We start from the raw sequence: 144,179 nt of genomic DNA, 5'->3' as shown, positions 1-144,179 counted from the left end.
AGAGAGTTTTGGAATCATTCTACAGTACTCCAGACAAAATCAATCTTCACAATTCAGTGGAGTGCCGAATATTAAATAGGGCAAATATTTATCCCTGAACTAAGGTCATCAAAATCGATATCTGTTTGTTTGTGGAACTTTGTACACGGCTATTTGACTGCCGTATCTCCCACTTTACTGCAGTGAAAAGCAAATAATATTTTTTGAATGTCCCAAGAAAAAGGATGCCATTTAAGCGCAGATGGCGCAGAAGAGTCCTGACCCGAAATGTTGTCTTACCATTTTCTTTCACCGATGCTGCCCGACCCATTTAGTTATTTCAGCACTTTGTTTTGCTCAATATCCCAGCATCTGTAGCCTCTTGAGTTTCCAAGTTTACCACTTTGCCAAATCTAGTATATATTATTTGCTAATCTCAATGAGGGTCATTTTGTAATTAGGGCACGACACAGTGGTGCAGCTATAGCGTTGCTGCCTTACAACACCGGGGACCTGAGTTTGATCCTGACTACGAGTGCTGTCTGGAGGGAGTTTGTACGTTCTCCCTGTGCATTTTCTCCAGTGTTCCAGTTTCCTCCCACATTCCAAAGATATACCGGTTTGTAGCTTAATTGGCTTCAAGAAAATTGTTAAATTGTCTCTAGTGTGTAGGATAGTGTTAGTGTATGGGGTGATCGCTGGTCGGTGCTGACTTAGTGGGACAAAGGGCCTGTTTCCGTGCTGTGCCTCTGATGTCTAAAGTAAAGGTGATGAAAAGTAGATTAGGTGACATTTTGCTGAACACTTTCATATGGTAAATAAGTACGAGCACAAGCTTCAATGGACCTGTCAAATTAATTTTCCATCCTGAAGAAGCAAAGAACTGCAGATGCATGTTTATACCAAGGATAGACACAAAGTACTGGAGTAGCTCAATGGTCAGGCAGCATCACTAGAGGAAAAGGAAAGGTGATGTTTTGGGTTGGGACCATGTGTTAGTCTAAAGAAGGATCCCAACCCGAAACACCACCTATCCTATTCCTACAGAGATGCTGTTTGACCCACCCCACTAAGTTATTCCAGCACCTTGTGTCTAATTTTCCATCCTATATTTTTGACCGCTCTGGTATCCTACACTGTTGAAATTAAACACCACAGAAACTCAATGAATAATATTCATTTTCTGACTGAACACATTACATTCTTCCACATTCAATATAATGTTCAACATTTTTGGATTATCTCAATTTTTAACGTTTTCAGTTCAGCTTTACAGGATATTTGCAGGTTTTGGTAATGACCAAATAATTACTCGGTTCCTCCAGGATACATTTTATTCTTTATTCTTCCTTCTCCTTCTCCTTCTCCTTCTCCTTCTCCTTCTCCTTCTCCTTCTCCTTCTCCTTCTCCTTCTCCTTCTCCTTCTCCTTCTCCTTCTCCTTCTCCTTCTCCTTCTCCTTCTCCTTCTCCTTCTCCTTCTCCTTCTCCTTCTCCTTCTCCTTCTCCTTCTCCTTCTCCTTCTCCTTCTCCTTCTCCTTCTCCTTCTCCTTCTCCTTCTCCTTCTCCTTCTCCTTCTCCTTCTTCTTCTTCTTCTTCTTCTTCTTCTTCTTCTTCTTCTTCTTCTTCTTCTATCACTTTTTTTTCTCTATTCTCCCCTCATATTTATTTTGTCTTTATTCTGATGAGAATTTAAGCTTTATTTCTTTCTCTGCCTAAACTGCAGGATATTTCCAGCATTTTACTTTTCTTGTTTCAGATTTGTAGCATTTGCAGTATTTCGCTTTTGTGATGTTTCTCAAAAGTCTCTGCAGATTCAGCTGGCCACTTACATTTTCCCGATATTCCACCCAAGGTCAACCTCATTCAAACTTCTGAAAGCCTGCGTGACATTAAAGACGTTTGGACACTTCCGCATGCAAAGGGCTAGATGTGGGCTTGAGAGCTTGCAATCCATTGATGTGCTCCGACTACACAAGCATACTAGATTTCAAATTATCACATATAAATGTCACATGGTTGTGCAGCGGTAGAGCTACTGCCTTGCAGTGCCAGAGACCCAGGTTGCGGCTGCCTGTCTGTACAGAGTGTGTACGTTCTCCCTGTGACCAGCGTGGGTTTTCTCCGAGATTTTCAGTTTCCTCCCACACTCCAAAGATGTACAAGTTTGTAGGTTAATTGGCTTTGTTTAATTGTAAATTGTCCCTATTGTGTGTAGGATAGTGTTAGTGTGCAAGGATCGCTGGTCGGTGCAGACTCGGTGGGCCGAAGGGCCTGTGTCCACGCTGTATCTCTAAACTAAACTAAATTGCATTTAGAATTTAGATGCTTCTCAGCTGCATTAGTACATATTCTCTTTTTTAACCTACCATTTTCATCTGAGTTCAATGTTTCCCTTTGTGTTAGTTTAACAAATTCTATTGAATCTGTTCAGATTAAATGTTGTAAAAAATAAAATAAATCCTAACCCTAACCTGATTTCTATAACAATTGTTAATCTGACATTAGTAGCTACTTATAGATCCAGATCTTGTGTAGTCAGATCCATTATAGTTTCCCTCATTCACAACTATTCTCGTCCTCTCTTTTGATGAGAGCAAACAGTGTTCAGCGGGAAATTAATGTTTTTTGTCAGTTCCTTTTACATTTGATCTTGCTCAGGTATATATTTCCACCTAGAAGCTATAATTGCTTCTGGATGTGTCATTTATTGATAATTTAATTGTGGCAATCAAGCAGAAACTCATTCACCTTTTTATAATATGATACAATATATATATAAACACATATATATATAAACACAAGCATTTACAGAATTACATCTCACTCAATTTGATAAAATGATACTGATTGCACATTTTAGCCGTGGACAAAGTATTTTATTACAGATGGACAATAAGATCAAAACATTGCAATGGTTTTATGTCCGATATCTTTAATTATTAACATATGTTGAACTCACAAAGCATATTATAGATTTTGTTAATTTCTAACAAAATGATAGCATAGTATCTCAGTGGGGATATATTATTTTGCTATCTTTTACCTGGATAGTTACACTCATAGAATGAAGGGCAGAAACAGGCCATTCAACCCATCAAGTTCATGGTGGCCATCAAGCACCTATTTACACTAAACCCACACTAGTCCCATGTAATTCTCCCCACACTCCTTCCACGTTCTTCCATTCACCTATTCATTAAAGGGAATTTACAGCAGCCAATTAGCCTATCAACCTCCACATCTTTGAGACATGGAAGGAAACCAGAGCACCTGGAGGAAGTACACATGGTTACAGGCAGTACTGAAGACCAGGATTGATCTCGGATCACTGGTGGTGTGAGGCAGTGGCTTTACAAGTGGCCACCCACTTCCTTTACATTATTGTTAAAAGACTGAATAACAAATTAATAACAATGCCTTTCTCCATCATATACATTTATTTTCTTTCTCTCTGCGTAATGACTTCAAACAACTGCCGGCCCATTTTGTTTTCTTCTGTTAAACACATTGACGACTATTACAAAACATGTCTTTGCTTGTGGAGTACAGTAAAAGATTCTTAGAATGTGAAATATGGTTAATAAATGCAAGGTCTTTCCTTCAATCTTTCTCTTATAGGCAGGAAGAAATGGAGTATTGCTGGGATGATCATCTCATTGCAAAATTGGGAGAAGGAAGATGAAGATATAAACAGAGAAGTTGCTAAATTCAGGCAGCAACTGAGGAAAGAGAAATGTGTAGGAAGGAACTGCAAATGCTGGTTTACACCAAAGATAGATACAAAATGCTGGAGTAACTCAGCGGGTCAGGCAGCATCTCAGGAGAGAAAGAATAGTTGACTTTGGGTCGAGAATTTTGAAGAAGGATCTGAGTTACTCCAGTTTTGTGTCTATTAACAGTGTTTAAAGTTTAGTTTAATAATCCTTCACGAGACAATCTGATGAAAGATCATCAATATGAAGCATTAGTTCTATTTCTCTCTCCACAGAAGGTGACAAACCTATTGAACATTTCCTGCATTTTTCTTTTCGATATCAGATTTGCACCATCTATAGTTTTTGCTTTTCAGATATTAAAATGCATCGGTCTTTTCGAGTAAAGATGCAAGAGGGAGATAAATTAAATATAAAGACTGTTAGGTTGGAAGCTGCAGTCGTGGAGAACTGCATCCTGACTTTTCAGGTGAGGCAGAGGTTCACTTGCACCTCCTCCAACCATCTACTTTATCCGCTGTTCCAGGTGTCAACTTCTGTACATCGGCGAGACCAAGCGCAGGCTCGGCGATTGTTTCGCTGAACACCTCCGCTCAGTCCGCCTTAACCTACTTGATTTCCCGGTTGCACAGCACTTTAACTCCCCCTCCCATTCCCAATCTGACCTTTCTGTCCTGGGTGTCCCAGGATTGTCAGAGTGAGGCCCAGCGCAAATTGGAGGAACAGCAACTTATATATCGCTTGGGTAGCTTACAACCCAGAAGTATGAACATTGACCTCTAACTTCAAATAACCCTTGATTTCCCTCTCTCTCCATCCCCTCCCCTTTCCCAGTTCTCCCACCACGTACTGCCTCTGATTGCATTCTATCTCTGTCATGCGCACTCCCCTGACATAAGTCTGAAGAAGGGTCTCGACCCGAAACGTCACCCATTCCTTCTCTTCAGAGATGCTGCCTGTCCCACTGAGTTACTCCAGCATTTGGTGTGCATCTAGACTTTGTGAGGAACATAGAATGGAGTACTGTACATGAGAGCAGAGATACAAGAAATAGAGATTATGATTGACAGTCAGCCATGGCAAAGAAAATCCTGGATTGAAGAAAGATATTAGAAGGACATGAAAGGACAATGGCATCATCAAAAGAAATGCAACGGATGAATAGAAACTGGGAGACTCGTAGAGTAGAGCTAATAGGACTTGATGTTTCAATCCCTGTAGTAAGTCGGCACTCTTGATATTGGCAGTGGGATTGGAGTGGTGAAAGGTAGGGTAGGTACGTCATCAGGGTCATCAGGTGGGCACCCTCCTTCTTTGATGTTTCATTGATAAGCCCACAACGTTTTCAGAGGGCTCAATGGTAATACCTGTCGTCCCAGATACACCCCCCTCAATCCCATACCCATCTGTCTTCATCTTGCAGCCCAATTGTTGTCTTTTGTTTTGATCCAAAGCCAATTGCTTTTTTTTTTCTGCTGAATTTGATAATGATTTGATTGCTTGTTGGAGGGAGCGACCCCTCACCCCCATTTTATTCAATAGACTGGAAGAAAACTACATGTATAGAAAGTGGGATGCGATGAGGGTTGTCAATAAAGGTGTGGGTATAAAAGGATTTATAGAATATATTTATCCTTCACCAATGACCAGAAATAGAGATAGAGAAGTGAATAAAGAGAATTGGTAGGGAATCTTATTTTTGCATTCCTGATAAGAATTTTCTTTCTGCTAAGAAAGGACTTAATTCACCATCAATTTGATGTGGAATCGGATGCTAATACACTATAGTAAATATGAAAATGTTTTTATCCATTCAGGCTGAGAACTTTTAGCTTTGGAAGTGATGACAATTGTCTTTTATAGACTAAATTCTTCCTCCAAGATCATGATAGAGAATGCAGGATAATTTATAATTACATAAGAAAATGAAGACCGAGGAAGATCTTGTGTAGACCGCAGGTACTGTATCTGTTGAAAATTCATCGTGTAATTACTAAACAACCTCAATAAAGTAGTTTCTGAAGTTTGTGTTACATGAAGGGCTGAGGTGCATAGTGAACGCTTTCTTTGATTAAATTAGTGATATGTTCATTTTAATTCCAAGGATCATTCAATTTATGTCACCATTCAGCTGCCAAATGTTGAAATCATGCAAGTGTTATCTGTCAGGTACAGAGAGTATATGCCTGATATGATGTTAATAGAGTGTAAGTCCTTTCTATTCATTAAAGTGGTTGGTTTATTCAGGGGTGCTGTGTTGGCTACATGAGCATTCAATCACAATCTCATTATGGGCAATGACTATTATTGTAGGAAGGTGCAAAGCTCTTTGGTACGGAGTGCTGGCATCCATGGAATAAAGTATGTGTTTGGTATGCTTTACCTGTCTTCCACAGGCATGAATGACACTGTGGTGTAACATGACTCAGTTGCCTGATGGAACCAGCCTGAGGTTGTTCACACCATTGGGTTGTAAGTTACATGCGCAGAATATGATGAGATGTTCAGCGGGTGCAGCAGCATCTATGGAGCGAAGGAAAAAGGCAACGTTTCGGGCCGAAACCCTTCTTCAGACTGATCGGGGGTGGGGGGGGTGGGGAGAAGAAAGGAAAAAGGAGGAGGAGCCCGAAGGCTGGGGGATGGGAGGAGACAGCAGGAGGGCTGAGGAAGGGGGGGAGACAGCAAGGACTAACAAAATTGGGAGAATTCATTGTTCAATATCTGCAGTTCCTTCTTAAAGAATGAACATTGAATTCTCCCAATTTTGTTAGTCCTTGCTGTCTCCTCCCCTTCCTCAGCCCTCCTGCTGTCCCCTCCCATCCCCCAGCCTTCGGGCTCCTCCTCCTTTTTCCTTTCTTCTCCCCGCCCCCCCACCCCCGATCAGTCTGAAGAAGGGTTTCGGCCCGAAACGTTGCCTTTTTCCTTCGCTCCATAGATGCTGCTGCACCCGCTGAGTTTCTCCAGCTTTTTTGTCTACCTTCGATTTTCCAGCATCTGCAGTTCCTTCTTAAACATGAGATGTTCCTCCAGTTTGCGTGAGGCCTTACTCTGGTAATGGAGGAGGCCCAGGACAGAAAGGTCAGTATGGGAATGGGAAGGGGGATAAAATGGTTAACAGCTGGGAGGACCGAGGCAAATGTTTGGCGAAACAGTTGCCAAGACCTCGCTTGGTATTGGTGGTGTACAGGACACATCGGGAAGACCGGATACACTAGAAGAGGTTAGAGGCAGTGCACATGAACCTGTGAATCACCTGGAAGGACTGCTGGGGTCCCTGAATTGGGGCAAGGGAGGAGGTATATTGTCTAATCTCTGCTTGTACTTGATCCATATCTTTCCATATCCATGTGCTTGTTCAAAAGCCTCTTAGATGCCGCTATCATATCTGTCTCTACCATCACCTTAAAGATTTGCTTAAACAACATTGAAAATACATTTGGAAAGGTACTTGGATAAGGAAGGAGTAGAGGGATACGGACCGATTGCGGGCAAATAGGATGAAGGCAGATACGCACCACAGTTGCATGGCTTAGGTGGGCTGTAATGTCCCGTTTCTGTGCTCCACATTTCCACGAGTCATGATTTCACTGCCTTTCTACGAGCTCCAAACTATTCTACTCCTTTATTCTCCTGATCCCTTGCTGCGAATCTATGTCATTTGACGAGCACATTACATAACAATACTATTATTATGCAGCCACGAAAAAATTGGTTATTATAAAAAATGTAATGACAATTTCCTTTGTGAAGTGCTCTTAAGTATTGGCTTGCTTCAAAGATAGACACAAAATGCTGGAGTAATTCAGCGGCACAGGCAGCATCTCTGGAGAGAAGGAATGGGCTTCCCTAGCTATGAAGAATAGTTGAAATAATTAACCGTTTTAATTGTTTGAATTTGAGTCTCTAGCAATGCGAATTAACGTTTCTAAAGTAATTCATTTTGATACCGTTTGACTTTTCGTCATTCAGTTTTAGTAGTAGAAAATTAAATCAACTACTTTCAATTTTTTTTCCTGGGCTGCAGGGAGAAGTCAGAATTGAACTTACTTCCAGCATAGTTGCAGCTTTCTGTTCTGTAAATAGTTGTAAAATAAAGTAATCTGGAACAAGTGCTGTTGCAAAGGAATCTTGGCCTTTGCTCCCCAGACGATGTCTCTGATAGATGAGTATTAGCTGAGAGTTTATTTAAAGCAGCAAACAATAAACTTACAAATGAAGACCCCCACAGTACATCCAGTCCCATGCAATTTTACAACACTGAGAATGTTCCCTTTGAAAAGCTGACTTAATGCACCATTAGTCTTTTACAGCTGGATATGTTTACTACAGGTTGTATCAACTTCAAGAGTTAAGGAGAGTTTTGAGTAACAATTTTAAAGATGGTACAGCTGTGTTTAAAAAATATTTTAGTTCTGGTTATGGTTGTTTCATTGTTAATTTGTTAACATTAAACATGTCAGACTGTCGGTTTGCATTTACCAGTATATACTGTCTTGAAATGGCTCACAATGTTTTGCTTCATGTGAAATTTCCTTATTAACCAATTTTGCTGTAACACTTTTCTTTAGTCCTGTTATTTGAAAGCTAGACCATTCTAGGTCAGACTTTCAAATGGCATTCTATCAACAATCGCCCATCATACTTGTTAAAGCAAAATCAGGCAACGTTCGCTAAATACACTCTAATACGTTTCACTTACTATTACTTGTAGAAAAATACAACCTTAGGATCAATAAAGCCTTAAAACTATAGCACCTGCCTTTTGAAGGATGTTTAAATCGACTTCTTATTTCTGGTGTCGGTCTGGAAACTCTTGGCCAAAAACTGAAGATAGTAAATTTTTGTAAAAGAGATCAGCAAAGTATTTTGAACAACATTTTCTTTTTTTTTCTAGGTTTCTCCGATGATTCATTTCATGGTCTCCCCATTATTGAGGACAGTGTCCATCCAATTCAATCCATACTGTCTATGGGACTGAAACAATTGAATTCAACAAAGACAATGAGATCCGACAAGGTCTCACTAATTTGATTGAGTTTTTCGAGAAGTTAACAATGAAGGTGGAAGAGTACATTGTCCACATGGACTTCAGTAAAAGGCATTTGATCAGGTCTGAAGACTCTTCATCAGAACTGAGAAGGAGAGGAAGCAATATTGTTTTGTTTTCAATCTAGCCATTGGATTTATATAAAGATGCCGCCGATCACTTTTTTATCCATACGTTCCTCACCAATCCAATTCATACACTGCAGGTTTTAAATTTGCCCATGAAGTCACGCAACTGGTTACAGTTTGAAATGTAATCTGATTAAAGTATAACATTTCAAAATAATTTTCTTGGTATTTTAATCTTGGTGATTACCTTGGTGAAACCTAATAGGTTATAGTTGGTTATCGCAAAAAGATAGGTTTTGGAAGAAAAATGGTGAGAGGTACTTTTCTAGTCTGCAGAGAGGTGTCAGCTGGCTGCAGTGCATACAGTACTGACCTCTCAGCCACAACATGACAGTGCTACAGCAAGGAACACACAGACTGTTTCATGAGAGTGCAAATGATCACTCTATGTGCCCCTGGGCTCACCATTCAGTCTGGAAGTCATATGAGGCTACACTATCATAGGATACACTTCACATTAGTCTTGTCGGGGTTATGCTGACAAGGTCTGCAATGCAGCAATATTCATTTGAATAAAATTTCCAACGGCTCTTAAGAGCAAGTTTAGGCAATTTTGTTCTTCTGTTTCTTTCTTATATACAACTATGTGTTTAAGTAATTAACAACCAATGTCGTGTTTTTAAATAATTTTAGAATTTAATAAAATCAACTGTTATGAGATGTTTTCAAATGTTTGCAGATGCCTCTGAGTATTAGAGTTTAGTTTAGTTTAGTTTAGAGATACAGCGCGGAAACAGGCCTTTCAGCCCACCGAGTCTGCACCGACCAGTGATCCCCGCACATTAACACAACCCTACACACACTAGGGACAATTTTACATTTATACTATTATACCAAGCCAATTAACCTACAGACCTGCACGTCTTTGGAGTATGGGAGGAAACCGAAGATCTCTGAGAAAATCTACACGGTCACGGGGAGAACGTACAAACTCCGTACAGACAGCACCCGTAGTCAGGATCGAACCTGGGTCTCTGGCACTGTAAGCACTGTAAGGCAGCAACTCTAACGCTGCACCACCATGCTGCCCTTGACAGAGACATTCAGAAATTGTGAAAAGTCCTTTGACAGAAGAAGTTCATCGAAGGCCATCAGAGCCACCCAAGGACAAGGATGACACACCATGAAATGGTCACAGTGGCAATACTGGCAGTTGCATTGGAAGATAATTGGTCATCAAGATCATGTAGAACCACAGATAAAATGCAGGTGACAACAGTGAGACACAGACTTAAAAACATAGAAACAAAGAAAGTAGGTGCAGGAGTAGGCCATTCGGCCCTTCAAGCCAGCACCGCCATTCAATATGCTCATGGCTAATCATCCAAAATCAGTACCCTGTTCCTGCTTTCTCCCCATATCCCTTGATTCCGTTAGCCCTAAGTGCTGTATCTAACTCTCTCTTGAATACATCCAGTGAATTGTCCTCCACTGCCTTCTGTGGCAGAGAATTCCACAGATTCCCAATTCTCTGTGTGAAAAAGGTTTTGCTCATCTCAGCCCTAAATTGCCTACCCCTTATTCTTACAATGTGACCCGTGGTTCTGGACTCCCCCAACATCGGACATTTTTTTCCATTTTCTAGCCTGTCCAATCACTTAAGAATTTTATATGTTTCTATAAGATCCCCCTCATCCTTCTAAATTCCAATGAATATAAGGCCAGTCGGTCCATTCTTTAATATAAGCCCAGTTGATTCATTTTTGGTTGGGTTAGTATCATCTCACACTTTCTCTCCTTATTGTCATGCGACTCAGTAACATATTCTCTCTCACACATGCCCATTCATTTCCTTTGGATGAAATGTGTATGAAGGAACTGCAGATGCTGCTTTACACCTAGGCTGGACACAAAATAAAGGAAGCCTGAAAATTTCAATCTGAGTCAGGCCCATTGTTTTATGATGAAGGAAGTCAGGTAGACATGACATATGATGATAGAACAAAATGCTGGAGTAACTCAGTGGGACAGGCAGCATCTCTGGAGAGAAGGAATGGGTGACATTTTGGGTCAAGACCCTTCCTCAGACTGTGAGTCAGGGGAGAGGGAGACTAGAGATACGGGGGGGTGGGGTAAGGTGTGAAACTGACAGATCAAAGCAGATGGTAACTCAAATTGGAGGAGCAGCACCTCATATTTAACTTGGGCAAGTTACAACCCAGCGGTATAAATATTGATTTCTCTAACTTCAAGTAACCCTTGCTTTCCAGCTCTCTCCCTGCCCCCCCCCCCAGTTCTCCATCCTGATTAATTTTACTGATTATATGCCTCGTTGTCACCTTCTCCTCAGCTAACAATGAACCATTCTACAATTCCTTGATCATCATCTGCTTTGATCTGTCGTTTTCACACCTTACCCTTCCATATCTCTAGTCTCCCTCTTCCCTGACTCTGTCTGAAGAAGGGTCTCGACCCTCTTCCATTCCTTCTCCCCAGAGATGCTGCCTGTCCCGCTGAGTTACTCCAGCATGTTGTGTCTAATTTCCTTTTGATTATTTTAATAACCTACACCATGGGGCCATTTATAGTTGCCATTAACTTACTAGCACATATTGGGATGTGGAAGGAAACTGGAGCACTGGAGGAATACCACAAGATCATGGAGAGAATATGCGAATTCCAGGCAGACAACACTTGAGGTTGAGGTCGAACTCATATCCCTGGTGCTGAGAAGCAGCACCATTAATTGTTGTGCGGCCAAAATGTGTAGGAAGGAACTGCAGATGCTGGTTTATACCAAAGATAGACACAAAATGGTGGAGTAACTCAGTGGTTCAGGCAGCATCTCTGGTGCAGGCCTGGGTGAGCAAGTTGTTCATTGGCTCACTGGGTGGGTGAATTGCTGTGTAACTCTGTACTGTTGGTGTTGTAGTGCAGAAAAATTAATTACAAATTGATGACTGCAAAGTTCTGTAAACAATACAATAATCTGAAATTGGTGATCTTTGGCAGAACTTCCAGCTCTTTGATCTGGAATCTTTTAACTCTCCTGAGAGGGTAAGCAACATCTGACTTTGTCGACTCAGCCAAAAGAAAGCATTGTCGACAATGTGTTGACCCTTCACTTCTTCAGCGAAAGCCTGCCTAAGTAATTTACTCAAGCCTCGGATCAACTGTCAGGATATAAAATCAATCAGAATGTGTTTCATTTAGGCTAGGTTAGTTTAGAAATATGTCAAGGAAACAGGCCTTTTGAGTCCACCGAGTCTGTGCCGACCAGCAATCGCCAACAACCAGCACTATCCTACACACTAGGGACAAATGTTACCGAAGCCAATTAACCTACAAACCTGTATGTCCTTTGGAATGTGGGAGAAAACCGGGGAAAACCCATATGGTAACAGGTAGAACGTACAAACTCTATTCAGACAGTGCCCATAGTCAGGATCGAACCAGGGTCTCAAGCACTGTAAGGCAGCAACTCTACCGTGGCACCAACACGCCTCCGTGTTGCGGATCAGGACTATTAACGTAATCTATCCCCAAGGTTTCCAGAGAGCAACCTGGAGCTGCTAATGATCACTCCTGCCTGTCAGTCGCCTGTCCGCTTTGCTTGTTGCCAGATGTGAGACTGTGTCCCAACACGTAAACACGGACTTGCTATTAAGATCAGCAGCACTACCGTATCCCAGTCTTGCCAGGATCTTCCGTTGTTTTGACGCCTTCCCCTTAAATATCAGGTTCACGTATCAGAACAACTTTAGTGTACATTTAAAGTTCCAGTCCTTAACCTCACATGTAATGTGCATTTAGAGTCAAATGGAAAATTATTATTTTTCCCATAGAATCACTCATTTCTGACTAAACCTTTACACTACTATATTATTTAACATGCATTTTTAACAGTTCATTCCCAAAATATTCCATTATTTTGCCACTAGGTGGTATTTGTTTCTTATTAGTACATAGATAATGCAAAGATGCATTAATTTTGTAAAAGATTATAACACTTGCTGTTGCATTGTCCTGACTTTTATTCCGATTTGATCTGATGAGTTATTGAAATAGCAGATGGAATCTAACACGCTATAGATACATGGGTCGCTTTATCCTGGTTAATTAGAATTAATTCTAGAATTAATACTGATGATTATTTCTGTTTAAATAAAGATAAAATAATATTCATACAATTGCTAATTTAGATATATCTATTGATATACATGTATGCTATTTAGATTTGTAACAATGCTAAAAACTAACTCAGAAGTTGATGTTAGATTTGCATAGGGTAGTTGAAATGAGTTATTGGTTTCATTTTTGATTGTCTAATTCAATGGCCACGGATTTGGAATTAAACATAACAATGTCTGATATATGTAATAAGGGCATGTTTTAACGTGGGAGGCATTTTTGAAATACCAAGCAATTTGCTTATCAATCAAAACAAGAGTTTTAAAAAGTGAAGCATTCTCGTTAAACACTATTTTCATCTGGGGCTCATTAGTCCAAGGATTGTTTCGCTCTGCAGTTTCTAACTAATGCACTGCTGGGAGTCAGAACCAGGTGTTCTTTACACTATGTTCTACTGAAAGCAACTTTATCACTAATCTCCATCTACAGCCAGACCTATAAACTTTGACCTCCCACCATGCCATACATTGAGTTATGAAACTAGTAAAATAAATAGCAAAATAATATGACTTAATTCTGTTTTTACTTGTGTAAGTAGCTTGCATATATATTAAAAAGTTGAAATTCTTAAATGTAGTTTGACAGCCTTCATAGGCATTATCCAATAATATGCATGCACGAAAACATGCTGATTTATTATAAACCCTCTGAAAAGTATGATTAAATAGTTTGAATGGATTTATAGCAATACCACTTATGACATGTTTTTTTCTGTAAAATTAGTGTGAATGAGGTGGCGATATTTAACTACTTAATTATGTGTACAATTGGAGGTATTGAATGGATCAAAATTTATAGTATCTTACAGCATTTTGCTTCAGAATAACCTTTCAGGAAATTTGAAACAAATATTCAAAAATGCCTCCCACATTAAAACATACCATTAATTACTCATATATGAGACATTGTTCTGTTTAAAGCCAAATCCCTGGGTATTGAATTAGGCAATCAAAAATGAAATCACTAACACATTTCAACTATCTTATACAAATTTAACATCAACTAATACAGTTAGATTTAGTTATAAATTAAAATTGTCTCCAGACAATTGAGAAAATAATGAATAATTTCTTGAAAGAACAGTTGTCATTTGGAATTGATGTGGAGTGAAATGCTGCTTTGCTTTTGCCAAAATAAATCACTGCAGCTATCATTTTAATTTATTAATGCTACATATATTATATTATACATCAGCTGGAATGCATTAATATAGTGATCACTGTCATAAGTCTAGAATTTTACTGTCTCAGGATTTACATCCCTGGAACTTCACTCTATGTCAGTCAGCATTTAAATACAAAAAGATTGGTTAAAAGTTTGGAGAATTCTTCAATTTCTTTGCAGTTTGTTTTGAATAATTTCCCATGCAACATTTTAATCAAGCACATATGTATAGTCCCAAAGTGAGAGTATTTTCCGGCAGTCTGAATGCAACATACAGTTTGGCTGTTACAGCTCAGCTGGTAGCTGTGGCAAATCCAATTCTGAATTATTTGCCCATTACTACTGTTTACCCAAGGGTAAAATAAAGCGATGTTGTGGAGAACTGAGGGCTGTAACATCCTGATGCACATGTCATCTCCTGACAGATGGTGGTCTCTGAGAAAGTTATTGAATGCGTCATTTGTATAAGCAGCCAGTGTCGAAAACCAACCAGTTTGCAGGTGCCTGCTCTGTGGAATGTTTTCTACACATATTAATGAATGTAGGGAAATATTCCTGGGAAAAAATCCAACATGAGATCAGATTTTCATATTAGATGATGTTATGCTGCTTTTTTATTTTCTGGTGTCAAATTAGATTCCCACATTTCTTTAACAAGATGACATGTGTGCAAGCTCGCTTTCAGAAAGAATGTGACTTAATCTTTATAATGTGGAATTTGAACATACGTACAGTATGATAATGGAAAGATTTGCAAAGGTTAAAATTGCAATGTTTATTTTCTTTCTGCAACCATTTAACAAGGCCAATTTTCACTGAAAATGGAAACTATAAACCATGATGAAGAGCGCATTTGAGGTTGTATTTAATTTTTTAAAGGGGGGGGAGGGGGGGGGGGGGGGGTGGGAGGGTGATAGCCCATAATTGTATTCGGATTTATTATTTTGAATCCTGTTGAGAAAAATAAATAGCCAGGACAGAATTTCAAAGTTGTCATTGAAAGTCACAAACACAAAGACAGAGCAATTTATAAACATTACCTTCTCCCAGTGACTAAGTTACAGAGTTTAATTTATCAAATGGGGGAATATCCTAAAGTTACATTTTGCAAAACCCAGGATTTTTCTCTTGTAAGGGAATGCACATGTATCGGTCCTTGGCAAACTGAAGTTTAAAGAATTGTATGTTGCTCATTTATGATGTGTATATATTCTTTCACAGGATATGTGTGTTACTATGTAAGAAAATATTTTTAACCCAATCTTAGTTCCCCTTAGGAAAGATGTAATGAGATGCCATTTTGAACATTTCTAATACATGCAGTGAAGGTACTCCCCTGATGCTCGAAAGAAAGGGACTCTGGTGGTCAGACCTAACAATAGTGAATGAATACTGACAGATTTCCAAATCAGTTCTGTTCAGTGCATAACTTGGAGCTGAATGGACCTGCTGATATTCCTGTCAAAATCCTTTATGATGGTAGAGATCACAGACATGGGAGAGATTGTTTGTAGCAACACATGAGGATTCATTTATTTTATGTCAAAATACATTGAATAGATAAAATAACACTGACATTTTCTTCTTTAAATAGAGGCAGCCTGCCACACAATGGTGAGAGGTTCATTATACGAAAAGGAGATCTGTATTCCTTGTGTTCAGGAGAAAATTAATTGTGAAAGTTGACATGAGACTCTTCCATTCTAAGATCGTTGAGATTATTTAGCAATGCAAAAAACAAAGTTTAGGGAAAGTATTTTACTATTCATAGATTGATGAGATATATGCAAATTACAATCCATCCATTCCTTTGTAGCATAAAACACGAGGCGTTAACTCCAGGGCCACTTCTGAATTATTCCTGTTATCTTCTAGCCAAATTGGCCAAAAATGTAAATAAATCAGTGGGCTAGCCTAGGATTTTGATGAGCAGAAGGTCACTGGGTATTTCCCATTTTAGCAACAGAATCTCAGATAAGTGTCCAGTCTTCTGTTAGTTTGATTAACTTAATATCTGAATTAGATATTGCAGCGCATTTAATAGGGCATGCACTTCAAGCCCAAAGTGTCTACCTCTCATTTTGAGTAATTAGCAGAAGGGGTTAGCAAGAAATAAATAAACTTTACATCACTGAATTTAGAGGTTACAATTGGTTTCTGAAACTTCCCTTTTCATAATACTATATTTAAGAGGGAGTTAGATGTGGCCCTTGTGGCTAAAGGGATCAGGGGGTATGGAGAGAAGGCAGGTACAGGATACTGAGTTGGATGATCAGCCATGATCATATTGAATGGCGGTGCAGGCTCGAAGGGCTGAATGGTCTTCTCCTGCACCTATTTTCTATGTTTCTATGTTTCCATAATACTGAGAAACAAATCACTAGGACAAAGTGCTAAGTGAAATGCTTTTAATGGAGACTTACAAGAAAGGTGATAGTGGATTAAAGAAGAACTATATGCCCAAGTTGTATTCTGTATATATACAATATGCATGGCTTTAGAACATAGAAAAGTGCAGCACAGGAGCAGAATGGCCTAACTTCCAACGCAAGTAGTGTGGAAATAGTTGGCTAGTCGTAACTATAATCGCAGTATGTGGCGACTCTTTGTGTATTGCCTCAGTGTAATCTGCTATTCTTACACTATAATCGTTCCCCTCTTGTACTTGGGTGTGACTGTATAGTAAGATTTTTCTATATTGCATGCAAAAAAATAACAATTTCACAAGTACATATGACAATTAAGTATTCTAAAAGTACCATTGAATAGAACTGCATCATAGGCTCTCTCATGTAACTATGCTCTTTCAGAAGCAGAAAATATTAGAGGCTGAATGTCCTATGTTAATTGCACCTTCCTTTGTGGCTTTGTTCTCAGGGTCACATGGCAACACACCCAGTGTCAATCCATTTATTGAAAGTACTTTTTTATCTGATTTTTATTGAAAAAAATGTAAATTCACTCAATCACGTTGAGATTTCTTAACCTCAAAGCTACCCTTGTAATGTCATTGATTAGGAGGTAATGTGATTGTCTCAGAACAATTCTGCATCTGAGAATTGCTGCAGCAAACATGAGTGGGACATGGGAACGAAGATTTGCAAACTTGAAGGGTAGACAGTTTAATTTACCTTAAAAGGAAAGTCCAGGATTTCCTTCATATTTAAGATGTCCATAAACAAAGATTTTCTTTGTGAGGATGTGATGTGTAGTCTGATGGTAGTGGGTAACATTTCTGGTGGAGGAGATTAAACTTTATTGAACATGACATAAGTATGCCTACTCTGATACAAGGGAAGCTGTGTGAAGCTGGTTGTTGGCAGAAGATGCTCCCACCTCAGTAGCACGCATTGGGAAAACAAAGGGTGAAACAAAGCAAAGTCCTGCTGGAGATCTGAAATAAAAATAGAAGATACTGGATATGCTCATATGATCAGAGCATCTGCGGAGAGTAAAATGGACATAACATTTTAGATTGATGATACTGTATTTAGGTGAGAGCATGACAAGTTAGAACTCGGCAATATTTGATTGCTATTTGGCTGCCAACTTTGGAAGCGGGGAGAGGCTGGGGAGGTGTGGAACCACTCTTCCAGACTCCCAACCACAACTATTAGAGCTGCAATCCCATTCACTTTCTCTCTTGATCCCCATCACCTCACGATGGTTATCCCTTGGCCTTAACATGAACTAACATTGGTGAGGGCCTGACAAGTAAGTTGAATTGACAGTTGCCGATACATAGTTGGAATGTACTGATTAAAAATTCTAGATGCCAAATTTTATCAATTTGAGTTTTTTTGAAGAAGTAACCAAGAAGGTTGATGAGGCATGGCTGTTAATACGCGGAATTCAGCAAGGCCTTTGATAAGGTTCTGCAACCTTATAAGGTTCTGCAACCTTGATAAGGTTCAGCTGCTCTGGAAGGTTAGATCGCATGGCATCCAGGGAGAGCTAGCTGCCTGGGCAGAGGGTATTGGTGAAAGGTTGTTTTGCTGTCTGGAGGCCTATGACTAGTGGTCTGCCTCAGGGATTGGTGCTGTACCCATTGTTATTTGTGATTATATCAATGATTTAGATGAGCGGTGACACTAGAGTAGGTGGTATTGTGGACCCTGTAGATGGTTATTAACAATTGCAGCAGGATCATAATCAGCTGGGCAAGTGGGCCGAGGAATGGCTAATGGAGTTTAATGCAGATGTGTGAGGTGCTCACATTTTGGAAAGTCATACCAGAGCAGGACCTTCACAGAAAATGGTAGACCACTGGGGGGCATTGCAGAACAGAGGGATCTAGGAAGTTTAATTAAATTGAGAAGGGAAAGATTTAATAGGAATCTGTGGGGCAACTTTGGATGCCGGAGGAGGTGGACGAGGCAGGTATGATAACAACATTTAAGAGACACTTGGGCGGGTACCTGGATGGTAAAGGTTTAGAAGAATTTGGGGAAAATGCAGGTAAATGGGGCAACCTTGGGTGAGGCATCTTGGTCGGTATGTACAATTTGGACTAAAGAGCCTGTTTCTCTGTAGTGTGACTCTTTAGTTCATAAGGTCATTAGTTATAGGAACAGAATTAGGCCATTTGGCCCATCGAGTCTACTCCACCATTCAATCATGGCTGATCTATTTTTACCACTCAACCCTATTCCATGCCTTCTCGCCAAAACTCTGAACACCCTTAAGGGCCTGTCCCACTTTCACGACTTAATTCAAAATCCCTGCCGAGTTTAAAGAACCTAAAAAAAAAAATCAAGATCGTGGTAATCTACGAACTCTTACGACCTTCCACGACTATGTTCACAAACTCCTACGAACTCCTACGTGTATGTTTACGAATTCCCACTACTATTTTGATGCCCTCCTTACGAGTAAAAAGTTGGAATTTCTTTCATCCCGACCATTTTTTTACTCGTGGACATTATTTATCAGGCTTGAAAAAATGTGCCGACTTACCTGAAGCCACGAGTACCCAACGGCTAGCATAACGAGCCGCTACGATATATCTACGAACTCCTACGGACTCGTTACGAACATTCTACGAGTTTGAATCAAAGGGAAAACTCAGGAGAATTTGTGAATTACCTCGTGAAAGTGGGACAGGCCCTTTAATAATCAAAAATCTGTCAATCACCATCTTAAAAATACCCACATTGCCTCCACAGCCATCTGTTGCAATGAATTCCACAGATTCGCCACACTCTGACTAACCAAATACCTTCTCATCTCCTATCTAGATGTACATCCCTTTATTCTGAGGCTGTGTCCTCTGAAGCTAGACACTCCCACTAGTGGAAACATACTCTCCACAACCACTCTATCCAGGCCTTTCGTTATTCGTTAAGATTCAATGTGGTCCCCCTCATCTTTTTAAACTCTAGCAAGCACAGGCCCAGTGCCGTCAAACATTCATCATACGTTAATCTAATCATCCCTGGGATTATTCTTGTAAACCTCCTCTGGACCCTCTCTAAAGCCAGCACACCATTCCTCAGAAATGGGGCCCAAAACTGTTCACAATACTCCAAATGCTGTCAGACCAGTGCATTATAAAGCCTCAGTATTACATCCTTATTTTTATAATCTAGTCCTTTACAAATAAATACTAACATTAGATTTGCCTTCCTTACTAACGATTCAATTTGCAAATTGATCTTTTGGGAATCTTGCAACAGCACTCCCAAGTTCCTTTGCATCTCTGCTTTCTGAATCCTCTCCCCATTTAGCAAATAGTCTAATTCTTTATTTGTTCTACCAAAATGCATGACTGCACACTTTGCTATGCAGTGTTCTATCTGCCACTTCTTTGCCCGCTCTTCCAACCTGTCAATGTCCTTCTGCAGCATCCCAGCTTTCTCTACACTACCTACCCCTACACTTATCTTCGTATTGACTCCATAATAACTCTCTGTTTTACCAATACATAACAAACTAGAAGTAATTTTAAATATATAACCAAATAGAATAAATTTACCAATATATAACAAAAAAAACCCTTTGCATAGCTGATCTGAGCTAACAATACATGGAAGGATGAATCTGTTTTGCCATCTTGGTGAACCTTGGACCGAGCAGTCACCTTCATAATTAGAGGCAATGAGAGATAAGATGCTGGTAGATTGGGCAGAATGGTTTTATATCCAGTGGTCCCTGGAAAGATAGAAAGATAGAAACATAGAAAATAGGTGCAGGAGGAGGCCATTCGGCCCTTCGAGCCAGCACCGCTATTCATTGTGATCATGGCTGATCGTCCCCAATCAATAACCCGTGCCTGCTTTCTCCCCATATCCCTTGATTCCAGTAGCCCCTAGAGCTCTATCTAACTCTCTCTTAAATCCATCCAGTGATTTGGCCTTCACTGCCCTCCACTGCCACTTTCCTGTCCAGGAAATTCCACAAATTCACAACTCTGGGTGAAATTTTTTTTTCTCACCTCAGTCTTAAATGGCCTCCCCTTTATTCTAAGACTGTGGCCCCTGGTTCTGTCCAACATTGGGAACATTTTTCCTGCATCTAGCTTGTCCAGTCCTTTTATAATTTTATATGTTTCTATAAGAAATCCCCTCATCCTTCTAAACTCCAGTGAATACAATCTTTACTCATATGACAGTCCCGCCATCCCAGGGATCAATCTCGTGCACTGCCTCAATCACAAGGATGTCCTTCCTCAAATTAGGAGACCAAAACTGTACACAATACTCCAGATGTGGTCTTACTAGAGCCCCATACAACTGCAGAAGAACCTCTTTACTCCTATACTGAAATCCTCTTGTTATGATGGCCAACATTCCATTAGCTTTCTTCAATGCCTGCTGTACCTGCACGCCAACTTTCAATGACTGGTGTACAATGACAACCAGGTCTCCCCATTTCGATTGCAAGGAAACCATATAAGGATGAGGCACAGAATTGCAGATTTACATTATGAAAGTGCTCCATATTACACTGTTGTGTATGCCCATGCCATGTCATGCCCATTGTGATCTCCTGAGACCCCACGCCCTCAGTAGATCTGGCCAAAGTTTATTACCTTCCCTGGAGGCAGCTTGATTTCAATGGGAGCTGTAACCTTGCCAAGTAAAACTTACTGCTACCGTAAGGGGAGTTTCATGGAAAAAACACCAGAAATTCCTTACGAGCTACTCCTATCTTTCAACCAAAGTCAAGCTGGCTGACCCGGAGCATTTCCCAAGAAATCCACCAGATTTATTTAGTAACTTTAAGTAAGAAGTGACTTTTTTGCGTAGAATATTATCAGATTGCACAGTGGATGAAGAAAGCAAGCTCATTCTGCTGAGGAGATTCTGAGGAAGGTGAAGGGTAGTTATTTGCCTCTGCCCATTTTCTTATCAGCCATTAAATTGCCTATGATGTAGATGTTGACATGCCTCAGTGTAAGCTCCTCAGCTGTTGCTGAGGTTGATGACTGCTAGCTGGATCTAGATCTTTATCTGAAATTTTCCAGTCACGGGTTATTGCCTGCATCATATATCCAAGAACTTCACAGCTGTCTTCTGAAGATTGCCAGCAGCCTGATAACTATAAAACAAAAACCATCAAAAAACATTTACAGCCCATTCTCAGCTGTGAGAAAGAAATGGTATTGTGATTGAGTAATGGAATGATGATACCCAGGATTTGATGCATCTTAGTGAGAAAATTGACAGTGGCATGTTGGAAACTAGTACATCTACGGCAACTAAGGGAACTTATTTTGAAGTTTTTAAATCATTTTTATTGCCTTGTTGCAATGAGAGCAAAAGTCTGTTGAGATATTTTAATAAAGTCTACAGGAGTGAACTTACTTTAATTGATTTGTTTCATGTTATTATGTCAGGTGTGGCAGGATTGACCCACCATTTGAAATCCTTGAGATGCTAAAATATGCCACTCAAAATTGGGGTGGCATGGTGGTACAGAGGTAGAGTTGCCACCTTACAGCACCCGAGACCTGGGTTCGATCCTCACTACAGGTGAGGTCTGTACGGAGTTAGTATGTTCTCCCCGTGACCTGCATGAGATTTCTCCAGGAGTTGCGGTTGTCTCCCATACTCCAAAGACTTACAGGTTTGTAGGATAATTGATTTGGTAGAAATTGTAAATTGTCCCTAGTGTAGGATAGCATTAGTGTGCGGGGATCGCTGGTTGGCGTGGACTCAGTAGTTGGAAGGGCCTGTTTCCACGCTGCATCTCTGAACTAAACTAAAATCATTATCTTCGAAGTTGAAGACATAAATATCTGTGTTTCGCACATATTATAGGTATGGAGAACACAATATCAATAGGATGTGTAGGAAAGAACTGCAGATTATGGTTTACACCGAAGATGGACACAAAGTGCTGGAGTATCTCAGAGGGAAAGGCAACATCTCTGGAGAGAAGGAATGGGTGGCGTTATGGGACGAGACACTTCTTCAGACCAATAGAATGGGCAGTTGCCAAAATAATTAAGTGTTCAATACAAATAGATGCTGTTGGCAACAGCTGTGTTTAAAATACAAAATTAAAATAATGTACTTATTAAAAGTAGCAAATTTTGCTTTCTATGTATATTAGAAGAAATTCTCACAAATCATGGAATCACACAGCACAGAAACAGACTCTTCTGCCTACTGTTTCCATGCTGACTATAAAGTGCCCAAAATACTAATCAGATTCTTCCAGCACTTGGCCTATAGTCTACCCTTAATTATCCACTTTCCCTTCATATATTTATAAAATGTTTTTGGGTTTACTTTTATTTTGTCAAGGCCTGTGGTATTTTATACCCTGCTCTTCCCCCCTCTTCATGTTTAATTGCCCCCCCCCCCCTGTCTACAACTTTGCTATGACTGTAGAACTCCCCATATTTTATATCTACCATTTGCCAGCTTTAAAAAAATCTAATCTTCAATATCTTTGACATCCAGGATTCTTTGGATTTACTAATCTTACCCTTCATGGAAACATGTTGGCCCTGAACTCTCACTTTTTATGTTGCGGATCCCATGTGTTATAACCTTTTGGACCAGCCTACTGCGTAGGACCTTGTCAAAAGCTTTGCTAACATTCACGTAGACAATACCCACAGCCCTGTCCTCATCGATCCTCTTGGTCACCTCCTCAAAAAACCCAGTTCAATTTGAGAGACATGACCTCTCACAAACAAAGCCATTCTGACTATCTCTAATTAATCCTTGCCTTTCCAAATGCAAATACCATTTGTCTCTCAGAATTCTTTCCAGTAACTTTCTCACCATGATGTAAAACTCACCTTACTGTAAATCCCTGGCTTTTCATTGAAACCTTCCTTAAATTATGGCACGACCTTAGCCATCCTCGAGTCTTCTTCTGGTATCTCACCCCTGGCTATCAAAGATACAAAAAATACTACCAGGGCCCCAGAGTCTCCTCCTTCCCACAACATTCTCAGATACAACTGATCAAGCTCCAGGGATGTATCCACCTTTATGCACTTGATCACCTCAGGATATCACTGGTCTCTTCCCTGAATTCACAAGCTTCCATGTCTGGGCCCCCACCGTAGCGCATCCCATGGAGATGCAGGTTTGTAGATTAATTAACCTCTGTAAATTGCTCCTAGTGTGTAGGGAGTCAATGAGAAAGTGAGATAATATAGAACTAATGTGAATGGGTGATCAGTGGTCAGCAAGCACTTGATAGACCTGTTCCATGCTACATCTCTAAACTAGACAAAAAAATGTCCTCCTTCACAGTAAATACAGGCGGAAAGTTCTCATGCAAATTCCATGGCTCCACACCTCGATCCTGCTTTCAAAATCTTTAGCAGGCCATTGTGCAGATTCAATATACTCGGAGAATAAATTGTGAGGGCCGTCCCTGTTCACATACTTGTTGTTGGCGCGACTGCTTGCAGTTCAACAAGGATATGGAATGTATTACTAGATCATAGTGTTGTGCAGTGAAGTAATGTACTGAAACGCGCATCGGTGATTTTATAGGAATCTTTGGTGGCTTCACTTATGGCAGTTTTCTAGGAAAATATGATGTTATTGCCCTGGTATCAGAGTGCTTTGGATTAACCTAGGTCATTGATATTCTCTGTTGTAACTTTGAATGAGTTTGAAATCTGAAAAACCAGAGCTGTATCCAACTTTGTCACCTCTGGCAGCACCAGCGTTGACAAAATATGTCACTCGGTTATTGACTCTCAGCAGAAGCCAAGCCTGCAAGATATTTAATCTAAAGCAATCTCCAGTGCCTTCAGTTTGGATTTGTGTCACCACACATATTGGTTCGTTAAAGCCAAAAATATACCTTCTCAAAAATATATGAGGCTCCCTAATGAATTAAAGCAATCATAATAATGGTCTTGTTTTGTCTACCAATTGCTGAAAAAGCAAGTTAGTGAAAGACTCACATGAGTTTCTTTTGCTTCTGATCATGACTGTGACCTCCATGGGTTGGGAACGTTTGCATATTGTTTAATTAACTTCTTAAGAGCTGATATAGAAACTTTAAAAATCAACAGCATTGCAATGTTTTATGTTTCTGTTAGATCTTTGGATTGTTCTCATCCTTGTATCACTCTTTTTCTTTGCCTTTTCATTTGTCTTCCAATCTCTTTAATTAATTTGATTAATTCACCCCATTTCCCTTTTAATCTTTGCTTTGCTTCTTTCCCTATCATTTGCTTTAATTTATTACGGAGGTAAATCAATGAATGAAACAGTCTTGAAGTCCCAGTTGCAATATTGGCATCTCGGCACACTTCTGTATCTAAACTTCAGCATTTCTGAGTGCGGATGTAATGCCATGTTAATGGCCAGCATTATAATCCGTCAAGTTTATTGTCATGTGCATGGTGACGTACAGCAAAAATGAAGAATCGTGCTTGCAACATCATCACAAGCACATAGACTCAAACAAACAATCAGACCCAAATAATACTTAATTATACATAGATTACTCTTAACATTTCTTAAAAGAAAGAAAAAATACAAAAATCTAAACATTGGTGCAAAACCATTAGTGCATGGTAATATGTGGGCCATAATGTTTAATTGTCGAGGTAGGTTTAGTGTTGTGCAAGTTAGTTCATCAACCTGATAGTGGTGGGAAATTGTTTAAGAAGGAACTGCAGATGCTGGAAAATCGAAGGTACACAAAAATGCTGGAGAAACTCAGCGGGTGCAGCAGCATCTATGGAGCAAAGGAAATAGGCAACGTTTCGGGCCGAAACCCTTCAATTAACTGTTCCTGAAACTGATGGTGTGGGACCTCAGGAATTTCTCCTGCCCGATGGTTGCAGTGAGAAGAGGTATGGCCTTGATGTTGGTTTTCTTGATATCAATGCTGCTTTCGCTATGCAACACCTCAGGTAAGTGCTTTCGAGGGAAGGGAGGGCAGTGCCTGTGATGGACTGCTGTGTCCACCACTCTATGTAACCTCTTGCATTCATGTGCATTTGAATTGCTGTGCCTGGCCATGATGCAACCAGTCAGGATTCTTTCTACCGTACATCTGTAGAAGTTTATTAGAGTATTGGGCGACATGCCAAATCTTGTTAAACTTCTAAGAAAGTAGAGTTGCTTATTACAATCAATTGCTGTTAAGATGTACTTTCATGAACAAAATGTCGATAAATGAAAATGAATAAGGATAGAACAGCATCCAGATGACTTTGTTTGCTCAGCTGCAGAGCCAGCTGGCATGGCATCATCTTGGAAGCATGCACTTGAAAAATATATCTTGTATTTCAACAGATATTGGAATATAAACATTGTCTCGGCTCTAAGGATTATGAATGGGTGTGATTAATCTTGCACAGAGCAGAAGCACTCGCACAGGAAAATGTCCCAGACCAAGACTTGCATGGCTTATCACCTTAGCTGGTCCTTCTGCAAATGCCCCACAGAAAATATGTCTCTGCTGCTTCCTGCCACTCACAACATGAAGGATTTCATCAGGAATGCAGGTCTCTCCATGCCCTACTTTCTCTATTCATGCTCTAATTTGTACATTCAACAGCTGGATTGAAGCATTGACCATTTCAAAAAGGATGTACATGCTTAGCATATGTTTTCAAAGATACTTTTATCAAACTATTTTCACTTTAATGTTTGATTGTGTATCATTTATGGTGAGTGTCCAGAAGTATGTCATTTTGTGGAATAATTCCCAGAAAATTGCCTTTCCAGCTGTGCATTACCAACTGCATTGTAAAATGTGAAATCATTCCCAAATCTAGCACTGTATAGCTATTGAAGATGGGGAAAATGTGTCCCTATTCAATATAACACAGCACAATCATTCTAAGAAACGTTATTGTTCTTAATTTTAATGAAATTATGTTATCTGTTTCCACAAATTTCCTAGATTCCATACATAGCAATGGTGTTCACCAAAACACTCTCCCCAAAACCTTTTTCATATCCCTTCTGTTACAGAAATGTCCATGAGGGCCAGTGCTGTCAAAAAGGAGACATGTTTAACATGTATCCACAATAGATACATATAGACTCAACGAAGCACCTGAGCTACTTAGTTGGGAGTCCCACATGGATGAATGTACTCTATTATGACAAGGTATGCTTTAAGCTGAGCTTGACAATAGCATACTCCAGTAGAGGGCGCACTTCTCCAGCTCAGTGTTTGATCTGCATAAACAGAATGAATGCACGATGGACAAGTGTTCAAAATGAAAGGAAATATATGATCACATTTCCTTGGAAAATATAACTTGCTACGATTGATCAGTTTTAATACTTAGAAGTGAATGAATTAACATTCCGAAATTCTTTATATACAACCATATAAAATCATTTCAAAAATGTAGCAAGCCCCTTTGTTTAAGATTTGTATCTAAGGAATCTTTGGAGGACACATTTATATTGCAATATATATCCAATATCACTGTCAAAGGCATTGTAGCTTAATATAAATATCATTGTGAGTGTGTTTACACAACTGAAATACATTTTCAGATTCACATCGTTTATTAAATCTTTGAAGGCAGAGGGATCTTTAATAGTTAGGATTTATGACTACCCAGGATTAGCTGAGAAAAGTTAATGCCTTTTTGAAATACGTATTTCTGTGATTCGACAGAAATGTAAGTTATGATGAAAATATAGCTCAGTGGATCTTGAGGTCAGATGAAGGTAAAGTTATTAGGATGGAAATAATTCCCGGATTAAAGAATTAACTTATAGTACAGAATTAATTACCAGGATTACCAAAAATAAATGCTATGAGTTCAACAAACATTTGTGGATCTAGGATGTAATGAGAACCATCCAAACTAGCCAAGTGGCTTTGTTAGTGCTCTAAGATTTAATCCTTGTCAAAGAGGCTATAAGTTCAGATGACTTAAACAAAACAGATAGTGTGTTAGTGGCACAGCATCTGGTAATGTCCCTCAGCACAGCTGTGTTAATAAAACATTTTCAAATGCAAGATAAGCAGTTTATTTTTTTAATATTTTGATGTCCTTTCTTGGGAAAATTAAATTAAACATAAGAAATGGGGTATTCAGACAGATGTGTTTTCTCTGCAGCCTTTACTGTAGCTTTGTGGCTTCTAAGGTACCGTGTTTGAAAAAATCCTAATGTCTTACAGTATGGTTGCACCAGTCTTAGTGTTTTGCTAAAATATTTGGAAACAGTCAAATTGTTTGCATGGAAACATTTTTAAAAATAAGTTAAAATGTGGCCTGTGATTTCTACACAATGATGCTACGGGTTTTGCAGGAGCAATTCTGAACATCAAGCGTACCTCAAAGAATTTTGCAGATGCTCAGTGGATGGAGCTTGTCCATATGATGGTGTTAGGTCAGCCAAGGCTCTGCTTCTGTAAGCACCTTCACAACAATGGATCACCAAGAGACATTCAATAATATTGAAAAATCTTTAAAAGGAATGAAACTAAAATTATCTTTAAAATTATTGAAATTATTAAAAAGTTTGTAAGGCTTTTGTGGAATTAAAAATATCGAAGCAAACTCAAATAATGCAAGTAGCTTGCTACAAGCAGTAAGTTCTGAATTAGAAGATAGTACCACGGTTGCAAATTGGCCACTGTTAACAAACTGCTTGCTAACTTTCTGAAACAAAATAAAACAGTAAATTGAATCTTATGGTTTATTGCAGAAGAGTTTCCAGAACAAGTTATGTGGCCCCCAAAGAAACCAGAGGCAGATGTGGAAATGAAGGTCATGGTAGGGAGTAGGTAGCTAAGGCACACTATTAGGCACTACAGTTCCTCCTGAACCATGTCCTGATCCTGGCCATGTCTTATGACAAAGCAGTCTCAGGGGGAGATGTAAAAAGGCATTAGCCACCTTATTTGTCTGTGCAAAGGAAGTTCGATTGTTTCAAAACATAGATATTGCGTACTAATATTTTAACATCAATATTGTTTGGCAGCACACTGTTGCTTGAAATGCTCATTAACAGACTACACACCCCACTGAAGAATATTATTCCAATATAGGAGGTTAACAGGTACAAGTAAGCCGAGGATGATTAGTCATGTCTTGATGATTTGTTTTGGTAAATTAGATATTTCGGCTCTGAATTTGTATTGTTTCTTGACTTTATAATGAGGTGAGGACAAGCTCCATGGGCTAGAGTAATGATTAACAGATGTAAGAATACTAGAACTAGGTGACATGAGGACAAAAGAGACTGCAGCTGCTGGAAACTGGAACAAAAACAGAACACCAGAAGAACTTTGGGGCTCAACCCAAAACATTGACTTGCACATTTTGCACTCTGATTTCTGTTCCTCCGGAATGTGACATAACTCAGCGACAACTTTGTGATAGAACTAAAATATTCTGTGCATTGTTTCTCAGTGAAGTTGAGGCAGAGGAGGGAGGGAAGGGGGTACCTTCATGGCCCTCAATGAATAAGATCTCCTGTTCAATCTTCTTTTTCTTTTTCATTTGATAGATTATTTCACTCAATAGAGGCTTCATTGCTGCTTGCTTGGTTCCTTGCTGCTTGCTTCCTTGCTGCTTGCTTCCTTGCTGCTTCTTCTTATCCCTTACCTTCTAATCCATAATCCTGCTGACATAACAGAATTGCTCTAAGGGAAGGCTGCACTAGCAGAAGAACTATCTTTCCATTTAGACATTATAATAGCACATTTTTGGACAAAAAAGATAACACAACAGTTATTTGAATCAATAGCGGGGGATTTTGTCTTGCTGTTCCAACCAATACATATCCTTCAGTAAACACCTTTAAAAATCAGATTGTCTGATCATTATCATGTGTAGTTTAGTATAGTTTATTGTCAGGTGTATCAAGGTACAGTGAAATGCGTTTGTTGCGTTCTAACCAGTCAGCAGAAAAACAATACATGATTACAATTGAGCCATTTACAACGTAAAAATAGAGGTTTAGGAATGTGGAGCGATTGTCATATGTAATTGTAGATCTACTTCTGTGGTTAGCATGCAAATAGTCATCTGGGTTAGGCGCCATTTTAGAAGCATTTCTCTAACACGTTGCTGTTAGAGGTTCACAACTCTAAACTAATTGCCTGCCATTATGGGAGCATTGCATTGCACATGAAGTGCTTTGCTTTATCTTGAGGTAGCGAATGTTATTTTTTTTCTTTCCTTCTTTCTTTCTTTGCGTTCTATTGCTCTTTATTCCTTGTCTAAAATGTTATTTTTCTCTTTTACCAAGCAATCTTTCCATTGCCTTCAAGTGTCAAAGAAGCTTTAGGAACTCTTCAATATCAGAGCATATCCTGCTCCTTCGTCCATTTTACTTTTCTCTTACCCACATCCCATTATCCAACATCACTCTTTGTTACATTTCTGTTGTGGAGTGGATGGAAATAGGTGGCTTGAATATTGTTAGTACTCAGGGGTTGGAGAGTCCATAGACTTAAACATACAAAGTTATGTGATAGTGAGATGATCCCGATCAATGACTTGAGAAAGGGAATTGTATCAGCTGAGATTCCGTCACAAAGTCACACATGTTATTTGTATTATCCCATGCAGAATCAGAGAGGATATGCACATTGGATGAGTGGATATCCTTGGGATTCATGAGTGTTCCCTTATGGTGGGTAACAGCATTTACCAACAGTTTGTATTTTATAGCTCCTTTACATTATAGCTCCCTTACATTATATAAATATATGTCTTCATGAAAAGCAATAAAATATCCCAGAAGTGTTTTCAAACACAGTTTAATACAAAGCCATGTATGGAGAAATCAGTGCAGAGTGAGTTTCACACCGTTTCGGAGCTTGGTAACTGCACATTCACTGGTGAACTGATTGACATCAAGGATGTGGAAGATAGACACAAAATGTTGGAGTAACTCAGCGGGACAGGCAGTATCTCTGGAGAGAAGGAATGGGTGACGTTTCAGGTCGAGACCCTTCTTCAGGATGAGGAAGGTTAGAATTGGAAAATATGGCCAGAAGGAATGACAGAGATATGAAGAAGCAAGAATTTGAAAAATAAGTAGCAGAATTTTACAACTGTATAAGATGGGTGAATAGACTCAGTAAGAAGATGTGGAAAAAAATGTCAAATGATCTATTTTTCAAGTAAATGCCACACAGCAGTGTGTTGGAATAGTAGTCCAGTGTCAACAAAGGAATGGATAGCTAGTTCATGAAACATTGAGAGATACAGCATGCAAACAGGCCCTTTGACTCACCGAGTCTACACCCATCATTGATCACTCATTCATATTAATTCTGTTACCCCACTGTTTCATTCATTACCTACACACCAAGGGCAATTTACAGAGGCCAATTAACCTACAAAACCTGCGAGTCTTTGGGGGGAATCCAGAGCACCCAGAAGAAACCCATGCAGTCACAAGGAGAAAGTGCAAACTCCACACAGATAGCACCTGAAGTCAGGATCAAACTGAGGTCTCTGGTGCAATGATGCAACCAGCTGCACCTTTGGTGCCGACCTAAATTATGCACCATTGTGCTATCTTTATTATGAATAAAATATTCTGCAGTGCTCAGTAAACAATCCCACTGTTATTCACTTGATGCAAAGGTTATGTTTTCAGCCAAGAGCAAAGATGGGGTAAAGGACAAGGACAGGACAATAAAGATGATAACACCTATATACACCCCCCAACTATGCTGGGGAGCCAGGAGCACAAACAAATTAACTTTCATTTTCTGTCAGGTCACGTCCACTCCAGGCAAACCCGAACACAGCAGATCCAGTGCTTGTAGATACTAGGCTGATTGTCAACATTGGGCACACCCCAATTTTTATATGAAACTTAGAACAAGCACTGCATTGGAATAGGCCCTTCGGCCCATGATATCTGTGCAGACTGCAATGCCCATTTAAATTGCACATCAGTCTCCACGTTGTTGATATCTCTTTATTCCGTCTGTTCATGTTTTAAGTGCCTTTAAAGCTACAATCTGATATGAGGCTACAACATGACACCAGGATTTAGCAGTCACCTCTTATCTAATTTGCTACAAGTTAACTGGATTGGATGAATAATGTAATCATACAACAGAGTTTTAGTAACATTGTACCTCATGGCTATCGTCTGTCTATATTCACTTCGTGTCATTGAATTGCATATTTCAAAATAATTTTTGCACAATCTCATGTTTGCCAGTAAAGAGTAATAATAAATATTTAAAAACAAGATTATAGCATTCCATGAAACTTAATTAACACGTCACTGTGTGAAATTTCTAAAAGCAAAGTACATTTCTGTGAATGCAAGGAAAATATGTTCTATTTTGAATTACCAAATTATCACATTCAGGGACATATATTGCTTCTCATAAACTAAACACATGCTCGATAAATTGCCTTTATTCCTAATTTTCTCCTGTGTTGTGTGCATGTTCAGCAATTCTGCAAGAATTAATGTGACATTTATATGAGTAACTTGCCTTTGGAGAAAATGGGCTCTGTGTGAGGTCAGGACTGGGATGAACATCGCTGACAAGATTATGAACGTGAGCCCAACTGTAAGTATCCCGGTGACCTGGTGAAGTTCCCGAAATAGGATAGTTGAGAGACGAAAGGGAAAAGGCGGGTAAAATTGTGTAAAGTAAGTTTTACGACGTGCCCGATAGTTTTCCGTCCATAGTCTTAGTTTAAAGCATAAGTTTAGCCACGTATTATGTAGTGTTGGTGAGATTCGATTTCTCATTATTTAATAAAGCCTGTAAATTTTAGACTTGCTTTGAGTCTATCTTGGTTTCTGTTTTCTCTCATCAGCACACTCTGGTCAATTCATATCCCACCATAATTCCCAGGTCTAGAACCTGGGGGAATCCCTTTTGTTGTATTCTCTCTCTTGGAAACCGCTCGAGTGGAGTGGTGGTCGTTTAACCCTCCGACAAGGGAGAGAATAACGGGCAGTTGGGCCCGAAGTGGAGTAAAGGGATACGAAACCCCTACAGGAGTTAGATGTGGCCCTTGTGGCAAAAGAGATCAGGGGGTATGGAGAGAAGGCAGGTGCAGGATACTGAGTTGGATGATCAGCCATGATCATATTGAATGGCGGGTCAGGCTCGAAGGGCCGAATGGCCTACTCCTGCACCTATTTTCTATGTTTCCATGTTTCCACCTATTTCTGTAGTTGAACTATATCCCACTGTATACTTTGATAGCTTTTCTCAGTTTGTGATCCCAGCAATCTTGGTGTCATCTGCAAACTTACTATCTAACCCATCTATGTTTATGTCCAAGTCATTTCTATATATTACAAACAGCAGAATTCCCAGCATGGACCTCTGCATAATTCCACTGGTCACCGACGTCCAGCCTGAATATTGTTCTTTCGTCACAACCCTCTGTCTTCTAACAATCAGCCAGTTCTGAATCCAAATGACCAAATCACTGTTAATCCCCTGTTAATCTTCTGGACCTGCCTCCCATGGGGGACTTTGTAAGGTTTTGGGGAGAATTGAATAACAGAGGTATCTCGGTGTGCAGTCCAAAGATCCCTGAAGGTGGCAGTGCTAGTTCACAGCATGGTTAAGAAATTATAGGACATGCTGGCTTGCATTAGTCAAGGCATTGAATACAAGAGCTAGGTTTGTATAAAACATTGGTCAAAAATCAGCTGCAGTATGAAGGAGGGGCCCCAACCAGAAATGCTACCTTGACATTCCCTCCACGGATGGTGCCTGACTCACTGACTTCATTTAGCACGTTATATTTTGTTCAAGATTCCAGCATCTGCCGTTTCTTGTGTCTCTGTGAGTACTATGTGCAATTGTGGTCACCAATCTATGGGAAATATGTGATAGCACTGTCAAAGATGTAGAGTAGATTTACCAGGATATTACATAGGATGGAGTATTTTATTGAATAGGAGAGACTGGAAAGGCTAGGTATATTTTCCCTGGAGTGATAGAGATTAGGAGAAAATGTTTAAATTATACATAGTTCTGAGGGGTATAAATTGTGTAAACTCAAATAATCTTTTCCAGTTAACAGAGGAGGATAAAACTAAAGGGCATAGAGGGCAACTGAAGGGCAACTAAACGAGAGTAAGTCTGAGGTCATCCTTCTCGGCCCCTTGGATTCAATCAAAATGATAGCAGGCAGCCTTGGAAGCCTTACCCCATTACTCAAACCTCACGTCAAACTCCTTACCGTGATATTTGACTCAGCGTTGAAATTTGACAAACAAGTCAATGCCGTGGGAAAAGCTAGCTTCTTCCAGCTTCGGACGATAGCTAAAATAAAACAATTCCTCCAGTTTGACGACCTCGAAAAGATCATCCACACATTTATCTCCTCCCGCCTCGATTACTGCAACTCTCTTTACACTGGCACCAGCCAATCTTCACTGTCCCACCTGCAACTGGTCCAAAACGCCGCAGCGAGACTCCTGACGAGCACCCGAAAAAGGGACCACATCACCCCGATTCTGGCCTCTCTCCACTGGCTCCCAGTGCGGTACCGAATAAATTTCAAGATCCTTCTTTATGTTTACAAAGCCCTTAACGGGCTTGCCCCCACCTACATCAAAGGTCTGCTTACCCACCACACCACCTCCAGGTCCCTCAGATCGGCCGACTTGGGGTTACTGAACATCCCGCGGTCTAGGCATAAGCTCAGGGGCGACCGCACCTTTGCGGTTGCAGCTCCTAGACTGTGGAACAGCATCCCTCTTCCCATCAGAATTGCCCCCTCCATCGACTCCTTTAAGTCGAGACTTGAAACTCATCTTTACGCTCAAGCCTTTCTTGACGTCCTCTTAGTGAGGGAGGGCTATATGTATGTATTTATGTATGTACTTAATCTACGAACCAATGTTGTATAACGTTAGTACCTCCACCAATGTAAAGCACTTTGGTCAACGAGAGTTGTTTTTTAAATGTGCTATAGAAATAAAAGTGACTTGACTTGACTTGACTAGATTTAGAGTAAGTGGTAAGAGTTGCAGATGGCACCTGAAGGGACCTTTCCCACCAGAGTGTTGTGAGTATCTGGTACGCACATCCAGAGAGAAAAGTCGTTGCAATGCCACTGGCAGTATTTAAAAAGGTTACTAGCTGAGAACTTAAATTTCCTGGTGGTAGAAAGATATGGATCAAAGTGATGAAGATGGGATTAATACAGATGGGTGCCAGTGTGAACCAAATGACCTGATTCCATGCTGTGTGACTCTAATAATATGGGCACTCATTGAGTCGGTACAGGCCCTTCAGCCCAACTCAACCATGCCAACCAAGATGCCTCATCTAAGCTAGTCCCATTTGCTTGTATTTGGCTCATTTTCCTCCAAACCTTTCCTATCCATGTACCTGTCTAAGTGTATTTTAAATGTTGTTATTGGACCTGCCACAACTACCTCCTCTGTAAACTAATTCTATACACCCACCACCTCTGAATGAAGAGGCCACTCCTCAGGGTCCTATTAAATCCATCTCACCTTGAACTTTTGTGTTGTGGTTCCTGATACTGCTAATGTGGGTAAAAGACTGCGCATTCACCCAACAATTCTCCTCGTGATTTTAAACACATCTGTAAGATCACCCCTTAGCCTCTTGCGCTCCAAGGAATAAAGTCCTAGCTTGCCCAACCTCTTCTTATAGCCCTCAAGTTCTGGCAACATCCTCGTGGATCTTCTTTGTACTCTTTCCAGCTTAATGAATCTTTCCTCAGCAGAGTGACCGAAACAAAACATTCTCATCCTAATCGTTGATACACACCACAAACAGCAATGGGCCCTGCACCAATCTCGGAGGCACCACTAGTCACAGGCTTCAAATCTGAAAATCAACCTTTTACCACCACTCTTTGCTGCATTCCATGAAGCCTATTCTGTATCCAGGCAGTGGTTCTCCCTGGATGCCAAGCGATTTAACCTTCCAGAGAAACCTACCATGTGGAACCCACGTACAAAACCATCTTTACTATCCCTAAACAGCCTCTGTCTATCCAAATGCATATACATGTTATCCTCCCCAGTTTCTTACCTATCACAGATGTTAGGCTCACTGGCTTTTCCTGCAGCCCTTCTTAAGTAGAGGCACAATATTAGCTACCCTCCAGGCACCATACCGGTGTCTAAAAATGATTCATATATCTCAGTTAGGCTCCTGCATTTTCTTCTCTAGCTTCCAGTGTCCTTGGATGCACCTTATCAGTCCCAGGAGATTTATCTACCTTCATAAGCCTTAAGACATCCAGCACTTACTCAACCATAGTAAAGATTGTCCTCATGACATCTCCATTTCCTATCCCAAGTGTCAGAGTAACTCAGCAGGTCAGGTAGATTCTCTGGAGAACATGGGTCGGTGATGTTTTGGTCTTGACCCAAGCTATCCATGCTCTCCAGAGATGCTGCCTGGTCTGCTGAGTTACTCCAGCATTTTGTGTCCTTATTGGCTGTTAAAAAAATGGCTGTTAAAAAAATGTAAGAAAAACACATTTCCATTGGTGAGAAAATCTAGAAAAAAAAGAGACAATCTTAAAGTTAGAATTGGTGCAAAACATTGAATAACTTTTCTGCACATGTTAAGCAGGTACAGGAATTTGGATTAATTGAAATCTGCAGGACCAAAGTCAACACATTTTTGTTGTATTAAAGCACCAAGTGACACCGACTCAAAACAGACAAATAGAGTTTCAGTTAAAGATCAAACTGTGATTTAATAGGTCAACAGTACATTCAATAGCTAACTCAATGAGTAACTCAACGGGTCAGGCGCCATCTCTGGAGAAAAATAATGGGTGGAGTTTCGGTTTGGGACCCATCTTCAGACTGAACATAGTCAATACATTTCAGTACCTGTTCCACATTGGACAACTCCAAAGTTCATTCAAGAACTTGCTGCACCAAATAAGCCAAATGTATTCAGATATATTATTGTGTTAACTTAACATAATGAAACAATTTCCTCATTTAAAGATAATTGTATCTTGTGATGGTCAACTCCCCCTGAGTTGACCTCATCAGATCAATGAACTGCTAGCTACTTTGAACATTTTATCACAACATTAATTTTGTCTAATTAGTTAATAATCTGTTGCAGTGAAAGTCCCATAATTCTTTTCCACAATGATTCTGATACTCAAGGAATCAATTTCAGTCAAAGCTGTTTTGTCAAGGTTATGCAGCTTGTGCTGTGAAGCTATAGCCAACGACCTTGATGGAAAATTATCCCACTGGTCCAGATTTCTTCTCTTTAAATGTCTTCTAGATATCAGTAGCCACAGTATAGAGAGGCCAAATTAGAGTTCATACCAGGCACATATAATATCCATATTCAGAATAGATTAATACTGATAATCTTTAGCATATTGGAATGAATGAATGGAATGACACTTTATTGTCGTGACATGTCACATTGATATTCTTTGTTCTGCATACCTAAGATATGCAAAGAGTCGCCACGTTGACTAAGTTACGAAGTATTCCATTTTACACAAGCCATTTTTAACACATTCCATTTGTGGTCCCCCTTAGTTCTCGGAGGTTCCACCATGCCAGGTCCTCCTTTTGGCAATTCTGTTCCTTTTAATTGTTATTTTTAGATGACCTCTTTTACTTGGATGGTTATAATCCCTGAAACTAAATGCATAAAACTGCATGCAGATGCATTAAATATTGTTTACACATTTAAATTGAATATAATAAATAAAATGTATAATTTAGTATCCAATATCTACCATCAATGCTATTGTATTTTAAGCTTCCTACTTTGATTTTTACTCAAGATGTAAAACACTAAGCAGTTAAATGTAAATTGAAAGACAGAAGAGTTGCTGTTCTCTTTCAACTAAAATGTTATTGCACCGTCATCCTACAAAGTGCTGTTGTTGTCAGGTTCATTAGAGTGAGTGAATGAACAAGGTGATATTTGCTTCTGTCTACATTGCATGCTCTTCAATGCAAGATCCCACTTGCTTCTAGCTTTCTTGAATTGCTGCCTTTTGGCTTTGACATAGCTAGAATGTTCATCTTGGTCATGGTCCTCTCCCTCAGAAGGGATTCCCAGTTTCCGAATGATGAGCATCAGCAGCTCATGCTGTTTCTGCATTCCTGCAGAAATGTCCTTCAACCTGCAGGTTTAACAAATGGAAAGGAATAAGCATGACAGAAAATTGTGTAAAGAGACAGAATCTGAATTATTAAAAAATAATTACAGACCTATACTTCTGTTTCTCCATTTGTAATTCAAGCTTCTTCAGATCAGTTGCCTGATTGTTCATTTCACAGTGCGTTTCAGAGTTTTGCGTTTCTGTAAAACTGTGGAGCATAGCCTGCAATAACAATAATGAGTTTGATCAATGGATTTTCTTTGCCCTTCCTGCTTCAGTAACTGCATTGACAGCAAAGTTGCATTACCACTTGATCTGAGAGTCATTAAACATTTCAGCTAAGGAAGACAGAAAATGTTGGAGTAACTCATCGGTACAAGCAGCATCTCTGGATAGAGCGAATAGGTGACGTTTCGGGTCGAGACCCTTTTTCGGACTGAGAGTGGGAGACATAGAGTTATGGAAGGGTAAGATGTGAAAATGAGAGATCAAAGGGACAAAGGTCAAGGACAAAGATCAAGCCTTTCAGGTCGATGAATGGAACAATATCAAGAGTGTTTATTATGGTACTTTATCTAAGCAGAACGATATATCACTTTGGACTATTAGGCTCTGAAAATGTATTAAATTGGATTGCAAATGGGCAAAAATGTTGAAGACTAGCATTTTCACATGAAGATCAGGCAATAATACATAACTGTTAGTGTAGAGAGACTTTTCCATAAACATATTTCTTTCACACTATGTGGCAGCTTTTGCTTCGAGGAAGTTGGAATCCCTGCTATGACTCCACAGAGTAATAGAAGAGAAATATATACGCTGACAACCCAAAATGATCTTGCTGACGATTTAGTTCTAATGCAATCTTTGCTCTCAAGAACAAAGATATGATACCATAACAACTCTCAAGTACAAAGTGCATTTAACATCACAAAAGGTGCTTGAGGGAGCCTCATCAAAGCCTTGACAAACTGTTTGTGAAAAGTTCCCCTTAGAGACCACTGACAAACTCTCAGGGGCATCATCAAGGAGAACATCAACATCCCAGTCTCACAACCATGTTGTCAGCAGGAGTTTCAGCAAGATGATGATGACACATGAACTGTTGTGCAAATGAGAATTGGCTTGGTTTGCAACCTTTTGAATGTTTCATTAAGCTCTGCACAAAACAACACTATCAATTTCTTTAATGCAGTTATTTTTTTCTTGATAATTTTGAAATATGTAGTGTCCAAAAATAGTGAGGAATATATTTTGCCTTATTCTCTTCTTCTAATTTGCAATGCCATTTGCCACTATCCAACATTCAGCATAGTGTGACCAAAATCAAAGTCCTCTTTTGCCTCCCTCAAAATGTGGTACATGTTCCATTTTCAGTCTATATCAACCTGCAGAGACTTTTTCAATAGTGGGTGTGAATTGCCACAACAAATAATTGCCGGTGATTCACACACTTAAAATCAATGTGCAGGATGTTAATGGTACCCAGATCAGAACAGTTTTACTTTTTTCCATCTTTGAAAGAACAGAGAGAGCAACATGTGCATGTTCATCTGTATGCATCCATCTTAATTTTTCTCCCCCCCATCACCCCCCCCCCCCCCCCCCCCCCCCATTGACACCCTGTGGTTATTAACTGTTGTTAAGTCAACACTATTGAAAGCCACCACAATGAATAAATAACTTGGTATACCACAGTATTAGTTCACTATGGTGTAGTCATCAAGATTAATTTTTTCAGGCAGTCTCGTAGGATTGAGGACATATTGATAAGAGAAAAAAAAAACATTTGATGGTTTTGGTTCTGTGTAACTAACAGTGTGATAATCCGATATTCAGATCATTTACCGCTTAGTGGAATATAAAATACAGTAAATTAAAAAAACCCTGATTTTCTTTCCTAGTTAGTTCACACAGAGGGAATTCAATGGTCAGAAACTTGAATTACTTTCTAAATGATTGAGAAATGTATTCCTCGAGATGAACATCAATGAAGATGCAACAATGATGATTAAAATTCTTGCATTTTCAAAATCAGAAGTAAATCCATTTAGGCATCATTACACTACACCCTTACTTATTTGTCCTGCCAAGTGCAATTATCACCAACTTTGTAGCCATTATTTGCTTACTTACATTTATCATACCAGATTTTCGCTTGTTCGGATATACTGTTGTTTTTGTTTCATCAACTTTATTAAGGAACCAATAGGGGAGCTTCTCCTCTAGACTGGTATGAAGATAAATCTGTGGAACAGAATTGATACATTGGAAATGTGTTTAAGATCATTCTGAATTTCTTCCCTTTTCAGAAAGGTTGAACATCCTCACTGAACCATGAAGACTAACCTGCATTGCCATTCTCTTTAAGGATGCAGTTCTCTGGACCTCGGCGATATCTCCCACTGCCAAACCAATCTAAATCAGAAAGAGGTCTTGTCAGAAAGTATTTACACCAATAAAGTCATATGAGCAGACACTATCAAAGTCTGCCTTCCAAACACATGCTTTTAATCAACTTTTCAATTTCTGGTTATATTGGATATGAAATTACAGCTTTGCTTTCTCCTTGACTGGACAATTTCTCTATTCTTATGCTCCAGGAATTAAAAACAGAAAGAAACGCACTAAATGTTAGAGAAACTCAGCGAGTCAGACAGCATCTCTGGAGAACATAGATGGGTAATGTTTCTTCAAGTCTGAAGAAGGGTTCTGAACTGAATCATCACTTATCTATGTTCTTCAGAGATGCTGCCTGACCCACAGAGTTACTCCAGCACTTTGTCTTTTTTGTAAAGTAGCATCTGCAAATTTAGGTGCTAATTTTGCAGATTGTATCAATATCAAAAACTTATGCCTGGAGTTTGCAGAGTAATTGCTATCACAAACCTCCAAACATGTACAGGTCTGGAAGTTAATTGGCCTGGTATAAATGTAATTTGTCCCTAGTGTGTGTAGGATGGTGTTAGTGTGCGGGATTGCTGGACGGTGCGGACTCTGTGGGACAAAGGGCCTGTTTCCACGCTACATCTCCAAACTAAACTGAAATAAACTAAACAAAACCTAATCCATATTGGTAAGGATTAATGTACAAGTCCATATCACCTATCCATGGTTGCTACCTGACCCATTGAGTTACTCCAGCAGTTTGTGTCTTTTTTGTAAACTAGCATCTGCAGTTCCTTGTGTCTAGAAGAACATCCACATTCTGTTAGACAATGTCCTGCGTGAGACAAAGCCTTGCACAGTGTTATTACCCACACACAAATGAGTGAGAAGACCTTGACAAACTGGCAAAAAATATAGCCCGGGGCTCACAATCCAACAGAAGTACCGGGCTTTTAGAATTTCTCAATGCCAACTATCGTAGAGTTCCATCACCTAATAAACATTGGGTGGGGGGAGGGGGAGGAAATCTAGTTTTCATTTTGCCCTTTGAGTCAAATTCCTGAGTCTGTATCCCGAGTTACCAATTTACCAGTGTATGGGCTCTGCATTAATATTATCCCCTGAGCAGGCAAAAAGTGCAGCAAGCAACAGCTTCATGAAGAGGAGCTTGTCTACAGTCCCACTCTTTTCGCCATGTTTCTGATCAAAAAGGCCCTTGCATGGTTTAAAAAACTATTGCCTGCAAGCTGTGGATCAGCCTGTTGGGATAGAAAGGCAAGGGCAGAAACAGTCATGGTGGGGTTAAGAAAGCAGGAGAAGGGATGTGCAAGAATGGGACCCACTGGAGCATTTCAGTTTATTCTCGTCCAACAGGAACTTTTAAAGACAACTCTAACTTTGGATTCTGGTCCTAATTCCTGATGTGGCCTGGTGTGGAACATACAATTTCTCCCTTGTACATAATACATTTGAGCAGAGCAAACAGGACAAAATTATATTATTAGCCCAATATGCATATTTACAAAGAGTCCTGCCAGTTCTCATGATGCTCTGATGCAGGTTTGTCAATCTAAAACATTTATTCCCCTCTCCTTGCAGATACCGGCTGACTTCCTGAGTATGTCAAACATCTTATATTTTTTGGCAAAAACAAAGTGCTGGAGAAACTCGGTGGATCACTCAGGAGAAAGGCCACAACTTGAAATACAGTCTGCCCATTCCCTCCGCAGAGGCTACCTGATGCGCAAAGCACTTTGACACTAAAAATACCACTTTATTTTTTGCTCAAGACTCCAGCGTCTGCAGCTCCTTACATCTCTATCTTATATTTTTATTTTGGCATTCTACATGTTTGCTCATGAACCAGGCGGGCATTCATCATCTATCTATTTCTATAGTTCTGTGCTATTACTTTCCTGTAAGTTGAGGTGCTCTTCTTTAGTGCAATTTCAACATTCCAGTTCCTAAAAACAATGAATTCATCTGGCATTAAAAGCAATGGTGAAAATGTTTAAAACTGAACTACTACTCCAACTACTGCTGAGGGTATGAACATTTCCAGGAAACAAAAATGAAAAACGAAGAGAAAATGGATTAAATAAAGAGGATAGATGGAAAATAAAAGTAAAAAAATATATATGGATGCATAGGTTGAAATGAGCCCATAGACTCACTTCATTTGTTCTCACTTCCTTTGTACAAAAACAGCTTAACGTAAATTTTAACGAAAGTCAGAAAAATATGCAGATGCCAGAAATCTAAAATTAAAATTTAGAAATACTGGAAACAATCAGCATTTGTGGAAAGAGAAACAGAGTTAACATTTCAAATCGAATAACAAATCTTGAATTTGAAACATTATGTTTGTTTCTTTGGCCACAGATGCTGCCTGAACTACTAATGTGTCCACCATTTTCTGTTTTTTAAATGAAATAAATTTCAATTACATTAATTAAAACTTTGTCCTATCTCTGAGCAGAATCACAAATGAAAATGACTTTTTAAGATTTGATGAAATAATTACACTAATTCTGGCAAATATACTTACCAGTAAATTCATGAGGAGGATTGGTATGAACAGCATGAAAGAGGTCAGCATGGTAAATGTCAGAAGCGGGAATGGCATCTTATTTTCATAAAACGGGACGAGAAAGTTATCATTGTAGTTAATATCTCCCAGCATCATTGCAAGTATCCTCATCAAAGAAAGAAATGGATTTCTGAATGCTTTCTGAAAAGATAAAATACATCATCAGTATTTTTTCGACTTACTGTACATCTCCTTACATCTCTGAAATTAATAGGGATGGGTTGGATATTAGGGGAATTATATATTCAGTCTGAAGAAGGGTCCCAACCCGAAACGTCACCTATCCATGTTCTCCTGAGATGTTGCCTTATCCGTTGAGTTATTCCAGCACTATGTGTCTTCTTACATAAATGGCCAAGTTGTTTTAATCTAATAAATATTATGTAATCTATATTTGCCTGATTTCCAGGGAGACACACACATTCTATAACAATCTGCAGTTAAAAACAATTGTTTGACAAACGGTACAAATGTACATTGTTTCTGAACGTGAGGCTGCATATTTTTTAATACTTATGGATGTATTCATTAATGATTAGTTATGAAAACTAATGTACTAAGGAAGTTGATGCAAGGCGTCAGACGTATAAATTAGGGTTATTTTTGAAAATAATATATGTACTATGTACAGCATATATATACTTGACTGCCAGAAAATGTAATATAAATATTTAATTTTATTTAGAATTAGAGCTTTAGGACACAGATAATCAGGAGTTGCTCGTCGCTTGAACTTCATATTGCTTCATGATGTCTAGCCATTGAAAAAATCATTTAAATTTAATTTCTACTAAAAAGGCATTATTTCCACATGCCAGCATCAGTACAGGTTACCCACGCATTACAGGATAGAGGATTTCTGGCAAATTTGTATCCCTTTTCCCCCATAACGTGAAGCAGTGGCATTTGTGCAGATGTACTTCAGCGGGTCAGAATCTCTGGAGAGGATAGGTGACATTGGAACCCTTCCTCAGACTGATTCAGTCAGCTTAGTTACTCCAGCCCATCTTCACCGGTTCACATGCTGTTTAGTTTAGTTTAGTTTTGAGATATAACGTGGAAACAGGCCCTTCAGCTCACTGAGTCCGCACCGACCAGCGATCCATGCACATTAAACCTATCCTACACACACTAGGGACAATTTGCAGTTATACCGAGCCAATTAACCTACAAGCCTGTACGTCTTTAGAGTGTGGAAGGAAACCAAAGATCTCAGAGAAAACCTATGCGGTCACAGGGAGAACGTACCAACTCCCTACAGACAGCACCCATAGTCAGGATTGAACCCGGGTCTCTGATGCTGCAAGTCAGCAACTCTACCACTGTGCCACCGTGCTGTCCTGTTGTCATGGCTCATGTTATTAGCCCTTGGTTGTCACCCCCTCCTCTTTACTCTCACCCAGTCCCCGTCCCCCCATTCTCTGCCCCACTACCACCGCATGCTCCTTCTCCCCCGCAGTCATCAAAATACTCGACCTTAGTTGGAAGCGACAGAGCACGTTCTCTTGGTGGGCGCACACGGAAGAATGCACTGTACACAGGGGCTACAATGTGAGCAGCAACAACAGCCATGTGAACCGCTGCAAACCTGTGGCATTTTAAATGACACAAAGTGCTGGAGTAACTCAGCACATTGAATCAGTCTGAGGAAGGGTCCTGATGTCACCTATCTGTGTTCTCCAGAGATCCTGACCAGCTGAATTACTCCAGGACAGGTGAAGAAGGGCTTACTGGTGCACCTTATGAGTCGGGAGTGGGGTCGGAAGCCAATGCTCTAAACGGCCGGGTAGACGGTGTGAACCGGGGATGGGTTGGCAGGTCCGTCCACTATATCCGGGGGTCATTAAAACAAGAGTTCACTGTATTGTCTTTGCGAAACAGTTAGGAGAGAAGATTAGGAAATTAGTTGATTCTTTCATGATGGAGGGATCGGAAAGAGCGCTCGCCACTCGCAATGCCATCTATGGCCACTCAGGGAATTTCAACTGAGCTCTTGTAATTTGGTCCGAAATATAGAGGTGGGCGGACAATCAGTTGCCGGAAAATCGGTGTTCAACCTGTACTTCACTAAGAACCTGACCAGTCACTTACCTGCTCATATAAAAGAATGTAGAATGCCAATCCAAAAGCAAAGATGAGAAAGACAAATATGCTCATAATATGAAGCAAGGTTTTCAGAATCTCTGCAAACATCACCACATAGATCCCACAAATATCGAATCTGAAAGAAACAGGGACAATCACAGAACTTGCACCAAGTCAATTGCTATTGTGTATATTCATTGCAAATCATCATTGATAGACACAAAATGCTGGAGTAACTCAGTTCTTTGTAACTTTGGTGGCACCCTTTAAAGACCTGGTGACTCTTTGCGTACCTTGGATATGCAAAACAAAGAACATCACTGTGACTTGTCACATGTGACAATAAAGTATTAATTTATTCATTCATTCAGGCAGCATCTCCAGAGAAAATGGATATGTGACGTTTCAAGTCGGGATGCCAATATCATTGTTTGTTGTAGTTCAAAACAATGTTATACTGCCTGGAAATACTGAGTTCCAAGTTTCAAGGATTCAGTGCTGAGATGATATTGAGCTGACTGAAGACCAATGGCCCCATAGGAAAATGTTGGCTTTTAATTGTTTTCGGCTCAATTTACCTTGGACTTCCTCTGAAGTTAATTGTTAGTATAACTCAGAGAAGCCAAGCTAGGCAGAGGATACCCCACTTGTAAATTTATTGTCATCATATCCACCTTACACTAATGAAATGAACACCACAAAGTTAATTTCTACTCAATAGTCGTACAAATCGTACACTGCTACATACTCCTATGCACTCTGGCTTCACACCCAGAGCTTTCTACTACAGCAGTGGCCAGATCAACTCTGGAAGCTCTCATGCATTGCCCAAGTTTAGAGATACAGATACAGAGATACAGCGTGGAAACAGGCCCTTCGGCCCACCGGGTTCGCTCCGCCCAACCATCCCTGCACATTAACATTATCCTACACCAACTAGGGACAATTTTTACATTTAACAAGCCAATTAACATACAAACCTGTATGTCTTTGGAGTGTGGGAGGAAACCGAAACTCTAGGAGAAAACCCACGCAGGTCAAGGGGAGAGCGTACAAACTCCGTACAGACAGCAACCGTAGTCAGGATCGAACCGGGGTCTCCGGCGCTGCATTCGCTGTAAGGCAGCAACTACACCGCTGCGCCACCGTGACCGCCTGTAACCATGTTCTCAGGGATTTCTGAATATACAGGGAAGTACTGAAACATAGACTATAATTTCTTCTGTTATTTCCTAGTTGGAGAAAAGATTTACTAATAAGATCTGATATTTTTGCAAAAACGTAAAATAAGCGATACCTTTGAAGATAAAGTAGGAAGTTCACCCACGACGTATATGCAGAGATCATACCACACTGCCATTGCAGCGGGTGAGAGACATCGAAAACCCAGGGAATTACAAACAGAATGGATGCCACATACATCGTCCCATCTAGAAGATTAGATGAATCATGGAAGTATTGCCATCGCTGTTTATTAAGACAACAACAAAAAAATTGTTCAGCAGCAATTATTGAGGTCAAAGTAACTTATACTTTATTCTTAACTCAATGAATTACTGTGGGGATTGATCAGTTTGGAGTGTCCGCAATTCACCATCTTCTAGATGTGTAACTTTTCCATTTCAGACTAAATGTCAAATGTCTTAACTTTTCAGATACTTTTTCTTATTTTGCATAATATTGAGACATCTTGGATTATATCTTATTAGGAGTAAGTGAAAAAGACAATATTTTAATACTTTTTTTTCTATGTTAACAGCTACCCTCAATACTGTGGGCATTTTGAATCTAATCTTGATGTGGCGCCTATTAAAATGCTTTTTGGGAAAATACGCCATATTCGCTGGTTCTCATCGATCAACTTTGCTCATTGTATTCTCGAAGAACTCTAGCAAATTTGTCAAACATGGAATCCCTTTTATAAAACTGTCTCGACTTAGTTCGATTGCATTAAGGCATTATAATAGACAAGCCAATTCTTCCTGGATTATAGATTCCAGCATCTTCCCAATAATAGATGTTAAGTTAACGGCCTTATAATTTACTCCTTTTTGGGCAAAAAAGTCATATTCACAGTTTTCTATCCTACAATTACTCTCCCAGAACACAATTGGTTTAGAAAAACATCAACCAATGGGTCTACTATCTCTGCAGCAGCTTCCTTTAAAACCCTTGGATGCAGGTTATTGGATTCTGACAACTTGTCTGTGGTTGGTCCCGTTGACTTTTCTGATACTTCATCCCTTAAGACTAAGATTGTTACAAGTTATTTCCACTTATTTGACAATAATACATCGACTATCCTTGGGGCAATTGCAATGAAAACTGTTGCAAAGTATTGTTTTAAATTAACTCTTCATTTTCTTTCCCATTCACCCTCCCCGCAACCATTTTAAAACCACTGGTGCTACCACAGATAATCAAAATGGGGAGTTTCTCTCCTCCTAAAGTCCATCACTAAGTCTTATCGATGTTGAGCTGGAGATGATTCAGCCCACACCACTCAACAAAGTCATTGATTACACCTCTGTATTCAGCTTCCCTTTCCTCACTGATGCAGCCCACAATTGCAGAGTCATCTGAAATATTAGGGCAAGCATAGGCCAAGCATAGGCCAAGCATGCCATCCTGAAGAACTCTGGCCATGATATCCTTTGACTTCAATGATTTTTTAAAAAAACCCACAGCAGCCTTTCTTGGTATCAGGTTTCTGTTACAATTACTTAAAATTTTGTGCACAGTTTACCTGTTGTACAATTTGGAAAGCCTCTTTGCATATGCCTAGGATGCACATGGCAAATATAATTATTGTGCATATTGTGTGGAATGAAATGCCCTGTGGAAGGAAGAATAGATTAAAATAGACAACAATTCAGTCCTGTCAATATCCTATCTAACACAAGTAAAACATAATAATAATTTCACTTTGGGTACAAACTTTGCATAAAGTTGGAATTGAAAAGATTTAGCTACAACCTGTTTATGTTACTATTTTGAAGTATTCTAATTGCGTCTAGAGACACAGAACAAGAACAGAATGAGTTGCATACAAAGTTGAGCTGAGAACTCCAGAGGCCTACTTCTGTTAAAATACCGCTTCACAATAACCATTCCAGTAATGTGGCATATCATCTGTAGCGGTATTGCCCTTTTCTATATGTGGCTCTAGTAGAATAGAATCTCAGTGTCTCAGTTAATTGTTTGAACAAGGTTTTCAGAAATCTGGGGCTGTTATTAGATACATTCATTCATTTCCATGGACCCTCTGTATTTTTCAGAGTAAAGGGCCTGCCCCACTGTACGAGGTAATTCAAGAGTTCTCCCGAGTTTCCCCTGATTCGAATTCGGAGAATTACGGTAATAGCCGCTCGTAGGTACTCGGGGCTCTCGTGGACATTTTTCAACTTGTTGAAAAATCTTCACGAGCTTACCGTGTTTCTCAAGTACCTGCCGTTATTCGTGACGTATTCGTGGCACTGAGTAGGACTAATGCACGTAAAGCTGCTGGCCCTGACGGCATCCCCGGGCGCGTGCTCAGGGCCTGTGCTGCGCAGCTGACAGACGTCTGGACTGACATCTTCAACCTGTCACTTGCCCAAGCAGTTGTCCCCACGTGCCTTAAATCCACCTCCATCGTGCCAGTGCCAAAACACTCCACTGCGGCAAGCCTCAACGACTTCCGCCCAGTTGCACTTACCCCCATCATCACCAAGTGCTTCGAGAGGCTGGTCCTGGCACACCTCAAAAGCTGCCTACCCCCCACACTGGATCCCTATCAGTTTGCCTACCGCAAGAACAGGAGTACGGAGGATGCCATCTCAACGGCACTTCACTCCGCCCTCTCCCACCTCGACAACAGAGACACTTACGTAAGAATGCTGTTCATCGATTACAGCTCAGCATTCAACACCATTATACCATCAAAACTGATCACCAAACTCGGTAACCTGGGCATCGACCCCTCCCTCTGCAACTGGATACTGGACTTTCTAACCAACAGACCCCAGTCTGTTAGGTTAGACAAGCACACCTCTTCAACCCTCACCCTGAACACCGGCGTTCCACAGGGCTGTGTGCTGAGCCCCCTCCTCTACTCCCTCTTCACCTATGACTGCACACCTGTACATGGTACTAACACCATCATCAAGTATGCAGATGATACAACGGTGATTGGCCTCATCAGCAACAACGATGAGTCGGCCTACAGGGAGGAGGTCCAGCACTTAGCAGCATGGTGCGCTGACAACAACCTGGCCCTTAACTCCAAGAAGACCAAGGAGCTCATTGTAGACTTCAGGAAGTCCAGGGGTGGCACGCACACCCCCATCCACATTAACGGGACGGAGGTGGAACGTGTTTCTAGCTTCAGGTTCCTGGGAGTCAACATCTCCGATGACCTCTCTTGGACCCACAATACCTCAACTCTGATCAAGAAGGCTCACCAGCGTCTCTTCTTCCTGAGGAGACTGAAGAAGGTCCATCTGTCTCCTCAGATCCTGGTGAACTTCTACCGCTGCACCATCGAGAGCATCCTTACCAACTGCATCACAGTATGGTATGGCAACTGCTCTGTCTCCGACCGGAAGGCATTGCAGAGGGTGGTGAAAATTGCCCAACGCATCACCGGTTCCTCGCTCCCCTCCATTGAGTCTGTCCAAAGCAAGCGTTATCTGCGGAGGGCGCTCAGCATCGCCAAGGACTGCTCTCACCCCAACCATGGACTGTTTACCCTCCTACCATCCGGGAGGCGCTACAGGTCTCTCCGTTGCCGAACCAGCAGGTCCAGGAACAGCTTCTTCCTGGCGGCTGTCACTCTACTCAACAACGTACCTCGGTGACTGCCAATCGCCCCCCCACCCCCCGGACACTTATTATCACTTATTATTATTTATTTAAATCATTTGCTATGTCGCTCTTCCAGGGAGATGCTAAATGCATTTCGTTGTCTCTGTACTGTACACTGACAATGACAATTAAAATTGAATCTGAATCTGAATCTGAATCTGTTAGCGTTACAAGGCACTAAGAGACGTCCCGAGCTCTGACGTACCCGCTACGTACGTTCTACGTACTTACCACGAGTTTGATTTTTTTTTTAAACTAGGGAGAGCTCTTGAATTACCTCGTACAGTGGGACAGGCCCTATAGGCTCACTTTCAAACTAAACAGATTTAGAGAGGTAATGCAAAGTGGTTATATTTGATGATGATACCAAACCAGGAGGAGCTACTAAATCAAGGTGGCAATGAAGAAAGTAAAAAAGGAGATGGAAAAATATTCATAGTCCAATTGCGTGATATTATTGTGTCATAAAAATCTGGACAAAATGAGGTAAAGGGCTCATTCCTATCTTGAACCTGAGAACAGCCATACCTGATTTTTTTTCTCAAGCACCACCAGTCCCTCCGTAGCATTGAGGGCATTCTGTGTTTCATTGATGAAAGCAAAGGGTCGTGAAGTAATAACAATGTATGTTATTGGTAGCAGTAGTAATGAAAAGAGAGCCATGTTAAAAACATGTGCTCGTAGTCCGTAGGCTCGCCTAGAAAAGAGAAATACATTGAATTAAGATATAAACAGAATCATCTTACCATATAGATATTCTCTTCCTGTGATAATTAGATAACACATTTTTGTTAGTGAATGAAAAATTAAGTAGTTTGCAGATTGTTATGTAATTAGTGATCACATGTAATTTAAAAGAACATTCAAGTTTAATAGTAAGATTAAACGAGAACTTACCAGTTCGAAGTTTGATCGTTATTTTATGAGGAGTAACGTTGAGGGATTACGTGAAGAACCCGCCAGGACGCATGCGTGTCATTCTTCAAAGCAGCGGTGTGAAATCACAGATAACAGTAATGACCTGAACATACAGGTGCACAACCTTTTATCCGAAAGCCTTGGGACCAGACACTTCTCGGATTTCGGAATTTTTCGGATTTCCGAATGGAAGATTTTTAGCGTAGATTAGGTAGGTAGCGCGGGCGGCTTGAAAAGTCTGGAGCGGCTGCCTCCTCCCTGGAGACCGGGGAATCATTGTAAATCATTGCTTAAATGTTAGTCAGTTAGTTTGGAGGGATTTTATGTGGTGGGGGGGGGGTGAAGGGGGAAACTTTAAGTCCCCTACCTGGTCGGAGAGCGGGGAGCGGGCAATGCCTTACCGGGTCGCCGTGCAGTAAGCTCTGGAGCGCTGTGGCCGCCGACTCCCAACATCGCGGAGCTGGGGGCTGCGGGCGGCGCCGGTTGGAGCTCCGACCCCGGCAACTCTACCCCTGGCTGCGCGGCGCTCCAAATCCAGCGCCGCCTGTGGCCGGACACCCGCAGCCCCAGCTCCGCGATGTTGGGAGTCGGCGGCGTCTCAGCGCTGGGATACCAGCGGGGAGCGGGCAATGCCTTACCGGGTCGCCGTGCGGTAAGCTCCGGAGCGCTGTGGCCGCCGACACACAACATCGCGGAGCTGGGGCTGCGGGCGTCTGGCTGCGGGCCGCGCTGGATTTGGAGCGCCGCGCAGCCAGGGGTAGAGTTGCCGGGGTCGGAGCTACAACCAGCGCCGCCCGCGGCCGGACACCCGCAGCCCCAGCTCCGCGATGTTGGGAGTCGGCGGCCACAGCGCTCCGGAGCTTACTGCACGGCGACCCGGTAAGGCATTGCCCGCTCCCCGCCTCTCCGACCAGGTAGGGGACTAAGAATTAAAGTTTCCCCCTTCATATAAAAGCCTTCCAAACTAACTGACTAACATTTAAGCAATGATTTACAGATGTTTAAGTGTCTCCCCGGTCTCCGGGGAGGAGGCAGCCACTACAGTAGTACAGACCTGGGTTGACCGTGGGTCGTTTCGGGTCAAGTTTGGCGCCAAACGCGAGCTTTGGTGTGCAGACGACATCCTGGAAAAAATGTCCGGGTTTCGGAGCTTTTCGGTTTCCGGAACTCCGGATAAAAGGTTGTGCACCTGTAGTAAGATTAGAGAAAAAAGGATACCAGTTGAACTTTATGATCGAGGGTGGGAGCGGAGGGCACGTAATCCCTCAACGTTACTCCTCATAAAATAACAATCAAACTTCGAACTGGTAAGTTCTCGTTTAATCTTACTATTTTACTTCGGAGTCACGTGAGTGACTACGTGAAGATTTCAAAGCTCTGTGATTTCATGCCGTGGAAATGATTCCATGCCTCACCACTGCCTTAATTGACTAAGGGAGGAAATAGTGTTAACGTATTCAAACATTAATCCGACATTGAAATTCCATGATGAACTATTAACAACAATTATAGCCCCTGTCTTATGGGATAATCATGATACAGATCTAATTTTGATTCTGCAATGTCACATCTCATTGCCTCTGTGCTGTTTAGAGTTCTCTATGTATAAGAACAAATGTCTCATAATGCATAGGCAATCATCTATTGGGTATGCACTGAACTCGATATGAGGCCTGACGATCCCGGTCTGTTCTGTTAAACTCATTCGTGGATGTAAAAAGTTATTTTACTCGTAGAAGAGGTGTTACTATCCAGCCTCGATTTATGTAAAGACTGAATTCTGTGTGCTGAGACCAATGCCATAAGCATGACCATGTCATGTGCAAGTCTATGCAGGGACAGAGCTGTAGCTGGTGACCAATTCCTCAGTAATGTTGGACTATACTCATATACCATATAAGGGAAACTAGTCCTTGGGGATAATATTAAAAATTCCCCTCATGAGTTTAGTCACCAGGGGGTGAGACCTGACAGAATGACGCTCTGATCCTTGCCCCAGAATACTGAAAAGGCACTACTGGCGCAGTTTGTGGCACTAATCACCTCATCTTTTTAAAGAGGTTTTCCCCAGTATAGGGCAGTCGGTTCTTGCCATTATCAACAGCAGCTTGTGTTCTGGGGTTGTCCCCGTAGTTTTAAACATGCAGTAGTGCAACCACTACTTAAGAAACCTGGCCTGGATCAAACTGTTCTGGCCAATTTTAGACCGATCTCCAAGTTGCCTTTTATTTCTAAAATTCTGGAGAAAGTTGTTTATGCTCAGCTAAAACTCATCTTGGACGAGCATAATATTCGGGAGGTTTTCCAGTCTGGGTTTAAAACTATGCATAGCACAGAGTCAGCATTGCTAAGGGTTTTTAATGACATCCTCCTAGCTAATGATTCTCGTGATTATGTGGTTCTTGTCCTGCTGGACCTATCTGCCGCCTTTGATACAGTGGACCATGGTATCGTAGTATCTCGGTTACAGCACCTAGTGGGCAATTGTGGCAGTGCCCTGGAATGGTTCAGGTCTTATCTGGCAGACAGAACTATGTGTGTAAGCCTTGCTGGTTTTGAATCCTCCTCCGCTCCTCTGTCATATGGGGTTCCACAGGGCTCAATTTTAGGGCCCCTGCTTTTCTCACTGTACTTACTTCCTCTGGGTTCCATTCTTAGAAAGCATGGCATCTCTTTTCATTGTTATGCTGATGATAGCCAACTATATATGCCGCTGAGGAAGGAAGATGCTTTCTCTGTCAAATCACTTCTGTTATGTCTTGATGACATTAAATCCTGGATGGCCCTAAACTTTCTAGGTTTTAATAAAAAGAAGACAGAAGTGATAGTGTTTGGTCCCAATGGCTGCCGTGAACCTCCCCCTGTTGACTTGGGTCCCCTGGCACTGTATGTGAAGCCAACAGTTTTAAACTTAGGTTTTAAGATGGACAGTCATTTTAAATTAGATCATCAAATAGGCGCGGTAGTTAAGTCCAGCTTCTTTCATTTAAGGCAGCTGGCAAAGGTGAAGCCCATTCTTGAGCGGCAGCATTTTGAAACAGTAATCCATGCCTTCATCACGTCTAGGCTGGATTACTGTAACGCACTCTATTTTGGAGTTACTCGATCTTCCCTGGCTCGTCTCCAGTTGGTTCAGAATGCTGCTGCTCGCCTTTTAACTGGAACTCGAAAGAGGGAGCACATAACGCCAATTCTGGCCTCCCTCCACTGGTTGCCGGTGTACTTTCGAGTTCATTTTAAGATTCTTTTATTTGTTTTTAAATCTTTAAATTGCCTCGCCCCGCCTTACCTCTCTGAGCTGCTTCATCCCCACGCTCCTGCCCGGTGCCTCAGGTCAGCTGATCAGCTGCTCCTGGAGGTACCGAGGTCTAAGCGGAAGCTCAGAGGGGATAGAGCCTTCTCTGTTGCTGCTCCGACATTATGGAACACTCTGCCGTTGCACATCAGACAGGCCCCCTCACTGTCCATCTTCAAAACCAGTCATAAAACCCTTTTCTATTCCTTGGCTTTGGACCCTGCATGAGACTTTGCTCCTGTTTTAGTGTTTTTAATGTTTTTTCTTGTTTTTACTCTCTTTTTTAATGTTTTTATTGTCTTGTAATAAATGTTTTTTGTTCATGATTAGTCATGTACAGCACTTTGTGCAACAGTGGTTGTTTTTAAAGTGCTCTATAAATAAAGTTATTATTATAAAGTTATTATTAAACTGAGCCCCTCATCATAGTTGAGGCTAGAATTTCAGAACAGAGTTATGTTCGTCGTACAGTAGTGATGTTGTTCCTAGAACAATATTTCCCACTTCCTGATGTGGACCCGATATAGTTTCTTCGTGGACTGCCTGTGAGCCGCTGTATACTGTATGTTCATTGTTCGGTTCGTTAGTCCCAGGTCCGGAAATGGTTACTTAAGATTCTGCTGACGAACACTTTTGTCCTATTATGGTAGGGATGATTTTCCCGCCCGTTACGGGATGAACCAACAATCTGGTTATTTTGGAACGGAGAGCCATGTTTAGTTGTATTTTGCGTAATACCTGACTGATGAGGCAGAAAGGAGGGAATGCATAGAAAGAACAATCCCCCCCCCCCCCCCCCCCCCCCCCCCCCCCAAATGCAGCGAGAAGGCATCCATCGCTGATGCCCCAGTCTGATTCCCAAGAAACACAGATAGGCAACTGGTGATTAAGCCAAGATGCAATAGATCAATCTCTGGTGTTTCATATCATGCTACAATATCAGCAAACACTTTGCGGTCCAATATCCATTCGATGTTTGTCATGAATTTGCGTGACCTGGTGTCTGCCACTAAATTTGAGGTTACCTGGTAAGTAACTAGCTGATATTCAAATGTTTTTCTGAATACACCATTGCCAAATTGTGTTAGCCGGATTATCACATGATACCGATTTGATTCCACCCATGTAGTTAGTATATGTCACCATGGTGGTGTTATCAATCTGTAGTCTAACATGCAGGTGATGCATTTCTGAACAGTATGATTTTAGTCCATAGAACGCACCCAAAATTTCCAAGTAGTTTATGACATGTATCTGAAGCAATGATGCTTCTTGTGCATCCCATCTATATCCACAACTAGAGATGGGGTTAGTAACACGCCAACCATGAACACTGGCATCAGTTTGTAGCACCACTGAATGGTTGCTGACAATGATAGGGTTTGAACAATGCCCAATATTTCCCCTATCATTGTAATTCTGTGATTGCTTAGATTGGTCTCATTGGTCTCTACACATGACCAGTATTGATTTTAAGTGCTTATACCTTTGTCCTTGTAATTATTGGTAATACAAAGGTCAAACAGTGTGGCTGGAAAGGCCACAGTATTGCCAATTACCCTTGCTACCAGTCAAATAGGTGGTTTACTGATGTCAATGAGGTTGTTGGCCTCAGTTAAGTCTGTACCTTCCTTTGATAAGTTACCCACATGTAGACTAAGTCAAAGGTGAACCCCAAGTAGTCCTTAGTGGTGGAAGGTGTTAGCTTAGAATTAATAACGTCTATAATCCTTCCGCATAGGCACCGTATAGTAAGCATCTTTTAATGGATGCAATCCATAAAGTAGCCTATGGAATCAATTGTTTGGCAGTAACAAAAGTTTCCAATTTCGAACGAATTTACTGCACAATGTATTCAGGTTTGTCAGACTTGAATGATTGGTAACCACATCTTTTTGTTTTTCGTAAAGATATTGACACGAATTCCAAAGAGTCGTGTTGGGATTTCCCCATGATTCCCTAGCATCTAGCCTCTCCAGTTCAGCATGCGCTTCCAGTTTTTCTTATCGTGAAGGCACGAATGTTCAGTTCAGTACAGCTGGGCGGATGGCATTCTCCTGAGACTATTAATCTCCTACTCCATATTGCAGAATAATGCCACAGCGTCTTAGCTAAACATCCTGCCTTCTGACTCCTGTTCCAATGTGTTTTCAGATGTAACTGTTCACCGTGGGAAATTTTTGAGGGATACCCATTTTCCGGTGCCAAATATTTGGCAGTAGTGTCTATTACAGCCATGTTCCTGTAGTTGTTTTTAGATGTACAAACTTGGACTCCTTTTCCAGGAGGTTTCCTTGTTCTTGCACCCCCTGCACACTGATTTCTTCCTTCAGCAAAACCCCTCTTCAGAGCTAGCCCAGAATTGGCTCCCAGTACTCCCCTCTGTCGAGGGAGATGCACTGTGCAGCCCTGATAAGGTGCTGCCATGGGTGTATTATATACCCATTGTGACTAGACTCCATCTCCCAGAGTCTGTCACAGTGGAGCATGTGCTCCATAAGCCGCTCCATTTGGCCCCAGTAACGCTGGTCCTCGCGGCATTTCTTTGCAGTTCGACTTGTCAGCCAAGTCGGGCACAGCTGATCCCACTAACGGTGATCTGGTGCCGTCAGCCGCTGCTGGCTGTCCGCAACTCCGTAGTTCTTCCCAGCCAGTGCAGCCCTTGTGGACTCCTGTCCATAGTTTCCCCCTGTGAAAAACAGCACGGGAAACAAAGCATGACCGCAGTAATTCCCTTACCTGTCGGTCTTGGTTTTAAAAAACTTGCCACTGCAGGGGAATACTCCCCCCCGCCTGCCGTTTTGACTTGTCAGAGTCAACGGCTCTGTCTGTGTTGTCTTCCCGCCCGGCCGTGGTGTTGATCTGGCCGGTGCGGGTGCCAAGTCGGGGGCACAGCTGATCCCACTCAAGGTGATGCTGGTGCCTTTAGCTGCTGCTGGCTGCCCGCAACTCAGCCAGTTTTAGACGCAGCCCTTGTGGACTCTATTTTTGTCCAGTTTCCCCCTGTAAAAACAGCGCGGGAAACAAAAAATGACCGCAGAGTAATTCACTTACCTGTCGGTTGCGGTTTCAAATTTACTGCTGCAGGGGAACGTTTCGCAATGCGTGAAGCGATATGAAACGCATGCGTCCTGGCGGGTTCTTCACGTAGTCACTCACGTGACTCCGAAGTAAAATTGATGCTGATGTCATCAATAGATTCATATTTACCTTAGACTAAACGTGCTGGATCTTTGTGGGAGGGACAATGGTCTGTTAATATGTTATTAACAGATCTCCAGTTATATTAACAGATAACTGAAGGTGGCGCCTTCAGCGATGGCAGCCTCGCCAACGGTCTGTCTGTCTTTTAATCCTTTTTGTTATTTTTCGCGTGTTTTAAAAAGTCTGTGTTAATATTCTCTGCTTTGTTTTATGTAGGGTGAGCGGTGGGGGTCGGGGGAAACTTTTTTTCACTCTTACCTTGCTGGAGAAACGATTGTTTTCCGGATCATACCTCCGGTCACTCTGCAGCCTAACGTCATAGAACTGGCATCCTTGCTCGACACTGACTTTGAGCCCCAGCGCGGGGCCATGGACTTACCATCGGAGCCTGCGATCCCTTGCCTGGGATCGACGCTCTAACCGCGGCCTGCGAATTTCAACATCGTGGAGCTCGCAGTCTCGGGTATAGACTGATGTCGGGAAGCTGCAAAGTCGCAAGAGGTTTGACTAACCTCGACCCGGGGTCTGATCGCCCGGCGCGGGGGAGCTGAGATCCCCCCGATGTGGGAACTTGATCGTCCCGATGCAGAGGGCTCGACCGTCGGCTATGGGAGCCAAGATCATCCCGTCAACGGAAGGCTCGAGGCCCCCGACCACAGCAGGACAAAGAAGGGAAGAGATTGAACTTTTTTTTTGCCTTCCTTCATGTGGAATGTGGAGGAGTCACAGTGGTGGATGTTTATTTTAAAATATATTTTGTGTGTCTTGTTGCTTTTTATTGGTATGACTGTATGGCAAATCAAATTCCTCGTATGTTGCAAAACCTACTTGGCTAATAAAATATGACTATAATTATGATTATGATTATGATTCATAATCTCTAGAGGAGCCACAAATCTAACAGCTACAAATCTCAGAAACATACTGGCATTTGTATACCATTTTATAGTTTGCTTTACACAGACATCACCTTACTCTATCCTCACATTACTTCCAAAGGATATTCATTTACACTTTCCATTAAACCTGCCTACAGTAAATGACATGGTAATTAACAGTGTAAACCTTTTATTAAAGCAATGTGGCCATTAATACTGTAGCATTCAATATTTCTGGCTTAGAATTAGAATGTTTTAATCCGTGGAGTCACTATCCTTCCGACAAATTGGTGTCAGGGATTTCAAAAAGGATCAACTTAAATATTTTACATTTATATCACGCTTTTCCTTTCAGGTCAATTTTCTTTCTCTTTAAATCTTATCCTGTAACTAAATTAAGTCTAATGCATTGAATTCACGCTTTGCCATTCTTTCAATTATTTCACACGATCTCACTGGTTAATGAGATACACAGTCGGTCTTTCCAGTGCCTGAGGTTCCAGATGTCTTCATATACAGCATTATAAGCTTGATTCCCCCAGTGAACTACAGCTAAGAGCTTTATAAAACAAATTAGCTGACAGAGCCTTCTGGTGATGTCAGGGTCTAAGTAGGCATTTCTTAACAAGTCAATGCAAGTAAATTGGATAATGGCACTATGATTCTACTCAGCTCTTGATAAACAAAACTGCAAGGAATATGAGCAGGAATCTATCGCCTGACCCTTCAAGCCTATGCTGGCATTCAACAAGATCATGGCTGGCCTACCCAGCCAGAACTCCTCTTTGTGCCAGCTTCACATAGCACTCAAATACGTGATCCTTCAAAAGATTACCTCCCTCCTCTTTACATATCTTTAATTATTAAGCCTCCACAATACTCAGTATTCAAGATATTCGCCACCTACTACAAGAAAACATTTCTATGTACCTCAGTATGAAATGAAACACCTCATCAACAACCCCAGCACCCCACCCCATAGAGTAACTATGTCCCCTTATTCGAGACTTTCCCAATAGTGGGTGACACCGTACAATGGCAGCCTCGCCAACAGTCTGTCTTGTCCTTTTCTTTCTTTTGTTGTTTTTAATGTACATATTAGTGTACCTTTAGTGTTGTATTATGTGGGGGGTGGAGGGAAAACATTTTTTTTTATCTTTCCTCCTTGGAGATGCGACTCTTTCCATATCGTATCTCCGTCCGCACTGCGGCCTAACGTCATGGAGCTGGCGGTCCCTTTGCTGGGGATTGACTTTGGGAGCTCCAACCGCGGGAGCCTGTGGGACTTAACATCGTGGAGCTCGTGGTCCCTTGGTTAGGGAATTACTTTGGGAGCTCCAGGCCGCAGGAGCTTTGACTGCCCTGATCGGGGCCTTTGATCGCTCCGACGCGGGAGCTTCAATCACTGGCTGTAGCAGCTTCGATCGCCCCGACAGCGGATGGTTCGACTGCCCCGACTGCGGGAGTATAGGAGGGACGAAGATAACATGCTATTTCCTTCCATCACAGTCCGCTGTGGTGGATGTTTATGTTAATATTTATGTAGTTGTGTGTCTTGTTGCTTTTTTGGTATGATTGTATGGCAAATCAAATTCTTTGTATGTTCTTCCATACTTGGCTAATAAATCAATTACTATTACAATTACGATTGCAACATCTCAATATTGAACTGGTGATCTTCTTGTGCAGGAATGAACTGCTGATGATAGTTTATAACAAAGATGTTCCTTACTGACCTCCAGTGTTTCAAAAAAAATGATCTTTCATTTCTATAAAATCCAAAGAACATAGAACCAATTTGATGAAAATTTGTTAAATTGTTTCAAGGACTGTTATACATGTTGGAATTTTATCCAGCTGGATTTGGTGATATTTAACTTCAGAGTTTGTCACCCACCATTGCACTCCAGGACAAGAGATAAAATGTCATCCTATCTTGCCAGAGAAGAGGCAGTCTGAGTTTGTGGCTGCGTGAGGATTTTAGTTTTCTGCATGGGTATATATACACACACTGAACTTTTGTTTCTTTCTCGTTTATTACATTGTTTACAATGTAATAAACAAGAAAGCTTCAATATTGTGTTGTGCTGGTGCAAGTAAGAATTTCATTGTTCTATCTGGGATATATGTCAATAAAACATTCTTGAGTCTTGGGTTCAGGGTGCCACTGACGTTCACACCTGATACTTTTAGTTTAGTTTAGAGATACAACGCAGAAACAGGCCCTTCCCGCCCACCGGGTCTGCGCCGACCAGTGATCCCCATACATTAACACTATCCTAAACCCACTAGCGACAATTTTTACATTTACCAAGGCAATTAACCTACATACCTTTATGTCTTTTTAGATGGGAAAACAATGAACTGCAGGCGCTGGTTTACGAAAAAAGGCACAAAGTGCTGGACTAACTCAGTAGATCAGGCTACATCCCTGGAGAACATAGATGGGTGACGTTTCGGGTCAGGACCCTTCTTCAGATTTTGTAAATGGGGCCCGTCAACTGAAATGTATCCCATTTCCTCGCCAAAAAGCTGGCGTGTGACAAGATGCAATGTGAAATGGAAATCAGTGCCCGATAACCAGATAACATTTTACAGAATTACCATTGTTGCTGCTATTGTACCATCTGTATTTGAACTATAAGACTGGGGTGGCTTCAGGTAACAAGATAGTAAACTGATAATATGGTTCAGAATTATACTTTAAATGACATGTTGCCATGTCCAGACACAATAATCCAGTTCCTTGTACCTCTCTGGATGATCATTGCAGCCTCCAGTGTTGTGAGTGTTTAGATTTGCGGTGATCTGTTATATGGGATGCAATTTTGCCATAAGAATAGTACAAATCAGCCATTAGCTGTAACAAAGGCAAAGACACATAGGAGGTGCAGAGGCAGGAGGAGGAAGGGAGGAGGGAGCAGGCAATTTCGACAGCTTCTTTCTGCCCATGTCAACTTTAAGCAACTCATGCTGCTGATGATATTGGTTGATACACTTGCAATTAACTGTTACATACACTGCGACTTCCTTTTGCTGCTGACCATAATAATGAACATTCCTCCGAGATTCTCATTCACTGCTCCATTTCTGGAAGGTTTTCTGAGTCTTTTTAATTGAAAAATGTATAATTTCTCTTTCATTTCCTTATTCACAAGTACCATTTTTTGGAACAGACATTGACTTTAGTCATTCTTTTCTTCTCCACACATTTGCATTAGCTCTTATCAGCCAATGTTATCTTTCTTGCTAGACTATTTCACTATTCTACGTGTTTTTACTAATTAATGTCTAGATCTTTTTTTTGCTGAATTCTGAAAAGTTTCTAATCTTCCGTTTTGCTGCTTCTTTGGCAACTTTGTGAGTCTTTTCATTTGAAATAATCTAATCTTTAATTTTTATTAATAACTACAGTTAGATTGTTTTTCTTATTGTATTATTTCTTTAAAATATTTGCCATTGCTCAATTATTTTCATACCTCTTAAAATAGTTTTCCAATCTACCATAGCAAATTCATTCCTTATACCTCCATAATTTATTTTATTCAGATTTAGCACTCCGGTTGAACTAAATAGTTTTCAATTTTCATATAGAATTCTATCATATTATGATCTGATCATTAAAGACCTCTTAACTACTAGATCATTAATCAACACCTTCTCATTACATAACACTAAGACTAAAATAGCCTTTTCCCTCAGTGGTTCCTAACCTATTGATCATGACAATCACACACGCTCCATGAATTCATCCTGGGCAAATTAAATTTAGCAGTGCTATGTAGATTAACGTCTCATGATTAGCATTAACTTTCTTAACTTGCACTTTCCTCCACATTTCCACTACTACTTCAGATTTTATGGACACCGATGTTTTCTATCCTTTGTCATTTCATAACTCCATCCATACATCTGCTTTACGGCTTTTCTGAGGTGAATTGCTTTCTTTAAATTGCTTGCTTATTGTCTTTATCAAATCTTTATTTTCAGGGCTAAACTTTAGGGCGGCACAGTGATGCAGTGGTAGAGTTGCTGCCTTACAGTGCCAGAGAAGCAGGTTCGATCCCGACTACAGGTGCCTGTCGATACAGAGTTTATACGTTCTCCCCATGACCCACGTGGGTTTTCTCCCATACATCAAAGATGTACATATTTGTAGGTTAATTGACTTGGTAGTAATAGTAAATTGTCCTTAGTGTGTGTAGGATAATGTTAGTGTACGGGGATTGCTGGACAGCGCGATCTTGGTGGGCCAAAAGGTGTGTCGCAGCGTTGCATCTCTAAACTAAACTAAACTTTTGCACCTTTCATTTTGTCCCTCTTTTCCAAAATAAGTATCTTGAAATATTTAATTTGCACTCTTGGCCACTTTGTAGCTACATCTGGATATTGGCTGTTAGGTGGTGCCCATTAAGTTATATTTATGCTATTAATGCTATATCTGCTTTATGATCAATATTTTGTAGTGCATCAATGTGAAGGTTGTGTCTTAATTCTGTTCTCCAGACCCGGAGTATACTGTCCCTTTGGCCACTGAGGACATTCACCTCCATCTCTGTCAGTGGTCTCCCTTCCACTCCAAGCTAATGCCAAATGGCACTGGACAAATTATACTCAGTGGGCAACTCTTTTGAGACAGCAAACACTGTTCATCATTGCCTATTCAGGAACAAACTCGTCAGATACCCATCAGAATGTCACCTGCACTATAAGGTGTTTTAATTCTTCAGAACACAGCTTTATCCCTAATGCTCCACCCCTTGCACTCATTTCGATCAGTCTGATCATCTGTCAGTGCTGCTCTTGCTTCTTATAGACAGGGATTGAAGCGCGAGGTATCGACACACTGAGCAATATAGCAGGACCTCAGGACTGTCTTGTGACTGTGAACTGGAACCACTTCATCCAGCCTGAGTGAATACTCCTTACGTCACCGGTTTCATTAAGAAATGCTTTGAAGACTTGTTCCAACAAAGACAATCGGGGTCCATCCTATCTAGAAACCTTGGATAAACAGGGAGATTTACTCTCAACTGAGGTCAGATCCAAGACTTTCAAGAAGATGATCCTGCACTGTACAAGAAGGCCAAATATGAGTAGGAATGAGCTATAGATGCTAGTTTAAACCGAAGATAGAGACAAAAAGCTAGAGTAACTCAGCGGGTCAAGCAGCACCTCTGGAGAAAAGGAATAGGTGACATTTCTGGTCGAGACCCTTCTTCAGACTGGAGTCTGCTTGCACTTTCTCCCCTCCACACCTGAGCCATAGCCACATTACCCAAAAAATGTGTATTCCACTCTCCTGTGTAGTATCAAGTATTAACATTAGGCTGCATTCAGCACCAACTCATGGCACCAAACCAAATGAAATGTGCGAGTTTTAATTATGTATTGTGATCCCAGCACCTCATTTTCTGGACCATCTAAATAAAGTTTCTGCTGCCTCTTGGTTGCAAGGATAAACCCTTTCAAATCTCATGGCACTGTTGGACAACAAGAACCCCCCCCCCCCCTCCCCCTCCCCCCCACCTCTAAATATTCTGGCCCTACCACTATACCCCAACTAATACCATTAAACCAAATCACTTGATAATTTTTCTAATCTCTCTTCATGGGACCTTGTTTTGCGCAAACTTGATGATTAATTTCTAGCATCACAGGATAATGATATTTCTAAAGAACTTGTGACTGTAAATTTTATTGTAATGTGTTAAAATTCCTATATTTTAGTTCCCAATTTTATTATGAACATCTCAGCTTTTTTGTCTAGTATCCTAGATAGGAATGTATTCTAATTGTTTATTGCTTTTGTCAGTAAAGAGATACATTACTTTATTGGCTTAAGTTATTTTAGCATTTTTCATTCTCCGCCTAACTTTGACATTGAGTGCAAAAATTATATACAATAGTTGGGACATCATGTTGCATCTGTACAAATCGTTGGTGAAACCACACTTGGAGTACCGTATGCGGTTCTGGTTGCCTAGCTACAGGACGGGTGTCATTATGTTGGAAAGGGTGCAGATGAGAATCATCAGGATATTATCCAGGCTTGTGGACTTGAGTTGTAGGGAGAAATTGGATAGGCTAGGTCTTTATTTGTTGTACGGTAGGACCCTGAGAGGTGACTTTATGGGTTGTTCAAGATCATGGGGGACATAGAGAAAGTGAATGCTCACAGTCAATTTCGCTGGGCAGAGGATTTTAAAACTAAAAGGCATAGGCTTAAGCTGAAAGGGGAGAGATTTAAGAGAGACCTCACGAGCAACTTGTTAACTCAAGGAATAGTGCACATCTGGAATGAGCTGCCAGAGGAAGTTATAGAAGTGGATTCAAATATAACATTTATAACACATCTGGACAGATATATGTATTGGACCAGTTTAGAATATTAAGGGACAAATGCAGACATATTGGAATTGCGCAGTATGTAAACCATACAAGTTTCCATGTTGTATATGACTCCATGACTCTAAAACTAAATGTTGAAGCAATACTTTGGATTTATTTTGAATACAAATACATACTTAGACTTATGCGGACAAAATCTATCCATTATTGTTTCTGTCAAGAGTTTAGGACATGAAATTATTTTATATCTTCTCAGAGATTTAAATTTCAGATGATCTTTATTTCCACTCTTACCATGAACCTGGGGAAAGGTCACCAAAAACGATAAATTACTCCAGTTTAAGATTTCAGCAGGCAATATAAATAAATGCATGTATGGCAACATGGTAAAGATTACTTAAGTTCATCTAGAATAGGCATATAATTGTATATATCACAGTAGCATACCAGCATTAAATTTCAGTTATGAATTGAATATGCAGATTATTCATGACATTTTGATAACCAGTTTGCTTAATCTACTAACTGCATACCATTTCATTTTCAGAAACTCTTTGCAAACGGGATGATTCAAAAGTTCAACTTGATTGAAGTGTATCATGGCCTTAACAAAAAGGATAAAATAAAGTGAGGTAAAGAATGGTATGCAAAATTTGTATTTATGTACTGTTTCACAAAGAAATAACAAAATTATCCGTTTGCACATTCTCCATGTGACCTTGTGGGTTTCCTCCAGGTGCTCCAGTTTCCTCACACATCCCAAAGACATGTCGGCCTGTAGGTTAATTGGCCAATGTAAAATTGCCCCTAGTGTGTAGGGAGTGGGTGCGAAAGTGGGATAATAGAGAACTAGTGTGAATGGGTGATTGATGGTCGGCATGGACTTGGTGGGCTGAAGAACCTGTTTCATGCCATATAAGCTAAACTAAACTAAACTGCTGAAGTCTAATACTATACAAACTTTAATACACACTATTCCAGAGGTGCAGTGCACAGATGCTTTACAACTTCAGGAATTGGCAGCATCTCAATAGTTTATGAAATGATCTCAGATTGGAAACACATTCCAGTTATTTACAATGCATGCTGAGATGTTGGCTCAGAATTTTCATGATGGCAGTAGGACTGTTGCCACACCACTGTCGTGGTTGAAAGTTACGTTGTTCACCAGTGCAGCAACCTAAATATTTTGTTGCATCTTTGGTATCACCTGCTTGTGGACATTTTATGTCTTCCACACAACTCACTTTTTTATGTAGCGTAAAGTCATTCTCTGCTTATATTTGTTGGAGTTCCTGGGTCTTAGCACACAGCTGCTGCGACTCTTCCTCCATTACGATTGCAAAGAACTTTCTAAAGTCAATATAAATGTGGATGTGTGGGTGCAAGAAATTAAGAGTTCCCCAAAACACGATTAATAACTTCAGAAATATAGGTGGGAATTTGACAGGAAGATGTTTATTGCCATAATGGGAAAAATGTGAGTAGAATATATGAAAATGGGAAGGCTGCGGCCTAGCGTTTGGAAGTAGATAGGAAAAGCAGATTGACACATCGTCGGCACAAACAAGAGTTTTAGTTATATAGAGATGACGGGCGAATAAGCAAGTCATGCGTCGTGAATCAAAGAGATCTTTATTGTCAAAGTAAAGAGAACAACACATAAGCGAATGGGGGAAGGTTGATGTGGGGCTCATACTTATACTAGGGCACATCCCTATACCTCGTGACAACTCCTTCCCGCTATTGCCCAGTCACGTGACCCTACCCCCGACTGCCGAGAGGTTGCATAGTAAGTGTCCTAACCATTGGGTGGCACCATAGGACTCCCCCCCCCCCCCCCCAGAACCTGAGGCACGAAACCGAAAGGGTAGACGAATGAGGCGGCCGGACCTTGTGCACACATCCCCCCCCCCCCCCCCCACAGGGGACACTCCCGAGGAAGGCGAAGGCGGGAGTGGGCGGGACCATGGACGCATCAGACGACGAGGCTGGCTCATCAGTACAGGTTGACTCGGGTCGACATGAGTAGGCTTCAACCACTGACACAGTCTAACGCCGACTCCGCATGTCAAAAAAAAAAGTTGTAAGTCCCCGCTGCAGCACCCAGAAGGGCTCCTCGTATGGCCGCTGCACCGGCGTGCGATGCACGTCATGGCGCAGGAACACAAGAAACAGACCTGGAGAGCAGATGGAACGTGGGAAGGCACCACCCCATGGCGAGACATCGGAACAGGAGCAAGTGTGCCCACCTTCTCCCGTAAATGGACCAACACAGAGGAGGGCGGCTCCTGCGACCCACGCGCCGCCGGAACAAAATCCCCCGGAACCATAAGCGGAGGCACCATACACCAATAGGGATTGGGCCCGGAGGAAATCTGCACCCAGCAACGGCTGGGAAACGTCGGCCACCGTAAAGGTCCAGGTAAAATGGCTGGGGCCAAAGGAGAGCGGGATCAAGCGAACCCCATACGTCCGTATGGAGCTGCCACTGACTACATTCAGAGAAGGTCCCCGCTTTCCAAAACGAGTGTCGACTCCGGACGGGGGATAAAACGCTAACCTATATGCCCATATTAACCAGGAACCGTCGTCCTGAGTGTCGATCCCAAGCGTAGAGGCGATGTTTCAGACCGACCGCCGCAGCGACTACTGACGGCCGATCCCGACATTTCCCGGATATGAGCAGGGTGAGCGGCACTGACGGGCTGCGGGACCCCAGCGTTGGTGGTAGTAACAGCACTTCCCCTTACAGGGGTTGTTTGGGACAGGCAGTGCAGCTGAACTCCCGATGGACACAGGGCCTGGTCTCTGGGCCCTCCAAGGCACCTCCAAGGCACCAAGGCTGAGCCCAAAGGTCCACAAGAGCATGGCTTTCAGGCCGTCATATTTGTCCTGATCCGGTGGCATGCATAGGTGAGTGACCAGACGATCGGCTAGCTCCAGATCCAGCGCGCCAACCACATAGTAGTACCAGGTGTCATCAGCCGTGATGCGTCGAACTTGAAACTGGGCCTCGGCTTTTTGGAACCACACCTGGGGTTGCAATGTCCAGAACACAGGCAGCTTCAGGGAGACAGCATTCTGCTGGGCTGCATTTTCAGCGACCTTGGGCTGTTGAGGTTGATCGTTGGCTGCAAATATCGTTTAAATCCAAAATGACTGTTTTGGATCGTTGGGGTCACCAATATGGCAGGTGAATAAGCAAACCACGCATGGTGAATCAAAGAGATCTTTATTGTCAAAGCAAAGAGAACAGCACACACGCAAATGGGGGAAGGTTGACCTGGGGCTCATACTTATATTAGGGCACACCCCTATACCTCGTGAAAACTCCTGCTTTCACCTCATGTGACCCTACCCCCGACTGCTGAGGGTTTGCATAGTAAGTGGCCTAACCACCAGGTGGCGCCACAATACACACACACACACACAAAAATAAACAATACCAGGGCAATAATATCAATAATAGTCTATGTAGTTCAAAGATTATTTGAATTTGTAGTGTTTAATAGCTAAATGGCTGTAGGGAAGAAGCTGTTCCTGAACATGGACTTAAAGTTTTCAGGTTCCTGTACCTCTTTCCCTTGGACTCAGAGCTTTAAGGTGAGAAATTGAAAGTTTAAAGGAGATGTGTGGGGCAAGTATTTTTAATACAGAGACTGGCGGGCACCTTGAACATGCTACAAGGAGGTGGCGGGAGTAGGTATAGATTGTGCCATTTACGAGGCTTTTATTTGGCCAATGGATATGGAGGGATATTGATCATGTGCAAGCAAAGGAGATCACTTTAAATTGGCATCATATTTGGCACAGACATTGTGGGCTGACGTGCTAGTTCCTGTACTGTACTGTTCTAAGTACTAAGTTCTATATGCCTGGTTTTGCATACAAAATCTGAAAGGCTTTGCCCACCATGACACTGGCAACGTTTAACAGATCAGAGTATTCAAGAGATAGTTAGATTTAGCTTTGAGGGCTAACGGAATCAAGGGATATGGGGTGAAAGCAGGAACATGGTACTGATTTTGGATGATCAGCCATGATCATATTGAATGGTGGTGCTGGCTCAAAGGGGCGAATGGCCTACTCCTGCAACTATTTACCATGTTTCTATATTTCTATGTTTCTTAAGTACTATTCCTTGATTGTGGAGGCCAAGTCATTGGGTATTTTTAAGGCAGAAATTGACAGATACTTGTTTGGTAAGGGTGTCAAGGGTTATAGGAAAGCAGGAGAATGTGGTTGAGAGGGAAAGATTGATCAACCAGGATTAAATGGCAGAGTAGACTCAATGCGCTGAATGGCCTACTTCTTCTCCTATGAGTTATGAACTTATAAACCACAACAAATGATAACAATCAGATCCCAAGTAAATCCAGAATATTTTCTTTACTATGAGTATGGAATTAACTATTATTTCAACGCAGCTACGTTCCTATTAATTCCAGGTTTTTGAAGGGTTATGGTTGAGTAGTATAGAAAGACTTTCTATATATCGAAATCCGTAGAATATTATACTTAGCTACAAAATATCAAATCTAAAATGTACTTACATTTAAAGCTGCAAGTGGTGTATACACAATTTGCTTGTCCTCGTTTACAAGTTTCTTATACTTAAGTGGACATTGTAGATATTTGAAGTTATATTCAATCTGTATGGTAGAAATATATAGTTAGGGCTACAGTATGTCATCATTATAACAAAGCCGATCCCAGATGTAGATAAAATATTCACTTACCGAGAAGTCAGTACTTTTCTTGTCTTCTGAGGATTCTGTCATACATATGTCCAAAAGACCCTTAAAATAAACAGAAAATGCTCCTAACGAAAGCTGTACTTTTTTTCAGGGTAGCACCATACCATTATCACAAAAACGGTAACTTACAAAAAACGTTGTAAAATAATGTAAATAGGACTTCCGGTGGCGCCATGCTGGACTAGCAGTCGCAACTTTTAGACCTCTGAAGTGGATTCTGGAATGGCTACAAGATCCAAGACTGAGATGGCTACTAAGGAGAAAAATGAAATGGAGGAGATAAAGAATTCGGTAAGAGAATTGAGAAAGGATATTGAGGCTGGAAACTCAAAAATGATGGAAAATATTAATGTTAAATCAATGGAAAATATGTCAAACATTAATGCTGGTAATCAAAAAGTTATTGACTGCATTGGCATTATACAAAAACGAATTGAGGATGTGCATGAAGAGCTAATGGGGAGAATTAAGAAAGGCGAAGACGAAATTGAGAAGAAGTTTGAGGCTGTGCATGTAATTGTTTCTTCACACGTAACCAAAATAAAAGACATGGAAACAGTTGTTGAACAAATGGCTGAAGATATGCAGGGAATGAAGCTAGAACTAGACAGCCTCAAGAGTCAACTGGCGAAAGTTTCAGATAAATGCCTTGATCTCGAAGCTCGCTCACGACGCCAAAATCTACGAATATTGGGAGTAACAGAAGGGGCAGAGGGGAACAACGCTCGTGAGTTCACTGCCAACTTAATCAAACATGTACTCAATCTACCTGTGGAACCGGAAATTGAAGTGGCACATCAAATACCTAGATTTAAGCCAAGATCACAAGCAGATCCAGCCCACCCACGACAGATCATAGTCAAACTTCGGGACATTTCAGCACTTGAAGAGCTGATGAAAAAAATCAAATATGGAGTGAAGATGACCTTTGGAAAAGACACTATCAAATTCCTCCGGGATTATCCCTATGAGATCGTTCAAAAGAGAATAAATTTCGAACAGACAAGACAGATTCTCCATGGAGTTAAAGATGTTAGATGTGGCGTTTTTTATCCGACCAGAATGCGCATTACTTTCAAGGGAAAAGAGAAAACTTTCACTAACTCGGACGCATCTTATAAATATGCCCAAGAGATTGTGGCAGAAACAGAAGATTAATCACGGCAGCGGGATGATATGGACAGTTTCTTGCCTTTTATTACCTCACAGAGAACACCTGAAGACAAAGGAAGAAACGCCACTCTCTAAAAGTTTAAAATGGAAGAGAATTTCCACGTGCGATGGTCTAGACACCTTATCGCCTTTGGACGCTTTGGAATTCAACTCAAGGACATTCTTTGTTCAAAATGAAGGAAAGACTGATAAGCAACGCAGAGATGAACAGCAGAGCCGAATGAAGAAAACATCACAAGGACAAATGGCGGTTTAAGATCTTAAAACAGCTTTACAAAATATAGAGAATTAATTATAATTAACAATACTAATATAGAAATATAAATGGAAACTAACCTGAACTATATAATGGGCAAAATGTAATAATCTGCTAATAAGACTGACTAGCTCGTATATAGAGATGATAAATTTTAGAATTAAAGTAGATAGTACTGAAAGGTTAAGTGTTATGTAGTTCGTGTGAAGAAGGGAGGAGACTCAGGCACCTGGCATAATTCCAGGAGCCTGTTTCTGGTTAACCCTTACAGCTAACAGCTTACTATTATCAAAGATATAACTAATTATAAATAATTAGTAGATGAAAGTGTTAGATAAATAAATAAAGTGTTAGATAAATAAATTTCACAGTAGCTGAACACAGATCTGATAAGTCTGAATGAAATATATATATATATATATATATATATATATAGTGTAATATATATATATATAGTGTAATTGGGTGAAATATAACTGATTTTGAAATGGCACCGCCTTCTTAGGGTTAGAGTAATAAAAGGAGCGGAGCTAATTGTACAACATCAACTTCGGAAGTCGAATAGATGTTGGACCCCACAGACGCGTGGGACACGCACTACAGTGTCGAATACTTCAGACACTGTAATTTTACTTGTTCAATTTTTTTTTTAATCACAATATGTCACTATTATGTGGTTTTTTTTTCAAGGACAATCGCAAAAGGGATCTACCAAGGAAGTTAATAATATAAACGCCCCCCAAATATCCAGAGTCCTGAGGTATGGATGCACCGTAATAAATAAGGGTACTAAAGTCATAGAAAATGCAAGATGATAAACAAAAGAAAATGGGAGGAATCACACTGTGTAGCTGGAATATAAGGGGTATTAATGAACCAATTAAAAGGGGCAAAATACTAGCTCAGTTGAAATCATATAACACGGACATTTCTTTTCTACAAGAAACGCGCCTTAAACATCAAGATCAGATGAGATTGAGGGCGAATTGGATAGGCCAAACATTTCACTCCTCATATACTTCGAAATCCAGAGGCACCGCAATTATTATTCGCAAAGGAATACCATTCAAATCAAAGAATATTATATCAGATAAGGAAGGGAGATACCTTATAGTTACAGGAGAGATTCATCCTACGCCAATCACTTTGGTAAACATATATGCGCCCAATTTTGATAATCCTCAATTTTTTAATAAAATCCTGAATACAATCGCAGAATTTAACTACCAAAACATTATAATTGGAAGAGACTTCAACTGTGCTTTAGATCCGTACTTAGATAAATCGATGCAAAAACAAAGAGGTAATATGAAATCTAAAACTAGTGAACTCTTAAATACATATATAAAAAATACAAATATAGCAGACGTTTGGAGGATCGCGAATCCGACTGGAAGGGAATACTCGTTTTATTCAATGGTACATAAAACATACTCACGTATAGACTACTTCCTAGTGGATACAAAACTAATCCCTTATACTATGAACCCTAAATATCACACCAATACGATTTCAGATCACTCCCCGCTAACATTCGTTTTAAAATTGGAAGGAATCTCTACGAACAAATCGTTCTGGAGGTTTAACTCGCAAATTCTGAAAGACCCACAAGGGAGTATATATCTAAAAAAACAGATGGACCTATTTTTTGAGATAAATGATACACCAGATATATCGCCCACTTTATTATGGGAATCTTTCAAAGCATTTATTAGAGGAATCATTATCTCGTATCAAGCTTTTCAAAACAAAAAGAATAAGAATGAACAAAGACAATTAGAAGAACAAATCAGACATCTAGATATAGATAATGCTAAAGACCCAACTATGGATAAACATAATAAAATTTTAATACTGAAATTTAAGCTAAATAAATTATTATCAGAGAAGATTATAAGATTATTCCAAATTACAAAACAAGAACATTTTGAATTTGGGGATAAACCCCATAAACATTTGGCACGCCAACTGAAAAAACAGGAAAAAGATCATGTAATTTTAAAGATCAAATCAGATATAGAGGAATTATTAACACTACCTAATGATATCAATAAAAGATTTGCTCAATATTATAAGAATTTATACACATCGAAAACGCTAATAGACAATAATAAAGTTTCAGAATTATTGGACAATTGTAACCTTCCTAAACTAGAATTGAAGGAACAAGAGGAACTGGGAGCACAAATTACAGCTAAGGAAATAGAAGACACAATAAACACACTTAAGAATGGAAAAACACCAGGACCAGACGGATTCAGTAATGAATTTTATAAATGTTTTTACGACATAGTGACCCCACATCTACAGAAAATGTATACATATGCTTTTAAAGAACAAACCTTACCTGAAACACTAGCAGAATCAACGATCACATTAATACTTAAAAAAGATAAAGATATAGAAGAACCAGGCTCATATAAAGCTATTGCTTTGTTAAATACGGATCAAAAAATATTAGCGAAAACACTAGCTAGAAGACTGTCAATATGTCAGTAAATTAATAAATGAGGATCAAACGGGATTTATACCTAAGAGACACTCATTTAATAACCTGAGATGTCTGTTTAACATAATGCACTCTCACAAATCTCAAGAACAAGAGTTATCTATTATTTAATTGGATGCAGAAAAAGCGTTTGATCAAGTAGCATGGGATTATATGATTAAAGTATTGCAAAAATTTCAAATGGGAGAGAGCTTCATCGCATGGATAAAATTATTATATAACAAACCCACGGCTAGAATATTAACTAATAATATACTATCTATGAAATTCCAATTAACAAGGGGTAATAGACAAGGATGTTCATTATCACCGCTGTTATTCGCTCTGGTAATTGAACCTTTAGCTGAAAAAATTAGAACACACCCGGATATTTACGGTTATAATACAAAATATTCAAATAACAAAATATCCTTATAGGCAGACGATGTATTACTGTATATCACAAAACCCCAAATCAGTATACCAAACATATTAAATCTAATTGAGGACTTTGGATCTTTCTCAGGATACAGAATAAACTGGAACAAAAGTGAAATTATGTCGATAAAACCAAAAGACTCAACACATCTCTTGAAATTCCCCTTTAAAATAGCCACAGAAAAATTTAAACATTTGGGAATTGAAATCACTAGAAATTATCACGGTATGTTTAATGCCAATTATAGCCCCTTACTTAAGAAACTAAATAATCTAATTAAATTCTGGAAAACGCTTCCGATGTCTTTAATAGGTCGAATAAATGCTATAAAAATGATCTTTTTACCACAAATCCTATATTTATTTCAATCAATTCCAATATATCTTCCAAAAAAGTTTTTCAAAAAACTAGACTCAGACATTACAAATTTTATATGGGATTACAAATCCCACAGAATGCAAAGAGCACACCTTAGTAAACCAAAAGAGATGGGTGGTCTAGCGCTTCCTAATTTATGTACTATAATTGGGCAGTAAATATTAAAAATATGATTCACCTGCTGGACAACTCTGCCCAGCAGGTGGATTGGATTGTAATGGAGAGAGAGGACTGCGCTCCATGTAATACAGGAGCGACTCTCCTCTCACCAATGAATCTGAATAACAAAAATTATAATAAAAATCCAATGATACCTAGCACAATTAGAACTTGGAAACAAATAAAACAGAATCTAAAATTAAGAAATCTATCTCTTTTAATGCCAATAGTCAATAACCCGTCGTTTAAACCCTCAATTATAGATAAATAATTTACACAATGGGAAAGAATGGGAATCAAAATGCTCGGAGACTTGTATGAATTAGGAAAATTATTATCATTTCAACAATTACAACTGAAATATAATTTGAAAAATAATCAATATTTTAAATATCTCCAAATCCGTGACTATCTGAAAAAATACACAAAAGACTATCATAACATGCCCCCAGACTTATTGGATGAAGCCATGAAGACAAAGGCTGAATCAGCAAATCTAATATCATACTTATATAACATTATTTTAAATATAGAAATACCTACAACCGATGGTATTAGAAGAGACTGGGAACAAGAACTAGCTATAAAAATTTCAAAAGAGAGCTGGGATAAACACTTACTATATGTGCATAAATGCTCGATCAACGTACGACATACTCTAATCCAACATAAAACATTACATAGACTATATTATTCAAAAACTAAAATAAATAAACTTTTCCCCAATGTTTCACCCATTTGTGATAAATGTCAGTCACAAGAAGCTACATAGCGCACTCTTTTGTTTTCTGTATAAAAATTCAAAACTTCTGGACGAAATATTTGAAATCTTCACAAAATTATTTAAAATAAAACTTGTACCAAAAGCAGAATGGATCATTTTTGGAATATCGGAAGGTAACCCTGAATTAAATGTGTTTCAAAAGAACTTACTTAATTACGGGCTAATAATGGGAAAAAAGCTTATACTCAAATTTTGGAAAAATGCTCCAATACCAACAATAAAAATGTGGATTTCAAACATGTTCGAAACACTACACTTGGAAGAGATGAGACTCCTCCTAGCAGGCAAAGCAGACCATTTCCAAAAGACGTGGTCTGCATTACGGAACTATTACAAGCATAAGGTGCAATAGTAATTTAAAATATAAATGGTACCAGGATCTGGTAACGGAGGGTATAAAATAAATTTTTAATAAAAACACGGTTGGTACATCCTTTTTTGCGGAGTTTTGGGTTACAATAGAGCGATTGTTTTTCCTTTTTTCTTTTCTTTCTAGGGTCTTATTTCCTTTCTTTACTTCCTTCTCTAATTTCTTCCCTCCTTCTTCTTCTTATCGAGTCCACACACAAGATTAGAAGTTGTTCAGCCAGAGCTGAACACACTTCTCGGCATCTGCACAATGGTGTCTGTCTTGCGCTTCTTGTGCTTCTTGTGCGTGGTGGTGGAAAGATTGGTTGAAACAGGGCCAATTTCTTCCCTAAGGGGCTTTCTTCTCCCAACACTTTCCTGCACCTTCACGACTCTTGCTCACTTTCCTTACTTCTTTTATTTCTACCTTTTTTAAAGCTCAAAAAACGAAGTGGTATAACAAAATGTAATAAGATATATGTGATGTGTATTAATGTAATTTACTGTACTTCTAATTTAAAAAAAAAATAAATTAAAAAAAAAAATGTAAATAAAAACAATGAAATACAAAGGAATTTAGATAAGTGTGATGTGAGAGGGGGTAAATAGAACAATAAACTAGGAGTGTTAGGGAAACCTTATGTTAAGAAAGAAAGAAAGATTCTACATAGGCATCTTATGAAGCACTTGACCATTAATGTTAAATCTGTAACATTACAGACTGTGTTGTAACATAGGAACTGAGCGAAATAAGAGGGAAGGGAAAGTATGGGATCAATTACGGCAATGTCACAAAGTCCCAAGGTATGTTCATTATCAATTTGTATACAATTTTAAATGTGTTATCAATTTAAAATGCAGAAAAGTATTAAGAGGCTAAAGTTATCTTTAAAATTAGCTGTGCTGTATATCTTCCAAAGTCGCCTTGCAGTAAACATGCATAAAGTAAAAGCTTCTGGCAGATTAGACTTACTGTGGAGCACATTTTTCTATCCAGCAATCGTATATGAATAAAAAGACAGAGCACATTCTAAAGCAAGAAGATGGTGTTTTCATTCATCAAGGTCACCTCTCTGACCTTCTTTGGTCTAACTTTACCTCTCCATTTAATATTCACATCATTGCTCAAATTCCTCAACATCCTTGTTTCTCTCCATCTCTCGAAGGGTTCTGAGCATGGAGTGAATCACAAACTCTCTGAAACCTCAGTCTTCCTCTAACCGTGGCCATGTCCAGGCTCTAATTTCAGGACCTTGTTTTATAAACCTTTTTGACTTTATCTCAAACTCTTCCTTTAAAATATTTCTTCAATTCTACCTCATGATCAACTTTTCGACATCTGCTTTAAAGTAGCTCTATGGGATTTGGTGCAATTTAACAATACCATTAGAATTCAGGTGGTATACAAAATCAACTTGTTGTTGTTGCTCTCTGCAAGATTCTTGCCAAATGTATCGCTGCTGAGAGCCCAACCCATTTTCCTGTGTTAGGGCAAATTACATATACAGACTATGTAGTCAGTGGTATCACAGCCTGCTGCAACAGTCTCACTGTAACAGCTTACATTCTTCAGCAACTTCCTTACACAGTTAAGCATTGACGTTGTAGAGATAATAAAATTGAAACGTCTTTTGAAACCCTAACAAGGGAAGTAAGTGGAGCAGCAAAAAGCTGATGTTAATATTGCCCAATAATCAATAGTGAACAAACGTTTAATAATTTCTCTATCAAACCAGTGATTTTGTGTTGATAAAGTTTACCAAGGCCTACTCACTTGCTGTCAAATATATTTGGAGGAGACCGGCAGAATGTTATACAATGCTGGGTGATGAATAAGTGAAACATTGCAAAAATGAAAAGTCAGTGGTCACTGTATGTCGTCAGCCTTCATTTTATGTCCACTAACATCAGAAAATGAAGATGAAAACACATTAAAATCTTGACCTCATCGTTGCTTTTGTAGAGTTGATGACTATTCTCATTGGGTATTAAGCATCTTCATTGATTTTGCCCTGAACACAATAGATTGTTAAACTTTAATAACACAACTTTATGGATAGATTTTCAATTTGCCATCTGGAATAAAATTGACACTATAGATTTGAGCCTATTATATAAAAAATGGCTAGAAATAATTTATGGTGATCACTGAAATCACCTGCAATTATCCAGAAGAGTCATTATTTAACATCACCTTTATAACAATGAATTGACAAGGAACCTACTCCTTGAACAAACACACATTTACTAGCCTTGTGTATTTGCTAGAAATGGTATTCAGCATACACATACCTCAAAAAACTGTACTCTTTGCTTTTAATTCATTAACAAAGGATTCTGTGCACTAGGTAGAAGATGGTATTTTACCATAGGGAAACTAAAGGTAAACCTATAGCAAAAATATTTAAATGGTTTGATAAAATCAGTGAACAGTCTAACTAATAATACTGCATCACATGTTCATAAGTTTTAAGAGCAAAATTGGGCCATTCGGCTAATCAAGTCTACTGTGCCATTCAATCTCAAGATAAGTGCAGAAATTGACTTACAGCAAAGGATTCTGGCAGGTGTTCAATCATTTCCAATAATGGGCACTGCATTGCAGAGCCATGTATAAAGGCTTGTACAGATTCATCAAATCTAAACAGGAAATGTAAATTAAAAAAAAATCAAACTGTGAATCCCATGACAAATATATGGACTGTTACATGCATCTTTGAATGAGATATTCTGTACTTGGTCAGAATAATTCACTCTAAAGAAGGGTTCCGACTTGAAATGACATCTATCCATGTTCTCCGGAGATGTTGCTTGACCCACTGAGTTACTCTAGCATGCTGTGCCTTGTTTTATAAACCAGCATCTGCAGATCCATGTTTCCACATTCTGATCTTGGTATTCACCCATAGAGAGTTACCTATCAAAACCCTCCTCACCCATATCAACCTATCACCTGCCAGCCTTTGTCCTGACCCTCCTCTCCTCCAGCTTTCATCCCCCACCCCTACCCCTCCACCCCAAGAAGGGTCGCAACCTAAAACGTTATATAAATGTTCTCCCGAGATGCTCCAGCAATTTGTGTCTTTTTTGTAAACCAGTATCTGCAGTTCCTTGTTTCTACGTAAATGTTAATGCAAGTCTCATCTACTCATTCTTGCAGGATCTTAGTTTAGCCAAAATTTCCAAATCATCTCTCAATTAATTTTACTTCCTTTGCTTTCACTCAACATCACCTGCATTCAATTTACTACACACAGTAGATCTTACCACCCAGAACTTTCTTTAAGTTTCTATAAAGGTCATAATTTGGACCTGCTGTGGAGGACAATCTGGCTCAATATCTCGTTTTATCAATGATGACATTTTGGCATACTGCTGCAACATTTAAATTTGCTTTAAACTTTTAGGGATGATATTTAACTAAATAAGTGGTAAAACGTAGAAACAAGGTAAAGGATCCCGACCCAAAATGTCACTGATCCATGTTTTCCATAAATGCTGCCTGACCTGGAGAGTTAATCCAGCACTTTGTATCTTTTAATAATAATAATAATAATAATAATAATAATAAATTTTATTTATGGGCGCCTTTCAAGAGTCTCAAGGACACCTTACAAAAATTTAGCAAGTAGAGGAAAAACAAGTATGCGGAATGAAATAAATAGTAGAGACATGACTAGTACACAAATTAAAGACAGAATTCAATTCAAAACACAATATGAGGCAATTCAAGCACAGATGAAAAGGGAGGGGGATGTGGGGCTAAGGATAGGCAGAGGTGAAGAGATGGGTCTTGAGGCGGGACTGGAAGATGGTGAGGGACACGGATTGCGGATCAGTTGGGGGAGGGAGTTCCAGAGCCTGGGAGCTGCCCTGGAGAAGGCTCTGTCCCCAAAACTGCGGAGGTTGGATTTGTGGATGGAGAGGAGACTGGCTGATGTGGATCTGAGGGACCGTGAGGGTTGGTAGGGAGAGAGGAGGTCAGTGAGATATGGGGGGGCCAGATGGTGGAGGGCTTTGTAGGTGAGGACCAGGATTTTGTAAGTGATCCGGTGGGGGATGGGAAGCCAGTGAAGTTGCTTGAGGACTGGAGTGATGTGATGCCAGGATTTGGTGTGGGTGATGAGTCGGGCGGCTGCGTTCTGGACCAGTTGGAGTCGGTTGATGTAGGTGGAGCTGATGCCAAGGAGAAGTGAGTTGCAGTAGTCCAGTCGGGAGGAGATGAAGGCATGGATGAGTCTTTCAGCAGCGGGAGGTGTGAGAGAGGGTCTGATTTTGGCGATGTTGCGGAGGTGAAAGAACGAGGTTTTAATGACATGGCAGATGTGAGTCTCAAGGGAGAGGGTGGAATCAAAGATCACGCCAAGGTTGCGGGCCTGGGGAGATGGGGAGACAGTGGTGCCGTCGATGGTGAGAGTGGGGTTATTGATTTTGCTGAGTGTGAATTTGGAGCCTATGAGAAGGAATGCTGTTTTATCGCTGTTGAGTTTGAGGAAGTTATGTTGCATCCAGGTTTTTATAACTGACAAACAGGAGTTGATATGGGAGAGGGGGGGGGGAGGGGGGGGGGTTATGGGGGGATTTGGTGCCGAGGTAGATCTGGGTGTCATCAGCGTAACAGTGGAAGTCCAGGTTGAAGTGGCGGAGTATCTGACCAAGGGGGAGGATGTAGATGATGAAGAGGAGGGGGCCGAGTACGGAGCCTTGGGGAACGCCTTGAGTGACTGTGGCTGTAGCAGAGGTGTGGTTATGGAGAGAGATGAAGTGGGATCTGTTGGAAAGGTAGGAACAGAGTCAGCTGAGTGCAGAACCTTCAATGCCAAGGTCCCCAAGTCTGGTAAGCAGGATGTTATGGTTCACTGTATCGAAGGCTGCACTCAGGTCGAGGAGGATGAGGATGTTGAGGGAACCAGTGTCAGCAGAGGTGAGGAGGACGTTGAGGACTTTGAGGAGAGCAGTTTCTGTGCTATGGAGTGGGTGAAAGCCAGATTGGAGGGGTTCGAATAGGTTATACGCAAGGAGGTGGGAATGAAGTTGTGCCGCAATGATACGCTCCAGGGTTTTTGAAAGAAAGGGGAGGTTTGAGATTGGGCGGTAGTTAATGAGAGAGGAGGGATCAAGACCAGGTTTCTTTAAGATTGGTGTGACAGCAGCAGTTTTGAACGCGGAGGGGACAATTCCTTGGGACAATGAGGAGTTGAAGAGATTAGTGAGGTAGGGGCAGAGAACGGGGAGGCAGGACTTCAGCAGGGTAGTGGGGAGAGGGTCGAGGGTGCAGGTAGTGGGTTTGGAAAAAAGTGGAGGAATGAGTTGCAGAGATCCGGAATAGAGGTAGGGAGAGTGTTGGCTCGAGGCTTGAGGAGGTTGCCCACTGTGGAGAAGAGGGTTCTGTGGTTTAGGCAGGGGTCGGTGAATATGGAGGAGAGGTAGGCAGATTTTGCAGCAATGAGGGCATCTTTGTAGGCAATGAGGTGGAGTTTGTAAGCTTCATGGTGGACTGTAAAAGATGATTTCTTTGTGAGTCGTTCAAGTCGGCGACCAGTCTGTTTCAGCTTATGAAGTGCAGGTGTGTACCAGGGTGAAGATGTGTTAAAAGTTACGGTTCTTGTTTTGAGGGGGGCCAGAATGTTAAGGGAGGTAGACAAGGTGGAGTTGAGATGGTTTGTGAGATCATCAGGTGAGATATGGGTTGAGTCCAGGGGGAGCAGGTAAGAGAGATGGTGGGGATCGATGGATTTTAGATTACGGAAGGTGATTTCTCGGAGGAAGCGGGGGCGAGGTGTCGGAGAAGGGATGGTGAACCGTATAAGCTTATGATCAGAGAGGGGGAAGAGGCATGGATGGAGGTCGAGTACCGGTTGATTTGTGGAGCAGACCAGGTCAAGGATGTGACCTTTGTCATGGGTGGGAAAGGTGACGTGCTGAGTGAGAGAGAAGTTGTCAAGTAAAAAGGCGAATTCAGATGCGAGCTTGCAGGTGGGGGAGTCCATATGAATATTTAAGTCACCAAGTAGCAGCAGACGTGGGCAGAGGGATGAGGCAAGTGTGAGGAGTTCAGTGAATTCAGATAGGAAGGAGGGATTTGGTTTAGGTGGCCGGTAAATGAGGATGACTCATGGAGGAAAGGGCTTTGAAGGCGAGGAATTCAAATGATGCTACTGGGGGGAGGGTGAGTTCGGTGATCGGAAAGTTCTGGTTGAAAATAACAGCGAGGCCACCTCCATGGCGGGAGGGGCGGGGTTTGGAGATGTAATTAAATCCAGGTGGGGATGCTTGATTGAGGGAGAAGAAGACATTGGGTTGTTGCCAGGTTTCAGTGAGCAGAAGGAAGTCCAGAGTGTTGTCAAGGATTAGTTCATGGAGGGCAAGGGCTTTGTTGTTGAGCGACCTGGTGCTGAGGAGGGCAAAGGTGGCATTATGAGAGGGTGGAGGGATGGGGGCAGGCTGGAGAGATCTGAGGTTGTCCCAGTTGACAGTGCGTGCGGTCAGCTGGGATGGGGGTGACGCGGTTGAGGGGGGGGCAGAGCGTGGTAGTGAGCAGATGGATGGAATGGAATGTCCGTGGTTGAAGTAAACAAGCTTGCGTCGAGAGCCTCTGTGGATGAAACGGGGTCGACGTAGAAGTCTAAGCTGTTTAATGACTTGGATGCAGGATGGGATGTAGTTGTTGAAGAGAACAATCAGTTGCAGAGTTGAGTATTTGAGCATGATGAGGAGCCCGAGCAGCTGCAGGAAGCAGCAGAGAGGTTGTCTCTGAGGGTGAGGGTGCAGAGAGGTGTCCTGCAGAGAAGGTGAAGAGGGGTGTCCAGCAGTGAGGGTGCAGAGAGGTGTCCAGCGGTGCAGGTGGAGAGAGTATCCAGCAGTGAGGGAGCAAAGAGGGTGTCCAGCTGTGCAGATGCAGCGAGGTGTCCAGCATTGAGGGAGCAGATAGGTTGTCCAGCAGAGCAGGTGTAGAGGTAGTCCAGCGATGAGGGTGCAGAGAGTATCCAGCAGTGCAGGTGCAGAGAGGTTGTCCAGCAGTGCAGGTGCAGAGAGGTTGTCCAGCGGTGCAGGTGCAGAGAGGTAGTCCAGCGATGAGGGTGCAGAGAGTATCCAGCAGTGCAGGTGCAGAGAGGTTGTCCAGCGGTGCGGGTGCAGAGAGGATCCAGTGTCACTGGTGCAGGGAGGTGTCCAGCGTCGATGGTGCACAGGCACAGGCACAGGCAGGTAACAAACAGGCAGGTAACAGACAGGTAACAAAAGAGGGGGGGGGGGAACGGTGGGCAGAGAAGCGGCGAACAATCAACGCCAGCGTCCTCTCTGGGCAGCGTGCAGGGTTCTAGCGGTTCTAGCGTGTTCCGGTGAGCCACGCTGGCCAAACCCACCCGCCGAACAACCGTGGCGCCGATGACCGGAATGCGCCCCAGTAGGCCTAACCCGCCCCACAGGCCTCCCAGGGAACTGCTGAGAAGCCGGGCGGTGAGGCCTGTCTGGGCCGAAGGAGCCTCAGCGGCAGCGGCGATGGGAGCCTCGACTACGGCAACGTCATCCTCGGCAGTGATGGGACCTCAGCGGCAACGGGGACCTCAGCGGCAATGGAGCATTGGCAGCGGAAACCTCAGTGGCGGTGGAGCGTGAGGGATAAGGGGAGGTGAAGACAATGGGTACGTGGCGTGGGGTTACCGCCGTGAAGAACAATGGAGGACACGACGTGGGGGAAACACCATGAGGGACGGTGGGAGGACAAAGGGGGACCCAGTGTGGGGGAGGGGGTGGGAGCACTGTAGTTTTAGAATCCTCTACCGAGGGTTTTTGTTTCTTGGTTTGTTTGTTCCGGTTCATTCTGGTGAAGGCGCTGTGCACACGGCAGTCAGTCAACAGTCGCTTGTCCTTTTTTTTTCACTTTTTGGGTGTGTGTTGTGACTGTTGGCAGACCAATTTCCCTCCGCGGATGAATAAAGTTTATCGCATCATATCGTATTGTATCACATTCATACCTTTCGTTTTGAACAACAATTAAAGTGGTATCCGTTCTTTTATTGTAAATTGCCTCGTGTAGAAAGGAAGCTTCATTCTTGTTCAGTACGATCGCAGCTCCCTGGGCCAGCAATAGGCGTACTGCACTATTATGTCCTCTTTTTGCAGCCAGATGGAGAGCAGTATTCTTAAAAAGTGAGCAACAAAAGATATTTTTGAGAATCACTTTCTCTAGAAGAAAAGCATAATGCTACTCGTACAACTGGAATGCATGGCTATCTTTACAAAATGCTGATCCAGTGCAGTTTGAAAACTTTATACTCATTTTCTTTCTTTCCAAATAGGCAAATCCTTACTAAAGATAATTAGTTGAAGATTAATTAACAAAAAATAAATAATTAATGCTCTATCATTTCCACAGCAACATTACATATTGACTCCTTACAATTAGTATTAGTGATATGCTGGGTTCATTTACATTTTTAATCAACTAACAATCATCACATTGATTAAATTGTTTGGTTAAGGTGACAATCGGCATGAAGTAGGTGGTACTATAGACTGTATCCAATGTTCCTCCCAGCCCATTCCATCCGCAAAGATGAGCTGATGTTTCTTCCTGTATTTCATCACATGGAGCAGCAGAATGCACCATAATATTTGATGCATCTTAAATCAATACATTTGTTAAATTATTCAAAAGGGAACTGCAGATGCTGGAATATCGAAGGTACACAAAATTGCTGGAGGAACTCAGCGGGTGCAGCAGCATCTATGGAGCGAAGGAAATAGGCGACGTTTCGGGCCGAAACCCTTCTTCAGACTCCCTGTTAAGGGAGTCCATTTGTTAAATTAAATACCCTGTGGTTTTACCCTCGCCATCTGATAACCAAACAAATGTAACTTTGTACTAGAAGTGCAGCTGGAGTTTTATCATAAACACTTTGTTATTTGTGGTCAGTGCTTTTTTTTAATCCTCAAAAAGATGCTGATATGACAATTAATAAACATGTGTGTCATGTAGCTGGAAATAGATGTAATGATGTTTAACATTTTAGAGGTACCATTACAAAAAAAGCATTGTTTGTGCCCATAATGAATCAATGCATTTCTTCCAATTAAAAAATGTCTGTTTGCACATATTTTTAATTTTACTTTACCTTTACTGAATCAATTACTGGACTCTTTCACTAATGATGGCACCATCTTATAATTGGTGTTAACTCCTCTTAGGATATCTGGTAACATGATGAAAATGAAGAAGGTGAAGCCAAAGGGGGCAGAGAGAGTTGAACAGGTGGAGCAATGAGGGGAAAATGAGAGCCTAACTTGTGAAGGAGAAGATTTAGATCAATAGGGCCTTGGGATTGCAAACAACAAATTCAATTAAGGAAGTACTTTTGGTTTACAGAGCAGCAGCATTGTTCAACAAACATATCATCCCACCTATTGACCAAAATAAACCAAGTAGCATGGGCTAAATAGATCTGCCTACAGAAAACAAAATAAAATGTATTCACTCACCCCTTTTTCGTCCACTTGATCAAGCAGAGATATATTACCTTGTAGTAATACTTCCATTGTCTGAGAGTGTCCTCCAAGGGCAGCATAATGCAACGCTGTCCAACTCTTGTAGTCACTTCAAAGGAATGAAAAAAAGGAAACATAGGAAGCAAAATTTAGAAATTTCATGAACTGAATTCATACCTATTAAATATATTGATCCTGACAGAGATAGTGCAGGGAACACATTGATCCTACAGGTTTCAACAGCAGAGCGTCAAAACATCTTCTAACTTTCCCATTAGGCTTCTGGACAAAGGGATAGGCTTGTTCATTTATGAAAAGATAACGCACACCAGCAGCAGAAGGCTACTCTTCGGTTACTGCATTCTTGGAGAGGAGGCAAGTGGAAAGGACGCTGTACTAGTGATAAGGAAGCTATTGACTAGCAATTGCAACATGAGATGGCAGAGGTCGATAGATGGCCCATTTAGCAATTGAAAGTCAGGGTGGCTTATTTCTGGGTGCACAAGCAAGTGGGTCAGTATTAACCTGTTCACTGCCAAGTTTTTTTTTGGCCGTGCCCTGAGTATACTCGGGAGTGGCACTGAACAGGTTAATCTAGTATCTGTTGACACATGTTTCTGTTCACTAAGTAACAAGCATAAAGCTACCATTTGTGGCCCCTTTAATTCGTTGATTGATCATTGCCTTGGATCCAAAGGCCCGCACGCCATTTTCATGGAAATGTTGGTTCTCCTCACTCACTCCTACCTCCAATTCACTCCATAGTGATAGGTTATACTCAAAGGTGGCCTCAAAGGAACATTACACAGGTGAACTTGGCAATCTCTTCCACTGTCATGGCAAATTATCATCAACAACCTACAACTGAAAGATACCCTGTACCAAATCTACACAAACTACACTGATGTGCATTATTCAATGGATAATCCAGGTGTGACAACAAGATATAGACAAGTTGCCACCACCATTAGTAAAGCCAACATTGTCCCAGGAATTACCCACTACAGTTCATGGTCCATGATTTCAGAGAAACCCTTGCCAAAATTAAACTTTTGAAAGAGAGTACTCACAGAAAAAATGTCCACTGTCCCTTTTTAATCTGCACAGAATTTCCCATGAAAGATGAGTCCATGCTGACTATCGATCACCTGTTCACATTAGTTCTATGTTATACCACATTCGCATCCACCCCCTACACATTGATGGCAATTTACAGTCTACCAGGGGCGACGCACGATTGGCAGCCCCGCCAACAGTCTGTTTGTTTTATTGTCTTTTTTTGTTATTTTTGGTCAGTTTAAAAAGTTTGTATAAATGTTTTCTGGCTTGTTTTATGTGCGGTAGTGGGAGGGGGAGGGGGAAACTTTTTGTCAATCTCTTACCTTGCCAGAGATGCGATTGTTTTCTGGGTCGTATCTCCGGCCGCTCTGCGGCCTAACATCATGGAGCTGGAGGCCTCGCTCGGGACTGACTTTGAGCCCCACCGCGGGACCGTGGACTTACCATCGGAGCTGATCCCTTGCCTGGGATCGCTCCAACCACAGCCTGTGGACTTTACCATCGAGAGCTCGCAGTCTCGGGTAGAGACCGTAGATGTCGGGAGCTCCAACGACACAGAAGGTTCGACAAGCCCTGATCTGGAGGTCCGATTGCATGGATGCAGGAGTGATCGCCCCGATGCAGAGGGCCTGAACGGTGCCAGCTATGGGAGTAAGATCGCCACGTCTAAGCCCCCGATTGGGGGAGAACAAAGAAGGGAGTGATTTAACTCTTTTTCACCTTTCATCACAATGAGGAATGTGGAGGAGTCACTGTGGTGGATGTTTATGTTAAAATGCATTTTGTGTGTTCCGTTGCTTTTTATTTGTATGGCTGACTTGGCAAATGAAATTCCTCGTATGTTGCAAAACATACTTAGCTAATAAAGTATAATTGTATTGTATTGTATTGTATTGTAATGTCTTTGGGATGTGGGAGGAAACTGGAGCACCTGGAGGAGACCCATGCAATCACTGTGAGAATGTGTAAATTCCAGACAGACAGCACCTGTACAGAATGAGCGTATACATTTTGCAAGTTATGGGCTCACTAAGTAGCAGTCCACAGCTCAGGTTCTCTATTCAGTCACCTCCCATCACTCTAATAGAATCTGGCATAACAAATTAATGAGCTTTCCATTTGGTGAAGGCAACAATGAAAATGCAGAAGAGTCCAAATGGCTCATGAGACAATGATTGACATTGTCTCTGATTATGTACAGAACCACCCTGCACTCCATTACTGAGTTTAACTCCAGCTGAGATGTTGGTGTGTTGCCAGTTCAGTTTGATGCGACCCAACTTGGCAGATCAGGTGAAAGAAGAGTAACCAGGTAGAGTGGATAGAGGTGAGGAATGGAGTGATATTGCCCTGCCCAACTCTGCCAATATCAGGGCCTATATATTTGTTATGTCCAAGAGAAGTGAAAAGTCTTTCTATCCTCATTCCCAAAGCCAGTAGTTTGCTGCTCGTCTAATTAATGAGTCGGGATGGTAGAAGCTGATGTGATGTGATGTGAATGAGAAGGTGCCTCACCACTCACCATATAAAACATGTGAAGGTGCCTCACCACTCACCGTATGAAACACAAGGTGGCCTCCCCACTCACCGCATGAAGAGAGCTCCTTTCCTGAGGAGTAGCTGCACCACAGCGGTGTGGCCATGCTGTGCAGCCAGCAGCACTGGCGTCATTCCTGTCCCATCCCCTTCATTCAGTAGTTTTGTGTAACTTATATCCTGCAGCAGCAGTTTGCACGTGTTAAGCCGACCATAACTGGAATTAAAGATAAATTTGTGTCAATGATTTTATCTTTCACATTTTATTCAAGAACATCGCACAAGGAACTTACTCACTTAGGATACCTTGCATGCCCTTGACTCTTCTGACCCACATCTCCAGATATCATTCCCAATCCAGTCAAAACACAGACCACTCTAATTCCTCACATTTGAGGCAATCCCATCTCCTCCAAACTATTCCCTGTCTTTTAGTTAAGACCTCTTAACCCCATCATACCCCATTATTCTAAGCCCAATGAGCTTGATTACCTAAGTCCAACCAAACAATCAACCATAGTGTTCCAACCATAATCTATTGATTTATTGGCTTATTATTGCAATATGGCAAACCATACCAGACATGTTCTGACCCATAGACCTCAATCAATCAGTATGGATAGATGGAAACATCTCATCCATAACAACTCTCAACACCAGTGCCCTGCAAGGATGTGTTCTCTGTTCCTGATTATACTTCCTTTACACTCACAACTGTACGGTCAAATTTCATTCTATTTCCATCTACAAGTTTTCAGGCGACATCACTGTGGTAGGCCGAAACATGAATGATGGTGAGCCGGAGTGCAGGAAGGAGGTAGAGAACTAAGTGACTAAGTATATTTATTGCAACTTGCACAAAAATGAGCTAAATATTAACAATCAAAGCGAATGGAGATATGGGAGATATGGGAGAACCTACTTTGCTGCAAAATGCAGTGATGATTTTTTGTCTCTAGTTTTCAAGTAAAGACAGGCTTTTAGTGCCAACATTTTAGCCACCGAATCCGTTTGACCCAGTGTACACACATAGTGCAATGGAGTACAGCCATTATTATCCTTGTCATCCAGGAGTTCATGCACTTCAATGGACTGCAAAGGAATACAAAAAAAAAAAATAGTGAACAAATTGGAAATGAATAGGTAGATAAAATTATTTTTTTGTAAAAGCCTCAAAATGGCTGATAAAACTTACCCCAACAAACCTGTAATATTAGAAAAAACTCTGAATATTTGGCTCCTAGCTGCCTTTTCACTAATAATAAAAAAATATAGTGAGCGGTCTAAAAGCTGTCAATGTGTAAACTTAAGTAAGCATTTACCTTTAAAATTTCTTCACTGAGGTTTTGTAGTCCTTTCGGCTGCAGGACAGTCAAATGAAGGAAGTTACAGCCCATGGAATTCTTTATTTTGACATTAGCTCCTAAGAAAAACATATAGTTATAATAATTATAAATAGTTTTAAAAAGGAAGCGATGTATTAAATAAAACAAAATTCTATAATGTGCAATATCTACACATCCAAATTCCCATTTAGCTGAAAAATTAATCACCAGAACAAATGTAGATGCTGAATTTGTTCCAGAGTTGATGGATGTGTGTTGTAACCATTTAGCTTAACTGAGATAAATTGCAGACTTGATTTTTTAAATCTCAAAATGTTGTAACATTGCGAATATTAGACAATACAAATGTCTGTTTCAACTGACGTTATTCGGTGTCAAGCAATGAGTGGCACCCGGATGGAATCCTTCAGTGATCATTCAAGGCCAGATTCATCATTACCTTGGTTCGGTGATGCCGGACCTACACCAGCAAAGTCGATTCTTGCAGATCTATTTTATGGACCCTAAAGATAGCATTGAATTGCAAATGGATATACTGTGAAATGCTGGTATTCAAAGGGAAATTGCTGCAATGCTTGAACGCTTGGTAAGACAAAATAATCCTTAAATTGAAACATTTAAAATGGCAAAGGAAACAATTAAGGTTTACCAGAGGCATCAATCATCGTAAATCCAGATCATCATGATGATATGGCGAGAATAACTTTAACTGAATTCATGGCATTGTGTTCTCAAGAGCCATTTCCAAGAACACTCTATTACACTGATGTTCCCCCATTTTACACATAGAACAATAAGAGATGGCAAAGAAGGAAGGTTGGGAAGAGAGTGGAAGATCTTCCAGGATGTTTTGAAAGCCAACGTTCTGGGACGAGTGTATACCGTGTCTCGAAGATGTGGTGACCTCTACTACTTGAGACTGCTTCTCCTTCACGTAAAAGGGCCAGTATCCTTCGATTCATTGAAGATACATGATGGAGAAATTAATCCTTCCTTCAAAGACATCTGCAGACAAAGAGGTTTGTTGCAGACTGACGACCATTGACAAAAAAACAATGGGAAATGCTGACAAGACAAGACTCCCCAGTGCAATGAGAGATTTGTTTGTTGTTTTGCTGATGAATACTGAGTTCAACAATCCTTAATAATTATGGGATCACTTCAGGAATTCAATATCTGAAGATTACCGTAAAAAAGAACAGAGAACAATGTGATCGTAATAACATGATTGAAGAGAAGCATCATGTTCAGGCTCTGTTGTATATTCAAGACAAGCTTGAGAATTACAACAAAACAATGGAATGCTTTCATTTGCCACAACCAAGAAATGGAAGGATGCACCTTGATGATGACAATCCAGAATTGATACAGGAATTGCAATGCAATAGAACTGAACAACATCAATTTGTTGAGGAAAATTAGCCTCTCCTGAATGCTGAGCAGAGAGCAGTGTATGTCCAAGTGTGCAACTGCCTGAAAAGGAATATTCCTTCAATGTTTTACATTGATTCACCAGGAGGAACGGGAAAAACATTTAACACCAATTTGATCCTCTCCAAAGGTAGAGGTCAAGGTGATGTGGCTATTGCTGTAGCATCCTTTGGGATAGCAACTACATTCATGCCTGGTGGAAGAACTGCACATTCTCGATTCAAGATGCCCATCTGTGACCGAGGATACATTCTGCAACATTGACAAGAACACAGCACGTTTGATGAGGCAAGTGAAACTAATTGTTTGGGATGAATGCCCAATGATTAGGAGAGAGAGCTTTGAAGCGGTGGACAGAACTCTTCAAGATGTACGCAGCAACACTAAACCTTTTGGCGGCATTCTTACCAATTGTTGTGGCGATTTTCGACAACTCCTTCCTATAGTGAAAAAGGGAAATGTTGCTGATGTTGAAAATTCCTGCATCAAGAAATCCTACGTGCCAAGTTTCACCAAATTTCAATTGCACACAAATATGCGATTGAGAGAGGGAGAAGGCGACTATTCTCAATTTTTGGTGAAAGTTGGAGAAGACGACATTTTAACGAATGAAGATGATGAAATAAAAATGCCACAAGACGTGGTTCTATCAGCAAAAACACTGGAGGATTGTATTTATTTAATCTATCCCGCATTTGACAATCCTGCAGAATTATTCTCCGACAATTGGTTCTTGGTTCCGCACAATGATACGATGAGAAGGATCAATTTTACATGTATCACACGCTTCCCTGGAATCATTAAGGAGTACTTTTCTTTCAATGCTGTCACTGAGGGAACTAATGCTACTGACTTCCCAACAGAATTCCTCGATTCATTCAAGATCTTTGGATTACCACCACACAAATTGGAATTGAAAAAAGGATCTCCAATCATGTTAATGAGAAACTTGGAACCCCCAAATCTATGCAATGTAACGAGGATGATTGTGGAAGAGCTACACAATCATCTGATAATTGCAAGAATCATCGTGGGAACCTTCAAAGATGACATTGTTCTCATTCGTAGGATAACGCTCACTTTGACAGAAGGCAAAGACATTCCCCTTCAGCAGAGCCAATTCCCCATTCAGTCAAGTTTTGCTATGACAATCCATAAAGCGCAAGGACAAGCCATGGAGAAAGTGTTGATATACCTCGAGAAACTGGTATTTCAGCATGGACAACTATATGTGGCTCTTAACCGAGGAAGGATGAAGGAAAATGTCAACGTTTTCCTGAAGGGTGGAACATCGACCCAAGAATGTTGTCATTAAACGCGTGCTTCGTTGAATGATGACTTCTGAGGTAAATTTTCAGATTTTCTTCAAGTTAAAATTTGACCACTCAATAATGTCTCTATATTAAAATTGTGTGTCTGTTTTTCCATCAACAGCAAAGAGACATTGAGATGCAGTGAGCAGTGGAACGCAACAAGAGACACGACAAGAAAGAAACGAACTGAATAAATCTCATCTTTAACATTTAAATTGTTGTTATATTTTAAGTGTTATTCATTTTAATCTTTAATAAATCCCCTTTCCACTTGCCATGCCCATCAGCTGTGCCTGTGCAGTAATGCCTGTGTGTTCTACGTCACAATGGGAACCCAGTGGGTGCGCTGCTGGAGAGCTGCTTAGAATGGATGGGGTAGGGGTTGAGGAGGGATGGAGTGAGTGCATGGGGGGCAGGGGAATGGCAAGGGGCGGAGTGGGTGGGGGGGGTTGAGGGGGGATCATGAGCATCACAACGGGAACACATCAGCCGCGCTTGCGCAGTTGGGGGATATGGGTGAGTGGTGGAATATTGCGTTGGGTGACCAGGCCTCCCATGTGAGAATGGGACCCAACGGGTCCCACATAGTCTAGTACTAAGTTAAAAGCAAAAATAAAGTTTAACATAAACATCTACCACTGTGTAATCAACATAAGGCAATAAAGTGTGGGGCCTGGAACGCATCAGCAGTAAGGGTGGTGAAAACAGGGACTCTTGTCACACTTAAACACTATCTGGGTGAACAATTCAAGAGGTGTAACTTACAAGGCCACGGATCAAGAGCTGCCGAGTGGAAATATCTAAATTGATCCCTTTTTTGTTCAACAGGGATAGAATGGGAATGGGCCAAATTGTACCTTTTTTCCTCTCATTCGGTAATTTTATGTTAGTTAAAATTATTAGGATGATAAATAATATGTTGGATGTCCAACAATATTTAAGCTATTAAATGGATATTTTCCCAATCAGAGCAATTTTTGTTTGCAAGGTCGATACTCTCCCTGGGTGAAGGCATTAAGACGGCTGTTAATTCTGTAAAATTCCAATAATCCAGTATCTCACTATGTGAAAATATACCTGAAGAACTGAAATTGGAATACATGTATAACAAAATGGGCAAATAAAAAGGGCTGACCTTTTATCACTAGGATTTTGACAGAATTCCAGGCACAACGTGAAGTGGCCCACAGAAGGGGGGTGCGGGATTCACTGTCAACCATATTCATATCTGATCCCTGTCATAAAGAAAAACAAAATGTACTTGCACATTAATTAAATAGTATCATATGTTTACTATTAAACTAATGAAAATTGCAAACAGGTCCTGGTTTAGTATTTTGTTGAAGATATAGTCTCCTTGCTCCAAATCACCTCGTGCTTTCTAGTTAATGGCTAGAATTTATAAGAAATTAAAGAAATACATCTACAATCTAAAATTTAAAATAAAAACTGAAAATGCCAGAAACGATCAACTGATTAGGAAACAGTTAATATTTTAGCACTGAGTCCCTTCATCAGACTTTGAACTCTGTTTCTCTCTCCATAGATGATTGTGACATAATGAGTGTTTTCAGTATTTTCTGCTTTCATTTCTGATTTATTTTTAAAGTTTAGGCATTATTCAAATCCAGGAAATGCAGCACTGACTTGCACACAGCAAGGGCACCTCAGAGAGCAAAGCGATGATGATCAGTAAATCAGTTGAGAGAAAATTAACATTTTCCACCGCTCTTCTTTGAAATAGTGCCTTTGGATCTTTCACATTATCTCGATCATTTCGATCCTGACTATGGGTACTGTCTGTACAGAATTTGTACATTCTCCCTGTGACTGCATGGGTTTTCTCCGGGTGATCCGGTTTCCTCCCAAACTCCAAAGGCATACAGATTTGTTGGTTAATTGGCTTCGGTAAAATGTGAGTTGTTCCTAGTGTGTAATCCCTATGGGTGATCAGTGGTCGACGTGGACTCAGTGTGCCAAAGGCCCTGTCTCCATGCTGTATCTCTAATGTAAAGTCTCAAGTCTAAATCTCAATTGACAATAGCATACCAAATGCCAAAGATTCTATTTAAGGGCAATGAAGAGGTGAAAGAACTAGAGAGTCAGGAAAATACAAAAAAAGCACGAGACCAAACCTCAGACTCTTCTCACATGATTATCAAAAACATGCATATCCAGCTATGGAACTAGATTATGAAATTAAACACTTTCTCTTCTCCATTGAATGGCAATAGTAGCTAATTGTCAAATTATCTTCATATGTGCAGCTGAGATTAGTATATTAATTGTAGACTTGAGACAATTTGCTGTTCCTCTGTCTTTGTGGCTGAGCCACTCATTGTACTTACACGCTCATACATTGGGGGAATTTTCTGAAAATTATCTTGCTCTGAGCATCATTTTCATCTCATAGATAGACACAACATGCTGCAGTAACTCAGTGGTTCAGGTAGCATCTTTGGAGAAAAAGGATAGATGATGTTTTGGGTTGGGACCCTTCCTCAGATCTTATTTGTCCCCACCCGAAATGTCATACATGGTTTATCTACAGAGATTCTGCCTGACCCGCTGGGTTATTCCAGCACTTTCTGTCCATCTATGGTATAAACCAGCATCTGCAGTTCCTTGTTTCTACATTTTCATCTCATTCTCTCTGGAATAAAGCTCCTCAAATTTAACTTTTTTAATCAGTTTGAAGAGTGATGAATGGATACCTGTTCAATTAAATATTCTAGTAGTTCTGAGGAATCATATGTTGCAGCCCTGCAAGGACAAAGTACACAATATGTGTTAATACCACTATCTTGGCATTTAGAAGCTACTGAACAGTTTAAATTTTACTAAGTTTCAAGTTAATCTTATCTTACTTTAAGTTTATCTTACTTGTGTATTGGTGTTTGTTTAATGCCATCCAGAATGTGAAGTATATCATTCTCTCCTTTGTATTGAGAAAGCATGAACCTGACAGCCTCAAAAGCCCCCTGCAAGCAGGCGAAGTGAAGAGGAGTTGATTTATCCTTTTGCTAAAATGAAACAGAAATAATGTTGACCTTATTATGAAGTTTTATAGCTTTAAGGTATTAATTTACATAATAATGGATATTCTTTCAAAAGATAAACTTCCTCACTTGCATTGACATACTTATAGTGCTGAGTGAATTTACAAGGAAGCGATTTTCAATCTTTGTATAGCTTCAGGTTGCTACAAGTCCACTGTCCACCAAACCCTGCTGCTCTTCCCCCACTTCCCCTCCAACATTACTTTAGGCTATCAATGATTCACCTCCTAAACTCCACAATGTTCATTTGTGTACCAGCTTCTGCCATCCAGTGGCAGTACATAAGAAATGTCCTGCTTCTGTGCCTCTTCTGCAACTACACAAAAAAAACCCAGAGCAGATCCACAACTATCTGATGGAGAACAAGTGAACAGTCTGACAATTCAAAACTATGCTTAATGATTACTTGAGCTGGAAAATATATTTCAGTATTTTTATTGCAGTTTTTTTGCTTTGTTCAGCAAATCAGTCTCACCCAAATCAAAAATAGGTATAGATTTCCATAGGAAGATACTTTGTGAGGTATAATTATGTTGAAGATGAAGGGGAGAGAGCTGCAGAATCAGACAGCATGGTCAATATCTGTTAGCAACAAGAGGCACCATTCCCCCCCAAAGAATGTGGGGGAAAGCCAGGTTCCATGTGAAATTTTCTGAGTAACTATGCATCAAAGATGAATTCTTCAAACATGCCAGTGGCCAATTTATGACTTTCAGAATGAAGATCTAAAGCCACATTTATTTTCCAACAACATATTTTTATTATCAAAATATCATCTTCTTTTGAATATTTTTGTAATGTAAGAGAGGAAGCAGAAACTTGAAAACTGAACCATAAAAATATTAGGGCTTGTGACTGACATCTTGTTCATTTTGGGATTATTGGTTTCTACAGTGTAGATAGTTCCTATCAATGGCATACATTATCAACTAAATCCAGCTGGTACATTCCAGCAGTAGAGTTGCCTCCTTACAGCGCCAGAGACCTAATTACGGGTGCTATCTTTACTGAGATTGTTCGTTTTCCCCATGGCCTGCGTGGGTTTTCTCCAGGAGCTCTGATTTCCTCCCACACTACAAAGACATACAGGCTTGCAGGCTAATTGGCTTGGTAACATTTTTAAATTGTCCCTAGTGTGTGTAGGATGGTGTTAGTGTGCAGGGATCTTTGGTCAGTGTGGACTCAATGAGTTGAAGGGCCTGTTTCCACATTGTATCTTTAAACTAAACTCTAATCTATGTGAAGGGATTCCATTTCTCGAACATGGTCACATTTGTGATGACATTCAGCGGCTATTTCATCAATGGATGCGTTAATTAGGAACAGTCAGCATGGCTTTGCACAGAGCAAGTCATATCTTACTAACTTGAGGTGACAAAGGGGATCAATGAGGGTAGGGGTGGAAGTTGGCTGCATGGATGTCAGTAAGGCATTTAATAAAGACCCCCAAAGATAGGCTAATCCAGAATATTAAAATGCACAGGATTAAAAGTGTTAAAAGTGTTAAAAATGCACAGGATTAAAAGATTAAAACGATTCCTAATTGGCTTTCTTATAGAAAACCGAGAGTTCTGGTGGAAAGACAATATTCAGGATGGAAGACTGGGACCAGTGTAGTTCCATTGGGATCCATACTTGGACCTCTGCTGTTTGTGATATATATAACAGACTTGGATGTAAACATAGATGGGTTGATTAGTAAATTTGCAAATTACATCAAGATTTCTGGGATTGCGGACTGTGAGGAAGGCTGTCAACGTATACAGCAGGATATAGATCGGCAACAAAAATGGGCAGTGAAGTGGCAGATGGAGTTTAATCCGAGCAAGTGTAAGATGTCGTACTTTGCGAGGTCAAATGTAAGGGGAAAATATACAATGAATGGCATGACCCTTAACACCATTGATATACATCGTGATCTTGGGGTCCAAGTCCATAATTCTCTGTAAGTGGCAACACAAATGTACAGAGTTGTAAAAAGGCATATGATATGATTGTTTTCATTGGTCAGGGTATTGGGTATAAGAGTCAGGAAGACATGAGACAGATTTGGTTAAGCCACATGTAGCGTACTGCTTGCAGTTCTGATTATCCCATGACAGGAAGGATGTGGAGGCAATAGAAAGGGTTCAGAGGAGCTTTAACAGAATATCTTGATTAGGGGTTTCTAGCTAAAGGGGGAGGTTGGGCAGTCTTAGATTGTTTGCAGGGAGGCTGGAGAGAAGTATACAGCATTATGAGATGCATAGATTAGACAGATAGCCAAAACCTTCTTCCCAGGATGAGAATTGAAATATGAGAGGGCAAAGCTTTAAGATAATAATAATAATAATAATAATAATGGATGGGATTTATATAGCGCCTTTCTAGAATACTCAAGGCGCTTTACATCGCATTATTCATACATTCCTCAGTCACACTCGGTGGTGGTGAGCTACTTCTGTAGCCACAGCTGCCCTGGGGCAGACTGACGGAAGCGTGGTTGCTAATCTGCGCCTACGGCCCCTCCGACCACCACCAATCATTCACACACATTCACACACAGGCAAAGGTGGGTGAAGTGTCTTGCCCAAGGACACAACGACAGTATGCACTCCAAGCGGGATTCGAACCGGCTACCTTCCGGTCGCCAGCCGAACACTTAGCCCATTGTGCCATCTGTCGTCAAGATAAGAGGGGAAATGTTTAAAGATGTGCATTGCAATTTTGTTTTTATACAGAGCGTGGTGCCTGGAATGCACTGCCAGGGGTGATAGTTGAGGCAGATGCATTTCGTTGTCTCTGTACTGTACACTGCACAATGACAATAAAGTTGAATCTGAATCTGAATCTGAATATGAGATATGATAGTGGCATTTTAAGAGACGTTTGGAGAGGCATATGGATAAGCAGGGAATGGAAGGATGTGGAGCAAGATAAGAGTTGGTCTTGGCATCATTTCAGTACAGACATTGTGGGTTGAAGGGCTTGTTCTTGTGCTGCACTGCTCTACCTTTTATGTTCTATGTTCTGATGCTAGTTTGCAGGAAACTGCCAGAATGCATTCATCCTCCAACACTCTGCTCTTCCTAGGTGGACAAATAACTGCAGTCTGATTATTCACTTTTCCTGGAAAATGTTCCTCCACTATTGCACATTGTTGATCAGTTTACCAACATTTACCAGAAATGTGTCAGCCTCGATAACAATCAGCACGGGAGCACCTCAAGGCTGCGTGCTCAACCCCCTGCTGTACTCCCTCTATACTCATGACTGCGTAGCCGGTCACAATGCAAACTCCATCATCAAGTTCGCTGACGACACCACTGTTGTGGGACGTATCACTGATGGGGATGAGTCAGAGTATCGAAGAGAGATCGAGCAACTGTCCATATGGTGCCAGCGCAATAACCTCAACACCAGCAAAACCAAGGAACTGATTGTGGACTTTGGAAGGAGTAGGATGGGGACCCACAGCCCCGTTTATATCAACGGGTCGATGGTTGAAAGGGTCAAGAGCTTCAAATTCCTGGGCGTGCACATCTCTGAAGATCTTTCCTGGTCCGAGAACACTAATGCAATCATCAAGAAAGCTCATCAGCGCCTCTACTTCCTGAGAAGATTATGGAGAGTCGGTTTGTCAAGGAGGGCTCTCTCTAACTTCTACAGGTGCACAGTAGAGAGCATGCTGACCGGTTGCATCGTGGCTTGGTACGGCAACTTGGGCGCCCTGGAGAGGAAAAGATTACAAAAAGTAATAAACACTGCCCAGTCCATCATCGGCTCTGACCTTCCTTCCATCGAGGGGATTTATCGCAGTCGCTGCCTCAAAAAGGTTGGCAGTATCATCAAAGACCCACACCATCCTGACCACACACTCATCTCCCTGCTACCTTCGGGTAGAAGGTACAGGAGCCTGAAGACTGCAACAACCAGGTTCAGGAATAGCTACTTCCCCACAGCCATCAGGCTATTAAACCTGGCTCGGACTAAACTCTGATTATTAATAACCAATTATCTGTTATTTGCACTTTATCATTTTATTTATTCATCATTAATGGTGTATCGGTGGGGGCGCTGCAATGGCGGCAGCCCTGTCAGCAGCGCGTTAGTTTTTTCAACTTTTTTAATTTTTTTAGTATGTTTTAAAGTATGTTTTTAATGTTTCTTTGTGTGTTTTGTGTGGGGGGTGGTGTGGGGGGTGAGGGGGAAACCGTTTCGGCCGCCTCCTTTTTCCAGGTCGCCTCCCCCGTGGCCTAACAGCAAGGATCGGCGCGGCCTTTCCACGGAGACGCACCCGGGGCTTCAGCGGCGGGTGCAGCGTGGACTCTCGGCATGGAGCCCTCGCTGGGGCTCGCCGGAGGGTAGCGCTCCGTTTCGCTGGCCCGGGGCAGCCGGCAGCCTGAAGCGGTCTGCAGAGCTCCAGCTGGCGCGGCGTCTACAGCCCGGGATCCCTCGTGGGGGACCCGGGGGAAGAAGAAGCCATCACTGCCGGCCCACGGCCAACTTCTACCGCGGGCGCGGTGGTGACTTACCATCACCCCTGGAGGGGAGCTTCGACCGCCGGCCCTGCGGTCTGCGGTGCTTCTGGCTGCGGCGCGGCGGGAACTTTAAACTTTAAATCTTCGACCGCCGGCCTGCGGCCTACACCAACTTAAAGCCGCGGTCTCCGGTGGGGAAGAGCCGACTCTGGACTTGTACCTTGTCCTTTTACCATCTGGACGCCCGCAGCAACGGCTGCGGAGGGTTGAGGTCCCGACCACGGGGGAAAATGGAGGAGGACTGGCCAAATTGTGTGCCTTCCACCACAGTGATGAATGCTGTGGTGGATGTTTATGTTAAATTTTTATTGTGTTTTTGTGTGTGTTCTTTATAATTGTACTGCTGCTGACATATTCATTTCACTTGCACTTTATGTGTAATGTGACAAATAAACCGTATTGTATTGTATATTGTATTGTGTATATATTTATATTATAGTATATGGACACATTGATCTGTTTTGTAGTAAATGCCTACTATGTTCTGTGTGCTGAAGCAAAGCAAGAAGTTCATTGTCCTATCAGGGACACATGACAATAAACTCACTTGAACTTGAAAATCATGCCAAATATTAAGGTGATTCTGTTTCCATCTTCTGCTTCCAATCTTTCCCTGTTGCAAGTAATTCATCTGTTGTGATGCAGGGTTACTAGCAGATATATATTTGTAGTCTTCCTGGATACTCTCCTTAGATGCCTTTGAATTTGTTTCCTACGTTTCTATTACAGTTATCAGGTAGACTCAACTGTCCGCCACCAGTTGGCCGAGCATTGATAGTAAAAATTCTACTCATCCATAAAAAAAGATTGTGGCAACAATTATATCAAATGTTAAAATTATACATTTCAAGAAACTTCAGGTCAAAATCCTGCATTTTCTCATCTCTGTAAATTATTTTTCTCTATTATTTCCTATTCCTCACAATTGTCAGACAATGCAACTTATTGCTTTGTGTAAAATTAACCTCCAATCCCTATATATTTGGTTGTCACTTCATTTGATGCACAGCTGGATCTTAAATTTAAAAAAGCTACATATTTTCAGCAATAACAATTCTTTTGATAACACATAATTATCAGCAAGAGAAATACTTATTTTAGAACTTTCCTAATCTAGTAAAGAATCCTGATTCAAGTATAACTCTGCTTTTTATTCAGTTATTATCAGTTTGGCTGTAGGATTCCCCTTTGCTACTTCTAACATCCATTTATATTCAGATGATTCACCTTTTTACTCATTTGTAAACACATACCTCTTGTAAATCAATTTTTGCTCCATTGTTAATGCAGGTTTTAATTGTCTCAATTTTTCCGCCAAGTAAAGCCATATGAAGTGGGGTATGGAGTCCTTCATCAAGAAAATTTGTATGCATTTCACGAGAGTAACCCAGTTCCTCTCCTTAAAGATAAATAGTGTGTGAGCCATTGCTTAGATGAAGTAAATAAATCCCTAAAGGCAAATGCTTCTTCAATCAATTACATTAATATTTATACCAACCTTTCCGAATTAATATTTCCATTGTCTTGTTTGCTCCTGAAAATGCAGCTTCATGAATAGGAAAACGACCCAGTCTATTCTGTTTGCATAGTAATGCTCCATGATTCAACTAAAAAACAGTCATAAGGTCATAAAGTCATGTGATACGAACAGAATTAGGCCATTCGGCTCATCAAATCTACTCCACCATTCAATCATAGCTGATCTATCTCTCCCTCCAAACCCCATTTCCCTGCCTTCTCCCCATAACCCCTGACACTCATACTAATCAATAATCTATCTACCTCTGCCTTAAAAATATCCATTAACTTAGCCTCCACAGCCTTCTGTGACAAAGATTCCACAGATTCACCACCCTCTGACTAAAGAATTCCGCCTCATCTCCTTTCTAAAGGAACGTCATTTAGTTATGAGGCTATGACCTCCAGTTCTAGACTCTCTCACTAGTGGAAACGTCCTCTCCACAACTACTCTATTCAAGTGTGAATTGAAGAGAAAATTTACTATAGTTCTAAAAAAAATTCAGAAAGATAAATCTGAATGCTGCTCTTAATAACAAGCTTCATAATTGTAGGAATGGAGCGAGACATCACAAAGTACTTTACAGTTTTGCATTAAAAAATGTTTTTTTAATTATCCAAATTAGTTGCTAATAATTTTTTTCTGATATGAACTCCACTGTTTATAGGCCACAGGAAGCATGATTCTATTTTTGCTATTTTTAGAAAATCCAATTTGTTTTACATTTAGTAACCTATTGAAAACAATAAGAAAGCAAATCTATTCACATCGAAATTCTGGAACATGAAATATTTCCAACATTAAATAGTTTCTCTTTCCACAGATTAAAGTGATAACTGTTTACAGCATTTTCTGTTTTCATTTCACACTTGCTGTTCCTCCACCTTTATGTTCTTATGTGGCCAATCTGCAATTCACCTCCATTTACCCTTGTTACCTTCATAGCCATTGATACACTTATTTAACAAAATACGTTAATCACTGACTGGAAGCTGCAATGGTCATAGAATCTAAAAATGGGGAAACAAAATTCCAGATTTCTTGGGTCTTCCTTGTCAGTTTAAATCAATTTAAAGAATAAAATATTTTATGAAACTGTAGATGGGTTGGTTGGTAAGTGTGCAGATGATACAATACATTTGTGGTGTTATGGACAGTGAAGAAGACTATTGAAGGATACAGGAGGATATCGATCAGTCAGAAATATGGGCAAAGAAGTGAAGGTGGAGTTTAATCTAGGAACATGTGAGGTTTTGAGAAGGCAAATGCAGGGGGAAAGAATAGGTTAATGGCAGGATCCTTAACAACATTGATGTACATATGGATCTTGGTGTCCATACCCGCATTTCTGGTGTTGCATGTAGTTCTTGTTGCACCAGTGCAGGAAGGATGTGGAGGCTTTGGAGAAGGTGCATTAGAGGTTTACTAGGATGCTGCCTGGATTAGATGGCATTACAAGGACAAACTTTGATTGTTTTCTTTAGTATGTTGTAGGCCAAGAAGAAACCTGGATAAAATTATGAAAGGTGTAGATAGGGTAGACAGTCAGACTCTTATTTTTTCAAGGTGAAAACAAATTCTAGAGGGCATAGCTATTAGACGAGAAGAGGAAAATTTAAACGAGATGCGTGGGTCAAGTTTGTTTTTACGCAGAACGTAGTGGGTGGCTGAACAGTGTGACAGGGGTGTGTGACAGGGGTGATGGTTCAATCCGATCTGATGGTGGCATTTACGAGGCTTTTAGGTAGTCATCTGAATATGCAGGGAATGGAGGTATATGGATCATGTGCATGCAGGAGAGATTAATTTAATTTGGAATCATGTTCAGCACGGATATCGTGGGCCAAGATGTTCATTCCGGTACTGCACTATTGTATATTCTATGTTTTAAGAAAGATGTTTTGCACCGATTATCTTGTACATTTGCTGGTATTTCCATTTTATGTACTGTTATTAACCAACAATTTCATTCATGCATTTTTATCAACAAACAATCCTTTTTAAATTAGGGACATAATTTGATGAGCTTTTTGTTTTTATCATGTGTGCCTTTAAACTTCTTTTCTTGTAGATCACTCTGACAAATCATAATGCAATCAGAGAATGAAATAAAGCCTGAATGAGATAGGACAACAGAAGTTTCAAATTTGTCAGCAATAATATGATCTTTTTCATCCATTACTATATTGCTTAAGTTCCCATTGCATTGTTAAACATTCTAGAAAGAACAAATCTGCAGGATGCATGAGAATTTTTATCTTGGTAACTCCTCGGTCAGTTCCAGATGCAAATTCAATGCAGATATTTTTCCCAAAACTATGATGATTTATGATGTGATAGAAGCTCATTTTTAGGAAATTACTTGCATTTTATAGCAACTATAATGACCACAAAATGTACCACAAAATATTAAAACCTAACGTAGCCATTGTTGCAATGTAGAAAATAGAGTAATCAATTTTTGGTTGCAAACGTCCACACATACTATTATAATGAAAATATTGGTGACATTAAACAGTATCTGTAGAAAAAAAGAGTTAGCATTTCATATTAAAGATCCTAATAAATGATAATGACCCTCACATAATAACTTTGGTAATGTTATTAGAGGGGTTAACTTAGCCAGGACACCAACGTTTACTTTGAGCACCTGCTCAAAATGGTGGCATGTGGTCTGCTAATTTCCACATGGGAGAGTATATAGGGCCTCATCTTAACATCTCATCTGCACCTCTGTCAGTGCAGCACTTCTTCAGTAATGAACTGTGTTGGAGTTTTGTGCAAAGATAGATACAAAAATCAGGAGTAACTCAGCGGGTCAGACAGCATCTCTGGAGAAAAGGAATAGGTGACGTTTCAGGTCAAGACCCTTCTTCAGACTCAAAAAGGGTCTCGACCCGAAACGCCATCTATTCCTTTTCTCCCGTTGAATTACCCCAGCATTTTGTGTCTATCTTCAGTTTAAACCAGCATCTGCAGTTCCTTCCTGCACATTGGAGTTTTGTACTTCAGTCTCAGGAGCAGGACTGGAACCATGACCATAATGTTTAATGGTTTATGTATCATTCTTAACTGTCACTGTCATGTTGTCACTTGTGGATAGAGCACCAAGGCAAATTCCTTGTATGTGAATACTTGGCCAATAAAGTTATTCATTCATTCATTCATTCATTCATTGCCTCAGTGGTCATGGTGCTACCAGATTAGCTAGGGGTTGCATGAGATAGCAACATGCTAATTAATCATGATTGTAAACAGAGGGCGCCCTATTTTGGGCTTGATGTCAAAAATAATATCTGAGTCTGTAAGCAATCCTGAAGCTAGTTTTATCTTTCACGTAAGTAGCATAGTGTAGCAAAATGCTTCTCGGAAGCAACTACTTCTAATGTAGTTTCTATAATCACAACAGATGCTAAGCAGGTAACAACATTTTGTGCGATGTTACAACAGATAATGTTAGATAAATATATGTGAATGCCAAATAATGAAATTAGCTCAGACAGTGAAATTATTCAAACAACAAATGGAGAAGGAGAGATATATGGTGGAATGGAAAGAATAGACAAGTAGGTGTATTATGTTAGTTAAAGAAACAGTTTCAGGAACAGAATCATAAGTCTACCTAAGATGTGACAGCAAGGAAGGAATGTTTTTCTATCAATAGGAGCTTGTAATGGGAGAAAAATGGATCACCTGGAGGAAACCCATGTGGTCAAAGGGGAGACATGCAAACTCGATACAGACAGCACCCGAGGTCAGGATCAAACCTGGGTCTCTGGCATTGTGAGGCAGCCGCTCCACCAACTGTACCACTTACCTTCTGAACCTTCTGAATGTTGTAGTCGGCAGGGCAGTACTCTGCATATCGCCAACTTGGACAATTTTCCATTTTTATCAAGCCAATTAATCAAGCCAATTAACCTACAAACCTGTACGTCTTTGGAGTGTGGGAGGAAACCGAAGGTCTCGGAGAAAACCCACGCAGATCACGGTGAGAACATACTAACTCCATATAGACAGCACCCATAGTCGGGATCGAACCCGGGTCTCTGGCGTTGCATTTTTGCTGTAAGGCAGCAACTCTACCACTGCCACCGTGACTTAATATTCACTCAGCAGCCAGGACAATGGCTATAAAATCATTCTACAAAAAGGGTTAGAGAATGGCTACAGGAAATAGATGTGGTGGAAAGTATTATTCATTTTAAAATTAAAAATTATCAATATTTCAATGAGAAGGAAGGAAAGAGAATTGAAAATCCCAGTGGTTTTATACAATTTAGGGAATTTCCCTACAGAAGAGTTATAAAAGCATTCTGAATAGAGCATAATGATTGATTGCATCAAGGCCTGGTTTAGTAATTCAAACACTCAAGAGCAAAGAAGTCTGCAAAATGTAAGAGATGGGCATTGCCCTCTCTACCATCAAAGGAAGTGTTGCTTCAAAATGGCAGCTGATATCAAAGGCCCACATTACCCAACCCATTCCCTTCTCACTGTTACCATCAGCAAGAAGGTTCAGGAGTCTGAGAACCATTACATCCAGGTTCAAGAACAGCTTCTTCCCATCAACCTCCAGGTTCTTGAATCATCCGTACAATCATAACAATGACCCTCCCACAGCACGGGACCTCTGCGGACTTTGGACCATTTTGGTTGCTCTACGTACTATCATGATCTGGTTTATTTAGAATAACTGAAAATTTATTAGTTTTGCTGTTGATGTTGCTGTGGATAATATGCAGCAAGTAAGAATTTCATTATTCCAGATCATATCCAATGCAAATGGCAAATAAACCCTCTTGAAGGTCTTGAAGTTCAATATAGATTTATTGAGTACAGTAAAAAGAAAAGTAAAGGACAGCCTGATAGATGCCCTCAAGGATGCAAAATGTAATGATCAAGTACGTAACAATAGATAATGTTCATGTGTCAAAACAAAATCCAAATTTAAGCTACTCATAAAAATAATTTAGATATATCAAGAGCATGGTTAGAAGTTTTCAGACAAATTATCAATAATGCTAAGACCTTAAACTTTTAAAAGGCCTTCAATCACCTGAAGTTGAAGAATAGTAACATTTATAGGAAGTTTCGGCGCTACAACATTTAATTGGACTAAATTTAACTCCCAGTGAGAAGCTGGTGAAATCGGACAGCAGTTCCACAAGAAAGTCTTCAGAGGGCTGATACGTTTGAACTACAATGACTCGTTGTGTTACTCCAGCATTTTGAGTCGATCTTCAGGTAAATAGCAGTTGACCGAAGAGGATTGGCCATCTATCTGGAAGGGGATATGTTGAGGCAACCTCACAGTGGAGGGGAGTGGGATTCACAGGGCAGTAGAGGTCAACATTTCCCTTCTGTAATCTGGAGGGGAATTAATGATTTATCTGGTGAGGCTAAACATGGTAGGGGACTCCAAGCTGATTATGTATCAGTTTCAAGAGAATGGGACAGAGGACAATTTCGTTTTAACTTCTCTATACCTTTGTTACTGATAGAGAAATTTAAAATATTTCCCTTTTTAATACTATTTGAAAACCATTACATACAATCCATATACCATGTTTCTGCACAGTCATCAGTTCTCATTTACATTAGTGAGAATATAGAAGTGCATTAGAAGAACTATTGGTGGAGGCACAGGTGGTATTGCTGGGTCTACATTAATCACTTGATAAACAAGAAAAGGCTGGGAGTGAATAAAGCATAGAGTATGACCCTAACTCACTACATATGGGCCTGCCGCCACTTCTTCAATGGTGGGGAACATCATATGGGCCTGCACCAGTCCCAAGAAGCAGAGTACACTACGAGTTAAATCAAACTTCCACAGTGCAGTATTGAAACTTACTTATATTAATGAAGTGGCGGAGCTGTCCTGCAGCTGCGGCTCGCCTGCAGTCCGTTTGTTTTTTCTTTTTTTGTTTTCTTTTGTCCTGTTGTTTTAGTTTATTTCAGTTTATTTGGTAGTGTATGTGTGGGGGGGGGGGGGTGGGAGAAACTTGTTTTTAGTCTCTTCCCTCGGGGGGGGGGGGGGATGCGGCCTTTTCTTGTCGTATCCCCCGTCTCCATCTGCGCTGAGTCCTAATGGCGGAGCTGGCGGCCTCCAACTGGGACCGACCTCGAGGCTCTGCGGAGGCAGAGCCAGGACTTACCAACGCGATGCTGGCCGACTTCGGGGCTGTGGTGGCGTTGCGGCGGCGGCGGCCCGACTTCGGAGCCTCGGAGGCTCGGCCGCGGGCCCAGTGGACGACATCGTCGGGAGCTCGCAGGTCCCAGGTTGGTAACCTGTTCTCCGGAGCTCCCGCAACAGCAGCTTCGTCCGCTGGACTGGAGGGCGGCAGTTTTGGCAGCTTCAACCGCCCCGGGCCGCGGAGTTTGAATCGGCCCGTTCGCGTAGTTCATATTCAACCGCGGGACTTACTTACCATCACCTGGTGGGGTCCCAACATCGGAAGCCTGGATCGCCTCAGCGCAGAGGGAGAACAAGGAGGGAAGAGACAAGGACCTTAAGACTTTTGCCTTCCATCACAGTGAGGAGGTGCCTGGTAGACTCACTGTGGTAGATGTTAAATCTGTGTTTATTGTGTGTTTTGTTATTTTATTCTATGTTATGACTACAAGGCACAACATTTCGTTCAGACTGAAAAGTCTGAATGGCAATAAAGGAATACAATACAATTAAAATAGAGCCTGCAGGGTTTCTCGTTACAGAAATGTGTGCTTTTGTTGCAAAAACTATAAGCCAGGATGGGTAAGAGCACACAGATAATTCCTTTATGGGAAGATGCATTAATAGACTATAAAATGACTCATCTAAGGGAAGATAGCAAAGATTTAGTAAATTCTGTTATCAATGCTTTGCTGCAGCTTTGGTCTAATTGAACATCTGAGGTTCTGTGTCAGGTCACCAGTGATCTATTCAATGATCACACTGTTAATTGGGGATGTTATGGTGTCAGATTTGTTTGGGAGCTATCATTTAAATTTGTGTGTTTTTTTTACAGGTGCAGTAGGTTGCATTGAAAAGAATTGTAAAAGCTCTTGCAGCCTACATGATCCTGTAGCACAGCTTGAGCAAAGAATAGATGGAGTCGATGCGGAGTTGATGTTTCCACTAGTGGGAGAGTCTAGGACCAGAAGGCACAGCCTCAGAATAAAAGAACGTACCTTTAGAAAGGAGATGAGGTGGAATTTCTTTAGTCAGAGGGGGATGAATCTGTGGAATTTATTGTTGTGGAGGCCGAGTCATTGGGTATATTTATGGTGGAGATTGACAGATTCTTGATGAGTAAAGGGCCTGTCCCACTTACGTGTCCTTGGCACGCAAATTACGTGACCTCGTGGTCGCGTTAAGCCGCGACGGCCCCGCGAAGGTCGCACGCGACTTAATTCGACCGCACAGCCATCTGGAGCGCATGACGTCATTTGAAGATGGACACAAAGCTGGAGTAAATCACTGAAGAGAAGCGATGGGTGATGTTTCGTGTCGAGGCTCTTCTTCAGTCTGAAAAGAAGGGTCTTGATCCGAAACGCCATCCATTGCTTCTCTCCAGAGATGCTGTCGGTCCCGCTGAGTTACTCCTGCATTTTGTGTCTATCTTCAATTTTCTTGGCTCCGCTCTGGGAGTAGAAGTGGGGGCGGATCCGGACCACAACGGCCGTGAGACCCAGGCCGAGCTCGCCGATCGTTTGCCTTCTTCTGCTGCAGCTGGAGGTGAGACGTTGCGTCGCGCCAGGGTCTTGGGCCTGTCCCACTTTGGCCGTCAGTTCCGCGACAGGCCGTTGGCGCACGAAGATTTCGTTCACTACAAAAATTTTGGAGCTCCGCGCGATGTCACGCACAAATCCATACCCCTCCCCGTTTTTCAGTGGGACCGGCCCCGCGCGGCCATACGATGCCCATGCGCCTCAACGCGACCACGAGGTTGCGTACTTTGCGTGCCAAGGACACGTAAGTGGGACAGGCCCTTAAGGGTGTCAGGGGTTATGGAGAGAAGGCAGGAGAATGGTATTGAGAGGGAAAGATAAATCAGCCATGATTGACTGAAGGAGTAGACTCGATGGCCCAAGTGGCTTAATTCTGCTCTTATAGAAACATAGAAAATATGTGCAGGAGTAGGCCATTCGGCCCTTCGAGCCTGCACCGCCATTCAATATGATCATGGCTGATCATCCAACTCAGTATCCTGTACCTGCCTTCTGTCCATACCCCCTGATACCTTTAGCCACAAGGGCCACATCTAACTCCCTCTTAAATATAGCCAATGAACTGGCCTCAACTACCTTCTGTGGCAGAGAATTCCACAGATTCACCACTCTCTGTGTGAAAAATGTTTTTCTCATCTCGGTCCTAAAAGATTTCCCCCTTATCCTTAAACTGTGACCCCTTGTTCTTGACTTCCCCAACATCGGGAACAATCTTCCTGCATCTAGCCTGTCCAACCCCTTAAGAATTTTGTAAGTTTCTATATGATCCCCCCTCAATCTTCTAAATTCTAGCGAGTACAAGCTGAGTCTATCCAGTCTTTCTTCATATGAAAGTCCTGACATCCCAGGAATCAGTCTGGTGAACCTTCTCTGTACTCCCTCTATGGCAAGAATATCTTTCCTCACATTAGGAGACCTATTATGACATGAAGATACTAAAATACAAAACATTACATTTCACAAACACCATTAACAAGGGAATAATGTATCATTCATTCATTCATTCATTTATTTATTCATTCATTCATTCATTCATTCATTCATTCATTCATTCATTCATCCAACTCAACAGCGACCATTAAAAAAGAAATAAAAGGGCTTAGAAACCAGAGATAATTTGCCCAGTATTTAAATCATACATTCTGCCATTTATTGCAAACTACATTACTTACACTCTAATAACACGTGGAAAGGTGGAACAGAGTAAGTAATAAGAATATAAAAGTTTTTCTGCAGCACAGGTTGAAATGCTTGGATACATCACAACCAATGTTGGGGGTTTATGATTTCAGCAACCTATCTTACAAATTATGTTCCAATTCCACACCCAGTGCTTAAACAATGACACAGGAACTAGCTATGGATGTACTAGTTCCAATATAGTAAAATCTGTCCAAATCATGCATTATATGAATCTTGCTTTAGAACCACGTGTTCGAGATTAAATAATAGAACTTCTCACTTACATAAAAAGTCAGTAATGAGTTGTGTTAGTGGATCTGGGATCCTCGGGTTGGTGTTCTCATAACATTTTCAGATTCCCATAGTCCCAAAGGTGCTGCCTAATATAATTCTACTGCAAGAAAATCTTCCTTAACTAATGGAAATTATTTAGTGATTTGCCATTTTGTCAGGAAGTACGTAACTGACCTTTTTTCCACATTTTTCCTGACTGCTCAGCCAACATCAGAACCTCACTTTGTGGGGAACAAATGTCTGCAGACTAAGAGCCTGTCACACCAAAACAAACCACTTGCATTCCCAGGCCATACAATATCATTTGACTTTTTTTTAATGCTCAATATGGTTAGTGTGAGCTGGTAAAGAACTTAAAGTTTAGTGAGCATTGCAGGTCACATCTGGCAATGAAGTGAGCACAAAGTAACACTCCTTTCACTCACTCCAGGAATGCGGCTCAAACTCAGCTCCAAAAAACACATCCATTGTATTTTTGTGACATTTCTCAAATCCCACTGCCAATATTGTCCGGTCTCTAGATGAAATTTCCAAAAGCATCTCATATTAATGATCGTTTGTAGTTTAAACCCTTGCGAATTTGATTAAAATTGTACAGACTCATTTTACATGGGAACCTTCCAGGAAATAGGTTTGGAGACATTTGTCTAATTGGTCTGGGTTAGATATAAAATCACCTCTCCGAGACTTGCATTACCTTGGAATTGGAATGGGCCAGATGATTGTAGATGAACAAACAGAATAATGCATTTGCTTTTGTTCTATTTTAACGTTCATGTCTATAAAGACAAAGTTAGTGCGTATAACAAATAGGATACATACCAATATGGACAGTCCTTCAGAATTATCTCGGGAACATGCTAACATCAAAGGTGTATTTTTAAGATCGCCTTGAAGATTCAGATCTGTAGATTTGTGTGAGGCTAGTGCCTGGGGGGGATTAATAAAATCATTCAAAGAGAAACATGAAATATGCGAGACACTTCACCATAGATCTCAACTGTGCAATAGGAATAGACAATAGACAATAGGTGCAGGAGTAGGCCATTCGGCCCTTCGAGCCAGCACCGCCATTCAATGTGATCATGGCTGATCATCCACAATCAGTACCCAGTTCCTGCATTCTCCCCATATCCCCAGACTCCCCATATCTTTAGAGAGCCCTATCTAGCTCTCTCTTGAAAGTATCCAGAGAACCAGCTTCCACCGCCCTCTGAGGCAGAGAATTCCAGACTCACAACTCTCAGTGTGAAAAAGTGTCTCCTCATCTCCATTCTAAATGTCTTACCCCTTATTCTTTAACTGTGGCCCCTGTTTCTGGACTCCCCCAACATCGGGAACATGTTTCCTGGCTCTAGCGTGTCCAAACCCTTAATAATCATATATGTTTCAATAAGATCCCTCTCATTCTTCTAAATTCCAGAGTATACAAGCCCAGCCGCTCCATTCTCTCAGCATATGACAGTCCCGCCATCCCGGGAATTAACATTGTGAACCTACGCTGCACTCCCTCAATAGCAAGAATATCCTTCCTCAAATTTAGAGATCAAAACAGCACACAATACTCCAGATGTGGTCTCACTAGGGCCCTGTACAACTGCAGAAGGACCTCTTTGCTCCTAGCAAAGGAAGGAACTGCAGATGCTGGTTTAAACTGAAGATAGACACTAAAAGCTGGAGTAATGGGCCTGTCCCACTTAGGCGATTTTTCAGGCGACTGCTGGCGACTGTCAAGTCATAGCCGGTTGCTGTAAACCCATCGACTGGAACGTCGACTGGAATGGCGACTGTCAAAGTGGAACACACACACACATACATTGCTTCCTTCACCAGCCAGTTATGCAGGTGGGGGACAGGGCAAGCGGGGAAAGTGCTGTCTGAGTGAAATTGACAGGGTGCAAAGACAATGTGATACAGACACACACCACGATGAACAGGAAGGTTGGCGCTGTCCACCCTAGAAAATAGTATTGATCCATTCTCTGGAATGGTTGATGTAGTATTTTGAGGACATTACACGGTGCTGTTAAGTGAGATTTGCAGAACTTTGACTCAGTAAAGGCAGAGCATCAAACTATTATGGTATGCAATGCAGAGGAGAATTCACAAGGGAGGTTGTCATACACCACCCGCCTTCTAGGTCGAAAATGTCATGGAATTCAGATGTATTATGAGAGACGCCATGGCAGATGGTCGTGGTCGATATTTTGGAGATTAACAGTGCATTGCTGGTGGATAACCATAAATCTTTGAATAGCTGGATGGAATGTAACAAGTAGGTTGCTTTTTATTTGATGATCTTGGACTTCTTAATTGATATCCACCCCCTACACGCCAGGTGCAATTTACAGAGGCTGATTAATGTACAAACCCACACATTTTTGAGATTTGGGAAGAAACTGGATCTCCCAGAGGAAACCCATGTTGTCACAGTGAGAACATGCAAACTCCACACATAGCACCCGAGGTCAGAATCGAACACAGTGAGGCAGAATCTCTGCCAGCTGCACCACTGTGCCGCTCTTAGCTATCAACAGGCATAAAAATTATAGTTATAAAATAATAAAATGTGATCTTACCTTCACCACACCGTTATGATTTAAAGACATGGCCACATGAAGAGGAGACAAATATATATTGTTCAGGATGTTGGGGTTGGCACCCTTGTCAAGTAGAGTTTGTACAATGTGTGTTTGATTCTTTTCTGCAGCCCAGTGCAAAGGTGTGTTTCCATTGCAATCAATGACATTCAGAACTGGCCAAGGAAGAACATTCAACATATTGTATTGTCAAAACACACTTCCTTCTTCAGACCAGAGATCATGATATATTACTCAGATTGTATTAGACAATTAATGACGTCACTGTTTTTTCAGAGCAGGTACTACTCAGTATGGATTAGCTTCATTTTAGATTCCTTCTTTACATAAAACCTGTTTCTTCAACATGAAATAGTAGCAGGATAGTGCGGACATACTATACATACACATCAAGGAGATGAGCTTTCATAGGTTTGAAGTCATATTTCCTATGTAGTTTAGTTTAATTTAGTTTAGAGATACAGCGCAGAAACAGGCCCTTCTGCCCACCGAGTCCGTGTCAACCAGCGATCCCCACACACTAGCACTATCCTACACACTATGGACAATTTACAATTGTCTACTGAAGCCAATTAACCAACAAACCTGTATATCCTTGGAGTGTAGGAGGAAACCAGAGCACCCTGGGGAAAACCCACACGTCACAGGGAAAACACACAAACCCCATGGATACAGCACCCATAGACAGGATCAAATCCAGGTATCTGACACTGTAATGCAGCAACTCTACAACTGCGTCAAGATAATTGACTCCTAAAATCAAAAAATATTCAGCACATATATGACTTTCACAATATTTTATACATGTGCAAAGAGCTTGCATAAGTAGCCAGCACAGGCCACAAGACACTGCTCAGATAAAAATTAGCTGCACTGGAGACTAATACTAATTGTGTTCATTTGAACAGACCTTAGAGGAAGCACTTAGAATTTGTGTTTTTGTTCGTGGCTAAATACCACTTGTCAATTAGGTTTTAATGGTTATTGAATTTATATTGTTTGTTCTATTAAGAAGCTATGTACCATACACATATGAAACTAATACAAGGATCTGCATTTATTTTTCAAGCATTTTCAGTTTTCTAAAATTGAATCACCTACAGGTGATTGACGAGAAGTATTGACTAATAATATTTATTTTTTGTGCTAAACCTGTTCTTACCTATACTAATCAAAGGTTACTGTTATTAATCTGATAGTAAGGAATAACTTTTTAACCAATGCTTAAGTTTTATATTCTAAAATCTGTCCAATTTACAAATTAAAAAAAGATTTTATGTAACATAATAAACAAATGATTTGGATAAAAGCTTATGATTTAAAATTTAATCAAAACTCCGACATAGACCTGTAAGCTTAAGTTCAATGGTGGGAAAGATACTAGGAAAAATTGCAAAGGAGAAGACTAACAATCACCTGGATAATCAGAGAGAGCCATGATGAGGAGACTTAACTGAGGTATCTAAAATTATGAGGGTATGAATATGGAAAATGGCAGGAAACCTTTCTACATGTCAGTGATAGGTAAAACAGGGGACATTGGTGTAAGAGGGAAGAGATTTACATTGGTTCTGATGGGAATCTTTTTCACTTGGAGAGTGGCAAGTATCTGGACTGCACTGCCCAAGAGAGTGGTTGAAGTCAGGATGCTAAAAGCAATTAAGAAGTGTCTGAACGAGTAGTTTAATCGGGCGTTGGACCAAATGGTTGGAGGCAGGATTAATATGAAAGGATGCTTTCTTGCTAATGTGAACAAGGTAGGCCAAATGGTTTGTGAATTTATTAAGTGTATGAATTTAAAACCCCATAATTTTGGTCGCTGTTGACGTCCAGATTGATGGCAGATTGAAGCAAAGTATAAATGCCACACAAAATATACAGCTCAGTGATCTCCCTTTAAGGAGCATTAATTAATACAATAATTGGGCTACTTTTCTGAGAATAAGTCCACTTCAGTTCAATTTTCATGCAGGATAAACTGGATGTTCAGCGGGCTAGTGAAATTCTGTGATTAGATGGTAAATTATCTGTATCATTTTGAATAAAGCTGTTGCTCTGTTTTTGACACAAGGATTGTCTTTATTGCCATTTTCAAAATAAAGATACAATTGTGTTCTCGCATATTAGGTTGTAATAAACTTCCTTGAAAACAGCCAAGTATCATTCCTCACTTATTGAAGGTGCCACAAATGCTGTTGTCTCCATAATTAATGAATATTTGAAATGGGCTAGGTAATATCTATATCACTCCATCAGTATGACAATGATAAGTAGCGGAGAGCTTCTGTGTCCGATTATATAGTGGATATTATTTTCAATCTGTTATTAAGGTGTTCAGCTGAAATTATTTTCAAAAATCATATTCATGCAATATGGTGAGAGAAAATTCCTCTCTGTTCTCACAACAGTGGAAATAGAATATAGTAAAGCACAGGAATAAACCATTCGGTCCATAATAGCTGTGCTGCACATGATGCCAAATTAAACTAATTGCAAGTACTTGCCCATGATCTGCATTGTTCTACTCCCTGCATATTCATGCACCTATGCACCCTCTGTCACTCCAACTCACCCCAGGATCCAATCCCCACGGCCTGCATCCCCATCCCGTGCCATCTAAACTTCCTATCCTCCCAAACTCCACTCTCCTGAGCATCGGCCCAGAAGTGCCCCCAAACCAAGGCCATGGCTGCAGGCTGCCCTCTCCACTGCCAATACCAAGCTCAGTCTCAGTCACAGGCAGCATCTTTTCAATTTTGTAAATGTGTAACCCCCTTGCTGTAGACCCTGAACAGGAGACCCATCACTGAAAAGGTAATTTGTGTACCACTGCAACCCCACTCCAAAACACACATCTGGGTGCACCTATAATTCATATATTCTTGCGGCACAACGTTTTCGAGCAAATATATTTTGCATGTATTACATCCATGAATCAAAGTCACAATGAATGTTGGAAGAATTGGCATCATGTTCGTAACAGTCATTGTGGAGCGAAGGGCCTGTTCCTTTTCCTGTACTGTTCTATTGTCTATGTTCCCATTGCCGTCTTTGTACTCAGTGTTGTTAATATCTTGAACTGACTTCAGTAGGTAATGCCATGAACATAAGAACTGAATTCAATTTAGAGTGCACTGAATGTCAGAGGTAATAGGCTGTGGGCCGAGGAGCTTTATTCCAGTGTTTCGTGACCCAAGTCACCAAACTACATGAAATTTTCACTCATTGGTAAAAAAATTATATAAATCACCCCTGAAACTCGTCAAGAACAATACTTGCACATTTTTATTAAATTAGAGAAATCAAAGCACGTTTAACATTGAGTTGTCTGCCAGTTGGCCAATCATGCGCTTTGTTTCAGGCTAGCACACAACATAGCTGAGAGGGCTTCACTGATGCCTGTTTTGCTGGAGATTCCGATGAAGGTTCTTTGTCGTGGAAACTTGCAGCAGGGTAATTGAATTTAGTGAGAAAAGCATTAAGAAGTCTAAAAAACGTGCAGCTAAGTGGATAGAAGTGGAAGAAGGTCTTGAAAGCAAAGTCCCTGCTGAGCACAAAATTGTGAAACTTTGTGAATCAACTCAAATTGAAAGGTAAGATCTAAAGTCTGAATTTATGAAAATTAATCTGTATGGACTTTAATTAATTTAATTGCACCCTTTATAATGTGAAAAAATGAGATTTGGAGGCTGTACATTCATTAATTCACTCATTCACTCACTCACTCACTCATTCATTCCTTCATTCATTAATTCACTCATTCATTCATTCCTTCATTCACTCACTCACTCACTCACTCACTCACTCACTCACTCACTCACTCACTCACTCACTCACTCACTCACTCACTCACTCACTCACTAAATAATAAAGGTGGCCTAAACTATATGTATCAATAACAAGGTAAATTAAACATTTTCACTAATGCCAGCTTGTTGTAGAGTAATAAGTCTTAATCATCGAATCTCGGAGCTGCCTGCGATAACTTACCGGGAAAAGGTACTCCGATCGCGGGGCCTATGTATTTAACATAGTGAAGCCACGGTCTCAATTAAAAAGCGGCCGATTCGCGAACATAGTGCCATCCGTAACGGCCGTTTTCAGGAAAACAGAGGAATATATCTATCTCGAATATATATAGGTATAATAATATATTATATGCCTGACCCGCTGAGTTACTCCAGAACTTTGTGTCTAATGTCCGCAAATGAATCTTCTTTACTCTGCATGCTCTCCAATGCAGTCATGGGAGAACTGGGGATGGGGACTGGACATTGTGCCTTCCCCCACAGTGGTAACCATTGTGGGGGGATGTTTTTTTGTGTGTAAATGATTATTTTACTCTGTGTCCAAGATGGCTGCCGGAAGGGAGAGTGTACGCTGGCGCGCTTTAGCTGCCGCTGCTCTCTCTTCATATTGTGTTTTTGATTTTTGTCTTTGGATTGAATTCTGTCTTTAATTTGTGTACTGGTGATGTCTTTACTATTTATTTCATTCTGCTTACATGTTTTTACTCTATTTGCTAAATTTTGTAAGGTGTCCTTGAGACTCTTGAAAGGCGTCCATAAATAAAATGTATTATTATTATTATTATTATTATTATATATTTCTTATAGTGCAGTGACCAGAACTGCACACAATGTTCCAAGTGTTATTTATATCATGATTTTTAAATAATATATTATATTATTATACCTATATTACTATCTGGATTAGATATAGGTATAATAATATATTATATTATTATATTATTATTATTATTATTATATTATTATTATATATATATATATATATTATATTATTATACCTATATTACTATCTGGAATATATATAGGTATGATAATATATAATATAATATTATTATACCTAAACATAATAGTATTATACCTATATTACTATCTAGAATATATATAGGTATAATAATATATAGTTTAAATGGACTGCAACACGGAAATAGGCTGCCCATCATGTAATATGGGCATTGGCCACTAGATGGCGCTTACTTTCCCGATCACATTTTCTAATTAGTTTAATTAATTAATTTGCAACTTTCGGCAATGACGAGTTATGACATCCTTCTCAATTATATTTCATCTAAATCTGTGGAAAATTTCATGTAGTTTGGTGACTTGGGTCACAAAAACTGATTTCTAGACACATTTCTGATGCCACAGCCTATAAACTCCATAGATTACAAACATGAGTGCACACACACAACATGACGATAGGCTTATGACCTTACTGAAGTGAGAGAAACTAGTGCTCCATCAACACAAAGTCAATGTAAATACATTAACTGAAAATAGGTGGTGTCACTTTTACAATGCAGCACCATTGTCAGGAATGGCCTTGGCTATTGTGAATAACTCATCCTGCTGATCACTGGCCTCTGTAGATTAAAATACAACAATGCCAGCTATCTTTATTTATCTTTTTCTGGCTTAAAATTTCCCCCAGCAGTTGATTCACTGGACTGATGAGGTTATTATATTCAGAAGCAGAAAAGGGGTGAGGGCCAGCTGGTCTCAATGTGCAGGACTCATTTTAATACTGGATATCCAAATTATGGCTCGGCAAATTATGGAACTGGACACCACGAGTGTCCTTTTGGTTACTATTTTTGCAATGCCGCAGTAATAAGAAAATTGGTGAAGCAGCCTTTTTCAATTACACCCCCAAGCTGTGGAATACCCTACCCAGGGCTATGAGAGATGCCCACTCAATTGACATTTTTAAACGGCAGCTAAAAACTTATCTTTTTAATCAAGCTTTTAACTGACTTTACTTCTTCTGATGACATTGTAAAAATTACCTTTATTCTCTTGTATTTATCTCAGCATATCCATTCAGCAGCTTATGTGCTCATATAGTATATGGGACTCTGTATTTGACCTCAGTGTTTTGGGTTTTTTCCTCCTTTTACACTCTCAATTTAAAAAAAAATATTTTTAATTTTATATCAATCTGTGCTTTTTATTATTAACTGTCTATGTCCTTTGTATTTTGTTTCGACCTGTGTTATTGTGGAAAGCACTTTGGGTTGCATTCAATTGTATGAAAAGTGCCATACAAATATATATTATTATTATTAATGTTCAGTTCCCAGGCACAAAGGAAAAAGCAAACTATAACTTTGGTTTTCCTTGGATTATGCAAGCCACAATACTGCCCGTTGCAAGATTTGTTGTAAAGTTTGGACAGAGTAAAGGGCCTGTCCCACTTTCCCGAGTTATTCACAAATTCTCCCGAGTTTTCAAACTCGCAGAATGTTCGTAACGAGTCCGTAGGAGGCCGTAGGAGTTCGTGGATATATCGTAGCGGCTCCTTATGCCAGCCGTAGGTACTCGGGGCTATTTTTTTACTCGTGGACATTTTTCATCATCCCGACTTACCTGATGCCCTGAGTAACCGACAGTAAATTACAATTTAAGTAAGGATTCTGTTCCAACGGTTCAGTTGTCCTTTTCATATTTGACATTGTGTAATTTAAGATCTTAAATGGCTAAAAATGCATCCCCAGCAAAAGGTGTTAATGTTAAAATATCTCCATTATACATTCTTTTGCATTGTCATGTAAGCTATGCCTCTTTCATTTTATCTATTATCACACAATGACCACTTACTTTCAAAGTTAGCATGTTCAATGATCAATGTTAAGATATTAAGGTGACCTGCTCCTGCAGCATGATGCAATGGGCTTGATTTATCTTCATCCATTCTGCTCAGGCAGTCATGGTCTTCTTCCATTAACTTTTCAATCAGCGTTATATCACCACTGTCAACTAGCTAAGAGATAAAATTACACTTCTTAATTACCTACTTGCACAAAAAGAGCTAAAACCTTTTCTCCTCGGTGAGATTTAAACATTTGTTGAGATTAAATCTGGAGTATTGCAGGAATATATCTGATTTACTTCAGCAAAAATAAATCATATTTTAACTAGTTAACACATTTACCTTAAATATGTTAATATTCTTCTGTGAAGTTAATTCATCCATATTTTGTATTGATGAATAAAAACAAGTCTTTTTCTGTCCTCTCACTAAAATATTTTCCATCATTCCTTGGCAATTAAGCAGTTTCCTTCAAGCAGTTTAATTTATTTTACACGCACATTAACACGGTCTTAATGCTGGAAAAAAACGGAGAACACTAAAAATTATTAGTAAATCTTTTCAGAAGCAGGTTATTTTGTCAAGAATTTTAACAATAACAAGTGAAAATATTCTCAGCAGAACACAAAGTGCCAAGAGCACAGCAGCTCAGTCTAGATTTGTGAGGGAATGGACAAGGAACGTTATGGGGGTCAGGTTCCTTCTTCAGCTGCCTGATCCTCTAAGTTATGCCCCTGTCCCACTTAGGAAACCTGAACGGAAACCTCTGGAGACTTTGCGCCCCACCCAAGGTTTCCGTGCGGTTCCCGGAGGTTTTTGTCAGTCTCCCTACCTGCTTCCACTACCTGCAACCTCCGGCAACCACCTGCAACCTCCGGGAACCGCACGGAAACCTTGGGTGGGGCACAAAGTCTCCATAGGTTTCCGTTCAGGTTTCCTACGTGGGACAGGGCCATTACTTCAACATTTTGTGTTTAGCTCATGATTCCAGCATCAGCTGTCTATTGTGTCTCCACAACACTCCCAACATTTTGATGAGATATCTTGCAAAATGATGTTCACAGAATCATTGAATGATTGCAGCATGAAAGAAGGCTACTCTACACACTAATTCCATATTTGCCTTAAGTAAAATAAATCCTGCTAATTCCACTCTACACTATCTCTCCATCACCCTGCAAACCTTTCCATTCTCATAGAAGGCTTAGGAAGTTCGGCATGTCCCCAACAAATCTCACCATCTTCCACAGATGCACCATAGAAAGCATTTTATCAGGATGCATCGCAGCTTGGTTTGGGAACAGCTCCATCCAAGACCGCAAGAAATTGCAGTGAATTGGACGTAGCCCAGACCATCACACAAACCAGCCTCCCTTCTATTAATTCCATTTATACCTCATGCTGTCTCGGCAAGGCCAGCAGCATAATCAAGGATGAGTCGCACCCTTGTCACTCCCTCCCATCAGGCAAAAGGGATAGAAGTGTGAAAAGGCACACCACCAGTTTCGGGGACAGTTTCTTCCCAGCTGTTATCAGGCAACTGGATCATCCTACCAAAACCAGAGAGCAGTGCTGAACTACTATCTACCCCCTTGTTGACCCTCGGACAATCCTTGATCGGACTTTGCTGGCTTTACTGCACTAAACGTTATTCCCTTATCATGGATCTATACACTGTAAATGGATCGATTGTAATCATGTGTAGGAAGGAACTGCAGATGTTGGTTTAAATTGAAGATTTAATTGAAGACACAAAATGCTGGTGTAACTCAGTGGGACATGCAGCATCTCTTGAGAGAAGGAATGGGTGACGTTTTGGGTCGAGACCTTTCTTCAGACTCCGTATTTCTGGAATTGGAATTTGAAAGGCGACCCATGTGGAGTCTGATTAGTCTGAAGAAGGGTTTCGACCCGAAACGTCACCCATTCCTTCTTCCAGAGATACTGCCTATCCTGCTGAGTTCCTCCAGCATTTTGTATCTATCTCCGATTGTAATCATGTATTGTCTTTCTGCTGACTGGTTAACACACACCAAAAGCTTTTCACTGTACCTCGGTACACATGCCAATAAACTAAACTAATAATATAACTCTCTTTTAAATGTCCCAATTGAGTCTGTCTGCACTGCTTCCTGTGGCAGTATATTCTGAGCCCAACCACTCGCTGAATAAAAATGTTTTCACTCATGTTACATCTTGTTCTTTTGACAATCACCTACATTTTATTTCTTAACATTTTTTTGCCAATTGGAATGCTCTCTGCATTGGCTTCTCCCTATATCCATCATAATTATAAATACCTCTGCGAGATATCCTCTTAAACTTTGTTGTTCCAAGAAGAACCCCAATTTCCTGAGTCTATCCACATAAATTAAGTCCCTCATCTCGAGACTCATTTTATTAAATCTCTTCTACACTCACTCTGAAGTTATTAATCTATCTGATAGTGTGGAACCCAAACAATATGTTGTCAATGTTCATTAAACTCCTGTCCCACGGTGCAAATCCACCCACGAGTTAAAAACAAATCAAACTCGTGGTAATCACGTAGAATGAACGTAGCGGGAACGTCGGAGCTCGTGGACGTAACTTAGCGACTCGTAACGCAGGTACTCGGGAAACGTGTTAACTCGTGAAAATTTTTCAACATGTTGAAAGATTTCCACGAGTCAAATATACTCTTGAAAGAAAATGTTGATACCTTTAAACTTGTTGTAATACCGTGGTAGCCCGTGAGTTTAACGTAGTGACTCGTGAGTTTACTGTATTAACTCGTGGGTTTGGCCTGAGTGCCTGAGAGTCAGATCTTAATGGAAAATTTTACAGTGATCTAACAATTCATTTTCAGTGAGTAATGCCTTTCAATGATTGATGCCAGACCTTGAACAAATGCAGTTCAAATGGACACCCGTTGTCTTAGCACAGTATGGCTTTTAGTATTACTAACTCCAAGGGAAGGGCATGGATCAGTTAGTGATGCAGCTCAATCAAACCAAACATTCAATGCAGGACAATGTTGAGTTGATGCAGCTTCATTGAGTTGTCCTGGTTTTCTTTGGAAAACGAGTTAAGCCTTTCTCAGATGCAATCTTAATGTGGTTCATTAAAGAGGCAAATGCAACAAGTTTGAGCAATTTTGGAAGGATTGTTTCTTGAAACAAACTGCTCTAAAAGTTTGAAGGAAGGAATTGCAGATACTAGTTTATACCAAAGATAGACATAAAATGATGGACTAACTCAGCTGGTCAGGCAGCATCTCTGGAGAAAAGAAATAGGTGATGTTTCGGGTCGAGATCGTTCTTCAGGCTGGGTCTTAGCCTGAAGAAGGGTCACGTCCCGAAACGTTACCTACTCCTTTTCTCAAGAGATGTTGCCTGGCCCGTGGAGTTACTCAAGCATTTTGTGTCTATCTTTGGTTTAAACTAGCATCTGCAATTCCTTCCTTCCAAACTTCCTTCCTTCAAACGGCACCGATTCCTTTTATCCAGAAATGTTGCGTGACCCGTTGAGTTAACTCGGCAGCTGGACAGAGAAAAAAAAGGTGAGTAAAAAAAGGTGAGTGAGTGCATTCCTGTTTGAATAAGTGTAGGAAGGAACTGCAGGTGGTGATTTACACCGAAGACAGGCACAAAAAGCTGGAGTAGCTCAGCGGGTCATGCAGCATCGTTGCAAAAAAGAGTCTCGACCCGAAGCGTCGCCTATTCCTTTTCTCTGGAGATGCCGTCTGACCCGCTGAGTTACTCCAGCTTTTTGTGTCCATCTCTTGTTTGAATAAGATTATTTGAAAATGAAATGATCCACACCCTCTTTTAAAAATAAATCGCCTTTATGTGAAAAATAAACCAATTGCAAAACTTTGCCAACACGAAGGGGAATATCCTTTGGGGTTGTTCACTACCATCTGCAGTCATGAATAAAGCAGTGCAGGATATGATAACGTGGCCAATGGTACAGGTGTGAGGCAAGATCCTCAAAATACAGTCTGCAGAGTGATGAATAAACAGGGGTGAGAAATGTACTAACCGTCAGCCAACAAATTGAAAACCCCCAAAACTCGGGTTCAGTGAGTTTACAAAAGTACATTAGACAAAAAACTTTTACAAATAGTGAAGCTTCGCATATGGCAGTGCACACACCTGGTGAAAATGTCCCAAAGAGCGGAAACAGGCCCTTTGGCCCACTGAGCCAGCCGTCAAACACTCATTTACCTCAAACTCATTTCTGCCCGCATTCACATCAATTTCCCACCTGAGCCCCATTCGACCACTCACCGACACATCGGGGGAAGGAAACAGTCCTTTATACAACACAGCAGGAGTTGCGGGGAGCATTCATACAATAAAGCAGTGTGTGGGGAGCGAAAGGGAGCACTTAGGGAAAACTCCATAAAATAGTACCAGAGGTTAGAATTGAACCCCGGTCCCTGGAGCAGTGACACACGCTGAGCAAGTGAACGTATAATGAAATGAATGAGGACAGACAATAATCAGATTAATTGAACTCATCAAAAGGCATAGATTTAACGTGAGCAGCAGGCGGAATAGAGGGCATCTGATGATTTTTTTTCTCAACCCAGTAAATACTGTAGTCATAATCTGAGAACGTGACGGAGGCAGGTTTACAAAGTATATGGGCCAGAACTCGAATAACGGTCAGGAAGGCTATGGTTGGAATGGGCATGGTGGGCGAAGGAGCCTGTTTCTGTGTTGTATGAACCCATGACTCGATGAGAAATGAGTGGCAAAAACACCTGAAGGATTGTGAGATAATGATCATGGATGACTTTTAATGGAAAGTCCACACATACAGATAGACAGCTAAGAAGAACTTCATATCTATACTCAGATGGACTGGCAGATGGAGGAGATAGGAGTTGGGGAAAGAGAGGAAAAGCCCAAGAGAAATACAGGGAAAGGGATATTGGAAATCCTGAAACGCATGTCAAAACATTTAAAGGGTATAAACACATAGCAAATAGGTGCAGGAGCAGGCGATTTGGCCCTTTGAGCCAGCATTGCCATTCAATATGATCATGGCTGATCATCCAAAATCAGTACCCCGTTTCTGCTTTCTCCCCATATCCCTTGATTCCGTAACCCTGAGAAATTTAAACTAGGGAGGCTTTTTATAGTGTAAAAAAAAACTGCATGACATCATTTTTACCATGTGATGATTTTTCCACACGTCGGTAGTCGTTGTTGGCTCAAGAGTAACTCGGGAGAGGAACTTGGTATATCGCAGAAATGAGAAGTAAACGGCAAACTTAGACATACACATGGGAACTCGTTTAAACTCGTGAACATAAACTTGGAATCTCGTAGGAAACCACGAGTGTGATTTTCGGGATCACTCGTGGGTGGACTCGCATCGTGGGACAGGGCTCTTATGTGTCTTTACTTATGTAAGGATCCTGCATGTTGTTCTAACTACTTTCTCAATCTCGTTTGTAACTTACAATAAATTAAGTGCATTTAACTCAAATCTCTCAGTACTAATACTCCTTTCAGTAGTTTATTTTTTCCTTTCCTTCCTATCAAAATGTTACACTTTGCATTTCTCAGCACTAGGTTTCATTTTACAACCTTTCCTTCCATTCTACCAACATATCTACATCTTCCTTAAATCCATAACCATCCATAGCCATCCTCCCAACTGTTCATTACACTTCCAGGTGTTGTGTCATCTGCAAACTTGTAAATTGTGTTCTGTATAACCAAGTCCAAGTTATCAGCATATTCAATGACGAACAGTTGTCCTTGGAATCTCAACTGTCCATTCTCCTGCAGCCCAAACAATTTCCTTTAACTAAGAACTTTTGGCTTCCTGTAAGAAATTCACTTTTTCTACCCCTAATTCTCAAATGTTTTCCAACTCTGAGGTTAAGCTGCTTGCCATGTAGTAACAGGGTGTTTCTCAACAGTGTTTTTTTAATCAATGGTGCAACATTTGTCATTTTATAGTCCTCAGGTACCACACCTGAATCTATATATGTTAGGAAGATTAAGGTTAAGGTTTTCTCAATTTCTTCAGTTGGTTCCTTCAGAGTGCATCCCATCTGGAACTGGTAATTTGTCCAATTAAAATGCCATTCTAACACCTTCTCTTTCACAAAGTTTAGTCATCCAGAATCTCAACTGTCTTGCTGAAGAAAAATTGATGTAAAATATTAATTTATCTCTGCCTTCATGAGTAACGTTCATTTTTAGTTTCTGCTTGGTCCAATCTATCTTAAAACCTTATCAATTGTTACACCACCGCAAAACATATTTGGAATAGATTTCACATTGGCCACCAATCCTTTCTCATGCCCTCTCTTTGCCTCTATTAATTGGTTTTTACTACCTCTCAGAACTAATAGTGTTGGTCTCAGATTCCCAATTTTCTGAAAATACGTTTCAGATTTGTGTATATCTTTGGTCTAATCCACAGTTCTTTGTTTCTTCACATGAACCTTGCTGAGCTAATGTCCTAGCAAATCAAGAAAACTTGTTTGTAGATAAACTTCAAACTAAATAGAAAAAATGTTGGAAAAATGTTTCAACATAGGGTCTAGAACTATAAATGATAACTCTGTTTCTCTTTGACCTGCTGCATCAAGCTTTTCTGTTTTTATTTCGTCATATGCAGTTTTATTATTTTCCTTTCAAACTAAATATTCGAGGAAAGAGTTAAGGTGAGGAGAAGTTAAGAAAGTTAAGAGTGAAAGCAAGCATTTAATGAAGGATAGGAAAACTAGTTCTGATAACCAATCAATCAAAATGTGATAGAAATACGACCATAAAAGTATACCTCCAGGTAGTGTTAGAATGGGGAAATGGCAGAAAGATAAAATTGAAGACACTTTATGTGAGTGCAGTCAACATTCACAAGATAAAACAAACTGATGCCAGAAGGAAGGTAAGAAGTGATTGTGTGCTTCTGCAGCAATCAATAATAAGGTCATATATCATTTTGATTATGTTTGTTTCCGTGTAGTGGAAGGGGTAGAAACCAAACTTTCCCAAAGGGATATTGAAAAGAAGGAGAGTGAATCTAGGAAGTAACAGAACGTATCCCCAAGATGAAAGAGAAATTAGTAACAGGAAATAGCGAAGGAGTTTAAAGAATTCAAAAGCATAATGGAAGGAACACTTCTGAAGAGGGGTTCTTAAGAAGATATGTACAAAACGTGGTAAATTTTTATTGAAGAAACCTCTCAGTGACTGAACTTAAAAATATACTGCGCTACTTTTATTGCAACGTTCACCAGGAATTTCAGCCACACTCATAAAATGAGACCAAGCCTGCATAAAATGCCATTAATGATAACCACACATGCCTAAAGTGCATACCTTAAAACAGCTCACAGAACAGTTGTCACTAAATTTTATAAACTCCATCAGACAAATATATGAGCCAATCTTTGTAAATGCCACTTCCAATATACTCCATGAGGTTGGAGGAGGTGCAAATAAAACTTGTTATCATCTATTGTGTTTGGTGCCCTTGGCGTGGCCTTCTTCACATTGATGAGGCCAAGCATAGACTAGTTAACATTTTTCTGAATATTTCCGCTCTGTCCACCAGGGCCTGCTAGATTCCCAATTGCTGGATATTTTAATTCCCATTCCCATTCCGGTAACAACCTCTATGTCCTCAGCCTCCTCCACTGACAAAGTAAGGCCACACACAAACTAGAAAAGCAGCCCCACATATTCTACTTGGGTAGCTAACAACCCAATGGTATGAACATTAAGTTCTCCAACTTCAGGTAACCACTCCCTTCCCAATTACCCAATCGCCCCACTTCCTCGACAACTTTCATTCCATACACCTCAACACCTTCATCCAGTTCCATTCCCCTCCTCTATCCGCTCATCTACTATCCGTCCCTAGTCCTGGTCCCCCATTTTTCTTCCCCCCACCCCCGCCCTCCCCTTCCACCCATCATCACTCCCTCTGGCTCATCATTTCTTTCCCCATCTTCCGTCCTTATCAGATTCCACTCTCTGCACCCTTTTGACTGCTCCACATCATCTCCAGCTTTAGTTGCTATTGCCCTCCATCTCTTCCCCACTTGACGTATCCATCAGTCAAACCCTCTTCACCTAAATGTACATATTACTTGTTCTTGCCTCACCCCTTCCCCTCCCCTCTCCCCACCCGCTGTCTCCCCTCTACTACATCACTTTGAAGAATTTTCCAGATCTGCCTGTCCGCTTCCCTCCACAGATGCTGCCTGACCCACTGAGTTCCTCCAGCAGTTTGTTGTTTTTATCCGAGATTCCAGCATCTGCAGTCTCACATGCATTCATTTTAGAAATTAATAGATTTCTGAAGAAGGCTCTTTGACCTGAAATGTTAGCGCTGTTTCTCTTTGTAGCCTGTGCTGCTGCGGGATTCCAGCATTTTTGATTTTTTATCGAAGAATGTAAAAGTAACTATTCAATGTAACCATTCAAAAATGGCCTCAGAAGTTGTCTAGTGATTTGTGAGGCAAGATTTTGCTAGATTGACAATGAAGCTTCGATTTAACCAGTCACCCCATTGTCACTTTGCCTATGATCCATCTTCCAGATTGGGAATCATTTTCAGATGGAAAGTGAATAATAGATGAGTCACTGGGGACATGTTCTGTGCAGAAACTCACAGAGAATTGTTGTGACCCCTTGATGCATTGCCGTAGGTCCAGCAGCAATGAGCTAAGACTATATTATTTTTTAATGTTCAGCTTTTTAATTAATTACCTTGGAAGGAGTAACCATTTCATTTTATAGGGGACACAAACCTGCCTCATTATAAGCTGTGACGGTGCACTGAAAACATACTGGAGGAATGATAGATTTCTAATTCACTGAAGAACAATTTTGATGCTGAAGGTATGATTCGCATGGCCAAGTTGGATGATAAATTAAAAATGTCAACTATTTATTTGCTGCATTTTAGAATCTACCTCAGGTTTTTCCTGAAATTATTAAATTCTTTTGGAATGAGGCAAATACTGTGTGTATTAAAATGAATGTTTTTGTAGCACGGAAAACAAATTTGCCAAGGAACCAAACCCCAGCAAACTGCTGGAGGAAATCAGCAGGTGTCAGGAGGAGCTCAGTGGCCTTCTGCAGTTTATTGGGTCCCCAAACAATTATCTTATGAACTGAAAGCATTTTGAAAGTTTTGTGACCGCATTGATCCCAACTAAAACACTGCATTCAGGAAGCTAATCTGGTTTATTATCACAGCTCTTCCTGGTGCCAGCACAAAGTGGAGATTAGTTGAAACAAGAGAATGTCAATTTAATTATGTTAAATAAACAAGCTATATTTCCAAGTAGTTTCCAGCTGGATAGTAAGTCAATAATAGCAAAAACAAATGCTTAAAGGTAAGCTCTGATGATAAAACCACATCCAAATATTAACCAGGTTTTTCTGCTTCGCTCCATTTTCAAACGTCATTTTAGAATATTGAAATAATACGATGGATTGCATTCGAGATGAATATTTATTACAAATAGCCACTGGTCTGTTGTCCAGAATTTTGTCAAATAATATTTATAATGAATGCCTCATGACTTAAAGTAATAAAACTAAAGCAAGTTCAATTAATTGTCAGCCTTCTATTTAATCTTGCTAATTAATCTGTTTTATGCAGAGGACGTCCAGTCTCAAACTCACACTGAACAAGTTGGTTGTCCCTAATAATCTCCCTGCGTTTCTTCTGAATCATTAAGGAGCTGAGAAATGGATTTAAAAACTTCAAATGTCAATACACAACCTGCGGTTAAACTTAAAAAAAAAATTATTGTCAACACACAATATGAATATTATCGTGAGTTACTGTTTGGGTTTGAATTGTTTTAGTTTTAACCAATAAGGACTGAAATAGCTGGAATGCAACTAGTGCATGCAAGCCACCTTTATAGCATCGAGCTGTTAGATGCTTTTGAAAATGATGCACAATGCATTTAAAAAAAGATAATTGAGCCATTATCCTTGATGAAAATCTTTAGCTATAACAATGCCTTGGTTTGATTATGTTGTTTGATGATGACAAAAATAATAATGGGAAAAACTGACATTGAACTTTCCCAATGCACGGCACTGGTAGATCTCAAAATAAACTGATAGCTTATTATATCGCATCTGCCTCCATCACCATCCCTGGCAATGCATTCCAGGCACCCATGCTTCTCTGTGTAAAAGACTTGCCCTGCACATCTCCATTAAACTTTCCCCCTCTCTCCTTGCAGCTAGTTATGCAATTTACTGTTGGAGATTTCCACCCTGGGAAAAAGGTTCTGACTGTCTACGCTATCTATGTCTCTCATAATTGTATATAGTTCTATCAAGTCTACTCCCGACCTCTGATGTTCCAGAGAAACCAATCCAAGTCTATCCAACCTTTCCCTGTTGTTGAAACCCTCTAATCCAGGCAGGATACTGATAAACCTCCTCTGCACCCTCTCTGGCTTCCATATCTTTCCTGTAATGGGGCGACCAGAACTGCATGAAATATTCCAAATGTGGGTTCAACAAAGTCCTGCAGAGCTGCATCATGACTTCCTGACTCTGTGCCCAATACCATTAGCAATGAAGGTAAGCATGCCATGTGAATCTCTGGAATTCTCTGCCACAGAAGGTAGTTGAGGCCAGTTCATTGGCTATATTTAAGAGGGAGTTAGATGTGGGCCTTGTGGCTAAAGGGATCAGGGGGGTATGGAGAGAAGGCAGGTACGGGATACTGAGTTGGATGATGAACCATGATCATATTGAATGGCGGTGCAGGCTCGAAGGGCCAAATGGCCTACTCCTGCACCTATTTTCTATGTTTCTATGTTTCTATCTACATTTTCGTCTAGGTCATTTATATATATCATTGAATCAATAGACAATAGACAATAGGCAATAGACAATAGGTGAAGGAATAGGCCATTTGGCCCTTCGAGCCATTCAACGTAATCATGGCTGATCATCCCCAATCAGTACCCCGTTCCTGCCTTCTCCCTATATCCCCTGACTCCGCTATTTTTAAGAGCCCGACCTAGCTCTCTCTTGAAAGCATCCAGAGAACCTGCCTCCACCGCCCTCTGAGGCAGAGAATTCCACAGACTCACCACTCTCTGTGAGAAACTATCTTACCATGAAGGTAAGTATGTTGTAATACTTCTTTACTACTCTACCTACTTGTATTGCTGTTTTCATGGTTTTCAGATAGTTGTGAACTTATATCCCAATATCCCGCTGCACATCAATTGCTGTTAAGTGTCTCGCCATTTACTATATACTTTCACTTTATATATGACCTCCCAAATTTCACCTGACATTGAACTTCTTGCCATTTAGATGATGGACATCAAGTGGTTGTGTGTTTAATGCACGGGTAATGCAGTGCTCCAGTCACAAATATATATTAATTTCTCTATGCATCAATATTTATTATTCTACAAATATTACTGTATTCGTAAGTCTCAAGCCTTGCCAATTTTTGATTGCATATAATGTTGAATGAAATGCAAATTCTGAGCATGCAGAGAATGATATTGGGAAATGTGAAATAATCTGTACAATTTTCTAAGCTTTTTATCGTAACATTTTTAGTGATAGCAAATTCAAACTCTTCCCCGTAGCCTCCCAAGTGGACCCGCTATTTTGATGCATTTTCTGAGTTCAACTGTGAGAACATTTAGCTCAATACTCACATTGCAGAAACAAGAGCTAAGTTATTTTCAACTATCTTCGATCAGAGAATTATTCCGAGATGACAACCATTGGAAATGGAAATTTTAAATGGAAGCAGTTTTGTATGCATTAATAATTACACACTTATTCTAGTGCTATCTTCAAGAATTTAATCAAATAGCTGTAAAATGTTGAATATTCTATCTCAACCTATGATGCTTATAATGGATCTCTAGTGGACTTCCAGTTCTTTTGAGTCTTTAGTTCAACAGGTGTAAAAAAAAGTGAATTATTTGAAAAGACTATCACTACTGAGCAGGTAGGATAGTTCCTTGAATATTCTGTGTTTCAGAAATATGTACGATTGGAAAGGGTATTCTTTAAAAAAAAGTGTAATTTCCCTTGCTATTAACTATAAAGGGCCTGTCCCACTTTCACAACCTAATTCACGACCTTTTTTACTTGTGGACAGTTTTCATCATGTTGAAAAAACGCCCTGACCTACGACTAGCATCACGACCTACCTACGACCTACCTACGACCTCCTATGACCTCGTGACGACCATACTGTGAGTATGAGTCAAGGGCAAACTCGGCAGAGGTCGTGAATTAGGTCGTGAAAGTGGGACAGGCCCTTAAGTCTGCCTCAGGTTACCAGGCAGGTCTGCTTACAATGCTACAGTGTTTTGTTGAATCAGTACGGGTAAAAGAGAGCAAATGTAGGAAGGAACAGCAGATACTAGTTTAAACCAAAGAGAGACACAAAAAGCTGGAGTAACTCAGCGGGTCAGGCAGCATCTCTGGAGAAAAGGAATAGGTGACATTTTGAGTCGAGACCCTTCTTCAGATGCACCCACTAGGCATTAAATGAATTGACACATTAACATTTAGAAATTAAATTTTGTTGGAATCATGATTTTAAATTTTAGTAAAAGATACCAGGGGAATATGAGACAAAAAAAATCTTATTTTGAGAACAATTAATTGCTACCTCTAAGAGTGGGGAAAACAGAATCAATGAGTGCCTTCAAAAGGGAATTGATATGTTGGAAGAAGACATAAATGTTGGGCAAGAAGCCATAAATTCATTGAATTGAATGGTCTCATTTGTGCTACAACTAATCTATGATTATTTTACTTAACATGATGGACCTGCTCACCACAAGCATCAGGTTGCTACAATAAATAAATAATTAAAACAACCTTATTCAAACGTATAATCCTCCTCGCTAGAACGATAGACACTTAACATTTCTCATCCGTTGTGTGACAATTAAAGAAATATTGAAAAGCAAAATAAAAAGTTAGATGAATAATCCTGCCAATTTTACTGATGAAATGTCTTTCAGCATGGTTGAAAAATAACCAATTTTTCATCGTAGTTATTAGTTTACAACTGCAATTAAGTTTTAACTTACACTAAAAGCATTAATGTACTTAAGAGCTCATTTCCAAACATCAATTCACATTCAAATCTATTTTGACCAACCTTCCACTGAATTGCATTGCTTAGTTTACATGACATAATAAAAATGGGTGGCTGAGATGTTTATTTTGCTCAAAATGATGTTACAGTGTGCAAGTGGCTCAAAGAAACATATGGTCCGCTAATCAGCATTCTAAAATAATTTATTATTTTGATAAATGATAGTAAGTGAAATACACAGTCAGATTAGACATTTTCTTTGAATATTAGGATCTATTTATTACACACATTTAAAATCCTGAACCACTAAAAGAAAAGAAAACACTCACATAACAGTCATCTTCCAGCACCTTGGGTTATGTTGCAGTATTAGAGTTCTGATGAGGAGTGAGTCTATTTATGCACAGCAGTCACAAATAGGCTTGCTACATTTCCAGTTATTCGTTGTTTGCAGAAGGTAGACCTATTTAATACTGGTGGGTGGTGCCAGTGTTTACAATTCAGCACCGCCTACTTAATGTCCTAATAATATTACGCAATTATAACAAGTGAAACCAAGTGGAGTTTATTATCATGTGCACAAGTACAGTGAGGTGCAGGCACAATGAAAATCTTGTTTGCAGCAGCATCACAGGCACATAGACTCCTACAGCACACGCAAACAAAATTATACATAAATAATACAAGACAGTGAAAAGAAAGAGACTACAAAAACACGACATTAGTGCAAAAAACCATTAGAAATCAAGTCACCAGATTGTGGTTCATTGTATTCTATTGCCGAGGTAGGATTAGGGTTGTGCAGGTTGTTTGAAGAACCTGATAGTTATAGGACAGTAACTGTTCTGAACCTGGTGGTGTGGGACTTCAGGCCTCAGTACCTCCTGCCTGATGGTAGCAACAGAAAAGGGCTTTCTGTGGGATTCCCGATTTTTTACAGTACTTCTGCAGACATTTGTTAAACTATTCTGTGACGTGCAGAATATCTTTACAATTCTAAGAAAGTAGAAGCACTGACATGCTGTTTTTGTGAATTGATCTATGTGCTGGGCTCAGAGCATGTCGTCCAACATCACCAACTTCTACAGATATGCCATAGAAAGCATTTTATTGGGATGCCTCACAGCCTGGTTTGAGGACAGCTTCATCCAAGACCACAACAAATTGCAGAGAGTTGTGGATGTAGACCAGACCATAACGCAAATCAACCTCCCTTTCATTGAGTCCATCTACCCTTCACATTGCCTTGGCAAGGCCACCAGCAAAATAGAGCAGTCCTGACCTTCCATCTACCTCACAGGAGACCTTTGAACTATCATTCACCGGATTTTATTGGACTTTCTTGCATTAAATGTTATACCCTTTATCCTATATCTGTATACTGTATGCTACTCGATTGTAATAATTTTTTTCACTGCATCTTGGTACATAATAAACTAAACTAAGTGGTTTGGATGGGAAGGGATGAGTTAACCAGGGAGTTGAGGAGGGAATGGTCTCTGCAGAAAGCAAAAGAGGTGTAGATGGAAAGATGCAACTAGTTGTGGGATCCCGTAGGAGGCGGCAAAAATGTCAGAGGATTATGTGCTGTATGCGACGGCTGATGGGGTGAAAGGTGAGGACAAGGGGGACACTGTCCCTGTTGCAACTGGGAGGAGGGGGAGCATGAGTGTAGTTGCGGGGAATCAAGAAGACACATGTGAGGACCTCATCTATCATAGAAGAGGGGAACCTCCGTTCCCTAACGAAAGAGGACATCTCGGATGTCTTGGGCGCAGATGCGGAATAGACAGAGTAATTGGAAGTAGGGGATAGAGTCTTTGCAGGAGGCAGGGTGGGAAGAAGTGTAGTCTAGATAGTTGTGGGAGTCAGTAGGTTTATAATAGACATCAGTTGATGGTCTATCTCCTGTTATGGAGATGGTGAGAGCAGGTGATATGAGGGTCATAGGTTCAGATGAGTTCTTTTGTAGACCTGATTGATGTAGTGTATTCAAAGAAAGTGAGTATGAATTATGCAACCCATTGTATAATGATTGGGATGATCTGATGAAATGCTTAAAAGAATTATGTCCAGATGATGCTCAGAGTTGAGTGTCCGGTGAGATGAGTAGAAGAGGATAAAGTCATGGAAAGTGGGCTGTAAAAAAGAGTAAAAGGCGTTAACAGCCAAAACCACAGGATGTGGTTGCTAGAGTTGTGTCTACATAACAGTCGGAATCATCTACCACTTGAAATGTGGCCAATCTCCTTAGCTTTTAAAGTTAAACTTGGCATCATTACAATGTACCCCCAGAAATTAATGGAAAGAAATAGCTGTCCATATAACAGGAAGTATAATATTTTTGTTGATTTAAACCTGTTAATTTAAATGTGCCTAATTATATTTAAGATGTATTCAGGCTTTAATTTTAATCTAAAAAATAATTACCTTTTAAAAATATTATTTTTGAATATTTTTTCAAAGGCCTTCACAGACATTTAATCACTGTGCCATCTTTAACAATGAAGTTGCATGGCCCAGTGCCTTGTGGCTGTCTAAACTATTCTGGAGATAATCCTGTCCACTTGCACTTAGAAAAACTCTGCACCATTCTGAGCCTTGCCAATCACCCGGTCTCCCAACAAAATACATCTCTGTTAGTCTGAAACATTCAAAACCAACCAAGAAATCTCACAGCAGATTAACATATAAAAATAATTACAAATTAAGTAATACAGCACAGTGGTGCAGTTAGTAGAACTGCCGCCTCATGTTGACAGAGACACGTGTTCAATCCTGAGCTCGGGTGCTGATTGCGTGGAGTTTGCACGTTCTCCCTGTGACTGCGTGGGTTTCAGAGAACATAGAACATAGAACAGTACAGCACAGGAATGGCCCTTCGGCCCACAATGCTTGTTCCAAACATGATGCCAAGTTGAACTGATCTCTTCCGGATGCTCTGGTTTCCTCCCACATCCCAAAGACGTGTGGGTTTGTAGGTTAATCGGCCTCTGTAAATTGCTCCTGGCGTGTGGGACTGAAGATGGGGTAATGTTGAACTAGTGTGAATGAGTGATTGATGGTGTGGACTCGGTGGGCTGAAGAGCCTGTTTCCATGCTGCATCTCTAAATACACACTCAAACACATGAAAACAAATAATACATTTTCAAGAATAGAGCATGGAAACAGGCTCTTTGGTCAATAATAATCATTGATCACCCATTCACACTTGTTCTATGTTATCCCACTTTCCGACTCACTAGAGATCAATTTTAAGTTAGCCAATTAATCTACAAACCCTCATGTCCTTGGGGTGTGGGAGGAAATTGAGCACCTGGAGGAAACTCACACTACAGGGAGAAGGTGCAAACTCCACACAAACACCCAAGGTCAGGAACGATCCTGCATCTCTGACACAATGAGGCAGCAGCTCTAGATTAATCCTAGTCCTTTGCAGCCAAATTTAGAGTCATATATTGTGGAATCAGGCTCTTCAGCCAACTTACCCATGCCGACCACCAAGACCCATTTACGTTAGTCTAGATGTTCCTTGAAAGTTGTAATAGTTCCTGCCACAACTATCTCCTCTGGTCATTTGTCCCATGCACCTACTACCCTTTGTATTAAAAAGCTGCTCCTCAGGTTCCTATTAAATCTTTCCCCCCTCACCTTAAACCTATGTCCTCTGGTTCTTGATTCCCCTAGTCTGGGAAAAGACTGTGCATTTACCCTATCTATTCCTTTCATGATCATGTACACCTCTGTAAGATTACCCCTTATCCTCGTGCGCTCCAAGGAATAAAGCTCTAACTTGCTCAACATCTCCCTATAGCTCAGGTCCTCAAGTCCTGGCAACATCTATGTAAATCTTTTCTGCAATCTTTTCCTGCTTAACTAAATTTCTCCATTGAAATGAATGAGTACCTGAATCAAGCCCAAATCATTAATTTGTCCTATGTACCGACTGCATCTCTCGGTTCCCTTTCACCTGACTCTGAAGAAGTCACAAACCGAAACGTCACCTATTCCTTTTTCCCAGAGTTGCTGTCTGACCCGCTGAGTTACTCCAGCTTGTTGTGTCCATCTTCGGTTTAAAACAGCATTTGCAGTTTCTTCCTACACATTCCTCATAGATCTTTTTTGTTTCAGGCTTTGTGGGGGAAATCTGTGATTTTAAGCCATCTTCAGTGTCAGTGGCAACAATGTTGATGGATACTCCACCCTCCTCCTCCTCTACATCCTCCTTATATATTTTCTCTTCATGCAAAGATGATTAAGGTGCATTTTCATCTTGTCATAATACATGTGCCTCTCTCTCCCCTCTAACATTGTGTTGTACATCCCCTTATTCTGTACCTGCCTGTTCCGTACCTCTCTCCTGATCCATTTGTTGTTACCGCCTTGTTCTGCATCTTTCGCATTTGATTCTCCCCTCATTACATACAAACTGACCAGTAATCCCCAAAATGTCTAGGTGTGAAACTGGTTTTAACCCCAGTTAAAAAACAATTAATATTTCATCCTGCGGTTGCAGTAGAAGTTACCTGGGGAGGGGGTGGGAAGGGTGGGAAGGGATGAGCTAACCAGGGAGTTGCGGAGGGAACAGTCTCTGCGGAATCCCGTAGGAGGTGGCAAAAATGTCTGAGTATTATATTCAGTATGAAATGGCTAATGGGGTGAAAGGTGAGGACTAGGGCAACCCTGTACCTGTTGTGACTGGGGGGGAGGGTAAACCTCTATTCAAATTGGTAGCAGTGTTACTACCAACTCATATCACTAGGGCCATGTGACCAAAACCTACCACTGCATCTCGAAGCAGAATGATATTCGGAATAAAAGTATCCATGCATGAGGATACTTTTTATTAAGTCAATATTAAGTCCTCATGCAATGTGCCATCACCAACAGCACTGAGAGGCTAAGTGTTTTAATAGATTGCATACTTGAGTCTTTTAACAATCCTCCGGATCCCACAAGAGATGTTATTTCAATTTTCAGGGAAGTTATCTGGGCTGATGCAGAAGTTGACCACAACCATCCTACATTAAGTCTGAGTGGCTATTAACTCCAGTGTTATAAATAATTGGTCAAACCACACTCCATCTGGAGAGCATGAAAACCAGGCCGCGGAAGGCTGGAGATGTGAATGAAGAGAATGGGGTCCAACACACAACTAAATGTCGGGAGGGAGTACTGAGTCAGCCCATTGCAGACAATACCACACTTCACGCTGCCTCAGAAAAGCAGCCAACATAATCAAGGACCATTTACACCCTTACCATACCCTCTTCCCCCCTTTGCTGTCAAAAAGAACATACAAAAGCTTGAAAACTAACCACTAAATTCAGGAACAGCTACTTCCCCAGTGTTATCAGACTGATAAGTGGTCGTCCCGGAAGATAATAGTGTAGTCCTGATCTACAAAATTACCTCATTGCAACCTTTGAACTTCTTACTTGCACTCTCTCTGTAGCTGTAATGCTATATTCTGCAGTCTAGTATTTTCCCTGTAGATTGTGCAATCTATTGTACTTGTACATGACTTGATTTACTCACATATAATATGATTATTGAGGGAGTGCAGCGTAGGTTTACAAGGTTAATTCCCGGGATGGCGGGACTGTCATATGCTGAGAGAATGGTGCAGCTGGGCTTGTACACTCTGGAGTTTAGAAGGATGAGAGGGTATCTCATTGAAATGTATAAGATTGTTAAGGGCTTGGACACACTAGAGGCAGGAAACATGTTCCCGATGTTGGGGGAGTCCTGAACCAGGGGTCACAGTTTAAGAATAAGGAGTAAGCTATTTAGAACGTAGACGAGGAAACACTTTTTCACACAGAGAGTGGTGAGTCTGTAGAATTCTCTGCCTCAGAGGGCGGTGGAGGAAGATTCTCTGGATGCTTTCAAGAGAGAGCTAGATAGGGCTCTTAAAAATAGTGGAGTCAGGGGATATGGGGAGAAGGCAGGAACGGGGTACTGATTGGGGATGATAAGCCATGATCACATTGAATGGCGGTGCTGGCTCGAAGGGCCAAACGGCCTACTCCTGCACCTAATGTCTATTGCCTATTGTCTATTTGACTGGATAGCATGCAGATAAGGTTTCTCTCTATATGTCATGATAACAAACCACTGCCAACGCCATCATGAAAGAAACATCACCAATGTCACAAAGCTCACGGAAAAGGCTCAATTTTCTTGACTTCTCAGAAAAGCATGCTCAGGGTGGGACAGCCACATCAGATGGTCACCTACACTTAGCAGCCTCTGGCTGCTATATTGTGTTTGCACAGAGAACACTTTGATCTCCTTGTTTCAGGCCTGATATTAAAAATGCTGCCAAACCATGTTGACATAATTGAAACCCAACCATAGAGTTGTGGAGTCCATGCAGCCTTCAGCCCAACCCATCCATGCCAACAAATTTGCCCATTGTTGCTGCTTTCCATTTATCCACGTTTGACCCAAATCCCTCCAAACCTTTCCTATCCATGCACCTATCCAAAATGTTGTTTACATGTTGTTATTGCACTTGCCTCAAACACTTCCTCGGACAAATTGAAAATAAGTACACACGATCTTTAAGTGGCAGTACTGCGTGCATCATGAAAATGACTGGTTTAAGTTCCAGCAGTGATAAGGAAGTGGATGAGATGGCACCCTATGGTTCAGGGCACTTAAGACCCTGTGAGAATATTAACATGCAAATTGTATTTAATTCATTTTTTGGTCACTAACTTTGGTACAGCACACAATGGAGTATCATGCAAAATAAAAATGCACTAGCTTAGACATTCCGGCTTTAAGAAATCTCTATCCTGGTTGCTCCCATTTAACAGCACAAGAACCTGCGTTATGTTCACAGTCAACAGCTGCCCGCAGAGCTCTCAGCTGCCACCTCATTCCTAGCCTGTCTTGGAAATAGGTTGGTGCTGTTAACAAGCCCGTCATGTGGCACACTGCACACACACAGGCATTAGAGAGGAAAGGAAGGAAGGGGAGGGCCATTGTGACAGGGAAGGTGTAATTTTTTTAATTAAAAAAATATACCTTATTTACAATAAAAAATACACAAAACCTTTGTTTTTTTTGCGGACCTCTTTATAACGGATTTCCAATTGATTGGACTGACCGACTGACCTTCCCTGCCCAGCTGGGCTTCCGACATCACCCCGGCCCATGCAGCTTCTCTGGCCGCTCCTGCCACTGCACCACCCCGGCCGCTGCCAGCACCACCACTACCAGAACCACAGCTGCCCCGGCCGCTCCTGCCATCACCATCACCACCACCACCATCGCCCAAACAGAATTTGAGGTGCCGTTCCTCCAGTTTGTACGTGGCTTCACTCTGGCATTGGAAGAGGCCCAGGACTGAAAGGTTAGTATGGGAATGGGAAGAAGAGTGAAAATATTTAGCAAGCAAGATATCCGGTAGGCTTTGGGGGACCAGCGGCAGTGTTCGCTGGATCAATTGCCAATTCTACGCTTCGTCTCGCCAATGCAAAGAGGGCCACATTGGGAACACCAAATGCAGTAAATGAAGAAAGAGCTGGAAGGACTGCTAGGGCCTCTGGATGGATGTAAGGGAGAAAGTATAGAGACAGTTGGTATGTCTCCTACGATTGCTGGGGCAAAGTACATGGGCAGGGCGTGGTTTCGCTGGAAAGGGATGAGTGAACCAAGGAGTTGCTGAGGGAACAATCTCTGCAGAAGATGAAAAGGGTTGGGGATGGGAACCCACTTGCCATATGTTATCCTGTGCCCACCTCGTTTCCAGATTTCTCCGCCCCCCCACCACAATCAGTCTGAAGAAGGGCCCTTAACGTAACCCAAAACATCACTTATCTCTGTTCTTTGGATATGTTGCCTGACCCACTGAGTTATTCCAGCACTTTAGTCTGTTTTTGTAAACCAGAGTGTGCAGTTCCATGGTTCTCTGTGATATATATTCCATTTCTCTGACTTAATGGTTCAGAATTCTGCCGGCTTTCATGAATGCATTCAACAAGTAACTTATTCCATTTTAGGACGAGGAAAGACGTTATGCAGACAGGCATGGACTGCTCTGCCTTAGTATGGATCAGCCAGGGAAGGATTGTTGCCAAAAACACATACCTGAATGTCACAGCAACTTGTTAAAGCTATAAAAATTATTCCAAGCTCAGGTTTTCTGGTTTAGAGTGGGAGCAGCTGTAATCCAGTGACATGTTAATGTTTATGGAACAGAACCTGATAGTTTAGTTTAGTTTAGAGATACTGCATGGAAACAGGCCCTTCAGCCCACGTCGACCAACGATCATCCATACACTAGTTCTATCCTACACACTCGGAGCAATTTACAGAAGTCAATTAACCTACAAACCTGCAGGTCTTTGGTATGTGGGAGGAGATTGAAGCTCCCGGAGAAAACCCACGTGGTTACGGGGAGAACGTACAAACGCCGTACAGGCAGCACCCGTAGTAAGGTTAGAACTTGGGTCTCTGGTACTGTTATGGGCCTGTCCCATTTAGGCGACTTTTTAGGCGACTGCAGGAGACTATGTGGTCGCCACATATTTGCGGGTGTCTTCACTCCTTCTCCCCCATCTCCACCCCTCTTCCCCCTCTTTTAAAGGACTTACGTGACCTTTCCCGTACACTGTGCTTTCACTGTCTTAATTACAGCGCCAACCTTCCTGTTCATCGTGGTGTATGTCTGTATCACATTGGCTTTGCACCGTGTGAATTTCACTCAGACAGCGCTCCCCCCACATGCCTTGTCCCCCGCCTGCATAACGGGCTGGTGAAGGAAGCGATGTGTGTGTGTGTGTTCCACTCCGACCGTTCTAGTCGCCGGTTTTTCCGGCAACTTGAGAGCCGCCGGCGGTCGCCTGAAAAATCGTCTAAGTGGGACAGGCCCATAAGGCTGCAACTGATGAATTACTTTATCAATATAAATGCAGAAAAGCCAAACATGGATGAAATTTATTGCAAAATATTGTGCACGGTAAGAAAAATAATTACTTCATGCATGACATTCAAATGGTTATGTATATCTAATCTTAGAGTCACAGTTATATAGCATGGGAAACAAGCCGTTCAGTCCAATTTAACCATGCCAACCAAATTCCACCTGCCTGCTTTAGGCCCATATCCCTCTATATAATTTTGATAACTATCTTCACTCTGGTTACGCTCAGAGAAGGGCTTTAAAGGAATTACACGGTTCGACACAACTCATAAAGTCTCATTGCATGCGGATGACCTGCTCCTGTACATCTCGAACCCAGTCAGCTCTCTCCCTGTGATTACGAATATTTTAGAACGGTTTGGCGCGTATTCTGGTTATAAACTTAACTACCAAAAGAGTGAGCTATTACCGATTAACTAATTGGCTAAGCAGCTCCCTCGCTCTTTAACCTCATTCAAATGGGCAGAGGACGGGTTTCGCTACCTCGGCGTCTTTATCACAACACCCTTATCTGATATGTTCGCGCAAACTTTCTGCCTCTGGTTGAGAAAGCTGAAAGAGATTTTGAACGCTGGTCAGTTTTACCGTTATCCCTCGTGGGCCGGATAAATCTGGTCAAGATGGTCGTCCTACCCAAATTCCTGGATCTTTTCCAGCACGTCCCTATACTTATCACTAAATCTTTTTTTGATAAATTAGAAAGGACAATATCTAAATTTTTATGGGGTAGCAAACCGGCTAGAATCCGAAAGGCGATACTGCAGTCTCCTAAGAGTGACGACGGTTTGGCACTTCCTGACTTTAGGCGATACTATTGGGCAGCTAACTTGCAAAAACTCCTGTATTGGATGAATGATGATTGCGACCACCTACCGACCTGGGTACACATGGAAAAGGCGAGTTCACATCTCCCGTTGCGGTCTGTCCTATGCTCCCAACTCCCCCTTCCTATAACATCTGTGGGTGCAGGCCCAATTGCGTCCCTCTCGCTCAAGATATGGAGTCAACTCCGGAAAAACTTCGGTTTACAAGGCTCTTCCATCTTGACCCCACTGCTTAAAAACCACATCTTTAAACCTTCAAGTACAGACCACGCATTCAAAACCTGGCATAGCAACGGTATCAGTAGTATCAAAAACCTATACAAGGATGGCATCTTTTCGTCTTTTGCGGAGCTCTCGTCCAACTATAGCCTCCCAAACTCCCACCTTTTTTGTTTTTTCCAGATTAGGGACTTTGTGAAGAAGACATTCCCCCATTTCCCAAATCGTTCCCCTGAAACCCTGACCGATACCATCTTAGCTCTAGATCCCAACCGGAAGAAATGCATCTCTGTTTTGTATAACTTGTTAGGGTCGGTTATATTGAAACCTCATACCTCATTAAAAGCTGTGTGGGAGGGTGAGCTGAATACCAGCTAACAGACCAGCAATGGGACTCTGCCTTGGATTTGATCCATTCTTCCTCCATATGTGCCCGTCATGGCCTAATCCAATGCAAAGTCCTTCACAAAGTCCACTACACAAATGCAAGATTATCTAGAATTTACCCCGCTGTTAGGGACACTTGCAACAGATGTAATCAATCTCCTGCCAACCATAGCCATATGTTTTGGTCTTGCCCTAAGCTAGCAGCCTTTTGGAGGAGTGCTTTCGACTTGATAAGCAGAGCCTACGGCCAGACTATTCCTCCAAACCCACTGTCAGCCATTTTTGGTACCCCTCCCAACACCAACCTCTCTGTTGCGGTGAAACGGGTTCTAGCTTTTACAACCTTGTTAGCCCGGAGACTGATCTTGCTTAACTGGAGGCTCACCTGTCCCCCGACACACACCCGCTGGATTAAGGAGGTGCTTTACAATTTAAAGCTTGAAAAACTTAGGTTCTCTCTCAAAGGCTCTACCAAGACATTCCCAGATACATGGAACCCTCTCTTGGAACTCTCTCAACTTGTCCCCGGACTCGGAAGAGGACTGAGTGCTCTCCACCATTGTTCTGCTCTACTGCAGCTGCTCTCCCCTTAACCCCCCCTCCCCCCTCCCCACACTTATTTCTTTAATTACTTACTTATTTACTGTTATTAGTGACCCCTTTTTTTAAATTTATTTTTTTAGTACTTTTTGTTTAGTTTATCTTACCATATTTGTGTGGATGTGTATGTATGTGAGTGTTGTTTGTCCCCGTTTGGTTCTGACCTGATTCGGGTGGGTTGAAGGTGGGTAAGGGTAAGGGCTTTGAGGGTCGCTTACATACTGTTGCACAATTATGCCTTGACTGTCACTGTCTGTTATCATTGTATGTATGCAAATTGCTGTGAAATTCAAATAAAAAGATTTAAATCGATAACTATCTTCACTATCTAGGATACCATCCACTTTAGCATCATCTGCAAACTTACTCATCATTCCTTCTACATTCTCATCCAAATCATTCATATAAACCTCAATCTGCAATGGGCCCACTTGCCAGGGGGCCTTAAAGTAGTTGCAACATGTTTTTATTAATTTAATGAAAAACAGAATGTAAAATTTTATACCACCTACCCCAGATAAATAGAAAATAAACCAAACAAAGTTTTACACTTCATCTTCCGCTTGGGTAACTTACAACCGAACAGTATGAAAATTGAGTTCTCCAATTTTAGGTAACTTCTACGAACACCTCTTCCCCCTCCCCCTTTCTCCTTCAACAATCCCCCCCCCCCCCTCTCCCCCACTCCTTCCCCCTGGCTGACTTTGCACCAGTTTCTCCCCCCACCCCTTCTACTAAAGGACCATTAAATATCTTCATAGGTTGCAACTATGTAACCCTGTTGGGATCACACTTGTTTCTATATCCAACCTTTGTCCAACAATCTGCCTATCAGGTAACCTCCACGCCTGAGATCATCTGTTCCCGACTTTGATTTCTCCTGCCTCATTTCGCTTCCAGTTCTTTTTCCTCTCCCCCTACTACAATCAGTCTGAAGAATGGTCCCGACCCAAAACATCACCCATCCATTTTATCCAGAAATGCAGCCTGGCCCGCTGAGTTACCCAAGCATTTTGTGTCTATCTTTGGTTAGACTAGCATCTGCAGTTCCTTGTTATTACAAAAGATCTTAGAAATAGAGCTCTGGTCAGGTCACACCTTGAGGATAGCATCCTGTTCTGAACATTGTGAAATAAAAATGCCATATACTGGAGATAGTGTGCGGAAATGCTATAAAGTTGATCCTTTATGTCAGGAATGAATAAGATTTGAGATTGTGCATTTGACTGGGCGGCTGCAGTAGAGTTGCTGCCTTACAGCATCATAGACCCGAGTTTGATTCTGACCTGAGTTCGAGTTCAGTGCTGTACAGAGTTTGTACGTTCTTCCCCTTTCCTTCCACACTCCAAAGACATACAGGTTTGTGAGCTAATTGGCTTGGTAATATAGTATATTGTCCGTAGTGTGTGTAGGATTGCATTAATGTGTGGGGATCGCTGATCAATACAGATTCGGTGGG

At 40.9% G+C, this 144,179-nt stretch overlaps 1 protein-coding gene across 1 annotated transcript; it reads right to left on the bottom strand.

Moving 5' to 3' along the window:
* Positions 1 to 36,247: 36,247 nt before the first annotated feature.
* trpa1 (transient receptor potential cation channel subfamily A member 1) lies at positions 36,248 to 132,334 on the bottom strand. Its single transcript, XM_033019309.1, has 28 exons — positions 132,084 to 132,334; positions 119,017 to 119,192; positions 118,683 to 118,845; positions 112,039 to 112,214; positions 110,282 to 110,389; positions 100,247 to 100,355; positions 100,002 to 100,147; positions 94,053 to 94,192; positions 93,884 to 93,932; positions 92,305 to 92,404; positions 88,402 to 88,502; positions 88,002 to 88,171; positions 87,132 to 87,296; positions 84,479 to 84,593; positions 82,975 to 83,141; positions 77,548 to 77,638; positions 68,956 to 69,015; positions 68,770 to 68,868; positions 64,747 to 64,817; positions 50,096 to 50,264; positions 47,469 to 47,558; positions 46,020 to 46,189; positions 44,729 to 44,858; positions 42,596 to 42,778; positions 40,009 to 40,077; positions 39,796 to 39,906; positions 37,769 to 37,881; positions 36,248 to 37,680 (listed from the first exon to the last, which is right to left on the bottom strand). Exons 2-28 carry the CDS (start codon positions 119,119 to 119,121, stop codon positions 37,422 to 37,424), a joined length of 3,429 nt encoding a protein of 1,142 aa, XP_032875200.1. The 5' UTR covers positions 119,122 to 119,192; positions 132,084 to 132,334; the 3' UTR covers positions 36,248 to 37,421.
* Positions 132,335 to 144,179: the final 11,845 nt, after the last annotated feature.

The sequence above is a fragment of the Amblyraja radiata genome, chromosome 4 (genome assembly GCF_010909765.2).
Source record: "Amblyraja radiata isolate CabotCenter1 chromosome 4, sAmbRad1.1.pri, whole genome shotgun sequence".
Classification (NCBI taxonomy): domain Eukaryota; kingdom Metazoa; phylum Chordata; class Chondrichthyes; order Rajiformes; family Rajidae; genus Amblyraja; species Amblyraja radiata.
The sequence above is the reverse complement of the archived record's forward strand: the minus strand, read 5'-3'. Positions and strand labels throughout refer to the sequence as shown.

Excerpts from the sequence above, each read along its gene's own strand:
- trpa1 (XM_033019309.1), bottom strand. The coding sequence starts at position 119,121 with ATGATGGAAAATATTTTAGTGAGAGGACAGAAAAAGACTTGTTTTTAT. Across the intron at positions 93,933-94,052 it reads AAACAAACACCAATACACAA|GGCTGCAACATATGATTCCT; the intron begins GTAAGATAAACT and ends TTGTCCTTGCAG. Across the intron at positions 88,503-92,304 it reads CAAAATCCTAGTGATAAAAG|GAGCTAATGTCAAAATAAAG; the intron begins GTCAGCCCTTTT and ends TGTTTTTCTTAG.